The 144,179-nt window shown below is 39.9% G+C and overlaps 3 protein-coding genes, 1 long non-coding RNA gene and 2 pseudogenes across 10 annotated transcripts; 4 read left to right on the forward strand and 2 right to left on the reverse strand.

Moving 5' to 3' along the window:
* The first annotated feature begins 545 nt into the window (after positions 1 to 545).
* Thg1l (tRNA-histidine guanylyltransferase 1 like) lies at positions 546 to 16,533 on the forward strand. 4 transcript variants are annotated; one of them, XM_020179208.2, is made up of 7 exons: positions 9,061 to 9,291; positions 10,113 to 10,289; positions 11,411 to 11,580; positions 12,473 to 12,561; positions 13,697 to 13,804; positions 15,013 to 15,208; positions 16,466 to 16,533. In XM_020179208.2, the coding sequence occupies exons 1-6, from the start codon at positions 9,101 to 9,103 to the stop codon at positions 15,172 to 15,174; spliced, it is 897 nt and encodes a 298-aa protein (XP_020034797.1). In that variant the 5' UTR covers positions 9,061 to 9,100; the 3' UTR covers positions 15,175 to 15,208; positions 16,466 to 16,533. The 4 variants fall into 4 exon arrangements, with proteins under 4 accessions (XP_073913745.1, XP_020034797.1, XP_073913744.1 ...); XM_074057644.1 differs by lacking the exon at positions 9,061 to 9,291 and adding an exon at positions 546 to 597 and having other exon boundaries at positions 15,013 to 16,533; XM_074057643.1 differs by having other exon boundaries at positions 15,013 to 16,533.
* LOC141417993 (uncharacterized) lies at positions 944 to 2,074 on the reverse strand. Its single transcript, XR_012442609.1, has 2 exons — positions 1,539 to 2,074; positions 944 to 1,153 (listed from the first exon to the last, which is right to left on the reverse strand). It is a non-coding gene; the product is annotated as an uncharacterized lncRNA (long non-coding RNA).
* Positions 16,534 to 18,133: 1,600 nt separating the features above from the next.
* On the forward strand, positions 18,134 to 32,981 carry Lsm11 (LSM11, U7 small nuclear RNA associated). The gene is made up of 4 exons (XM_020179210.2): positions 18,134 to 18,631; positions 24,533 to 24,672; positions 26,605 to 26,688; positions 27,093 to 32,981. The coding sequence occupies exons 1-4, from the start codon at positions 18,172 to 18,174 to the stop codon at positions 27,504 to 27,506; spliced, it is 1,098 nt and encodes a 365-aa protein (XP_020034799.1). The 5' UTR covers positions 18,134 to 18,171; the 3' UTR covers positions 27,507 to 32,981.
* A 23,342-nt stretch (positions 32,982 to 56,323) lies between these two features.
* Clint1 (clathrin interactor 1) lies at positions 56,324 to 115,609 on the reverse strand. Of its 4 annotated transcripts, none has more exons than XM_020179215.2 (12): positions 115,383 to 115,608; positions 82,819 to 82,923; positions 82,198 to 82,294; positions 80,565 to 80,673; positions 79,474 to 79,638; positions 76,240 to 76,417; positions 73,059 to 73,305; positions 71,353 to 71,422; positions 64,695 to 64,769; positions 60,651 to 60,943; positions 59,139 to 59,289; positions 56,324 to 58,055 (listed from the first exon to the last, which is right to left on the reverse strand). In XM_020179215.2, the coding sequence occupies exons 1-12, from the start codon at positions 115,421 to 115,423 to the stop codon at positions 57,724 to 57,726; spliced, it is 1,863 nt and encodes a 620-aa protein (XP_020034804.2). In that variant the 5' UTR covers positions 115,424 to 115,608; the 3' UTR covers positions 56,324 to 57,723. The 4 variants fall into 4 exon arrangements, with proteins under 4 accessions (XP_020034804.2, XP_020034803.2, XP_073913747.1 ...); XM_020179214.2 differs by having other exon boundaries at positions 59,139 to 59,343; XM_074057646.1 differs by lacking the exon at positions 64,695 to 64,769 and having other exon boundaries at positions 59,139 to 59,343; positions 115,383 to 115,609.
* On the forward strand, positions 98,153 to 98,884 carry LOC109696239 (SAP domain-containing ribonucleoprotein pseudogene; annotated as a pseudogene).
* A 14,287-nt stretch (positions 115,610 to 129,896) lies between the features above and the next one.
* LOC109696231 (bifunctional phosphoribosylaminoimidazole carboxylase/phosphoribosylaminoimidazole succinocarboxamide synthetase pseudogene) lies at positions 129,897 to 131,003 on the forward strand (annotated as a pseudogene).
* The last annotated feature ends 13,176 nt before the right edge of the window (positions 131,004 to 144,179 follow it).

The raw sequence follows: 144,179 nt of genomic DNA on the forward strand, positions 1-144,179 counted from the left end.
CCCTAGCAACCACCATTCCACTTCCTGTCTCTATGCCTTTGACTACCCCAGGTACCTCATATGAGTGCAATCATACACTATTTGTGTTTTTTGGACTGGCTTGCTTCATGTGGCATAACGTCCTCAAGGTTCATTCGTTGTAGCATTATATCCTATTGTATGGACGTACCACATTTTGTCCATTCACCCATCTGTGGACATGTGGGCCCCTTCATTTTTGCTATGAACACAGGTGCACAAATATTTCTTCAAGATCTGTTTTCAATTCTTTTGAGAATAGCTGAATCATAGGGTAATTCTGTGTTTCATTTTTTAAATTGCACCTTGGAACGGCTATCGTGTTTTCCATAGCACCATTTAACATTCTCTGTATGCAGAATCTTACAAGACAGTTTTATGAGTCTCAAAAGCAACTTAGGACTTACTTTTCCCCTTTGCCAGCATTCTTCCAGAGGTTCTTGTGGAGCTTTCTCTGTGGGACCTCTATCACACTTAGCATTTTTTATTCCAGTAGAGTTGTCTTTTCTTTCCCATTTGTCAGCACCGTGAGGAGAGGTAGGATTTAACTTGAATTCATCTCTGAAGCCAGTGGCCTGGGTAAGTCTCCCAGCTCCCTAGTTGTCTGTGCATAGTATCTCAGCAGGTTATTGCGTCTCTTGTAGGTAACTGATAAACATGGGGAATAAGGCCTTTCAACGGGAGGATGGGGAATGCACCTAGATTATGTATCTTTACTTATTTATTCCTATTTAGGTTTCTTTTTTAAATTGTTGTGTGATAATGTATCTTGAATACTTGACACACCCCAGGGACATGGCAGATGCTAGAAGTACAGACCTTTAATCCCTATAAACCTGTGTTTTCTTATATGAATCTCTCTGAGGGTAAAGAGAGATGACTTATGAAAAGTTTGTGCAAGCAATGTCATCTAGCAATTTGCAAATGCTCAATAAATGGCAGTTATCTTTATTATAGCCAGCTTATTGATTCATTTTAATACAGTAGGTTCAACTATGAAATGATATTTACCTATTGTGTTTTTTAAATGCATCTTGTCAAATCATTTTGGTTCATCCTTTATCAATATTTTGGGCAGATCCCACAGTCTTTCAGTCATTTTAATGATTTGAATCTCAGCTGCTGCAATCCAAATCTGCAATTACAAAACTAGTTAAGCCTTATTTCTCCTCACCTTGCCCCAGCACAGGCCAGGCCATCTGCTGAAGGGCATGGAGTGGGAGCCCCAGGTCTTCTCTTTCACTCTGCTCCCATTTTGCAGCAGAGTACGGAGGTGGGAGAGATGGTCTGGTCCTGAAATCCTCTCACCACTGTGCTCAAGGCTTAATTCCTCACAAAGGCTGGCCTGGGGTGCCTCAGCCTGATGCTAGGAAGTGCTCTCTCTTCCTGCTTTGGCCTGATGCATGGTTGTCCTGAAGCCATCTTAGCACCACCCTGGTCCTCCCTTGTTGCTCAGGTTCCTTGGACAGAAGCAGCCAAAGCTCCTATCAGCTCTCTCCCAGAAAGCTGGCTTTACTTACCTAGTGACCTCACAGAGAATGCTAACAAGGTCCTGCCTCTCCATCTTGTCTCTGAGCTCCTTCTTAGGGGACCTTTCCCAGGCCCCAAAGGCTGAGAGGGACTGCAGTGAGGGAACTCCCTCCTCTCCTCAGGCACACCACATCTTATCTATTGACCCAGCTGCTCCAGAGACCTCCAAGTATGACACAGTTACTAGTCTCTACCTTCACAAATGCCTCACAAACTCAGGGAGGATGGGGGAAATGACGCCTGTCAGAATCTACTCGTTACTGTCCTACAGAGCTGCACCAGGAAAACTCAGGCCCCCAGTTTCCCAGGCTCTATTTGAGAAGTAAAGACCAGTCCTCCCTTTCAGCCTGCCCTAGGAGCCTCCGCACCAATTGCTTTGCACTGGGGGACAATGGGGCAGTCATTGATGGAGGGAAGTATAGACAAGGAGTAAGGTTTTACCAGAAATTCCTAATCCACCTTCTAGGCCCCTCCTTTCCCTCTATAGACTGGCAGTGTAGGGAGACAGCAAGGTTGTTGAGATGACTCCAGGTAACTTTCTTTAGAAAACCGATTTTTTTTTTTTTTTGGCAGCACTGGGGTTTGAGCACAGGGCCTCATTCTTACAGGAAGGTGTTCTTACTGCTTGAGCCACTCTGCCAGCACTAAAAAATCCTCTTGTTGGAGTTGCCCTAGTGCTCACCTAAAAGAACTACACTTACTGCATCCCTTGCAGATAAAACCAAAATTATATAAGCAGAATTTGTGCAGTTTTAGTAAGAATCCCACAAAGGGAGAGGATTCAGCTGGGAGATAGGTCCTTTTACTCTCTTCCCCTTCCTTCTTCCTGCCTGGAATATAGATGTAATGGCTGGAGCTCCAGCTATCAAAGCTAGAACCCACATACCAAATCTGGAGGACCCAACCTCAAAGAGCAGTGTGCAGAATAAATGAGCTAGTCTACAGTATGCGGCTAGTACAGAGCCAAGCACTGAGCAGGTGCTTAACCAATGGCAGCTGATATCAACTGCGTAATCCAGGGGAGACATCGGAGAGCTCTGCTTTGGCTTTGGATCTGCCCCTGCTCACCAACACTTTAGAGGTCATTAGAAGGGGAAGGACTCTAATGCCACACCCAGTTCTGCCTCTGCCTTCTTACCTGATTGAACGAGCCTGCTAAAGTGAAGCTCTTCCTTTGCCTTGGCAGAATGGGGGTGGGAGGAGACTGACCTACCACAAGATGAGCATTTTACTGCAATTTCATTTATTTTAATATTTACCTTCTAGTTTTGGCATGTGACACTGATTTTCCATTTATAGTAATGACATAAGATTTCGTTTTTAAGTAAAGTTACGCAAGCATAAAAAGTAAATTGAGCCAGACATTGGTGGCTCACGCCTGTAATCCTAGCTACTTGGGAGGCTGAGATCAGGAGAATCAAGGTTCAAGGCCAGCCTGGGCAAGTAGTTTGAGAGACCCCCCATCTCCAAAATAATCAGAGTAAAATGTATTGGATGTGCGTCTCAAGCATTAGAGCCCCTACTTTGCAAGTGTGAAGCCCTGAGTTCAAACCTAGTCCCACCAAAACAAAAAAAGTAAGTTGAAAAAGTGGGTAAGAGACTTGAACAAGTTCTTCATAGTAAAAGATATCCAAGTGAAGTGGCCAATAAGAACAAGAAAATATGTTAGACATTATCATCCTCCTAGAAAAGTATACCACAAACCATTTACTGTACACAGGCTTCAGTGAATGATGTAGCACAATTTCTGAAAAGTCTAGTAATATCAATTGTTGGTGAGGATACAGCAAGAGGAACATGCCTACAGGGCTGCTGGGAAGGTAAACTGGGTAAAAAACATTTGAAAAAAAACATGAGACTATCTATTAAATCTGAACAGATGCCTTCCCATGACCCAGAAATTCTAGCCAGCAATGTCAATAGAAATTCAGGCACACGTACAATACACATGACCAGGGTGTTCATAGCAGTCTTATTTGTAATCACCCCACACTGGAAACAACTGGACTTCTATTCGGCAAGGTAATGGGTGTACTGTGGTTCAGCCAGCTGCTGGAGTAGAATATGGAAATGAAGACCAGTGAGCTGCAGTTACACAGTACAGCCTGACTGTCACAAATGTAATGTTAATCTAAAGAAATGCCAAAGAATTCACACCGCAAGATTCTACTTCTATAAAGTTTATAAATGATCATGACTTAATTATAGATGTTAAAAAGTCTATTAATGGCTGAAGGTGTGGCTTAAGTGGTAGAATCCCAGCCTAGCAAGGCCCTGAGTTCAAATCCTGGTACCATGAAAAAAACCAGCCCATTGTCTCTGGAAAGGCGGGCAGGGTAATAACTGAGGTTTCTAGGGAAATGTTCTTGCTCAACTGAACAGTGGTCAGCCACGCCTTGTGCACTTTTCTGTACATATTTTTTCATTAAAAAAAGATTTAAAAGGATGGGCGTTAACAGGTAGTAGTCTGTTTTCTAGTGCTATAACGAAATACCTGTACTTTATAAAGAAAAGAGGTTTAAGGCAGGCACCCGTGGCTCATGCCTATAATCCCAGCTATTTGGAAGATTGAGATTAGGAGGATTGTGGTTCAAGGCCAGGCTGGGCAAATAGTTCATGAGACACCCCCCCATCTCCAAAATAACCAGAGGAAAATGGACTGGAGGTATGGCTCAAGAGGTAGAGCATCTGATTTGCAAGCACGAAGCTCTGAGTTAAAACTCCAGCCCCTCCCCCCCACAACAAAAAGAGAGGAAAAAAAATAAAAGAGGTTTATTTAGCTCCCAGTGCTGGAAGTTCAAGAGCATGATGCCAGTTCCAACCATGTCCAAACCACAGCCGTGAGTCTGACAAGGTTCGTACTGACTGTGTGTAAGTAAACTGGACACGCACACTCACAATTCCAGGACTCAGGCAGGTGCTAGACGATTAGCACACACAGAAATTTCCACAGAGCTGGTGAATGAAACAGTGTAAGCGAGCAAGCTGTGCAGTTAAAATGTCTGGGTGAGAACCCATGATCCACCAGCTCTGGCTCTGTGACCTTGAGCAAGTCACTCAACCTCTGTCCACTCAGTTTCCTCATTTGCAAAATGTAATGACAGTGGCATTGTATCCACGCTTCTCCCCGAGCTTCTGGTGATGGAGAACAGCCCATCTCCAGTCTCAGCCTCCCCTGTCCATGTGCATGCTTTCTTGTAAGGAAACCGGTCATACTGGATTAAGACCCTTTCTGATAACCCTTTCCTAATTAATTATATCTGCAAGGTCCCTACTCCCAATACAGTTACATCCACAGGTGTGTGTTAGGACTTCAACATACTTTAAAGGGAAGGGGACACAATTCAACCTACAATGCAGAAAAGCTGAAAAGATAATTCAATGATATCTCTCTAACCACCACGAGATTCAGTCATTGTTAACATTTTGCCACGGTTGCTTTTTTCTGTCAGTCTCTTTGTTCTGTACTGAAGACTCCAAATATTGATACATAACCACATTCCCAGTATCATGCTTGTGAAATTAACAGTGATTCCTTACTAGAAATTCAAACATTTACAGTAGACAGTACTATTGTTCAGCGTTTATTTCCCCTTGTGTGCAAGGGATAGTATACCCTGCTTTATAGCTTTTGTACTTGTCCATACTGTTTTAGTAAATATGATGTGAGCAGCAAGACACACTACACAGTACAGAAGCTTTGCAGATCATTTCCTGGACTTTAGAATAAGAAGATGTCAAGGTCAAAATAAATAAATATATAAAATAAAACCAGTGATTCAAGCAAGCAATAAACTTTTTCTTATAAATCACTAAAAACTGCTCATATGTAATTGCAGATTTTTCCCAGGGAACTTAAAGCTGTGTTTAATGTTTTTAGGCCAAACTGAGTTAATATATGTGTGCTGATTTTGATTTTTATGTCTTTTAAATCCCTTTTATTCTGGAACAGTCCCCCACTTACTTTCCCCCTCCCCTCCTCACTCCTTGTCCTCTTTTTTCCTTTCATTCTTGATGACACTGACCATTTGAAGAAGCCAAGTCAGTAATCTTACAGAGTGTCTCATAGGTGAATTTGTCTGGTTATGCTCTCTTGGTGTATTTTAAACCGTTCTCTTTCAGTCAGAACTCTCTGGCTGCACATCAATACCACCGTGGGAACTTTGACTGAAATACAGTAATGGAGTGCAGACATTCCCTTCTCTTTGCTTTCTGGCCACCATGAGATAAGCTGCTCCATTCTTCAATGCCCTTCCCACCATGATGAACTGAAACTTTTAAAACTAAGCCAAAATTAATCTTTCTTCCAGCCTTGTACTGGTGGCTCAGTCCTGTAATCCTAGCTACTTAGGAGGCAGAGATTAGAAGGATCATGGCTCAAAGCCAGCCTGGGCAAATAGTACCTGAGATCCTATCTCAAAAAAAACCCATCACAAAAAACAGCTGGCAGAGTGGCTTAAGGCCCTGAGTTCAAACCAAAAAAAAAAAAAAAAATCTTTCTTCCTTTAAGTTTTTATGTCAGGTATTTCACCACAGCAACAAAGTTTGATTAACAGAACTGGGGATCATCATGTTAAGTGAAATAAGCCAGACTCAGAAAGACAAGTATCATATGTTTTCTCTCATATGTGGAATCTAGGGAAAAAAATGCAGGAAAAAAGAGGTGAAAGTAGAAGGGAGACCATTAGGGAAACGGGAAGAGCATCATGGGGAAAGAGGGAGGGGAAGGGGTGAGTAAATATGATCAAAGTATGTTATAAGCATGTATAAAAATGTCACAACAGAACCCATTACTTTGAACAATTCCTACACACTAGTGTTTATAAAAGAAAGAAAGCCCAGCTCTGGGAGTAGTCTGAACTCTAGAAACTCCTACCTGGAACTCTGCGTAGTTTGTGCACAAACTGGGGGAGAAAAGGCAGCTTAAGTGCATCTCACAAAAGAACAGAAAACCAAAACAACAACTAAAACCACTAAAGATTGATTATATAAATGAATGGACAGAGAGTGGGAGTTTCTGAAGCAATAATTATTATAGATTGGAATATAAATTGGCACAAAGATTATATGGGGTGTATCTACCCTGTAAATATGCTATTTTATTTCTGTACATAGTGGCAATTCCATCCATAGGGTATACTCTGCCAAGGTCTCAGAAATCAGTTTACTGGCTGTGAGCAAATGCATTTTTAAGTTTTTCTCTTTAGAAAATAAATAAAATGAATACACTAAAGCCTAAATCATACCTGCAAAGGTTCTGATTTAATTGGCCTGGATGCATGCCAAGAGTTGGGAATTTTAAATGTCCCCTCAGTTGATTTTAATATGTGAGGAGGTTGTGACTCATTGACTTAATGGTTGAATTGATTTTAACTCATGGTGGTGTGTTCATTGTGGTGCACCACATCAAGAGCTCCGTAGAGGTAGGCTATATTACTATTAGTGATATTAACTTTGATAACTAATTTAAGGTAGTGACAGTGAGAGCTCTTGTTTGTAATGGTATGTTTTTTCTTTGTAATTAGCAAATAATCAGCAGAATAATACGACAACATTTGAAGAATATCCTGTTTCCCATAAATCTTATAATGGTTTTAGCATCCATTAGTGATCCTTTTTGAATCAATTATTCCATAGATGTTGGGAGAAAGTTGATTTTCTAACTCCACCATTCTTCATTTTAAATTAGCCAGCATTTTTTTTTTGTAAATAGCTTCCCCTCATCAGCTGGAGTTGAATTATAGTTCCACATAAAAAGCAAGGCAAATGCCCTTTTCCCTTTAATAACCAATTTTCAGAGTAATAATTATTTCCAATTACAGCAAATGAGTTTTCCTTTCCCCAAGTATTATTATGGAGTTGTGGATTTTTACTTATTCAATGTATTATAATCAATTATAGTTACTCTTATTGATGCTCAAATTATCTTCAATTTGGCCTTCAAGCTGGTTCATCTTTTTGGTATGCTCTCATTACTCCTTGAGCATTTCCTTCCTTTCTGGCACAAAATGATCTCCCAGGCTCACCTTGAGTTCTCTGTGACACAACGTCAAGCCAGCCATTTCTCCAAGGAGTTTATTCTCATGAGGACTGGTAGTTAGAAATCAAGAACTGGCTGGGCCAGCACATGTGTAATCCCAGCACTCAGGAGGCTGAGGCAAAGAGGGTCTTGAGTTCAAGGTCAGTATGAGCTATACAGTGAGACAATTTAAAGAAAAGAAAAAACTAACAAAGGGAAGAAAGGAAGGAAGGATCAAGAACTGGATGCTTATTACATTTAGGGTGTCATTTCATCTCTGCTCAATGGGCAAAGCTGGGAAACACATTTTTAAAAATCATGAGGTTATATTGGGAAGTAGTATTTTGAAATGCACCTAATAGCCAGTGACAGTGGAGTGTACCTGTCATCCCACCTACTGGGGAGGATGACACAGGAGAATCACCTGGGCCCAGGAATTACAGATTACCTACTGAACCTACTGGTTCCTAGGGGAGGTAGGATTTGATTGTCTCCTGACCAGCTTGGACACAAGTAAAAGGCAAGGAATGATAATTTACAGAAAACTGATTTCAACAGAAAGGAAAGAGAGTATGTTGTGGGTTTATGTCCTACTTCTAACCCACACTGACATCACAGAAACTTTGTTCTCTTTAAATCTCAGATTTCCCCCTTTGTCAAGTGGAGGTACCAATTCCTTCCGATTCCTAGCTACTTTGTGATACTGTTAGGGTGATGCACACACATACGCACAGCTGGAATAGAGTTTTGAATCCCGGGGTGAATATGCCTGAAACTGGTAACAGTAGTTGCCTGAAGCACTTGAAATTACCAGTAAGAGACTTTCCACCACATACACTTGTACATTGTTTGAGGATCTTTTTTGAGGAAAACAACCAATGTAAGCAGATAATGAATTAAAGGAGGTTCACAAAATCATAAAACATCACATCACTATGCAGGTCGCATTGCTCTTAATATATACCAGCAAAACCTCAAACATTGGGTCGTGCCTATTTACGAACATTAACTCAGAAAAGTTGAGTAAGGTAATTTAGTACACCCATATGTTGGCATATTAAAAGTATTTTTCTTTTAAAAGCCACTCTTTGGAATAATCGATGGCCCTGGAAAATAACCAGGCCCTGTGTAAAAATCATAAAGACTGTGTGGGTGAAGGATTTCTATTTCATGTGTTCTTGGGTTAAACTTACAGAGAAGACTGGAACGACCCACCCACAATGCCTTGAGGGGTGGGGCTATAAAGTTAATTCACATATTCCACGTGTTCTACGATGAACGAATGCTGCTTAGAAAGGGCAAAAAAACCCCAAGTATTCTTTCAAACTTGGCCATCAAAGAGTACTTTTAAGACTTCGTAAAGCGCTCTGTCGCAGGTCTGGAGAAGAAAGGAGAGAGCAGGGCACTGGGAAGGGAAGAGCGGGTTCCGCCCCAGGCCAGCGAGCTGACGACCTCCACGGAGGCTAGAGCGGCCACAAGGAGCAACAGCAACTTCCGGGGCGGGGCTCCGAGGCCTCGCCCTTCGTGTGGGGCATGTGGGCTGCCCGCACCGCAAAGGTTCACCGTTGCTTGGCCGCTGCTTCCGTCAATCTGGGACGGGGCTCGAGATTGGGGGTGACCATGGCAAAAAGCAAGTTTGAGTACGTGCGGGACTTCGAGGCTGACGACACCTGCCTACCTCACTGCTGGGTGGTGGTGCGGCTGGACGGCCGGAATTTTCACCGGTGAGCTAGCTCGGCGCGGGACGGCGTGGGGAGACAGCACTTCCGGGGAGTTTGCGGCGCCGGGGCTTATGGTTACCGGGGTAACGCGGCAGCCAATGTGCGCTCCGCATTGAGCGTCCCCTGGCCTGCTGGCTATATCTGGGCTTGCTTCTCAACTGGTCAGAGTCGTTAAAAGGGGCAAAGTACTCCCGAGTTAGGAACTGGCTTGGGGTGCTCGAGTTAAGTGAGCAGAAATAACCTAGCAGGAACCCGATGGAAAAAAACTTAAGACTTAGGCCCTTCAGCCAACTGCCCGGCTATTCTGTTAGATATTTTTGAGTGCTGCCTATTCACAGGCCTGTGTAGGCCTGGCTGTGGGCACTAGTTTACAGTATGCCATGTATCATGATCAGTAATAGGGCACATGGACTGCATTGGAGGAGGAGACAGGAAAAGAAGAGGGGGGAAATGTAACAACAATGGGAATTTAATGTTTAAAAAAAGCTACCTTGTTAATAATGACCATTGTAATTAATATTTTTAGAGCACTTAATGGGAGGCAGGCATAGTTACACTTTTATCTTCCCCGATCGTCAGGACAACTCAATGAGGTAAATCCATTATTCTCCCATATTGCAGAGAAGGGACTTGAAGCTTACAAATTATGTCCCTGTCCCTCTGTTGGGCACAGCAATGAAATCTAGTCTTAAGAAAACAGGTTACATTGTAGCTAGTTGCACTGATAGAATACCTTTCTCTTTGAACTGCCTTTGTGGCCTGTGGTGTCAGTGACAAACTGTCTTTCATCTGTGCCTTCTCCCTCTTGTCTTTCCTCTGTGAAGGTTTGCTGAGAAGCACAATTTTGCAAAACCTAATGACAGCCGAGCTCTTCACCTGATGACCAAGTGTGCCCAAACAGTAATGGGAGAACTGGAGGATATCGTGATTGCATATGGACAGAGTGACGAATACAGCTTTGTGTTCAAGCGGAAGAGCAACTGGTTTAAAAGAAGAGCCAGGTAGTCCCTTGTCCTGCCACCTTTCTTCAGAGTATTCCCTCCCAGCATCTGCTTTTCTCTTTATCTTGGCTACAGCCAAGATCTTACAGACTACAGTTGATACGTGCAGTATTGTCTTTCTTTTTTTTTTTCAGTACTGGGGCTTGAACTCAGGGCCTACACCTTGAGCCACTCCACCAGCCCTTTTACATGATGGGTTTTTTTCAAGATAGGGTCTCACATCCTGTTTGCCTGGGCTGGCTTTGAACCTCAATCCTCCTGAGCTCTGCCTCCTGAGTAGCTAGGATTATAGGCATGAGGCACTGCCTATATACTTTCAATTGCAGAGTGTATGTGTGTGTCCTGTTTAGACTGCTGTCCTCCTCTCTGAGACCTGAGTATTTATACACTTTCTTTTTCTTTCCCCTCCATGCCCTATCAGCTTAGTTTCTAGACTGCCCTGGCTCTGAGCATTTAAACTAAGGCCAAAGCTTATGCCTATCATCCCAGTGCTCAAGAGGCTGATACAGGAGGATATCACGTTCTAGGTCAGCCTGGACTACATAAGACTCTGTCTCAAAGAAACAAAACAACAAACAAACAAAACCACTCGAAACAGAGACCATAAAAATGTAATATTAATGATTCATAGGTTGCTTTTAGCCAGCGTCAGTCTGCAACACACGTCTTGCAGTATTATCTAACCTTTCAACTGAGGAGGATTTCAGTATAAAATAGACAAATCTAATACTTAATTTGGCAGTATTGTGAAATTTTTACAGGAAATAAATCAAATAGCAAATTGGTATGTTTTTAAAACAAGGGTTCCCTTCCAAAACTCGAAACTACCAAAAAGGAAAACAAAAACATAAATTTGAACCATAAATTTACATCACATCTTACAGAGAATAACTGGGTGTAAATAAATAACTTAGTAGGTCTGGAAAGAGAGGCAGGCTACATTTAAAATATGTAACTGAAATAGTATAATAGTTTTTCTTAGCCAAACATATTTTATCTCTTGTCTGGCTCGGCAGTTTGTGTAATCTCTCTTTTGCACCCACAGGTCCTATCATGGTGTTGAATTAATACCGTACATTCTCTCTTTTCTTGCTCCTTCCAACGTGTCTTACATCCACAAGTAAGTTCATGACTCTCGTGGCTTCCCAGTTCGCCTCCAGCTATGTGTTTTATTGGCGAGATTTCTTTGAGGACCAGCCCCTTCTGTATCCCCCAGGCTTTGATGGAAGAGTTGTGGTGTATCCTAGCAACCAGACCTTAAAGGACTACCTCAGCTGGAGGCAAGCAGATTGTAAGTGGCACAAGATACAGATATAGTTAAACCACCAATTCTGTGCATTCTTTAATGTGTCAATTTGTTACAGGTTTGGCTCACATGTATTTTGTTTGAAATGTAGTATTTTTAAAAAATTATTTTTGAGACAGGGTCTTGCTTTGTATCTCAGGCTGGGCTAGAAGTCAGATTCTTCCTGTCTCAGTCTCCTGAATGCTGGGTTTATGAGTGTGCCACCATGCCGAGTTCACAAAAGAATTTTTAATTCATTAAAAATAATTTGAAAAATTGGAAGATTTCATATAAAAACTTATCTGTGGTTTGTTTTTTGAAATCAGGATATGAGGCAGTACTGGGTCTGCATTGCCACTTAGACTCAGACATAGCCTTTACAGGGCAGCCGCCTACTCTGACGCACATGCATATGAGGCAATGTGCCACACAGTCTCTGCCATTCCCTTCTGTTCCATCAGGATCACCTGCTGTTTTACACATTTATCTTCATTCCAACTTCAATGGGTATTTGAGTTGTGACCCAGGGCTTATGTGACTGTGATAATGTTTGTGAGACTTTTAACTCATTTGGTATATTTTGGTTTCACCAGAAGAACTGGAGAAGAGATTGAACTAACACAAGTAACTTTGAATGTATTCCTAAGATTCACACATAGCTGAACAGATTTATGTAAGGCATTACTGAAATGAACAAACAGAGCCATTTGCAGGAAATAAGCTCTTTCTGCCTTACTCTTCTTCTCTTTTTCCCTGATAGGACTTTGGGCTAATTGGTAATGTCTCTGAGATCTCTTTACTTGAAAGTGGAAGGGGCAGGGCTGAAGTATTTCTAGAAGTATAAATGTTGAAAAGAAATTCTGCATATATAAACACTATTATTTTGTTCTCCTCACAGGTCACATCAATAATCTTTATAATACAGTTTTTTGGGCACTTATACAACAGTCTGGACTAACACCAGTACAAGCCCAAGAGCGATTACAGGTATAAATGTCTTACCACAGAAGTGCTTAGCTGGGGACAGTTTGGGACAGTCTCTCCTGTAACTTTGTTTTTTAGGTTCCCTTAGATTATTCTTTAGCTCCCTTTACAGCGGTTTTGAAAGGACTTAAAAAGCATAATGGCAGGAGCTCTGTGACTTGCTTGCTATGAACACTTGAGTGGGTTGTTACTTCTCCCCAAGCCTCTATGTCCAGAGCTGAAAATGGGCAGTGACACTGGCTCTTCACTCCCACATGTTCCCACTTGGCTGACCTCTTCAGACAAGGCATGTGGTCTTGCCATTCCCACCAGGCCCCTTCCTTCCTTGCTGTGCCCTGCTGGGTACCTGTCATTTCATGGATTTAGGACCCTGTGCATGGTAAGTCCATGCTCTGGCAGTTAGATAGCCTTCCTGGAGTCATGCTTCTGTTAAATTTTATCTTCTCTGCCTCAGTTCTTTATAAGTAAAATGTAGCCCTCCTCATAGGTTTATAGTAAGAATTAAAAGGCATGTTGCATGTAAAACACATAGAAAAGCATTACTTTGTAAATGCTTACTAAATACTGGCTTTCCTTATTAGATAAAAAGTGCAACTTGTAGGATGACTGACTCTGAAATGAGGTAATGTGTTATAACAGCTCCTGAGATAATATCTTATATATGGTTGTCTTTATTAACAATAGTAATGAAGTTTTTATATAGCAACAACAAGAATACTACCAGGTATATCTAGTCTGGTTGATTCTTCTGAGAAGAATAAGACAACCTTCAACCTGGCCAATTTATACAATCTCATTAAGCTTCAGTTTTTTCATCTCTAAAGTGGAGGTGGCATGATGGTCTAGCAAGAAAAAGAAACACAGTTTATTATGTACATGCTATACACATTTACTGTTGTTCCTTCCATCTCCCTCATAATCTTAACTGGTGAAGCCAGTGTTTGCTGCTGAAGACGATTTTCTGAATGTGGACCTCTAAATATGATTTGAATTGCTTTTAATTCATTAGTAACTGTATGATGTTTGATAGAATCCTTCTGCTTCTTGGTTTGTTTCTGGAAGTTTAGACTGTGGACAGCTAGCAATAAGGGAGAAAGAGGACATGACTAACTTGTTATACTTTTTTGTATTTCTTCAGGGAACTCTTGCAGCAGACAAGAATGAGATTTTGTTTTCTCAATTCAACATCAACTATAATAATGAGCCACTGATGTACAGGAAAGGGACTGTGTTGATTTGGCAGAAGGTAATGCTGTGCGTTCAAAGAAAAATGGCGGTCAGGAGTAAAGGCCTGGGTCCCTCCCAGGCTGTCTGCCACCTGCCACCTGTGGGAAGTGTACTTTGTTTGTTTGTTTTGTGGTACTCAGTTTGAACTCAGAGTCTCACGCCTGCTTGCTAGACAGGCACTTTGCCACTTGAGCCATGCCCCTGCCCCCCACCTGCCACCTGTATTCTGATCTGACTTCTGTTGCTAACACAAACTAGATCCTTTGCAGGAGATGCTTTAGAATATTGATTTGGATGCAACTTTTGTTAGTCAGTGATCTGGAAATCTCCCAAAAGTAGATGCAGGTAGAATCACAAAATTTTAAAATTAGTGTACTTATTTTTCTATGTGATAAACTCTCCCTATATCAAATAAGCCCTTTTGAAAAGGATATAGCGAGATAAGAGGGTTTTTGTATTCACAGAACATTTTTAAAAAATATTCTCTTCCATAGTGGATAATATCATTAAATGGTCCATCTGTCCCATGACAACTATAGTATGAAGTGTTAGGAAATGTTGATTAGGGGTTTTGCCATTTTCAAAATTTCATGAGACTCCAAAGACATTCATATTTACCTTGATATTCTGTGATGTGATTTAAGTATATTTTCTTAAGTCCATAATTCTACCAGTGTTTTTTTCTCTCATCAGCTCTTAGACGTAATTAGTTCTCTTAAGTTCATATCCTTCCATGTTAAATTGGTTTTTTTCTCTCTGGGATGAATGTTTTTCCAGTATTAAAGGGTACCTTGAGACCTAGTCATTCCTCTGGCAACTTCAGCTCTTATATTAATATTTTCAAAACACATTCATTCTTTGGCACAGCATTGGATACTTCTTAATGCCAGTGGGAGAAGAGAAATATCCTTAATTTGGTATTTCTTGCTAAAAAGGAACATGAAATCCCTTCTTTGTTCCTAAGTTCACTTTTCAGTGAACTGAAAATCTTTTTAAAAGTTGTTTGTTTTGCTTTTTCCGGTTGTTTTGTGGTGCTGAGGATCAAACCCAGGGCCTCACGCATGCCAGGCAGGCATCCCCACCCTAATTGTTGAGTTCCTACATTATTGATACATAAAAATGTGACAGAAGTATATCAAATAAGAAAAGTGAACTTGCCCATCCTCCTTTTCTCTCCCAAATCTACTCTCAAGTTAATTGTGTCACCATTTTAACTTTTACCTATAGGTGGATGAAGTCTCAACAAAGGAAGTTAAGCTGCCAGCAGAAATAGAAGGGACAAAGATGAGAGTGACCCGGACCAGGGCTAAGCCTTTGCCTTTGCACTGCGACATCATTGGGGATGCTTTCTGGAAGGAACATCCAGGGATCCTAGAGGAAGACAGCTGACCCTTCGCCCTTCGATTCTGGCGTGCTTACATATGTGAGGCCCCCCCACCTTAGGAGGGGGACCCCCCTTACCTTAGGAGGGGGACCCCCCTTGCCTTAGGAAGCCCTAGCATTCCTACTGCTCAAAACACTGCCAGGAGTAATGTGACTCAGATTAGGAGGGAGCAGAGAAGGGAAGGATGGATGGGGGCGGCACATCTTGTTCTGCTTAAGCAGAATACCTTTTTGGCAATGTTAGAATATGGCTTTTTTTTTTTTTTTTTTTCAAAATCGTGGTACTATTTTTGTAAAGGAATAACTACTTCATGCCTTTCAGGATAAATCATTTTTAGATTGTGGGCTAAGGCATATTAAAAAAAAACAAAACCTGCCAGCTCTTTTCACTTATGATAGAAGAGGAGCCCAAACTTTACTCTCACCCACTCATTCTTAACTAGAGAACCCAGTGACTGAAAAACCTCACTTCTGCCACCCATGTACTTGCAGTCATCTTTGGCAGATCTGGAAATCCATGGCTAAATGCCTGCTAGATGCCTCTGCATTAAGAAATTCCATCATACACTTGGGGCCTTGTGCCTGTCTCCAAATTGGCAACGTTGGCACAACAAATGAGTTCTGGTTTGGATATCCTCATGCACACTTTCTGTGGATGGGTTTTCCGGAACTGTCAGCATGATCAGCATCACCTTGTTGGGGACACAGACTCCAAAGCCACTTACCTCTTTCTTGGGAGAGTTACACGTGAGATACATATACGTATCTGCAAGAGAAAGAAAACGTGTGACTGGATGAGTGAGGACAGAGTCTTTCAGGACTTCCTGAAAGATTCTCAAGTAGCCTCTATATAATCAGAACATTAACATCTGAATTCAGGAGCAGAGGGGGCCCAGGCATAGTGCATGCCTATAATCCTAGCACTCAGGAGGCCTGAGGCAAGAGGATTGCAAAAAAAAAAAAAGGGTGGGGGTCAACATGCCACTTGGGGGTTGTAGGTAGCAGGTATCAGATCTGGAGTTGCCAAAGCCGTTGGACTCTGAAGGTCATGGGGACAGGTGGTGTGATAACACATGCTTCCTGTTGTACTCATTTCGTATCTTAAAGGAAAAAGTTTGTCGTTATTGAGACTTAATTAAGAGACAGCCCATGTCCCAGTTCCTGGTCTTGCACTGCAGAATTTACAGCCAAAAAGAAAATGTATTTTTGAAAGAGTGACGGCTGGCCCTCGTCCTTTGCTAATTGACACCCCAACTGTCAGTGCTGTTTTTTTCCTTCCTATTCTCCCACTCCACAGGAAGAAGAGATTCAGCTCATGTTTGGTAATTGCTCAGATCTCCAAGAAAAAATAAAGATTTCAACTCCCTTGGCCTCCTTACTGGTTTCTTACACAAATACATGATCTAACTCGTGTGTGTCTTTGGGTGCCAGGGATGCACATGTCCTCACTACAGCTGAGATTCATAGACTTGTAGATACAAAAAATTTTCACTTAGTGTCAATTTGAAACTCTCTCATGAAGATTTTGGGGATCAGCAGTCTGTTTTTTAACTCCAAAGTCTTCTGACAAATGTAAACATACAGCACTTTGGACAAAAAGTCCCTCAGTATACTGAGGCTAGATGAGGGAGTAAGATAATGTAGCCTTGACTGACAGATTTAACTTGATAGTATTTTATATCAAAATAAGCATGGACAAGGAGACATTAAAGAACAAGTTTTTAAGACAACCACCTAGGGGAAATTTGTGCTTTGCATGGGTCTTGGGAGATACTAAAACCTACTGCTCGATTTTGTCATAAGCTGTGAGAGGAACACTCATTTTCTTGGATTGCTGATAGTTTGGCAGTTTTTGCAGGGGGTTTTAAACTAATACACTGGTTGTTAACACCATGGCCAAAGAAGCCAGTAGCACCATTACCTAGAAAGCATTGCTTGGTGGCTTTTATTTAATCTTTGTTATGGTCTGAATTTGTTACAATATGTGTGTATTCAAAATTGTATTATTTTCATCCTGGTCTCTAAAACACAGTATTCTTGGGCTTTTTTTGTCCAACTTAAGGGAACGAAAATAGACACAAAAGCAAACACTAAGAGTTGATACTGGTTCACATCTTGAGAGTGGCGGCCTCCATTTGACAGAAGCACCTTGGCTCTGCTGGATGAGGAGGTAACATCTGGAGGGGACTATCATTTTCATATATTGCTGAGGCTAGAAACTAACAAATGGTACGGACCCGGTCTTGTGAATCCTGGTTTCCTCCAGTTGGTTAGCCCAAGAAATCAGTCATAAAATGAATTTTGTTTGATACAGAGGTCTTTCCAGTTCTGGTGCAAACTTCATGCGTAGGGAAAGGAGGTGAGGACTGGGATCTCCTTTCTAATTCCACCGTACACTTAACCGACGCCGGCTAACGCACGCAGCCACTGCGTGCTCTGGTACACTTTACATGGCTAGCTTGCATGTACTGCTTGTTCTATATGCAGTACCTCAATACTTAGAGCGGTTCTAAGAGACAGGTACTATTCCTACCATCCTCCAGATGAGACAGAAAAACCCAGAGAGTCTAAGCCAACCCCACCGCAAAAGGAGCTCTTCCTTTTTCGTCCTCTTCCTGCCCCCTTCCCTCCAGCTCCGGCTAGAAGTAGGTTGCAGTTGCAAAGTGCCATGCCAGGCTCCATTCCCAAGGTGTCCGGAGTGTTAAAAGACGCCCTAAGTGACAATGGTACAGATGGTAAAACACTGCATTGGAGCAGATTGAGCCCCAGGGAAGGCGCTAACCGGTCAGCAGCGCGCGGAGGCGGGGGCAGGTCGCAGCCGCTCGCCACGCCCCGTCCTCCCCCCGACCCCCGGGTAGGGGCGCAGCATAGACCGATGCCGCCCTCTGGCGTCCGCGCCGACGCAGTGCACCCTCCGCCTCCCTGTGCCGCGGCTGCGCAGTGCCGCCCTCTGGCGGCCCCGCTCCTTCCTCCCATCGGCCTCGGCTTGCGGGCCTTTCAAACATGGAGGAGCGCGAGTGGGGGGCGAGGTCGGCTCGCGCCGGGAGCCCCGCGAACCCGCCCAGCCCGCGGCTGGATGTCAGCTCTGACAGCTTCGACCCGCTGCTGGCCCTGTACGCGCCCTGCCTGCCTCCCATCCCCTACCCCAACGCGCCCTGCTTCAACAACGTGGCCGAGTACGAGAGCTTCCTGAGGACCGGGAGCCGCGGCGGCGGGCGTGGCCGGGCGCGGGGCGCGAGCTCGGGGGGCTCCGCAGTCCCGGCCACGGCCACGGCCACGACCTCCGGAGCCGGAACCTCGGGCCGGAGCCGCCGCCGTGCCCCCGCCCCGGACCCCGAGCGCATCCAGCGCCTCCGCCGCCTCATGGTGGCCAAGGAGGACGGGGACGACGCGGCCGGGGCGCGTCCGCGGGGCCGGGGTCGCGGCCGGAAGGCGCCGCGCAACGTGCTCACCCGGATGCCCCGTGAGTGCGCGGGCGGGGGAGGAGGCGGGAGGGGGTGAGGTGGGGCGGGGGGAGGGGGCGAGAGGGGGTGAGGTGGGGCGGGGGGCGCCCGGGCCGCGCGCGTGATGGGGAGCCGTGGAAGGGGCGCAGAGGTCAATGGTGCCAGGCAGGTGTCTCCGCAGGACTTGAGCCTGCACTGGGTCTGCAGGAGAGATGGGGAACTTGGAAACAGTTTGGGGGACATCCTAGACGTGATGAGAGGTCTTGGGGACTATGGTGGGGAGAGGGGATACGGAGAACAGCCAGTATTAGTGAACTGGATGAGATGGAGTTGTGGGGCGGTCTCTCTCTTCCGATCGAACCAGAGATTTGGTCTCATGACCCCAGCTTGGGGGGCAGGGGTGACAGGTCGCTCTGGGGTGTGAGGAGCAGAAGAAGGGCCGCAGGGACTTGATGCACTCACATATGTTCACCTTCCTAAATCCCAAGTGCTGGAATGCATCAGATACAGAATCCCTCTAAAACCCAGGCACTGTTTTACAGCCAGTGACTGGAGGGGGCAGGACTGTGTCTGTTAGGCTCCTCTATGTGCAGGTTATTTCAAGTTCTGAGAGTGTAAATGGCACAAGGGAATTTCTTAATAGATCCTTAGAGTAAAGCTGTAAACTGTAGAGGTTCTAATGTGTGAGTTAGGTCTTGTATAAATGGAATCAGAACAGCCGAGGGTTATATCTTTTGTCATCTGGCAAAACGGCTCTAACATCTGTTCTGTGAAGGCAGTGACCTACTTAGCCATTCAAAGCATCTGATCCCATCATTAAGTTATTACATTGTTAAATGACTTCCTTTTGAATGGAGGAGTGTACTAAGCAGGGGATTTTTTTTTTTCATTCCTAGAAATGTGTTTGTTAGGAGAGACTCATCCTGAAAAACTGTGTCTGTCATGGTGCTGATGTGCTGTCTTGCCAGAGCATCCCTCAAGCTAGGGAACTCCCTGGCTAGCTTGCCCAGAACTGACACAAAGACAGTTCATGCTCCTAAAATCAGAGCAGTTTTGGTGGTGGTGGTGGGGGGCTTGTTTTGCCTATATGTTTTGCCACCATTAGGTTATTGATGTGCACTCCAAGTCTTAGATTTAACATTTCTTTCCATTTTTCCAGTATTGCTTGCTACTCAGATTGGCAAGGGAAAGACACACTTCTACATGGTGGGTGGCTTTAGCTTTACCACGGAGCGCTTTACTACATCTGTAGGACTGTGTGACACCAGCTTTGTGGACTTCCCGTACACATCTGGAATTGAGATCTCAGAGTATGCCCCGTCACTGAACATTTTAACCATGGCAGTGGAGACACTTAGGAGTACCGCCATAGATGTGAGTTGATTTTACAGAGTCGATGGCCTTTGGAAATCAAGGAGACATCAGCAGCATGGGTGGGAATTAGACTTACTAAAGAAAGAGTTCCTGCAAGAAGTTAGCTTTAGGTACTGAAGTCAGGAAGGGGATGGGTGAGGATAAAAATGAGGCTGTCAGTGTAATTTACATGTAGCAAAACTCAGCCTTTTTAAGTGAGTTTTGACAAATGTGTAGAATCTGCCTAGGTTTGAACACGGTTTCCTCCAACTTCTGTTTTATTTCCTCCAACCTCTAGCTGTTTTATTACTTTAGGCAAGTTACATTTCTGTAGCATGAAAAACGATAATGGTATTTATCTGTCACTGTAAGGGTTAAATTGTTAAGGATTCAATATTACAGCAGTAACATTCCCTAGGACACAGGAACATTTTCAACAAATGTTGAAATGTCACTGTTGTTGCAGTGGTCATTCTTATTTTTAGATTGACATACTTAACAACCCCTAGTCAGAATTCACATGACCTGCCTGAATTGAGGGCTGGTTCAGCTGTGTACTAGATAACTGACCTTGAGCAAATTACTTACATGCTCTGAGCCTCAGTTTCCTTATCTGTAAGTTGGGGTGAAATAATAGTAAGAACAAGAGGACCCAAGCTCCCTAAAAGTATTCAACTGAGGACTAGACATTGTTTGATAAAGCTTGTCAATGAAGAATGTTAATTTCATATTAAATTTTTGTTGTGAGCACCCTCTAATGTTTTTCCCCTTTAAAATGACTGAACCTGTGAAGCTAGAGCAGTTGAGATGCTTGATTGACAGTTGGCAGACCCTTCTACTGGGAACTCAGGCAGTTGCCCCAGGGAGCAGGTTTGCTGTGCTTATCTCTGTGGTCAAACATTGCTGTCCTTCCAGGAGTTCTTTCTGGGAAGGCGGCAGTCACAGCCTTAGCCTTCACAGAGCTGACAATCAACTACCACTTCCTCTGTCATTGAGGGCTGGCATCATTTTTTAATAATATTTTCATTATTTTTGTAGTATCTTTTTTGTTTTTGTTTTTTTTTTGGTGGTATCGGGAGACTCAGGGTCTCATTCTTGCTAAGTAGTTCTACCACTTGCGCTATACCCACCGCCCTTTTCATTTTAGTTATTTTTCAGATAGGGTCTCATTCTTTTTGCTGGGGCTTACCTCAGACCATGATCTTCCTTCTTATTATGCCCCCTCCCGGTGGTTGGGATTACAGGCACACACCATGCCTGGCTTAGTGATTGAAATGGGGTCTTGCTAACTTTTTGGCCAGGCTGGCCTTGAACCTGGGTCCTCTCGATCTCTCCCTCCTGAGTAGCTGGGAATTCAGGTGTGTGCCACCATGGCTGGGTAGCTATGAATACTTAGAATGCCTCTTGTCCACTCAGCAAGACTCTGATCCCATCACCCTGTTGTAGAGGCTATCACTTCTGTTTTAGAGGCCATCATACTCACTATGGTGACCCTCTCAGTACCCTTCCCACAGCCACTTTGGAGCCCTTGCAGATGTCTGCAAGCAGGTGGCATCCATTCAGGCCAGAGGCTGAAGTGTGTGCCTAGCAGAGAGGAAGCTGTGCTTGTGTGACTGGCATTATGTGCAACCTCCTCCCTATCCTCTGGTTAGCCCAAGGAGACATTCCCCCCTGCCCCTGCACTGAAACACGGGCTCCAAAAGGCCTCCTCTGTATGGTTCTGTTGTCTACTTAGTCTTTATCATGGTTAGAGTCTGATGACCTGGGTAGAGTGAGCTGAACTGGTAACAAGAAGAGCAAACCATTCCAGGGCTGTCATCCCAGGCACACCCAGCAGCAGGAGAAGGTGGCTGAAGAGCTCCAGAGTGGCTGGAGCAGACTGCAGAGAGCTGAGACTAGGAAGGACTGCCCAAGTGCTGAGAAGGCCAGAGATGGCAGAGAGCTCTGAGGAGCCAGGGCTGTGGAGGGGCTACAAGCCCCAGCTTGAGAACGCCCTGGTCACTAAGCTGAGGGTACTGACACCCTAAACCTGGAGCTGGAACATTAGCTGCTAGGTGCTGGGCTAGTGGCACTTAAAGCCCAGAGTTGTAACACCAAGAGCATGGGTCCATGCCCTAGGCTCTAAGCTCCCTTAGTGCAGAGCAAAGGAACCCTCAGCCCATTGGATCCATAGTACCCATCAGTGTTAGGGCTGTTTGAGAATTAAGTAGAATAATGTACATAACAGCAAATTTACTTTTCGTTTGAGGCCTGGCTCAAACAAAAGGCCTGGTGATGGCAGTAATGACGATGATGTCGTTGCAGATGTTAGGAAGGGGATCCAGGAGACCACTCATCAGATAAGGCTCTGGACTGAACTGTGCTGTGGAAAGAGAAGGGCAAGTTCCAGTCTATTACTGGAATCTGGTGATGGAGAAGGAAGAATGAGCTAAAGTTGACCTGGTCTTGGAAGGATGTGGCCCAAGGGCAGAGGCACTTGAGAGGGGATTTGGAAGAATAGCTTTCTTCAGATATGAGGCATATATTCTTAAATTTATTAAGATTTAGCAGCTTGGCTCATACCCATTTGGAGCCTGTTACGGAGATAGCTGGAAAGAGAGTATGCATTCGGATTTAGAATGGGAGTTCATTTTTGCCTAGAGAGTTTGCTCTCATAAGTGGTGCTAGTGTTGTATTTTTCATCACACAAGGCATGAACTATTCCCTGGACTTACACCTTGTTAAATCTTTAGAAATTAAAAAAAAAAAAAGCATGAGAAAATGACAGGTGTAAGAGTTTAAATTTCTGAGTTTGCCATTTATCTAATTAGTATAAGGAGCTGCTATTAAGATCCTTGCTTGCCCCTTCTTTGTCTGGGGTGGAGGGGAAGAGACATAGTAAAGCCCCTATTTTTTTTTTCCAAGTTAGAATGGCAGTGATCTTTCTATTCTTGGTAGAAATGCATATGTCTGGGAGGCAAGGCAGTGCACATGTGTAGACAAGGGAAATAGTTCAGGCATTATGATCAGCTTCTAAAATGGAATTATAGTGACCTCTTCCTGAAATTAACATAGACACCAGTGTAACCTCACTAGTGTAACTAGTTTAATTAGTGTAAGGATACAGTTAGTCACCAAGGTCACACACTAGTGGTAATTAACTAAAAATTGTTTACAATTCCTGACAACATAGCCTATGACACATGGGCAGATATATGTGTACACTCATACAACTTTATCACAGGTTCAGAGGACTTTAACATTGCGTAGAAAGGTCAGTGGTCCGACCAGAGCCCTCCTGTTCTTTCCCAAGTCCTCTCGTGCCACTTTTCCTCCAGGGGCACTTAATTGCCAATTTTTCAATCTGATCTAAACTCCTACTTATCATCTGTTAAATTACTGTCTTCCAAGAGTATTTTCTTTCAGTAGTCATGGCTATCGTTTATACACCAGCTCATGAATGAGGGATAAGGTGGCAAAAAGGAACCGGTTTAAGTTATCCAAACTGAAGAACAGGACTGTTTTCTTTTCTGCCACTAGAAACAAAACAGAGAAATTTGTTTACTGTTAATAACAAATACTCTCCAAACAATTTTGCCTTGCAAACTTGGGAGAGAAAAACTGACACTGGGTATGTGTATGTGGGGAGGTCTTTCTGGAGGATTCTGTACTACAAGGCAACATATTGTGAGAACTGAGTTGACATGAAATAAGAAAAGTCTGTCACTGCCCCCAAGCTCTGAGAGAAGGACCTCTCCTAATAAAAACTGGAGTGTGTGGTTGCATCATTCTGTGAATTGTCACATTGCTTTTTTCATGGTGCTTCTCAGCAGTCTCACAGGACCAGACATAGAGCAGGGGCCCTGTGTACCATCTGGGCTCAGAGCACAATCTGTGCTTTTCCTCCCAGTGTCGAGACGATGTCCACCAAATCACCAGTGACTCCCAAGAGCTCATGCATAGAGGGGCTTAGATTGGTAGGACCAAAAGGCTGTTCCCTTGGAAAGAATGGCACATGTTTAAAGACATGTGTGACTCAGTTCTGTTCCTTCAAACATAGGAACAAGGCTGTTGGATCTTGGGAAAGCTCAAGCTGGATATGCAATTCATGAGAATTGTGCTGAAAAACATTGTCTTAAGACCCAGAATTGAGAAGAATCAAGCTGCTAATGTGTACTTTTTTTTTTTTTTTTTTTTTTTTTTTTTTTTTTTTTTTTGGTGGTTTGAAGTCAGGGCCTTGCACTTGTTAGGCAAGTGCTCTACCACTTGAGCCACGCCTCCAGCCATAATGTGAATGTTTAATGTATTTCTTTTTTGCCTGCAGAATTTTTTAAGTGATGGTGCATCTTAGAATCACTGACATCACTGAATAATAAAGGATATATAGGTAGTGAAACATTTAGACGATGTGGTTTATACACATTCTGTTGAAATCAGATCTCATTTCAGCGTGTGTTGGTTCACTGGGCCTCCCAGTTCCAAAAGTGAGGCTGTCACTGTGATTGTTACTGGTATGGTTAGGTGGTTGACTGTTAATTCTGGGGCTGATGGTAGATGTTCACGCCAAGCTGACTATTCTCTTGTTTCAGTGCACGAAGGCAGCCCTCTGGGCGAACTCCATCGCTGTATCCGGGAGGGGGTGAAGGTGAATGTTCACATCCGCACTTTCAAGGGACTTCGGGGCGTCTGTACAGGCTTCCTCGTGGCATTTGACAAGTTTTGGAATATGGTAATTAACCTTTCTTGCAGGAGATTATCCTATATACCTGAACAGCCTTGTAATCAAAACCTACAGAATAACTTCTCAGAAGAACTGAACTCTGTGTACTCTTAGACAAAAACAATAGACAGTTGCTTTTATTGCTTCCTTTTCTTATGGCGCTGTGCTCTGCCATAGCAATTTGCTCTTCCCCCTCCCAAAGACTTTTGGTGATCTCTGTCTGAGGATATTTTTTAATTGTCAAAACTGGGGCAGGGAGTGAGGTGCTGGCATCTAAGGTGTATGGGATAGGGATGCTGCTGAACGTTCAACAGGCACAAAATAGCCCCCCCCACACAGAATTTTCCAGCTCAAATGTCATTACTGCATGCTCAAGAGACCTGGCGTAGGAAGGATTTGCTCTCATCTATTTAGTAAATTCCTGTTGATTTCCTACAAGGCATTCTTTTGTTCATCTAAAAATATTTCTTGACTTCTCACTGTGGCTGGGCCTGGTGCTAGATTCAGAAGATTCAGAAAGGAATTTCTTTCACTTGGATTTGGAAGAAAGATAAGGATAGGGGTAAAGCAGACATTAATAAGCAAAACACTTCATATAGTGAGTTCTTAGGGAAGGACGCCTGCACCCCTCAACACTACAGAAGCTTACTGTCTCCTTATTAGACATCTGTCGGAGAGCAGGGATGTGTTACAGTACAACTATAACAAGAAAACAAAGAACCACCAGGGCTTTCTAGTGTTTCTTTTTCATCTTCATCTTGCCTTTTCCCTGTGCTTTATCCCCATCTGTGCCATCTCCTGGGTAGTGACACTTGTTGCTAATATTTGTTAAGTACTTGTTATGTGCCAGATGCGGTACAATGGGGCCTTATATCTTATATTTGTGGAGGGCAGGGGGAGTTTGAGACCAAGTATCACTATGTAGCCCAGGCTTGCCTGAAACTCACTATGCATGTAGCCCAAGCTGACCTTGAACTCATGATCTTCCTGCCTCAGCCTCTTTATATCTTACCTTGATAAATGCAGTATAGGTTTTTTTACTGTTGCATCTCACAAATGAGGAAACTGACTCTAGAGAAACTGGAAGGTTTTTCTCAGATAATACTGTTAGTGGAAGTAGAAGTCCAAGACTTCATCTGGGTCTTTCTGATTTCTGTTGGCCATGTTTTCAGTTGATAGGGAATTTAAATCCTAGCTTCAAATGTTAGACCTAGACCTGAATCCTCCATCACTTGGTACCTATGTAGCCAGAGGCACCACATCTGCACCTCAGTTTTCCTATTTCTACCATGTAAGAAAAAATACTTAGCTATTACAATTCTATCTTTGAGGGGAAAGGATTTTAGAGAACATGCTTACTGACGGTGGTAATAACAATACTATTTATCTTGTATTTGTGAGGTGGTTTACATTATTCAGAGTAGTTTCCATTACACAGTCTCATTTGAACCCGACAGTTGTCCTGTGAGTTTGATCTCTGTGAGGCAAGCTCACCTGTAATTCTTCGTGTCATCCTGTTAAACTGTGTTAGTTGTTGTCATATTGATGTTGGGACTGAGGAGGTAAAGAAACAGCAGTGTTTCTCAAGTGTGCTTAAAGCTGCCCTGCCACAGAATCACTTGGAGTTTCTGCTGGAAGCAAAAGTTTCTTGGGCTTCATCCCAGACCTTCTGAATCATAATCTCTAAGAGAGTAGTCCTGGCTTTGTATTTTAATAACTTTCTGGATATTTATGCACAGTGAAATTTACGAATGTCTACCATGCAGTCCTAAAGAGCAGCAGCTTGGAAATGCTAGGCTGAGAGTGCTGGGTGTTAACCATTGTCTTCTGCTTAAGAGCTGAGTCAGCTGTTAAGTTTACTTTTGCCTTTTCCCCCCCAAAAATCTATAAAGTATCATTTTAATTTTTCTTCCTTTTTTCCCCCTTGGGCTGTTTCTCTAGGCACTTACAGATGTGGATGAGACCTACCGTAAGCCTGTTCTAGGCAAAGCGTATGAGCGGGACTCTTCGTTGACCCTCACTAGGGTAGGCAGTTTCCCCTGACCTCCTGGGTACCCATCCTCCTTTCCAGCCTGCTGACCAGGGTGTCCTTGCCCTGTTTGTGATCTAGGTGTGCCCATAAAGGTCTCCATTAGCCTCTCACCTCCTGCTTCCAGCTGATCTCAAATGCATCTGTGCTTCTAACCAGCATTTTTGAGCAGCAGGTTACCTCTTAGAAGGCTTTAAAGTCTTTCAGCACTATACCACTGAAGTAAGCACGTGCCTTCTCTTGACATGCTTACTGATTTATCTGAGTGAGAGCTAGAAACTAAGAAGTCTTACTAACATTTTAAAGAATGCACTCAGAGTCCACAGAGCATAATTCAGGAATCTGGAGGGGTGTTGTAGGCTAATGAGAAGGCTAACATTTGTCATCTCTTTCCTCATAGCTATTTGATCGGCTGAAACTTCAAGATACCTCCAAGAAGGAAGCAGATTCCAAGTCTGCAGTAGAAGACTCCACTCTTTCTAGATACTCCCAGACATCCACTTGGAAAGTGGCTTCAGTGTGGGGAAGAGGAGACACTGACCGGGGCTCACGCAGGCGTTCCCGCTCTGTCCCTTCTTCCCTGCAGGCATCTGCAAGGGAAGAGTCCAGGTCAGAGCTGTCAGGCTCCAGGACTACACGGACGGAAGGATCCAGTGCAGGAGGTACCCTTTCCAGGGCTACCACCCTTTCCAGGAGCCAGTCCCGTAAGAAAAAGCGAAAGCCCAAGGTGGATTACCAGCAGGTATTCACTCGACACATAAATCAGATTTTCATTCGAGGTGAGAATGTCTTGCTGGTTCATCTTGCACAGTGACCAGCTCAGCCTCACTTGAGCTTTGGTTTGAGAAATAAAGTGCATGTGTTGCTACTATGCTATATTCTAGTATCCTGATGAAACTCTGAGTTGGAATGATTCCCTCTGGTCCTGCACATGCAGAGGACAGAGCAGGCTCAGGCCTCTGGAAGACGAGCTCAAGGGAAGGACAGGCATTGGGAGGATGGGTGTTTGAATCAATAACAAGGCAAAAGCTGTTCATAGGTACATGCATTGGATTGGGTGTCACTTCAGACTCAAGCCAGATATGAGCCCTTCCATTTGACTTAGGGTTTGCAGTGTGGGTAGAAATCACTCCTCAGAAACTAGGGACAAAAACTGTCTCTAAAGGAATTGTCACATTTCTACAAGCTAGTGCCCTGAGTACCATGAATTTGGTTCTAACAGTAACAGTTCCAGTACCCCGGAGCCCTGTACCCACATCTTATAACTGACCTTGGAATTTTGTTCCACACTGCTCTCTGTTGATGAAGAAAGGAGGTTTGTTACCTTTCAGTATCAGTAAGGTCTGGGAAAGTTGCCAGCTTGTGCAGTGGTGGAATTGAGACAGGTGGTTGGTCCTTGGCCTTGTTGCAGGAAGGATTGCAGGACCTTATCAGTCTTCCCTTTTCCAGAGGCAGCCTCTGCACATGGCACACCAGATGGGCCCATAATGTGCTTGTGTGGTGGTTTCTTGTCCTCTGACTTCTGTGGCATGGTGCTAGTGCATGTACTCTGTGGTCTTGCCCCTCTGTATGTCATATGTACTGTCCTGTAAGCTTTGTGGAAGGAGATTGTGACCTTCGTTTCTGGCTTCAGAGGTCTGCATGAACTCAGTAATACACATCACATGGCTGAGGCTCCCCTTTCTAGGCAGAGCCAGCCTTGTGCAGGATATCCGTTAGAATGGTTTATCCTGAAATAGAATGGTAGTTTTATTCCTTTGTGTCAGGCCAAAGAGGTTCTTAGAAAGTAGGTGGGTGTGTCTAAGGAACACTTCACTCACAGTCCCACAGAACCCACGAACACGCCAACTTGAAGCTTATTATTATGTGCTTTTCATATGATATTGGCTGCATCTTGACACAGACTGTTAGGCAATATTGATTTTTTAATTTATGTTCTATCTTATATAACTTATGTTCAATGTGAGAATCAGTAGTTAATTAGGAGAAATGAAAACAAAACTTTCCCCTGCTCTACTTGTTGTGTAACATGGGTCGGCCTTCTGAGAAGCAGGGTGAGTCGAGGCTGGGGAGCTGGTACACCTCATTGTTCTGCTGACTGGACCACCAGCTCATGGCGATGAGAGCCAAGCAGCTAACCCCTCTGTGCCTCACTTTCCCTGGCAGACACCTACCTCACGGGCATTGTGGCAGAGAACTTTAGGATGGCATCCTACAGCCTCTAGTCATGTTTAAGTGCCATGAGTAACTTCTAACTATTTCATAGCTCTGTAAGAATTCTGTCTTAGGAGCAAGGCAGGTGCTATATAAGAAAGGAATCTTCCTAGGTGTCACTTTATGATCTTGTAACTATCATCAGAAAGCAGTGAAAACTGTGGGAACTGTTTTCCTTTCTGTAGAGGGACAGTGGAAGTTCTCAGAAGAATGTAGAGGGACTTTTTTTTGCTGCTTCCCCCATATCCCATATCCCACCATTTTCTGATAATTATCCTAAAGAACTCCCTTGAACTTTGCAAGGGGTTTACAATGATAGTACCAAAGGGAGACTGAGCAGCTAAAAATGGCATCATTCCCTAAGGGGAATTTGCAACTGTTTTTCTGTTGTTGTTGTTTTCTGTTTATGTTAAATGCATTTTAAAGTATACTCTGGAGCCATATCAGATGTCTAAAGTTATAGAGGTTGTAGGGTACGAGCTCTAGTTAACAACTACCTTTATTAATACATTTACCTAAATATCTTATTGTATTTATCTAAATTCACTTCCAACTAGATGCCCAAAATCTCAGTTCCCAAATTAATGTTTGTCTGTTTAATCATCAGGCAGCACTGCCTACATCTCTTTACCATTCTCCCCTGTGTGGCTGTCCTTATCTGTCTGTCCTATTGTCTCTCAGCCAGAAGCTGTAGTGGATGCTGTGTTCCCCCAGTAACTGAGAAACGTGCAATCAAAAGGAACAAAACCAATTCCCATTCATTCCAGTGCCTGGTTAAATCTAACGGATTGGTGTACATGCATGCCAGCCTCCGTGTTCACGTACAACTTTGATGTATTCTTACGAGAATTGATTTACAGTTCTCTCCCCAATATGACACCCATCTTAGGCTGTGTGCAACCCATGTTAGGTGGTGTGTGTCCTTCATCTCTGGAGTGAATACTTTCTGGTAATGTGCTTTTTGTTTCACAAAGCATAAAAATTATTTTCAGAGACAGCAGTTTTTAGGAATTAATGTCGTTATTGGAGAACTTTTTTTTCAAAATTAAAGAAAAGATAGGTCCTAATAATGTATTGCTGCTCAAAAAAATGTGATCAACTAGGTCATAAGTTGCCATGGTGGAGAGAGTACTTAGTGTGCGTGAGGCCCTGGCTCAGTCCCCAGCACCAAAAATAATTAAATAAGTAAATACTAAGCTGCTATGGAAATAGCTGAAGTTTTCCTTAGGATAAGAAACAAAAAAGGAAAGTAGTGGTAGATAACTAGAAGACCACCCCCCTTTCCTGAGAGGGACCCTATACAACTGGAATGCAGCAGAACTGGTCTGATGTCCTGCCTGCAGGGATCTGGCTTGGGAAGCTTGCTGAAAGTAGTACTCCCCCTGAATGTACAACTTTGGCTTTTCACACAAATATGTCAATTCACAGGACACTCCTGTGTACCTGGTGAGGTCTTTTCAGGAGAATCTGACCTTGTTAGGTAACAATCCTGCCAGAGCTTAGGGGACCAACTCTCAGCTCTTTGTGTTACCAGCTCAGCCTTGGGTTCTTTTGCTCAGTTTGAAGCAAGTAGTATCATCCAAACGAGGCATGTGCTTGCCAAACTTATACTGCTGTCTAAGGACTCAGGAAATGGGGCCTCTGTAGACAAAACGGGCAGATTTGTGTAGGCTGGCAGCCAGCCCCTCTGCACTCTCCCAGGACCCCTGCACTTCCCGTCAGATCTTTGCTCTCGCACTGTGGTTTGTACTTGACATAGAGATCTTCTCATGTTAATTGGGTTTATCTGCACTCAGAGATGGTGAATGTGCTCAATACCACCACCCAAGGAAGGTAATACATTGGTTAAGTTCAGGTATGTTGTATGTGCAGGAAAACTTGGGGGAGAAGTCCATAGCCACGAACCAGGTCACTGATAGAATCATTTTTTTTTTTTTTAAAGTAGCTTGTAGAAACATTGGTGGGGGGAATGTGAATCAGAACACTCCCTGTTGTATGTACATTAATACCAGGTGACTAAGAAATGAAAGATATGGTACAGCACCTCTCACTCAAGTGTGAGGCCTTGAGTTCAAACCCAGTACCACCAAAAAAAAAAAAAAAAAGAAAGAGAAAGATATGGCCAGGTGCATGCCTACATTCCAAGCTTCTTAGGAGGTGGAGGTAGGAGAATCAGGTCCCAGACCAGCCCCAGGGAAAAGGTCTGAGAGTCTGTCTGAAAATGAACCAAAACAAAAAGGACTGGAGGCATGGCTCACTTGTTAGACCACTTGCCCAGCAGGTATAAGCCCTAGTTCAAACTGTAGTATTGAAAACAACAAAGATATGATTTCATAGCCAGTACAGTTAATGTGCTATTCTTTGTAGATAGAAGTGATTCTCCTGCTTTGTCATTAGTATGACTTGCACTTAGGTTGTTTTAGCATTTGAGAAGCTATTATGTTTCCTTTCAGTAGCCATCTTCTGAGCAGAGGCAGAAGTGGTTAGCCCGAGTTAGCAGTGTCTGTGGCAGGTGGCTTTGGATCAGCAGCACTTGCATGTGAAGGCAGAAAGCTGGGAAAACATTAGCATTGAAGTCTAGGTGAGCATCAGTCCTTGCTGTGCATTGCCAGCTGGTCAGCAGTAGCCCCATCTGTCCTTGTGTGAAGGTCCACCTTAGGGATTTTCAGGTCGTGAGCTGTAAGCTGCCCTTCATCCTTGTATGCCTTTCTAATATCTGTGTAAGCCACTTCTGCCTTTGGAGAAAAAGAAATACAAACCTAACTTGATGCAAATAAGTATTTGTATTTCTACTGCACTATTTCCATAGCAGCCAACATGGGCAAAATCATTAAGTGGAATTGGTTTTGTAAATTGCTTCCTTAAATTTTCTCTAAACTTTGCCTTCAGGAAAGAATTCAAACTATTCCAAGACAGCTTGCTGTCACTGGTGCTGCCCCAAGGCTCTTCATTCCCTTCTGTGCTTTTATGAATGAAGAGGTTTCTGTGGGAAGGTCAGGGTTCACGTAGAGAAAGAGTATCATGATGTAAACATATTGTTTTCATGCTGTTCAGTTTTTTCTTTTCCTGTACAGATACAGAATGCAGCCAGTCCCATTTCAGTCTGTTTTTCTTTTTCCCCAAAGGATTTTCTTAGTGATTATAAACGAGAAACATCTCATGTAGGCCTGTGTGGCAAAGGGGGCCCATCTTGGCAAATGGTGTTGATGGATTAAGATACGCCTTTGGAGTCCCTGTCACAGTTTTCTTGGTTCTGAGGAAGGGTTGGGCCTCCTTCCTCTCAGTTTTGAGTACTTTTCAAAGGTCTGTAAGTTCTCTTGCACTCTTCTAATAAAAACGAAAGCTCTCTGTCAAGAAGTGGCTTTGGATGGTTCGAAGATCTAGGGAAAAAAAAATCAGTACACCTGAGACCTTCAGTTGGTCTGTTATTTATTTAGAATAAAAAGTAGTTTGATAAGCTACTAGAGTTAGTGTTCCTTTAAAAACACTCTGCAAGCACGGGCCCTGTCCCTTAGGAAAGCTGTAAAAGCTATTCCCAATACATAGCAATTGCTTTTGATTTTTAGTCCTTTGGAGCACACATCTGATGTTTATGTCTGATGTTATGTTTTTTAGAACCGTGAAAAAAATGTCTGACAATTTTTCAGGGGTATTATTTAAATGATGATTACCTGCTGCCTTACGTTGAGTTGGGCTCTGGGGCAGCTGTTCACTTTTACTCTGTTGTCCTGATAGTAGATAGTAAGCCATGTCTTAAAAAGTGATTTCCTTATTTCGTAGTGACATCTAAAGATGTCACCCTAGGGATACCCCTCTGCATTGACTTATCAGTGTGTCTCAGACACAACGAAAGCTGGGTGACTGTACATGTGGATAGTTTCAGTGTTCATATACCAGCTGTGAGAGAAGAACCATGACTGTTCGCTCATCTTTGTATTTCTCCTAATTGTTAAGTTAACTGAAACGCTTCCCATTGGGGGGAGGGCTGCTGCTAGTACCATCCATTTGTAATGTTCTGCTTCAGGTTGTATGTCACAGGGAGTCTGGAGACTGTAATAAATACAATTGTATCAGAGTACTGGCTGCTTTGTCTGCTGATTTTGGGGGGTAAGTCAGGGGAGTCTGTTACCAAAAGAAGGCATCTATCTAGAAAGTTGACACATCTCAAGCCAATTGCAGTCTCATTATTGTTAGCTTGTGCCTTTTTGCTATCAAAGCACACACGTCTAGATACCATCCTGGAGGTAGCTCTTCCCACCATGTTTATTTGAGGTTTATGCTTACAAAAGGAGGTTGGCCCATGTTAGGAACTCTTGCCCAAGCCCCGCCAAGGGTAATTGCCCTGTAAATTTATCCTGCCTAATCACTCACTGGCAAGAATCCATCCTTTTCACAGTCTGCCCAAATTGCCATTGATTCTGCTCCCATCCGAGTGTCTTACCACACTTGCCTCATTGAACCTCATGTGCTTCCACAACTATGGGAATTTGCCTGTATGCACACACAGGAAACTAAGCTGCCCAAGGATTTGTCTCACTGATTACTTGATCTCTTCTGTGTGCTTCCAAAACTAAATCATACTCTGGTATGATTCTGGCACCAGTATGGCTGGGCATACTGGTGCACCCCTGTGATCTCAGTAGGAAGAAGGATTGTGAGTTCAAGACCAGCCTGGGCTATGATAGCAAGACTGTCTCAAAACACCCAAGGCTGGGGAAGCAGCTCTTTCCTAGCATGCACAAGGCATTGGTTCAATCCTCAGCACAGCAAAAACAAATGACCACATTGATTGTTTACAGGGGAAGAAAACTCAAGTTACCACAGTTCTCCACTTTAAGGGATATGTTGATTAAGTTGGGCTCAGCCCACGTACATGAAATTTCCAACCACCATACTAGAGGAGGGGGAGGTAAGACGCACAGCCTCTAGGCCCGGTGTCTGCTTCTTTGTTTTGTACCTCAGAGACTTCTGATTAAAGGTGAAGGTCCTTAGTGATCAGATACCTTTACAGTTGAAATGCACAGTGGCAGTGGCAAGGAAGGGGATAGAGGCAATGCAGTGAGACACATCTGTCTTCTGTGCTTTCTGGATGGGAATGGCAAGGAACAAAAATTTCCTCACGGTCTCCCTGGATAGGTGAAGCGTTTTTCAGTTTGTTCCATAGCCACTAGGTGGCAGTATGTTAAAGAAAACGGCTCACCTAGAGGTCCCGGGTGGACCTGAGCCTGTCTCCAGTCACTGCTGCAATTTACCAGCCGAGACTGAGATAATCAAGGGCAAACAAGCTTTAATCGACCCCGGGGCAATGTGAGTGTATCCCTCCAGGGGTGACGTTCCCTGACTGTTGCCATTCAGGTAGTGAAGGTGCTTGAAGAGTGAAGAGAAAGGCTCGCCAGCGCCTCCTGCTTTCAGGAGTCTGTCACCATTGTCGCATCAGGGATCTCAGAAGACTGATCTCCACTCACCTCTTCTCACCTGCTTGCAAGGGACCACCCCCTAGATGGTACTGCCGTCTGGAAGGCAGCGTGCACTTTGAAGAAATTCTCTCCCACCTGCATGGATGTTGAAAGTCCATTTGTGGGAAAGGTTGCAGCTATGTTACGAGTCTATGACCAGAATCAAGCCTTCATTCCAAGACTGTAAGCGAATGTCAAAATTTATACTAAACAGAGGAAAACCTGTTGTTTTAGGTTGGAACACCAGAGGCACAAGAAGGGCAGTGTTAGTCCATCTCATATACCTCAGACTAAGGCCTTCTGAAGACCCCCCCCCCCCGCCCCAAGCATTAATTGTCCAGCAGCTTATGGTGAGAAGGAATACAGTATGAAATAATAAAGCTGGTCTTCAAAGAATAACTAAAACTAAGACTATCATTGCGCTTATCAGCTTTCCAGCACTGTAATGAAATACCTGACACAATCCACTTATAAGGAGAAAAGGTTTGCTTTATTTCCTCCTGTGACTCATTGGCCCCATCGCAGCACACCGTGGCAGGGATACAATGGCAGAGCAAAACCACTCACCTTGTGGCCAGGAAGCAAATGAAGGGAAAGGTCTGCTAGGACCTTTCAACTTGATGATGTGTTAATTTCCAGAATGTGGCAATCCTGAGATGATCCTTTGCTCTTTCACTAATTATTTCTGAGGATTTGTTTCCTGGTCTCCAAAATAGGCATTGCACCATGTGTCTCTTAGGATTATCAGTGTAAGGTACTCAGCCCACACAGCACACCCTTAATGTTGTGTGTGCTTGGTAAACTTCCTGTGTGATGTTCAGCTTTCTTAACTTCTCTGTGCTTTCATTCCTTGTCCTAAGCTCAGATCCAGCCAGGAGATGGACGGAGCAGGTGCTTCCCTCCTTTTTCCAGTACACAGGTACTAGAGAGATTGTTCCTGGGCTTTCAAACTCTTTGTTTTCTCAATTGGCTCTCCCTGGGTTAAAACTGGAGCATACTATCTTCACCATGGGGAGGGCTGTGCGCTCCCCCAGGAACAGTATTAGGCTCCACAGGCCTTTCATTAGCTGGGGTTACGAGAGGGCCACAGGGCACGGAATGGTAATTTCCTACAAGGGACCCCGGTGACCCAGAGCGAGCTAGCTCAGCTGGTCTGAGCATGTGGCTAATGAGGGAAGGGCCAATTAGTGTCACGTGGACAGCCCACTCCTGAGTCTTCAGGCAGCAGCCACGCGCACGTGCCATAGTCACCGGGATGGCTCAGCCACTGTAGCTGTCATCACTATCAGACCCATCCCACGGCTTACATCCTTCCTGTTACCGTGTGGTCCGGGGCTTCTGAACCTGTGTCATTTACAAAGCATCTTTGCAATGTTGCCTTATCATGATAGTTATCCAGTATTTTTCTATAAATTGACACACATTTTCACTTGAAGCTATCCATCACCATCATCCATGGAAATTTGGAAAATTCTCCCTAAATAGAAAATATACATTAAACTGTTTAACCAAAAATAAACAAAATGTGCCTGTTGAAATTAATTAAAATGTCTGTCTTCTTACTATCTACAAACAAGCTCCTATGCCACAGCGATCCGTGGACCTGTGTTAATAAATGTCACAGGTATAGAATCTGCATGGTGTTATTTAATGCCCTCTGCTCAGTAATAAAACAATCACATCAGCAAAGGCAATCTTACGAGACAATTGCTTCAGTGGAAGAGTCAGGATCAGTGACCAGGAGAGTTTCACACTCGAAGTGATAAAATTACTATTCTTGCAGGAATTTCAGCACCTATTGAGAAACGTGTAACTATAAAACCTAAACTCTGAACAAACCCACAGCTTAATTTACATCTGCCTTTTGCTCCAGAGTCATGGCTTTTGTTCACACTCTCCACTGTTGCTAGCACTAACACGATGCTTCTCTCGTTGTCACCTGTTTGATGATAAACAAAACACAAACATCCAATACAGATTGGTTGGCTGTGTAGCGTCTTCGTTCCCTATGGTCAGGCCAGTTCTCTGCTTGGGTATTTCCTTGTGGAGATCAAGATACAACAGTAGTGGTGTTGGTAATAAAAATGTATTTGCTAATTAATTGAGCATGTTACGTCCAGTTCGGTTGTGAAAATGTACACAGGTACGTGTATACAAATACACATGAAAATACACACACACTAGCCTCCTCTATATTTCAAGTTTCTGATAAATTAAAAAATGAAGAAATGTCAAAGCAGAGTTGTATAAGTTCTGGTATATTAAAAAACCCAGGTTGAAGAACAGACAGCTCTCAGTGCTGTCTGTGTACCCGTGACTATGTGTGTCACGGAAGTGAGCTACTCATCTGTATGTGACATACATCTGTGAACATGAAGTCCACCCGTTCCGGGGCCCAGAGATGAGCCCCACCTGGAGCACTGACTTCTGTTTGGGTCTGGGCTCCACCATTCCAGAGGGCACAGGAAAATACCTGGTGGTGTGGAAACAAAGTCGTCTGCTGTGCATATGGGTCCCCAGCTGAACAGCCTCACGTACCTTCTCGTGTCTCCTTTTCCTTGTAGCTTCTCACCACAGCTGCTCCTGTTACTCCAGCACTGCTTGGTTAGCGCTTTCTCATTGTCTTTGCAAAGCCACTAATTGGTAGCAAAGAGAGCCAGACTATTTTATAAGTGGTAAAGGACCTACTTAGACCAGAAAGTCAAAATATTAGAAAATAGGAGAGTAGTTACTGCTTTTCTTCCATTGCCTGTGGACAGGTGCCTGCATGCACACGCACACATGCAGAGTAAAGAACAGGTAAGAGACTCCACAGTGTTAGCCGCTACAGAGTTTTCAATGCACAACACTTGGGGTAACACGAAGATTGTGTGATTAGGGAATATTGTGTAAATATATAAAATGTTTACTAAAAAAAGTCTATTAGGATTCCGTAGGCTTGCCCCTGTTGAAGGTCTGAGGTGTACTGGCCATCTTAGTCTCTGAGGTCAGGAAGTGATTAGTGAGCTCGGTGTCTTGTGTGAGGACTCTGAGGGCTGCTGCTTCAGCCTCTTCTCCATGCTAGGCCCAATTATACCTCAGCTGTCTTCTCATGGCCCCTCCTCCTCTGTCCCCAGAGTCCTGTGAGCATCGAACCGGAGAGCACGATGACATACTCCATGAGAACTATTTTAGCAGAAGCTACCTTCCCCTGTGCTGGGAGCCACCTGTCCTTAATGGCTTAGAACTGTTTTTACTTAGAACTATTTTTATATTTGAACAAAGTAGGTAAGGACATGCATGTACATAATGTATGCCATTAAAGCAAAGTGACAACACAAACCAAGAGTGATAAAGAGACTCCAGTTTTTAAAGATGGCTGGCTTTAAACCAACCTCACATGCTAGAAGAAGAGCCCAGACAGATCCTGAATGTTCCTTGCCTTCCTCATTGGTCCTCAGATAGGGCCCACCGTGATCCACCTTCTTCGTGGAGTGGGCACTCAATATCTTGTATTTTCTACTGATTTTGAATCCTGTTTTAACAAGGAGCTCTCTTAGGTCACAGAGAGTTTGAGGTTTGGTTTTTTGGGGTTTTGTTTGTTTGCTTGCTTTGTGTTTTTTTGAGACAGGATCTCACAGGCTGCTCAAGTGATCTTCCATCCTCAGACTCCTAAGAAGTTGGCCACCACACCTGGTGAGAGATATTACCAGCTGGTAACATTACCTGAGACTCCCCAAATGGTGACTTATGTAATCGACCCCTGTGCCCTTAGGGAAGCTGGAACCCCTGGGGTCAGTCTCACCCTCCAGGGACAGCTTCTTCAGAGTTCCTGAGTGGCCCATGACCCTGTGAACATCAGAGCTGAGGAGCCTCACATCCTGCACGCTTTTAGGCTCCATGTGGGCTGAGGGCAGAAGCCGGAGGTAGTGTATGTCACTGGCCATCATAGGCAAGGTCACAGGGTAGCTAGCTGTGGAAGGAGTTTAGGTTCCAGGTGGCCAAGGTGCTAGGAGCAGCTACGTGAATTTCAGGGTTCAGTGAAAAACGAAAACGTGGGGCCCCTTGTTCAAAATGATTATCTATTTCGAGATGGTATCAGAAGACATTCAGCACAGGGTCCTCCTAGGCATGGGCCTTGTCCATGAAGTGACACTACAGGAAGCCCCAGGCCACTGTGCAACGAGCAGGAAGCTTGAAGCTCAGCCCTGGGATGCAGGGAGGGGCGGTTCCTGAGTCTCTCTTCATGTCTGGTGGATTCTTTGGGCTGCTTGTGAGGGACGTGCCCTGAATCCATAATCCTGAATCCATGACTACGATCCAGCCACAAATTCAAGCATTGTCATCATTTGGAAATGCTTCAAGAAAGTTCTATCGCATTTGAAAACCACTAGTTGGAAGGAATTTCAGCATCACAATTATCAAAAGAAAAGCAAAGAACTTAGTTTCTAAATATGACTCAAATGTAAATGTTTTCATAATTTCAAAAATATTTTAAAAAATCATTTACTAATGTGAACAAAGTTTATTGCTCATCATGATTATCAAAAAATGTTTGAAGAGACCATTATTAAAAAGTCTTGATGGAACTTAGTCCGATCAGGAATTGCCACTTGATGCTGGGTGTGGTGAGGCTCACCTGTAGTCCCAGCATTCAGGAGTCTGAGGCAGGAGGAGCGTTTGAGTCTAGGAGTTGGAGAACAAACCTGGGCAACATAGACCAAGTCTTATGAAAGAAAAAAAGGAAGTGCTGCTTCAAGCATAAAATCAGATACTAAAAAAGTTAAGAGCAAATGTAAATTTCTCATTAAAAATTGACGAGAGTATTTTGAGAGAACTTTACACAAATTCAGCATTTAATGTTTCTCTAAATTTCCAGCTTTCCTTCCTTCCTTTTTTCCTTCCTTCCTTCCCCCCTCCCTTCCTATTCTTCCCCCCACCTCCCACGTTTCCTTCATTTCTATCCTTTATACAGGGCCTTACTATGGAGCCCCAGGCTGGTTTTGAACCCTGTGTAGCTCAGGCTGGGCTTGAACTTAAGATCCTCCTATATCAGCCTCCTGAGGGATGGGATTACAGGCAGGAAACACCTGGCTCTTTTATTTCTTATATAATATGAGGAGTAATGAAGACTTTTGCCAAATCCCATGTAGATACCTCAAATCCCCTCTAATTTATCCCAGTGTGTAATTTAATTATCATTACTTTCTATGTGTGCTATGAAGCAAAATGTTAGAGCGGTACTCTAGCCAGCAGGTGTCTTGTGGAGTCTGAGACCTATGAAGAGACTCATCTGCTTAAAAAAAAAAATTAGGATGGAGTGGCTTAAGTGGTAGAACACCTGCCTAGCAAGCACAAGGCGCTGAATTCAAACCCCAGTACTGCCCTCTCCCCCAATTCTTATTAACATATATTAATTGTACAAAGGGGTTTCACTGTGGTATTTGCATGCATACAATGTACTTTGATCAAATTCACCCCCTCTATTACTTTTCCTTATCCTTCTACCTTGTCTCCAGTCCCTTTATCTTACAGTTTGTAGTAGGTTTGATTATGCAGTTCTCATACCTACATTTAATATATTTTGATGACATTCACGCCCCCATCACCCTCTCTATTCTCTCTCACACTTCCCACTGGTTTTTCCCCCAACAGTTCTCTTATATATTTGTGTCATATTATTGTTTTTTTAGTCTGGATTCTGCATATGGAAGAAAACAATGTTTGTCTTCCTAAGCTTGACATATCTCACTCAACATGATCGGATCTTTATCTCCACCCATTTTCTGCAAATGACACAATTTCATTCTTTTTTATGGCTTAATAGTACTTCACTGTGTATATATACCACAGTTTCTTTGTCCACCCATCAGTTGTTGGTCACCTAGGCTGATTCCACAGCTTGGCTATTGTGACTAGTGCTGCTATAGACATTAAGTGTGCAGGTTCGTCTATTGTATGTTAACTTACATTCCTTTGGATGAATTTTGATTTGCATTTCCTTTATGGCTAAGGTGTTGAACATTTCTTCATGTATTTATTGGTCACTTGTACTTTTTATTTTGAGAAATGTCCGTTCCAATAATTTTCCCATTTATTGATTGGATCATTTGTTCTTTTGGTGTTTAATTTTTTGAGACCTTTCTATATCCTGGATATTCATTCTTTGTCCAGTGAATAACTTGCAAAGACTTTCCCCTATTCTGTAGTTTGTTTCTTCATTCTAGTCATTGTTTCCTTAGATGTGTAGAAGATTTTTAATCTGATGCAACCGCATCTGTCAATCCTTGTTCTTATTTCCTGCACAATCAGAGTCTTATTCAGAAAGTAATTGCCTTGTATTTCCCCTATGTTTTCCTGAAGTAGAAACACTTTGCTTTTGCCCAACGTATGCAGACAGGATAATGAAGTCTGACTTGGGAAAGCAAACCATGACCAAAACAGAATTCTAACATGGTGACAACTGATAGTATTTCATGGAGCTGTTGAAGTGATTACATGAGATACTGCACGAAACACCCTCAAAACAATGCCTAACCATAGGACATACTCAATGACAGTTACCATTACACAGCACCTTGGATGGCTAAAATGTTGACAAATTCCATCAGATGCTGTGCCTGCGAGGCCTCCGCTCTGCTCTTGCCCACCCTTCTCATTCCTCCTGTTCCACACCACCACAAGTTAGCTTTTCATCACTGCTCACCTGGATTCCTAATTTTTCTTTCAGCATCCAGGGTCTTTATTGTTGTTCATCTGGTTCAATTGAGATGCTGTAGGCTTCAAGAAACAGAATACCCAACTCAAACTTGTTTCATACGTTAAGACATCCAAAGTTTTCACAAATGGGTCAGCAACTGAATACTATCACGGCCTGAGTTTAGGGAGTGAGTGTGTGTTTGGTTTTGTTTGTTTTGCCTTCACGCTCAATATTGCTGCTGACATCAGCAATACTGCTGCCAAACGTCACCTCTACTCATGATGATATCCAGGCATGGAGGAGAGCAGGGTTCTCCTTGTGTATGTCTTTTTACCACGGAGGAAAATTCTTCCTAAAGCCTCTTAGGGTTCCTCAGAACACAATTTCTTGAAACCCATCACAAGCAAAGCAGATTGGGATTAAAATAATTGATTTGAGGCTTCATTGTTTATCCCTAAACCTGGACCTCCATTTCCTAAGCATAGTATTAGCCTTATACCCAATCAGAACTAGGATTTCTTTCTTTCTTTTTGGCAGTACTGGAGTCTGAACTCAGGGCCTCACACTTGCTAGGCAGGCACTCTACCACTTGAGCCCCTCCATCAGCCCAGAAGTAGGATTTCTGTCTTCAAGAAGACATAGATATTGGGCAGACAACCAACAATTTGAGCCAGTCCTTCTACACACTCCTGACTCATCATGCCCGAACAGGACTCCCCACAGCCTCCTGGATGGTGTTGCTCTCTTCACCTTGCCGGCAATTAAATATCCAGTCCCTGGTCTGGACGATAAGGTCACAGTTTGCCAGAAAAATACTCTCGGGTTATTTTATCCTTTCTCTTCACAGCCCTTTGCACCTTTTTATGTTACATATGAATCCGGGGACTTCATGACTGGTGACTCTGTCCAGCTCCAGAATGTCACCTCATTAGGACATTGTTTTGCTTATTATTACTCCCAACACCTCACACAGTATCTGGACACAGCAGGTTTTTATAAATATTTGTTGGATGGATGAATATATATATTATATATATGTTACATATATATATATATATATATATATTATATGTTACATAATATTATATATGTTATATGTTATATATATATAATCTGCCAAAGGGAGCAAGCAGTAGTTTCAACCGTTACATATTTAATTTGGCAAAAGCAAGTTTCTATGTAGCTATGAAAAAGGATTGAAAGAATTTGGAACCTCAACATCACCACCATTTTGTTAAGGAACTAATTGCCAAGCCGCGTGTGCATGTGGGACCATTAGTGATTCTGTAGCTATGCAAATTAAAACAGTGATGTATGATTTATAGCTTTAATAACATTCTGAAGGCTCTTAAATTTTAATCACTTGCAACATCCTTGTTAATATTCAATTACTTTATTAACTAATTAGGTCACTTGCTGAAAAAGCACATATGGTTGCTGCTATTTTAATATCAGCTGAGCCTCACAAAACACCTTTGAAATGGTTGCAAATGGTTTATTTATTTTAAACAGATAATTAGGATGCTATAATTAATAAACCAATTATGAAAAAAGGCCCAGTAGTGATGGATGCACAAGTACAACGGCAGTGTCCGATGGATTAGCCATTCTTACATACATACATCAAGGCACAAAACTTCAATGAAAGCCCACTGTAAGAAGTGCTTTCCTAAATAATTAATTCATGCAATGACTGATAACCCTATCACGGGCAAACCTAACTTGAGACTTACTCATCGCACAACCTGTAATGTGTACTTCCCTTCCATCTGAGAAGCAGGCTAAGCTTGGTGTTCCTGGATCACTTACGAGGGCCTTCATTTGCAGACAGAGCTGGGCACTTCACGTCTTCTCTGAGCATGGCAGCGAGGCGAGCCTCCCAGAGGGGTAGCAGAGACACAGTAGAATCCGGGTTGCCCTGCTTACTGAATTCCCTGCGGTGCGAAGGTCTTCAAAGCCAACGATGTGAACAAAGAAAGCGGAATCCTGCGGGGACTTTTCACCCACTACTGTCAGAGGAGCCGGGGGATGGTAGCACTAACCTGTACCTCGAATGCTGGGACTGTGGCAGGGGGTAGGGGACAGCTTGCAGGCTTGTGGGAGAATTATATTTCTGGGATCAGATTCCTTTCTCTGGGCTGGGAAAGAACATTGTCAGATCCTAGAACCAGGTCATCTTTCTGGCTAACAATAATATAAAAATAAAAACATAATGGCCACCTTGACTGACTGCCTGCCATGTGTCTACCAGGCTTGGTCTGTTGCCTGTGTTATCTCCTTGAAAATCCTTACGAATCTCTCTGGGCTACCTTCCAGGGGAATCTGTGATTCATTCCCCCATTTTGCTTCAGGGCATCTGTACTGTCAACATTGGTTTACTGAGCACTGGGACCAGGCTCTGTTCTAGCATTGGGGAACTGGCAGGAGAGGACAGACCAGTGCTCTTGTCACTGACATTCTCCTGGGGAAGGCAGACAATCCAGTAGGACAAAAAGTCATGACAAAGCAGAAAATTGTGACAGGGGATTGAGTGGCAGCTGTCTGTGACTAAGTCACCAGGGAAGCACATGGACTTTGCAAAAGGAGAGCAGGGGCAGAAACAATTCTACATTTGTTCTTTCCTCAGTTTCACCACTTGTTTTCTGCTCTGTGTTTTTTCATGTGAGTAGAAGGGAATACAAATAGCAGCTAAGGGAGATACAGGGATGCTCAGTGTGGCTCACACTTATAATTCTAGCTACTTGGGAGGCTGGGATTGGAAGGATCATGATTTGAGGCCAGACCTGGCAAAAAATTCATGAGACATCCCCCCCACCCCCCAATGGAAAAAAGCTTGGCACAGTGGTGCACGCCTGTCATCCCAGCTACTGTAGGAAGTAGAAACTATGACGGTCATAGTCCAGGCTGGCCTGGGCAAAAAGGAAGTCCCTATCTCGAGAATAACTAGAGCAAAAAGGGCTAGAGGTATGGCTCCAGCAGTAGAGTGCTCGTCTAGCAAGCACAAACCCTAAGCTCAAACCTCATGGAAAAAAGTTATCATCACAGGTGGCAGCCCAATGGCTGCAACCAGAACTTGGACACTATGAACTTGTGTCCAAGGAGGTGAGAAACTGCAGAGCCATTTGTCATCCCTTTCTTCTACCTGCCACAGTCACGCTCTGCAGCGGCCACAGTTATGTTTTATTATTTCCAGTCTTCTTTAACAACTTCATGATGTGTTGATGGAACTTTAAATATTCATAAATTCCACATTGTCCCATGGATGCTAAGTGCTTTGGGAAGAACAACCAAGTGCAAACAGTAATCTGATGTGTGTCCTGCTTAAATACAGAGAAAAATGCCATGCTGCCCTGTCCTCTAGGGGAGGACATCAGAAAGGGCACCTAATGTCTTCACTGTGAATGCAACCAGCATTCCAGCAGTGTGCCCCTCCAATCTGGGTCCCTTCTGTGAGCTATTGGGATTTTTTTTATGCCCAGAGGGACCAGGATATACTTACCCAGTTCCCAACACAAGCTGAATCATATCTCAGAGGTAGAGGAGCACTGCTTGCAAATTGTTGAAGTTGCTGATGATTCTAATCAGAAGATTTTGATCTGTGAGCTCTGACAAGGAACATTTCAAGGAGAACACATGGATGTAGTGAGGGAAATAACATTTTATTATAGGAAAATGGGAAAGCGATTACAGATGGGGTCTCCGCCAGGTGGAATGGAGGTACCGCATGCAGGAAAAAAGGGAAGAATTTTAATTTAATTTTAGGTCTTTTTTTTATATATCATGCTTAACTTGGACGTGGGGAGAAAATCTGAGTCACTCCTTGTCCCCAATGGCCTTTAGGCTAGGGGAGGATTTGGGCAGGAGGAAATTTCCACTCTAATTTAACCTACTGAGGGATTTGTACTTGGAATGGAGCTTCTGGGCTCAGAGGGGATGGGTCAGGGAGGGCACAGTGAGGTTTTCTGAAGCAGGCTGTATGGTTTTTAAAAGTCCCCAATTTTCCCTAATGTCTAGTCTGCCGCAAAATGAGGGATGTTGGTGCATCCCGACTGCAGTGAATGAAGTTCTGTCAGATTCAAATGAATAGCTCTCTCCTCCAGCAGCCTCCGCAGTCCCAGTGGTGAATCTATGTGAACGGTGTATACGAGTGAGATGGCAATGTTAAGGATTTAAGGAGCTGTGAGTTGGACAAAGAAATGTTAGTTCTGCATATTTTTCCTGTCCTCAAAGGAGACGAGAAGGTCCTCCGAGAGGCTCCATGGAAGTGGATCTCTCATGGTCATGGCTTTCTTGAAGGACCACATGGTTTGAAATAAACTGTTCCTGGTTTTGTTTTTATTTGACCACTGGCATTATAACAGCATTATGATCTGTGAGCTGTATTGCACATTGAGTATTAGACAATTCTTATCTAAGAAAATGAAGTACTATAGCCGGGCGCTGGTGGCTCACACCTGTAATCCTGGTTTGAGGCCAGCCTGAGCAAATAGTTTGTGAGATCTTATCTCCAAAATAACCATAACAAAATGGTCTGGAGTTGTGGCTCAAGCAGTAGAGCACCTGCTTTGTGAGTGCCAAGCCCTGAGTTCAAATCCCAGTCCCACCCAAAAAAAGAAAAGAAAAGAAAATGAAGTATTGTAAACTATTTTATGGAAAGATTAATTCTGAGTTATAAATGACTACTAAGAAAACTTGGAAACCCACTCCATTTATGGTCTGAGTCTTCTTTCCTTTTTAAATTTGAAACTGGATCAAAATAGTTGGCTTTTGAGATCTGCGAAGGATTGTAAAAAAACAGTCTGCAACCTCCAGCTGTGCAACCTCTCTGGACGTATGTCATGGGGGTACTTGGTCCTACCTCAGGCATAGATGGGTGAGAGAGAGCAAGTGTGCCAGAGCTGGCAGCCCACAGACACAACGCTAATGCATGTTCTGAGTCTCTGCAACTCCTTTCTCACACCTGGTAGTAACCATGCCTTTGTGACTGCCCGTCCTATCTATAAAAGTCTTAGTCTACCACACCAAATATGTATATTTATATAATTGATTCCTGTGTTATTGTCAGGCTGTATAATCATGAGTCACGTGTTCCCCTATATTTTAGATTCAATAAATACGAATAAACATTCAATTCTAAGTCCCCTGGGTCGTCTGGCATTCTCTCAGGACTTGTGTGACCTTCCCTGGAAGATCACTGCTCTGAACAATTGCTGTAACCTGACAGAAACATGGGTCCTTACAGTGAGTGACAAACCCCAGGGGAAGGAGAACAGAACTTCTGTAGGAGCACCTGAAGAGCATTAGGACATTTTGCTCTTAGTTTTGGTTGCACTGGGGTTTGAACCTGGGGCCCAGGGCTCACCAAGCAGGTGCTCCACCACTCGAGCCACACCCTCAGCCCTCACTTGGGACATTTTCTAATGTAAAAATCTGGACAGGAAATGTAATAAACAATAAGTTTGGGGGCTGGTGGAGTGGCTTAAGGGGTACGAGCACCTGTCTAGCAAGCATGAGGCACTGAGTTCAAATCCCAGTGGTGCCAAAAAATAAATATTCATCTATGTGCTACCAAAAACATGAAACAAACCAAAACCTACAACAGCAACAAAACACAAAACACCACACACTGGGAAATATTGCCTTCAGCTATTGCAAAAGGAGCACCGTATTTGCCAGACCTTCCTTCAACGGAGTTTAGAGGCTGTCAGCACCTGTGATCAAACAACAGGTTACCTCCTCTACTCCATCCTTTTCTAGTTGGAGGGGTAAAATTTCAGCATTCTGCCAGTGTTCCTGGCTCTGGCCTCTCTCTGCTTTGACTGACTGGTGTGCTGCATCAAGCAGGGCCTTGTGTGTCCCCCACACCCATCCATGGATCTGGATCAAGGTGAAGAACATGTTATTCTCAGCCCTTGAGATGCCCCCACTGAGCCCCTTTCCACATCATAGATTTGTTTTGTATTCAGAAAAAATGATCTTAATTGGTATTAGTGGTGCCAAATATTTGAGAATTTACTTTTATATTTTCAGGAACTTTTTAGTCCAAGTTTATTTTCTTAGGCTTATTAATCAAATTATTGGACCTCTTTCTGGAAACTGAGGCTAACATGTTTAATATTCAGCTTAGTGGGAGACAGCTTGAGGCTAGATGTCTTTGAAAACCTGGACTTGACTAAGTTGGAGAAGGGAATCATTGATAATTTTTGAGTTGGGGAGATGAACAAGACACTTGGGGTGAAGCAGAGGTGAGAACACGGAAACCAATATGGAGGCCATTATGTTTGTAAGAAACCGCTGTGAGCACAAAGGTGAATTCTGGTGGAAGGAAGGAAAAGATCTTAGTTCATCACAAATAAAATAATATGACCTAAATTTTGACAAAGAAAAGCACTATGATCTCAAACTGCACTTCCAAGTGAAACCAACCAAACATATCATCTACCTGAAAAAGTTTTAGAACATGGTCACATCAAGAAAAAAAAAAAGAATTAAATAAAAAAAGGAAGGGCTGGTTGTGTAGCTCAGCGATAGAGTGCCTTGGGTTCAACCCCAACACTCTAATAATAGTAATAGGAAGTTGTCTTGCAAACATGTTACAAGGGAAGGATGAATATTATTATTTTCATAATAATTTAATTTAATTCATGCACTTGCTAATTTCTAAGATATGCAGGTGTACATACAAGATGCATCACAATTTTATAAATAATATTTTTTTGTCTTGAAAAAGCACATTTTGGCTGGGCACCAGTGGCTCACGCCTGTAATCCTCGCTCCTTAGAAGGCAGAGATCAGGAGGATCAAGGTTTGAAGCCAGCACGGGCAAACAGTTCATGAGACTCTATCTTGAAAAAACCCGTAACAAAAAAATGGGCTGGTGGACTGGCTCAAGGAGTAGGCCCTGAGTTCAAGGTACAGGCCCACTACCATGAAAAAAAAAAAAGCACATTTAGGTTTTCTTTACACTTGTATTAAAAAATGACATAAGCCCTTGCATCTACCTGAGTGTGGCACTGGAATTCCTTCCTGTAAATGTCTCTCCACCTGCTCAGGGTTAGAGAATATTGCTGCATAGCCAAATACGGGATTTTCTACAGTTTTGGTAGGAATATTGTCATATTTACTGATACTGCCTGTTCTTCCCTGCAGCTCTACTTCCCGCTGTCACTAAGCCAGTCTATCATTTTAAGTTTTTGATGTTTGGCCTTTCATCTTTAAGATGCACATATTAAAAGAGGTGCTAGTCCTGGCAGGGAAATGGATCTTCCATCCCCACTGATCTCTGTGTTGGGAGTCATCTGATGTTTTCTTTCATTTAACAAAGGACACACCCACACAAGTGACGCTCGCACGATTTTACATGTGTATCTGATATCACAGTTTCTTTCAAAGATAACCATACTTCTCAGCTTGGGCTAGACTGCCACATTTGTTATATTGTCCTTTTGCGGGGAGTGAGTGGGTGGTCTTAATTACTTTTTTGTTTTCTCCAGTGCTGGGATTAAATTTAGGGTCTCATGCATGTGCGGCAACTGCTCGGCCACTGAACTACATCCTGAGGCTCCCATTCTTTATACTGACTCCCTTGTGTGAATTTGCAAGCCAAGAAATGAGAAAAAAGAATGAAGACTAAGGTCCTACTGGGCTTTTCCCTTGAAAAGGTCAAGAAGAAAACAGAGTCCAGTCAAAGGCCCAATATCCAGGTAAGGGGAGCAGAAACCCCAAATAGGCCAAATAATAGTTCTTCAAGAAGTAAACGTATGAGCTACTTGGAGACTGAGGCGGGAGGACATCTTGAGTGCATCAGTTTGAGAACTACCTGAGCAACAACACGGCAAGACACAGTCTAAAAATAAAAACAAATTAAAGATAAAATTACCGTATGACCCAGCAACTCCACTCTGGGTGTAGACTTAAAAGAATGGGAATCAGGGAACTGAATAGATCTCTGTACCCTCACACTCATTATTCATGACAGCCCAAATGTGCAAACAACGCAATGTCCATTGACAGATGAGTGGACAAAATGTGGTATTGTGAGAGGAGCTCAAGTTGCTTTTGCTGAAAAGCACTGACTCCTTACCTGAGCCCAAAAATTAACTACAAACGGGAAAAGCTTGGCATTTCTGTCTCCATTTTGTATCTGTCTTTGCTCTAAGCCATTCGCTTTACTGTCTTTGCTCTAAGCCATTCTCTTTACAGTCACTTTATAATCACCTTGGATTCCAAAAAGGACAAAACAGAGAATATCTTTATGATAATGAACTGGAGCCACCTAGAGCTGCCATCTTCCCAGTGAGGACAATTATCCCAAGAATCTTCTCAAATAGGAACCAGATTACTCCCTCCAGGTGATAACTTCCAAAACTGGACCAAACCATCTGCCTGACTGAGACTGCAGGCTCTGCCAGTCAGGAACCCACCAGACCACCTGCCTGACCGAGATTGCTGGCCCCACCAGTCATGAGACTAACCAGACCACACCTATGACTGGACTGTTTAACTATGTATACCTTTGTCCCCTGCCCCCAGTTCTTTTGTCTATTTAAACCTATAGCTCATGTCTGTACCCCAAAGATGGCTGAAGATGAGCTGAGTGCTTACCCTGCTCTTCCCAAGGCGTGTAATAAACCTCCTTTCTCTGACTTCACCATGCCTCTTTATTTGGTGTGAAGGGGTGGGCGGCTACACCTGGCAATATGGAATCTTAGAAGTTTGGCCCTTGAGTCCAAAACTCTAGTTTTAGTTTATATATACAATGGAATATGTATTCGTTTTTAAAGAGGAATGAAATCCCAAACCTTGAGGGTATTATTCTAAGTGACACAAGCCAGCTATAGAAAGACAAATAGGACTCACTTACATGAGGTACTCAGAGTAAACGCACAGTGACCAAAAATAGAGTAGAGGCCACCAGCAGAGAGGAGTGGAGAAGGGGGGATGAGAAGCCAAGGGTTTATGGGAACAGATTTTGGGAAGATAAAAATTCTGGAGATGGATGGCAGTGATGGTGCACAACAATAAGAAGCATTAGTGCCACCGGTACACTTGGAAATGATTCAGAGGTAAATTTTATATTGTTTCACATTTATGCACACATATTTACCGTGCTACCCACTTAAAACAAAATGTGTGATTTACCGTAGTTTTAAAAGTTGAGTCAAATAAAATACAGAAGGTAGTTAGAAGAACTTCCAAGACTTAGGTTTCCAGTCTTTCTCCTGAGACTACCCTGAATGGTCTCCCAAACTATGTCTGATTACGCTGACAGGAACAAACAGTGATGGGTACGTGCTTCCTTCTGAAAGTGCAGGCCCTGCTCTCTTTATCTCCCCTCACATGGGATATCACCTGAAACAGGGCTTCTGTGAATACACCCCACAAGACAGCCCACCCGAGCAAAGCGGAAGTGTGGCCATAGTTACGCCACCGTTAGACAGAGGCTCTTACCTTAGGGTCCTGTTCAGCAAGGTTAGCAACACCTTTGTTTCAAAGAGTCATGGCAGGCATGTAGCTCGGGAGAACAAAATTGAAGACATTTTGGAAACACAGACATTGTAAATCTCAAATGAGAAACTTAGGGAAAGAAGAAATTGTACATGGGAAACATGGCCACCAGTTTGGGAAGTGTTCAAAAGTATGGCAAAGGCATAAGTAACTCACAGTTGACTGTTAACCTCCCAAACTCAATTCAATGGGACAGCGACACTCACAGCACATTGCAATCAATCTCATTTGAAGCTGACAAAGATTGGTTCTGCTTTCCATCTATTGGTTTATTAATGGTCTACAGCCTCTTAAACAGATGCATATTCATTAGGTAGCCAGCTGTTAGGAGGTTCCCAGATGTCGAATGTAACTGTCTTGGAACATTTTTTTTTCCTTATCAAGAAACAAAGTAATTGAGGCCTTATTAAAGAACTAGTTAATTACTAAAGCGGTACCTTATGGCACCCTTTTTATCATTCAAATCTGAGAGCTCTTGGGACATCTAAAAAATTTGGTGAAGAGACAGTATTTAAGAGTAACCTTTATTATATATAAAGACAGATTCTGTATGTGTATAAACATGTATACACACTGCATGTGTACGTATGAGAACATGTTTTTTTTCTTCCTTTCCTTTCGGCAGTATTGGGGCTTGAACTCAGGGTCTCATGTCCTCTATCACTTGAGCCACTGCACCAGCCCCGAAATGTCCTTAATTGACAAATTTTTCAACTATATTATCCTTTCTAAGTTTATTATAGGAATTAGGCTTATAGAGCACCACTGATAAACCTAGTAAATTAAAATAAAGATACTTTAATGTTTCTTTTATCTAATTTTATTACTTTCCTAGAGAAGAGGACTTGAAAATGGTTCTTTGTGTGACCTATGCCTCGAAACCTCATTTTCCATCACCCCCACCAAAAAATAAGGACGTTCAGCTACTGACAGTCAAGGTAGTGTTTTCAAATTGCTAAGTATTTCTAAATGTCTTTTTGAAGCCCTGAAGATGTCAATTCAAACATTCCCTTTAGAACAACCTGACATGTAGAAACTCCATTCTAGTTTCAGTCGCAGCTGGGCATCTCAAGTGCAAGAATCACAGGAGTGATTTAAAAACAGTCAAGAACATACGCTTTAGCAAACACTGCACTCACTTTTTCAAACGGAGTCCTTAACTGGCGAGCAATCCAGCAACTTCCACCTTCAGCTTTCTTTCTTCTGACTCATCTTTCACTCACTTGTGTTATACTATATTCTGAGTCTCCTGGAGTTTTCTGCTTTAGAGACTTGGCCAATGTCTTACACTAAGCTACATCACCATTTCTACAAAACACACACAAGGTTTACCCTCCAGAAGAGATGCGTTTTTTATTTGCTCTGTGGCTCATCTCCTATTTTTGACCTTTAGAAAATGCAAATAGATTACAGAAACATTTCAGTGCTTCAAACCACATTAGTTGACAATCACTTACTGGCTGCCTGGGTGGAATATTACATGGCATTTGGGGATAAAGTGGCCAGAGCTCAGGGCTACGCAAGGACGAGCTGACAATTTATCTTTGTGAGTGTTCAGTCTCCAAGTTCCAAGCTCTGAAATATTAATAGAAGGGAGAGGAGGGCAAGTGCAATGAAATCGAATTTGAATTCAAGGACCTGTCCTAGGAGGTGAGGCTTCCCCTCCTACCTGCATCTTTCATGGGCTGTTTCCTCATCCATACCAAGGTGGTATTAATGGTCTTACCTTCACAACGTACAGCTGTTGTGCACATCAGGGAAGAAATGAGTATGAATTCACTCTGCAAACTGTAATAGACAAATTTAAATGACTATTATTTAAAACACCCAATGCACTTTATAAGTGGCCCCTTATACAAATAATTCATGCCTTTCAAATATAAAGTTTTAGTGCATTTGATGTCTGACAGTATTAAAGGACTGCCATACAATCTTCCACTCAAATTTCCTCAAGTTCAAGTAAAGTGAGCCCTTCTGACAAGCCTGACAAGGAAAGCAGGCAAGGCCTTCAGAATACTCCTTGTTGGGTTGGGACAGTTCCAAGGAACTTCAGAGGAAAGTGAGGTAATTAGCATCCTAAGCAATTATTTCATGTCTTAAGCTGTCTCCCCATCAATCCTCTCAGGTGGGCCTAGGGCTGCATCTGCTCCCACCTGCAGTTCACCCCCCTTGGCGTCTTCACCTGAGTATTCTCCATGACTGACCCTTCTGTCCCTTCCTCTCACTAACATCACTGCCCCCTTCTCTGTCTTCAGAGCTCTGCAAAACCTCCCTGCTCAGAGGTCTTCCCCACTTACCTCAGTTCTGTCACTTCTGACCGTTCATGACAGCATCTTGAGGCTCCTCTTGTATCATGTGACTCTTGTCCACAATTCCCTGTGGCGATCTGATGGTCATTCCTGGCACAATTACTGTGGTGCACAACTTGAAATAGTGCAGACAGTGGGGAGGTCACAAAAATGATTGAACACATCAAAGAAAATTTGGGTAGTGGTCCTGACTTGGGAGCCCATACAGTATTGCAGTCTCATTTCCTAATTGGGAAGATTTGGGCTTTTTACGTCACTAGAATTACCATGCCTGTCTTAGTATTGTTTTAATTTTTGATGGCTAAAAGAAGTGAGAAAAACATGAAAAAACATGAATACTGAAACCTAGACCACTAGGGTGTATTTTAGTCGTATTTAAAAAGTTTGGGGCAGGTACAGTGGCTCATTGCTGTAATCTCAGCTACTCGGGAGCAGATAGTGGGAGGACTGTGGTTTGAAGTTGGCCTGGGCAACAAGTTAGCAAGACCCCCAATCAATTCATTAAAAAGCTGGGCGTGGCCAGGCCCGGTGGCTCACACCTGTCATCACAGGTACTCAGAAGGCAGAGATCAGAGGGATAGAGGTTCGAAGTCAGACCTTGACAAATAGGTGGTAAGACCCTATCTCAAAAAAAAGAAAAACAAAATAAAACAAAACAAAAAACGCATCACAAAAAAGGGCTGGGGGGTGGTTCAAAGTGTAGGCCATGAGTTCAAACCCAGTACTGCAAAAACAACAAAAAGCTGAGTGTGGTGACACGCAACTGTTATCCCAGCTTTGCAGGAAGTCTAAATAGGATAGCAGTCAGGCTGGCCTGGGCATAAACAAAAACAACCACAGCAAAAGAGGACTGGGGGTGTGGCTCAAGTGGTAGAGCACCTGCCTAGCAAGCACAAGGCCCTGAGTTCAAACCCCGGTACAGCCAAAGGAAAAAAAAGTTAAAATTGATTTTAGATTGTCATACCCAAAATATCAGACCTTCAATGCTTCACTCATCAACAAAAATAAACTTTGTGCCTACTCTATGCACTAGTGCTCAGATGAGTAGTTCTGCCTAGAATTCTTTCTTTCTGTGGTAAAAACCTGTCAAACCTTCTAGACCACTGATCCTGCCCTGATCAGTCACTAAAAAACGACAGTCCCTGTTTTGGAGACCCTACCCAACAATTTTTAGTACTTCTTTCAGCTTCTCTGTTCTCTGTGACCAGAAGGCAATTGTCTTACAGGCCACGAGAACGAGGCGAATCGACGTATTTAAGGCACTCAGCACAGAGCAGACCCATTTTGTGGAGTGCATGGAAGCTGGCATCCCATGGCTGGTATTAAATTTATCCATGGTAAGGACAACTGTGACCACGGATGTTCTACTTCTATAGCAGCACCCTTCGGCAAGGTGTGTGCCAGAGAACATCAAGTATTCAAAGTCACCAGGCCCTAGTTTTGACCCATTTTACTCTCTTTTCAAAGAAGATTCAAAATGCTTACATCTCGGGGGAGCGCAGGGGTTGCGGCGAGGCCTCCATCAGGAGAGGACTCAAGATGACCAACGAAGAACCTCTTCCCAAAAAGGTTCGTCTGGGTGAAACAGACTTCAAAGTGACAGCACGAGACAAGTTAATTCTAAGATGGAAACAACAGGAAGCGTGTGTGTTTTTGTTTTGTTTGGTTCATTTTAGAAGAAATGTTAACAGGGCCCAGAGATACCAAGTAATCGACTGAGCACACACAGACAGCAGTGGCTGAAACGTGTTTTCTGCAATGCAATGCTGTTACTTAGGAGAGCTGAAATACAAAACTAGTTTATTATGGAACTGGCAGAGGAGGTGGTAGTTACAGAAACCAACTCAGTGCGGGGTATGAAAGTGTAGACTCCCACGGGCAGTGAATTCTCTCACACACCACTCAAATGACACAGACTCCGATCCTGACCCTCAAGAGGAGAAAGCAGAGTGGGAAAGGTAACCGAACTGTGGGTTCCCGCCACGTTCAGAATGGCTTGGACTCAAGTGTAAATGTAATATTTTTCCAACAAATTTTATAGTGTCTTTAATTTGGGAGAGGATACTGTCCAGAAAATTAATGCATACCTTTGTCACAATTTGCCTTATTTCCTAAGAGCTTAGCTAGAACGTTAGCTTGTGCTGGTTGATTTTCAGAATGAGATGAGATAAAGTTCTCTAAGAAAACTGTTTCATAAACATTTGAGGAAAAAGTACTAACCCTTCTCTCCAAATGTAAGTAACCACATTTATTATTAGCGACTGTACATTTCATGGTTCTTGAAGGTAGCTGAGAATTCTGTAAACACAAATACAGAGGGAAACAAAAACGAATCTGGAGTAGCTGTGTGGACCTGCCATGTCTGAACTGTTTGAGCAGTTCCTTTCCCCTTCAAAATGAGGCAGAACAAAAACTAGAAAAGCTGTTTGAAAAGGGAAAGAGGTGTATAGGATGGGCAAAAGGGAGCCCTAAAGATAAAGGAAGACTATTTTCTTGCCAAATTCGAATAATTTTGGGGTCTTTGTGCTTGTTTTTGAAGTATCACTTAGTAAGTAACCCCTGCAGAGACAAAAGCTGGACAGGCCCCGCCTGTGTGGTGGCACATCCCTGTAATCCCAATGCTCGGAGGCCGAAGCCAGGAGATCAGTTCCAGTCCTGCCTGGGACACACAGCAAGATCCTGTCTCAAGAAATGAAATAACTGAAACCAAACAAACAAAAAACTGGAGAGGCCCTCCATGAGGCAGCTCTTAGCTCTTCTTGTTTGTGGGCTCTAAAACAAAAAATACTGTTAAGACAGCAAACTATACAGCACAGTTCAAATGTGAGAATGGGGGACCCATGTCCTCAGAAATATAATGTAGGAAGGGGGAATGTGTAGAAAATGTTTTAAGAGAGAAATTTTATTAGAAAAAAATTAAGCATAAATGTTCAGGTATAAAATATTTACTTAAGAACCGTATGTATTTGAGAAGGCAAAGATACACTTCTCAATTTTTTAAAAACATATGTGAGCTTGCAGGGTAGAAACCTAAGTGAAGACACTCTGTGGTGATGCCACCAGAGGCTGGCTTGACCACTCTGAAGGAACAGCACTCGAAAGCGCCCATTCTCTGAAACGAGTTTAAACACACTGCATTGTTGAAAGATTAAAAACCGCAGTCAGCTAATTACACTCTCTCATCTCTTATTCAGCAAATGAATCACTTTTCATTACCACTCAGCTGAAGTACATGAATTTCTGCCTAATTAGAAATGTTGTAGATAGAACATTAGTGAGAACGGAGCAGGTCAGGGTATCTTTGCTGCTTCATTTTTAATTCCTAACAGTAGAGTCTGATAGGAAAGAATGGAAGTCATTAAATAATTTTAAATTATTTATAAAAATTACTTTGCCCAAATTATAATTATTTTTTCCCCAAATGGTCTCAAATGTCTAAGGGAATGAAAGAAAAAGCAGTTCAACACTGATTTCAACCAACATTTTAATGTCATATATAACAGAACATCATGAATACAATTGAAACAAAGTTTTTATCAATTTAATAAAAAAATTTTTCAACATAAAGTGGGGAGGTAATAATTTGATACCTATATTATAGTACTTATTTTAAAAAATTATTCCCAGCTTGAGGTTGAAACAATTAATTTTGCATTCCAAACTCTAGAGTCATGATTTTCATGTGAGCTTAATGCAGAATTACAGCAGGAAAACAAAAACATTTTAATTAATTTCCTTTATTTGTCATTAAATCAATAAAATCTTTGACTGCTACAGGTCTCCTTGAATAATATATATTTAACTCCTCTCTATTGGAACCGTATTGCTAATGTCATATTATTATACACACTCAAAACCAAACAAAACAAATACTGTATAAAGTCTAAAAGTGAATGCTGCTGAATTTTAACATTTATATTTAACTTAAGGTTTTAATGGATTTTTACCTTTCCAATTTTTTGAAGGCAACAAAAAAGGCAAAAATAAATATTTTTCTCTTTTGACTATTCCTGACTTAAATGATGGCTACAGGGATAAACACGGAAGGAAGCCTTGCCAAGTTAATCACTGTGAATTGTAAATAATGACTGCTAAAAACAAACAAAAAATACTGGGGTTTTTTTTTTTTCCTTCTTCTTCTTTTAAAGGAAACCACAGAGCAGTCCTAAAAAAAAATATTTTTCCTAGTTCTGCACAGGATAATTACAAGCAGAACACATGGAAAAAGTCCCTCAGCTATCACCAATTGCTAAAGAGGTTTTGTTACAATAAAAATTTGGATAGTGTAACAGCTGGAACATTAGCAAAAGTATATACATTCCAGTTACCTTTGATTTAGCCATAATCACATATGTATGCCTTTTTTTGGACAAAAATATATATATTTTTATAAAAAACTGATCATCCAACTTTAATGATTTTCCATATATATGGACTCAGGAGTGGTAGTAAAAGGAACAGACCCAATTATGACAAGGCGATTCAAGGACAGAAAAATCAAGTTCCTCAGGAAAAGAAAAGTACAAAATTAGAGATTCAAGCACATTTACTCAGCCCTATTCCAGTCTTGCCACAAATTATGGTATTAAATGGCCTCTTCAATTTATAAAGGCTTTCAGTGGTCTCAAAACCCATCTGTGGTCTGTCTTCACTGGTAAAACGATTGTGACGGCCTTACTGAAGTGCTCGTGTGTGGCCTTTTGAAATACCAGGTATTTCATTTTTATAAAACAGCCTTTTTGGTTCTTTATGTAGGTTTATTTCATTAACTGATAAAAGAAAAGGGAATTGATTAGCATTTTCCATCCCAACATCACCTATCTGCACAGCTAAAAATTCTTCATTCAATCTGCTTCTTGACAGTTTTTATTTACTGAAGTTGGCGAAATTTGCAAAGGCGTCTTGCTTAGGTTGCACAGCTCCAGAAGTCATGGCTATGCCGGGCATCCCCATTCCCACCGTGCCTGCCAAGCCCATCCCGGCCGCTGGCACCCCCACACTCATGTTCATCCCCATCATGCTCTGCTTCACCATTGGAGCATTTCCCAGAGGGCCAGTCATCATGTGGGGCACACTCATGGGCACGGGTCCTCCCACCAAAGGGTTAGTTTGTGGCCGGACAGGAAGCATGTTGGAAGGAGAACTGAGGTTCACAGCTCCAAAACTTTGAGTCATCACATTCAGAGGCTGTTGCATATCTACAAGAAAAAAAGACGAAAAAACCCTTTACAACTAAACTCTTAAAATTCACAGAGCAGCAAAATAATATACATTTTCTTGAGCATCAATACTTCTAGCCCCAATAAATTTCATTCACAGTGAGTTTATAAAACTCAATTAATCTGCATTTGTTACTCTTAACAAATCAGTGGCTGTTGGCCCTGGTTTCCCAGAGATACAGGAATAATAAGTGGGAAAAATAAGAGTGACCCGAAAACACTGCTGCAAAACCTATTGTTGAATTCTACCTAACAAATAGTCAAAAGCCAGCAGCTATCAGAAGTCTTAAAAGTAGTTCACATCCTTTGAGTTACTCTATTTTCAGAATAGGTTAAGGAAAAATCAGAAGCATAAAATCATAGTTATTTACAGCAACAGAAAACTGAAAATAACTTAAATAATCAACAAGAGGAACTGCACATTGATATGATGGTAACTATAAAAATCTAACTATTAGTTTTTCCTCCTAAGAATGTTGAACACAGGAAAAACCATCAGAATTAATTGTTGAATGAGAGCAGCAAGAAATAAGTTACTGTAGACAGGATGACTCCAAGCATCAGAAACACGTTTAGAAAAATGAAAAGAAATATGGAGACTATGTCTACACTGGGTAATTTAGATAACTGTTGTTTCTTCATCACTGTTTACAAAACAACTGTAAGGCAAATTTTGAGTAGGGTGATGGGGAGAGAGCTGCTGGGGATGGAACTTAGGGTCTCTCTCTATAGGTCTGGCTGGCCTTGAACTTTTGGTCCTTCTGCCTCTGCCTCCAGAGTGCTGAGACTGTGGAAGTGCACTACCATGCCCAGCTACAAATATTTTTAGTTTAGAGATTACAACCCCCCAAACTCACCACAATACAATAAATGTTGTATCAAATGCAAAATACAAAGTCAGTCAATGCTCTAAGAGTGATCTCAAGTGAAAAAGTATCTTAAGCTGTCTTCACTTCCCTATAGTTTATGTTACGAATTTTTATTTTAATGCTTGAAGTAGTCCTGGTACCAGGGCAAAAGACTAGAAATACATAAAGAAGTGGAGTATGTTGAGTAACTTACTCTGCTGTTGAATCATTGTGTTAAGTGATGGCTGCTGGGGTTTGGATGGCTGCATACCAGGCAGTAAGTTGTCTAGGCTGATGTTTACACTGGGGTCAGACCAAGTAGTGGGCAGGGTTTTGCTGACGGATTTCTGGACCATATCTGTATTCTGATTATAGAGAGGATTAGGCTTCTGCAGCACTGTGCTAACATTTTGCAAAGGCTGGAAAATAAAAAAATGCTCTAAAAATTAAGCATCTGTTCTACAAAGATTATCAGCCAAAAAGAATCACAAATGTTCTATGCTGTCTTCAATACTCTGCATCATTAGTTACCTAAACAGGTCCCTCTGAAGTACCAACTGGGTTTGGGGTTGAAAACCCCAACATATCTACACTAACAATTATTCTCCTGCAACCCAAAGTCTAGAAGCCATCATCCCTGACAAATACCCAGGAATCACCAACTTCAGGTTAGCATGGCATTAAGGAAATACACAACTCAATATGTGACTTCTCATGCTATAAAAGGCAAAACCATCAAATACTAAATTATGTTTCACATATCCTGACATTTCCCTACTCTGAGCACACTTACACTGTCTAAAGTGAGCAATACTGGTGGAATGTGGATTAATTCAGGAGAAATTCAAGAGAAAAAAGCAGATGTGCCTGCTGGTTACTAAGGACAACTATGAAAATGATAGAAAAAAAGAGAAAGGAGTAGGAACAAAAGAATCATTTAAAATGCGCCAATGCAAAGAACTTTAACACAGTTTCAATTATGACTGCAAATAGAGCAGACTGATTTCATGCTTAGATCATGTTAGTCTAATTTCTGCTATACACAGCAGTCACCTTTCTGCTTCTTTCTTCTCTTTCTTCATTCTAATACCCAAGACACAAGAATCTAACAAAATGAGTAATCAGCACCATAAATAAATATTCTCAAAAGTGTGAGTCAAAACTAGCTCAGATATTTTACAAGCCGTGTTTGTTCAAATTGTAAGCTAGAAGCATATAATTGGATTTAACTATTAAAAAGTAAATGCAAAAACTCTCACTGAAGTTGTTTTCTTTTAGGAAAATAAAAGTTGGGGAAAGCCTGTGTTTCTGTAATATAGAGCAGAGGTCCAGCACAGGGTAAACATTCACCACCTGAGAGAACAATTTTCTACATTAGTGGTGATTGTTTATAACCAAGGAGTGATACTCTTATAAAAACATGACCAGAAATTTTACTGAGTGAATGCATGCCATGTATGAAATACATCTATTCCTTTTCCTTAAAACAAATTTAAACACTATTAAATACCAATTTATTATAATTCAATAAATGAAAATGACTAATGGTGCTTTTCTCAGACCATATCTGCCGTTAAGCAACATGTTGCTATACACGTATAGGTATGTACACACAGATATGTGCACATAGGAAAGGCTTGCTTATTTTTATGTCTTACACTAACCTATCAACTAGATTAGATTACAAGATTACAAGTCACAATTTCCAAGGAAAATTACAACTTACCTGTGATCTTGACATGGGCAAACCAAGTCCTACAGTATTAGTGCTCATCAAAGAGAAATTCATACTCTGGGAAGATGTCATGGTTGCTTGGGATGAGCCCATAAGATCAAACAGGTCAGAAGAATTTGAGGCAGATGGAGGTGCGCCTAACGCTTGTTGTGAGCCACCAACAAGATCTACTGCTGGCTGTGGGGCACTACCAAAGAACTCGCTTCCAGAAGCAACAGGGCCACATGGGGCTTGGTTGAAGGCACTCCAGTCACCAAAGTCTCCATTCCCACTCGTTGCTGTTACTAAGACAGAAAGAACTGTAAGGGTAAGAAACTTTCTGAAATGCACAGAAAAATAGTCTATGAACGGAAACTAATTAGAGTTCAATGGAGTCCATCCAGATTAACACCTGCAGGTACCAGTTCCATCTGCACATTATCACTCTCATGAATATTACACAAGTGTTAACAAGGTGGTAAAGGAAAAAACCAGAGTTCCACATAGAAAATAAAATTCATCTCTTGGCAGGTCTAAAGGTAACATAGAAATTACCATCAAAACTTCCCTTCAACCAAGTTTGCATAATATATTTGCTTCCAGCTAAACAAACATGACCTAGTCTAGGACTCAAAATAAGAAGGAAATTCTAAACTGGTTAAGCTTTTTGCTGGGAACTCCAGAATCCTCATGTGAGGAGAAGGTTCAAGGAAAAAGCAAACTACAATTTATACTTATGTAATTTTTAAACCCCAAATTCATAAGATTAAATTGATTAAAAACAAAACAGAAAAGCATGGAGGGGAAAAAAGCCTAATAAACTAAGGGCAGTAATTAATACATTTCTGTAAGAGGGTCTCATTCATTCAGCTGTGTGTCCACTGAGAAGCTCTGATGCAACCTTTAGTACACTGCTTGTTTCAACAGATTGTTCAATTTATTTAAATAAAAAAGGAGGGAAGGAAGATCGTGTGCAACGGTCTGAACCTGAAATATTTTCGGGAGGCTCATGTGCTGAAGGCTTGGTCCCTAACTGGTGGCACTATTCAGAGATGACTATATCATAAGGTTGCTAACTTTTTTTTTAGAAATTTATTTTTTGTTGTTTTGCTGGGTGGGGGGAACACTGTGGTGTTAACAAGTTCTTACAATATATCAAAAATACTTGAATTCACCCCCTCCCCTGCTCTCCTTTATCCCCCCCCCTCCTCCCATTCCTGGAATAGTTTCAACAGGTATTATTTCTGCATTTACATACATGCATACTCACTATTTGTATCATTTTTACCCTCCTATCCTCTTTCCCCTCCTCCCCCTCCCCCTTGGTTACAATCCCCCACCCCCCCACCTTGCAGGACCTGTTCACCTTCCTGTTCTCCAATTTTATAGAAGAAAAAAATACATTTTTTGCTTGCCTGTGATGAAGGTAGCTACACAGGGAGTTTCCTTGTGATATTTCCACGTATGTATGTACTATAACCCCAATTGGTTTATCTCCTCTATTTTTCTTCATTCTACCTTAGTCTAAGTGTGCTAATTTTATCAAGGAGTTAATCCAATAATGAGTTTATACAGAACGCTTATTAGGAGGTGAGGCCTGGTTGTTGGATGTAGGTCACCCAGTGCATGCCTTTGAAGGATGCATCTTGTCCCTCACTCCTTTCTGTCTCTTCTCTGCTTCCTGGCACCGTGGAGTAAGCAGCTTTATTCTCCCATAGGCACCTAGCCATGATGTTCTACCTCACCTTGGGCCCAAAACAATGGAACTGGTCAATCATGGGCTAGAAACCATGAGCCCAAATAAAACTATTCTAATTTTAAGTTTATTTTCTCAGGTATATTGTCATACCAATGGAAAACCTGATTAACACATCATGCTAATGTTAAAAAACAAAACAGAGACATGCAAAACCCTATCACTACACTTCAAAGCATAATTATAAGTTTGAGATTGGATATCTGCAATATAAAAATGGCTAACAAGTAAACGGATAGCCTGTAGTGGTTAAGAGCACGGATTTTATACTTTACTAGCTATGCGACCCTGAGCAAATGACTTCTCTGTGCCTCACTTTAAAAACCTACATTGTGAGGATGAAATAATTTAATATATAGTCATCTGGAGTTTGTTATTACTTTGGATTAACTGTAAAGTCCAGGTGACCGTTGAGGACCTGTACTTTCTTTTCTTTAGGTGTACCAATAAACATTAAAGTCAAGCTTCTGTAAAGTCTGCATCCATAATATTAACCATTTGGAGCACAATGATTATAAAGGTAAGTGATTTAAGAAAAAAATTAAACTAGGCTCTATGTGAATTTGCAAATAAAAAGTAAATTACTTCCTTTAGAAAGGGACAAATGGACAAATATGAATGGAAGTTGAAAAAGCAAAAAGTGAAGAAAAAGCTACATAAAAACTCATCTGAAAGCGACAGTATGTATTTTCAGGTTAATTAACGCCATTTCTTTGCACTCCACGTTCATTTGCAACTTGGAAATACATTCTGTCTAGTCTAAAAGGTAACCAACCACTAGAAAACTGCATCTCACTATGCTAAATATCAAAAGAGAACAGTAACATGAGTTTTTAAAAACTGTATTCTTCTATTACTATATTAAAATATAAGCACCCTCAAAAAAGAAAATAACTCACTTAAAAACCCCAAACTCCACGAACAGTTTAATAAGAGAACTTGGTTAATATTCACTACCTCAGGGTTCTACTAAAACGTATCTTTGATCTTCTTTACAAAAGAGACTCCACTAACAGTTTTACAATTATACTGGACAATTTGCACTCAGTTAAGCAAGGGTGCTGGATAAATGTAAAGTTCATGCTGGTTTTCCATTTGCTCTATCTATAAAGCAGAATATGAATGGAAACTGGGGCAAACTTGCCCCATCGAAAACTCAGTATTTATGATGATTAATCATGGGAGGAGGAGATTTCTAGTGGGGCATACATTGTTCAGAAATGATTAATCATTGTTGCAACAGTTTCAGCCCTCTGTGCAATGTGATCAGGTTATACAGATCACATGCATAACTGATAAAGAGATGTGTCACTAAGGCAACATTAACATTTCAAATTATTTGCATAGAAGGCAACTTTATATACATAGAAACTTTGAGAATTACTCTGGGAGTCTGTAAAATTATGGTAATGTTTATCTTTCACTTTGTTTTGAATAAAGTAGGGTATCAACCCTTAGATGGTATAATTAAACTTCTAAAATGGCATAATTAAACTTCTAAAATGAAACTCAATTTTGGTTTCCAGGAAATATTTGGAATTTACAAAAGTAAGCTATCACAATAACCCCAAACCACATTCAAAAAGCTGTTTCTTCTGTTTATTAATAGTTGTATAGGGGGATGCACTGTGATATTTACATGTGTGTTTATAATATATCCTAATTAGATTCACCCCCTTCTTCATACTCCCTCATCTCCCCTCCCTTCTTAGAATAATTTCAACAAGTTACACTGTTCTATATTTTATACATAAGATATCCACCATATATACCCTCTTTGTTTAAGATTTTTATGGCTAAATTTTTACTTATTCTCTCACAAACTTGGAGCTGTCCAGATTTTATAAAATAAATATCACAACCCCTTCACAATCTATAGGAAAACAGACACTTAACAATAAACTTAGTCAATATAGTTCTACAGACATTATTTTATTCTTATAAAGAAACATGACAAATAGAATTATTCCTGTTTTTAGAAAGTAAAGTTTCATTGCTGAAAAATCATGTAAACCAAACATAAATCTCTGCCAAAATGAGATTAACTTTATGCTTATTCACATCCTTCCTCCAAAGCTAAACAAGAGTTAGTTATGAAGATGGACAATTTTCTTTAACTGAACCTGAGCAGTGTGCAACTGTTTGGCACATTTAAGACACTGACCCATAAGATATCTTGTGAATAAACTGTTCAGGAATTATGCATAATAAATACTACAAAGGAAAAAAGCTGATTGGAGGGCTCTTTTGATAACCCTTTTACCATCCTTAGATTTCTGGCCAATGAGATCACCCCATACCTTGGGAAGGGAAACTGCCTGATGCAGCAGCGGAACCAAAGTCAGCAAATCCCCCAAATAAATCTGCTGATCCTCCTAGAAGTTAAGAATGAGGAAAAAGTTACACTGTTAGAACTAGAGAACAAGTGCAGGCAATTGCAGGAAGTCTTTTTAGCATCTCACACCACACAAATATGCAATAATAGAGGCTCAGGCCCCTCCAAGAACTGGTCGGCTAACCTAGGTTTCCTGGAAGCTACCAAAGACATTCACGCTCCTCAGTCCTGTATTTTGTGAGACAGATGACACTACATGTGTGACTGACGCTATTCCTCACCAAACCATCACAAGTGCAATGTGGGTATGCAGCTTACCTAGACAATTATGCTCTTCATAAGAATCTTCCACTGCTGCTTAATTTGAGTAAAACATTGCTAGGGAGGTAAGACACTCACAATTTGAAGCTGATTTATATAAAAATCAATGTAATGATTCTGGTGGACTGTTTTCTCCCTACTGTTTACTCCATGAAAGAATAAATACTTGGATTTTTAATGCATGGAAAAATAACTGTTTTTTGCTACTATTTCTAAACTGGTATTTTTAAAGGAATGAGATCCAAATCATGGCTGAAAATCAATCTCCATGCATGTATCATCACATCTCTTATCAATTTTTACTTGCAAACACTGCATCTGTAAGACATTTACTTTCATCAACAATTTGAACAAAATTTCAAGTTTTAGTATTCTGCTTTCTCCTAGTCAATTATGAGTGAAGTAGCCAAAGATCTAAAACTTAAAATAGTTGCCATTATTTTTGTCTGTCCTTAATAATCTCACCTCTTAAAGTTGAAACCTTAGAAGTATAGAACAGCAGTTCAGTTATGGTGCTTTTAGTGTTATGTGAACATTATATAGGTTACATCACAGCTGCTTAGCCTGTAGTGCTCAGAAACTAGCCAGGTGGGACTGGAACATCTGGACTGCACTCAAACACCACCAGAGACAGCTTCCAACATCTGGTGCTATTTCTGAATTGTCTTATTGCTGCAAGACATTCTGCCCCATCTGCTACACTCAACTGGGTTAATTAAACAAGAACCATCTCCTCTTCTTAATAAATGGCCAGCTGTAATAAAAGGAACAAATCAGTTTCTGATACATGTGTACTTAGTGTTTCTTTTTAATGCACATTCTTTGTAGTGACCTATCAGCAGGTATAACTAATTCTTCACTCCTTCACATGGCAGATGCACACGCTCACATATATATCCTCACTCACCAGAGAACTACTGCCAAGCACAGGTTCTCCACTCCTGCCATACGACAGCATACATGTCTATTTTGAAGTTAATTCTAAGAGTGGTAACACAGTGACTTGGTTTTCTTTTCCTTAAAGGGAGACATCACATAAATTGTGATAAGGAGCACAGAACGTCAGTGAGCTAGATGTGTAAACTATATAAATGACACATATATTAATAAAAATTAACAGGGAAATGAATGCTTCATGCTTAATATTCCTAAGTTTGTTTTCTATAATGTTCCTTCATGTTAAAAATATGGATCAAAATATACTGTTGGGTAAGAGAATGACAGTTAATCAATGGCTATAACATTAAGAGATTTGAAATTTGGGGATAACTTTAATTTGCTTCATCCAGACAGTGAATAATCATTAACAGGTAATTTACTGTATAAAACAAGCAATGATTTTTAAATCTTAACTTGTCTAAGCTATAAAGAAAATTCTGTCACAGATAAAAGCCGAGTACCACAGATCACAAGTTAAAACTGGGTAAAAATTGTTTCTTTTTACTTTTCCTGAATTGAGTATTTCAGATAAATACCTACATTGGTTACTGTGCTGTTTCATCACCTACCTCCTAAACTAAGATTCCATGGCATTTTTAACTTATCCACAGCGAGTATCATTCCTCTCTACCCACACTTCAAGGAGTTTGATTTCAACATGACTAATTTAGGAATATCAGCAAACAGAAGCCACCTCTATTTGACATGGATTTGACTTGTTTCTCTAACTCTTAAAGTGCCACATATTCTGCTTATCCTAGTACTTTTTCATAAGGTGATCTTTGAAAGCTGTCTCAAAAATTTATAAACCTCCATTTAACTGAAGAAAAGTTTCTCTTAGGAGGGATAATCCATACTTGTTTGTAAGACATTCATCCCAATGCTTTAAATTCAACAGAAATTTTCTATGCAAAGCGTTTTCCCAGATAACATCTATCTAAGGAAATTAAAAGTCTATCAAAAATTGCTGCATGTGGAAGACTGCTAATTTTCACAAGAGCTATATTCTTCAAGACTCCCACATGAGAGCTGTCATTACAAATGAACCATTTCCATCTGCCTTTTCAGGGCAGCAAGGAGGTTATTTACAATCACCAGCTGGGAATATGCATTTTCCAAAGCAATACTGTGAACAAGAAAAATAGGGCTAGACAGTGCTTAAACTACAAATGCAAATTTTCTTTAAGAATTTAATCTATATTGTATTAAGAAAAACTTATACATGAAGAATTCTAATATATGCTAAATTAAAATGACATTGTGAAAAATTATGAATTATCCATAATCTGTAAGAACTTTTAAGTAATCAATGAGATTGAATACCTCCAACAGAAAAAATGGACAAAGAACATGAATAGACAAGTCATACCCAGCTTATTAAAATATGAAGTATCCTAGCTCATTTACCAAACAAATGCAAAATAAAATGAAATACTATTTTCTTCTTACAAACCTGAAAGATCTGAAATGTGATGATGTGCTACTTTGCTCAGAATAGGGAAAAATTAGGAAAAAATTCCTAATATCCAGAAAATTAAGAGTCTGATTTAAATAATTTACACTATAGCCACACATTTTAAGGTTATAATGTAATGAAAATGTCTGCAACAGAGTACGTTATCACAAAGAAATGGCTGAGTGTTCTTGGGTAAAAAGCAGTTTACAAAAAGAGAAAAAAATCTTTATTTACCACAGAATACATGCTTAAATAAAAATATTGACTAAATATTCAGAAAATGGATCTTTGAAGGCTGGGCCTGGTGGTTCACACCTGTGAGCCTAGCACTTGGGAGGCTAAAGCAGGAAGATCAAGAGTTTGAGGCCAAAAACAAAAAAGAAAGTAAATGTATTTTAAAAAGAACATTCGAAGTTATTAAATTATGTACCTAAATGTCCTTCACACTTCTAAAATGAGCATGTATTATTTTTAATAATCAGTGAAAATATACTAGGAAAATTAATTTTTAGGACTGGAGGTGTGACTCAAGTTGTAGAGCACCAGTCTAACAAGCATGAGGCCCCAAGTTCAAGCTTTAGTACCACCAGAACAAGAAAACCAGAAAAAATTAATGTTTAGTAAACTTGGCTTAGAACAAGAGAAAACCTTCACCCAAATTCTAATATAGGTTGGTGGATATAACAAAGTCATAGCCTTGTAAAAGCAATGACTAAGAACAAAACAGGTTCAAATATGATAAAAATTGTGGATCCAATATAACTTAGTCCTTAAATTTTTTTTTTTCGGTACTGGGTCTTGAACTCAGGACCTACACCTTGAGCCACTCCACCAGCCTTTTTTGTAATGGTTTTTTTTTTTTTTTGAGATAGTCTCGAGAACTATTTGCCTAGGCTGGCTTTGAACCATGATCCTCCTGATTTCTGCCTTCTGAGTAGCTAGGATGTCAGCTACTGGCAGTCCTTTAAAAATTTTAATTTAAGAATTCAAAACAGACTCTAAGTCATGTGATAAAATCTTTTTAGTTGCATTGATTATGGTATACTTTCTCTTCAACCTCATTTACTATACTAGTAATATTTTATATAACAGTATGTTAATCATGACCTAAATTTCTAAACAACAAAGGGGCAAAGATGACAACTAAGAAATTTGAATTTATATGAAAAAAAAAAAAAGGAATGGTTTTAGGCATTCCATTTCTGACTTACTTTCTGAATGATTTAATTACTATACATTTCTTAAAATGCTTACTTAAGACGTGTCTTATATATATATATATAAGCCACCAAAATATCACTTAAGTACAGGTTTCAAAAGAACATCACTACAATAGGACATTTATCAAAATAGTCTCAAGAAAATCTTGATGAACAGAGATTAGGTCACACATCCTGTTTTTAAATTTAAGATGATTTTACCAGATATACTTTTGAAGATGCTAACAATAAGGATGTAGCAATACACAGAAAAAAAAACCTGAGCATTTTCTCAGAGAAGATATTTACGTGACAAGTGTGGTACAGTGCATACCTCCTGAGCTTTATGGTTTGTGTGGTGCTGCCATTATAAATATGGGCACATCTGGTAAATGACACCCAAATGACACACCGAACAGCAATCTCAATATGACAGACTCTTACATTTTTCTCCTGTGTAGGTATACTAAAGACTTAATATGGAATTTCCTTTCACAGCAGAATTCAACTTAAAATATATTAAAATATTAAAAAAGAGATGGGGTAACTAAATTTATGTACAGACTGGACGGTGACCTGCAAAACTGGTTTATACTATTTCAAATAGAAGGTGACATTAAAAATAATTATCAATCCATGTTTAGTTGCTTTTTGGAGAACATTAAGATAAATTTTGTCAAGAAATATCCCAGATTTCATTCAAACTGTTTTTAATTGCTACTTATATTTCATGAGTCAATCTACTGTTTGCACTAAAGAAGAAAAACCACTCTATGTTTTTTTTGCCAAGTTAAGGAAGCATGTTAGTATTTATTAATTCTCTTTGTTCAAAGCAATCTTGGTATCATGGAGGAAGAAAGTTACATCTTCTCATCTGACCTTCCTACTTAATTCTTCTCTGACTGTTCCACTAAAACTTTTTCAGACCATGAAAGGGGTCTTTTAATATTTCATGGCAGGAAGTCCACAATAATTGATACTGTGTGATACTATGTCTGTATTATATCGCCATGTGCTAACTACTAGTTAACACTATCTTACACACAAAAAAGACAGCACCTAAATTGTTAAACAACTCATCCAGTTACCTGTAACATTAGACATTACAATCCAATAAAGTTTAAAAACTAATCTTAAGAATAGTTACAAAAAAAGGAAAAAGGGAACTGAAGGATCTCAGAAGCTAGGTCAAACCAGATGTTCACTTTTATGATGGCAGGCAAGGAAGAGGAGAAAATAACAGGAGTTGTGTATTAATTACACGTACTAATCTATTAATGAAAAGCAAGTTCCATCATGGATTTATACTTTAAAGTGTAAAAGCTTAAAAACAATTCAGCTTTGAAAAAATCATTGCACAGAACTTGAAATATTTATCTTGCATATTAGTTATACTCCAATCCTGCTGTTCCACATTTTAATGTAAAATGAACTTTACATTGGGTTGGAAAGCCTGTCTTTAAACAGAAATTTTATTTCTTGAGCTGGTTTCATGTGCAGCACAATAGTTTATTAAAACACTGTAACCATCAACGCAATCCTAAGGTATTGGTTTTCTTGGAAGAAACTTATCAGGAATTACTTAAAATCCAGAACATAACGGAAATCAAACTGAATTAATTTTCAATCTCATCTATGAGAAAGTCTTGTAAACTTTTCTTTTGAAGAAACACTTTTTTAATTATTATTTTTTTGAGATATAAATTCTTGGTGTGTTGCTTAGGCTGGTCTGGAACTCCTGAGCTCAAGTGATCTTCCCACCTCAGCCTCCAAGGATAACAGGCATGTGCCACTATGCCCAGCTCATAGCACTCTTAAAATATGTTTTGGTAGGTAGTTACACACAAGTTCATAGAAGGTCCCTTTCTTCTGAAGCTCTAGAAATGTTGGTAACCAGGTGACCACCTGTGGTTTCTTGATTACTACTTCCACTTGACCTTTCCAAGAGGATAAGACCTCCATTACAAGCACCCAGACAGGTATATGGCACAAGAAATATTTGGTGATAAATGAATGAAAAGGCAACAAACTCTACGCATACCTGTGCTGACAACAAGAATTAAGATTTAGGGAAAGTCAGTAAAATGGGTAGAGTAACACATTTTTTCTCCCACATTAACAAATATTAGCTTTAATGTAATTTTTCATATCTCCCAAATTAATCTCAAGGGATTAAAAAGGGAACTTTAAACTCTCCAAAATCTTTTGATCATGGAAAATTTCAGAAAATACACCAAACCTTGAAATACCATTTGTTACTAATTAGAGAGGGAGCACTACATCAGGCATAAGAAGTGACTAAAATTTAAGTATTACAGCGATTTGAAGATACTATTATTATTCACTAACTACCACAAAGAGGTTTTGCTAGGTATGAAGGACAAAAAAGGTATAAAACTGGGTGCACTTCTTTTAAGGGAAACTTTGAGAACCTGAGGCATACATCAGAAGATAAAATTACCAACATAGCTGTTCCAAAGAATTATAAAGGCCTAGGTGCTAAAGAAAATGAGGGGATGTTACTGGATTATAGTATATTTAAGCACCTTCTCCCTTTCAGGCCAAGAAACAATTCTTCCCAAATAATTCTTCTCACTAATTTCATGTTACCAATAAATCCAATACAAATAATTATACTTTTCATTTTTTTATGGCATTTAAAAAAATGACTGAAACCCTAAAAAGAAAATGCCAATGTGGAAACTTACCTACTGATTGGTTGGTTCCATCAAACAGATCAACAAGATCACCAGATGACTTGCTGCTAGGCACTGAAGTCTGAAAACACACACATAATTAAGAAGCTTAGAAAGCAACTTTGTTTCTCAATAGTGCTAACAGTTATCTTCCTAACTATGTTCTCCATGTTCAATATATATAGATATGCTTACTTAGAACTGAACTGTTAGATGATAGGGAAACACTTTAAGTTTCTAGGCATGGTAACTTGAGATTTGAGGACTGAAATACTGTACTGTTGTTTAAAAGAGCCTTTAAGCTGAAAAAGAGATCTGGAGCAGTTGGGTAACTTCTCGATTTCAGCCTTCTAAGCTTTTTTATTAATAAGAAAAAAATAAAAATATTATAATACAAAGCTGGCTGTGGAGGTGCAAGTCTGTACTCAGGAGGCTGAGGTAGGAGAATCACAAGTTGAGGCCACCCTGGGCTACACGAGACCTGTCTCAAGAACAAAACCAAACAACACAAAACAAAAACAGAAACAAAATATACTACCAATAAAAAATATTTATGGCAGAGTGACATATTTAGGCTAGACTAGTACTAAAAATAAAGTCTGAGACAAAACTCTATTTATCATAAAAAAATATAGCTTGATTTTTCCTTATGCAACATCAGATGGGTTATCCACGACAGACACTGCCTGTGGGTTTTCGTTATTGTAACTATTCACCAGATCCTAATCAGCCATCAGTAAGCCATCAATAATCTTCTACAGGAGGGGAAATCTCCTTCTGTAGAGAACCATGAAGAAATATCAGAGCCATTTTCTAACTATAACTAAAGTTGAGTTTGAGGTTTTTATCAAAACTAAAAATCAAAACCAAAACAACAAAAAAACTCCAACACAACATGGGTGAATATTATATGCCAGTCCATAACATACTTGGTAAAAATGGGGACAGTACATGTTCTTAACACTAAATACATCCGGTTTTGCTTTTTTAGAGCTACCTACAGTTTTCAGGATACATGAGTAAAATGTTTTTCCCAGCTTTTAGCTGCTTCTGTTAAGAAGATGCAAGTTGGATAAACTGTAGAGGGGGAAAAGTGACAAAAAACACAGTTTAATAGTCCGGGGGGATCTCTCTCTCTCTCTCTCTTGGCAGACTTCTGTTAGAAACATTAGCTTACAGCCAACTATCTAGTAAGTGGATTTCATTTCTATGAGGAAGGTGTAAGAGACAGTGCTCCTAACACTGACTGGTAATGAACCACAAGGCAAATAAACTTCCTTTATAGGTACCATGTCAGTGTTAAATGAGGTCATTTCTCCTCTATGTATCTCATTCGCCCCTCTTTTCACTTTTTTTTAGGACTGGTAATCTATCATGGAGCTACATTATCAGCATTCTCTTCTGCCACTTCTTACTGGGGATCTTTTTGGGGTGTGGGGCCCTTGGTCATACTAGGCAAGTGCTATACACCTCTGAGCTATATCCCCAGTCCTCATTCCTACTTTCATAGAAAGTACTAGACAATCACTCAGCAGTTGGACAGGTTTCTTACCCCAAAGAGGTTTCTTATTATTAATGACTCTAAGTGATACATGCCAGGTGATCTATAATTAATATTACTGACTAAAAATGCACAAGCTAGCTAATGCAGAAATTCTGAAAGCAGTTTGTAACAATAAACCATGTAGATGTGTAAACTTCAGCTGAAATGTTCCCACCTTAACTGAAGACTGAGGTGTATGAGTTGAAGCATTCTGCTCTGGACTTGCTTTGTCCCCTGTGTAATGTGCTGCTGCTCCAAGATCAATGGTTTTGGAAGGATTTGCTGTGCGCTTGTGTCTAGTTGTGGTGGTCTCTGTGGCCTGTGTGATATGGATATGCTTTGTTGTCACAGTTTCTTCTTCATCTTTGAATTCACCTTTGGGAGATCTGCCTCTTCTTGCTTTCTTTTCCTCATCGCTGTCACTAAAAAGATATTAAAAATGAAGCTAAATAATAAGACGGGATTATTTTAAGATGAAGTCCTCAATGATTTGAGTGAAAGAATTTCAAATGCAACAATGCCAAAATTCCACACTTTGACTATGTGACAGGAATAAACAGAATGCTATTTGAGCTGCGTGAATAATGAGATGTATGTACTGGGGAGAGGAAGGATGAACTTGCAGAATTCTCTAGATGAGTCTGAACACTGATCCCAAGAGTATTTACATACATGTACACAGACAAAAACAAGGTCTCAAATAACTTTACAGATTTAAAGCTTAATTAAAAGATAAAATAGAAGAATTTTATCAGAATCAACCATTCAGACTTTGGTATTCCAAACATCTGCATTTGATGACCATTTTTTTTGAAATGCACTGTGTACAAATAGCTATATAGTGCCATTTTTTATAACACAATCTTGTCAATTCTCATGTACTAGTTCAAGTAACATAATAAAATATTACAATTTCAAAGGATAATTTTAATGTATTATCCTGCTGAATTCAAATGATTAAACTCTCATGTGTAAATGCAGAGAAAATGAGGCAATACATTTTACAACTGTGCTGTATTTGATATTATCAGATCAAACCTTCACCTATGTAAATTGCTTCATTGAAACTTAACTATATTCAAGATAATTTCCTTTCTATCACATTCAAAAAAATTTAATAGTGTAAAAAAAAGGGCAATTATTTTTCCGGGTGGGGGATGGGGAGAAAACAAGAACCTGAAATATGTTCCATTACTTGTAGTACTTAATTTTAGAGTAGGTGGTTTAATTTATCAATATCCTGGAATAAAATACTTAAAAATCTCCTTTAAACTATGACTATTACTAAAGCAATTTAACTCAGACTAATCTAAAGCAATCTCTACTTAAATATAAACCAATGTGGAACTTGTATAACTCAAAGATCAAAAAGAAGGGCTTCCCACACAGTGCAAAGGGGTTACATCTGTTTGTACACACAGGCATTTCAAGGAACATACAAGTTCTGACAAGTGACCAGCGCCTTTACAATGGCCTGAACAACCACAGATGACTTAAAGAGACTGACCATCAGTCTTGGAAGTAAAACTGCTCTTCTACCTTCTTGATGGCCAGTGCCATTTCTGCACAAGACAACGTCTTTATAAGCTGAAAGTCTACACAGGACTAGCACGCAATGAAATGGAAGCTTATATATAGTCAATGTTTAAGGTGATTCCTGGAGTCACGTAGGTCAACACACAACTCTGTCTAAAAATCTTACAAATACTTTACAAATGAAAAGTCCCTGATGTGTTCTTTCTTTACTGATATTTGCTGTATCATTCCTCTCTTAAACCTGATTAATCTATACAGAAGATTTAGGAATTCTGCAGATCCTGTCTTAAAGGCAACATAAGACAACTACCATCACCAGGGTTGGGGGGTAGGGAAGGAGGGAGACAAACTAGGAAAACCGAAAAGTGGAAGGGCAAATGGAAGAAATTAACAAACACTGTAAGAACATACATAGTTATATTCCTGACCAGTCTACCCTACCTGATTCTCACTCTTCTTCAGAAATTATCAATATATGGACACTATGCTTTCTAAACCAAGCCAAAAACTTCTATACAAATGCCATAAACACATTAATGAGGGAAAAAACAGCACAGAATACTTGAAGTAGGTACTGTTTCCCAAAATGTAGCATTTATAATTATCACATGCAAACTGGAAATGTAGTTGTAAAACAGATATATCCAATAGACTAAAATAAACCCTGGTTCTTCAAAGGTCACATTCTAGAAAGTCTTATAAAAGGCAATCTAAAGAGTTAATAAATATGGTAACGTACTGCAAACATACTAACCAAGTATCTCAGAACCTGTTTCAAAATGAGACAGTATCTTTGTTTGTGCTTTGTTTTGGTGACCCCTAAATATGAACTACTAATATTCTTGGGGGTAGGAAAAAAAAACCAGATGGTATTTAATGACCAGAACTCACTTGGAAGTTCACTTCTATCGCTAACTATTACTTTAGGCAGTTCCACATGGTCTGAATGGGCCTCAGGTTCTACTTCTATTGTTTTAGGTAAAACTAAATACAAATGTGTCACCACCAGAAAATGATGAGAATTCAGGTAAATCCATCTAGATGCAAGAAGAGTTAGGTCAGTCTTCTGTCTTGTGTTACAATTTAATAAACAGAATCTTAGACCCCTGGACCATTTGATGTCCAAATAAAAAGTAACTGGCAAAAGTTTTTACTGGGGAAAAAACAGCAAAGGAAGACTAAGATATCTGGAAAACTGTAGAGGACACAAGATCAACTTCAGAAATAAATGGACATAGACGACATGGAAGGAGCGACAACACTAATGGCTATAATATTTGACAGCACCTTAGAAAACAGCTGCCTGGTGTTTGTTTTGGTAGCACATGTACTAAAACTCAAATGATGCATGGCTTTTATGCAAGATGACTTGTAAATTCATGAGCTTCCATATTTTTGCACAGGGTATTTTTAGGGCAGTGAAATTATCCTCCATGATACTTTACTGGTGAATATTATGCAGCTGTCAAATCCCACAGAAGTGTACAACACTGTAAACCTGAAGTACACTATAGATTTTAGTTAATAACAGCATATCAATATTGGTTTTTCAGTTGTTAACAAGTGCACTACACTAATGCAAGAGGTTAATACTGTAGGGAGGGAAAGAGGGGGCATAATGGCAACCCTTCTATACTTTATGCACAATGATTCCTGTAAAAAAGAGTCTATTAAAAAAAAAAAAAAGAGGTGAGGCCCTGAGTTCAATCCCTAGTTCCACAAAAAAGCTAAACTTCAGATAAGAATAAAAATAAAACAAAACCCCAACCAAATAAATTTAGTATCCTTTCCAAGAGACTCAAGAGGCAACATGTTAATACCTGCATCGTTCTGGAGAGTCTTCTCTGTCTTTCCTCCTGAACTTGCTGATGGTGTCATCAATTGTGCTTCCAATTTTATCACTCAGTTCACCTAATTTATCACTAAATGGAAAAGCACTCTTGTTTTTATCCCACTCTTCATCCCACTTTGATTTGGGCTCAGGATCATATCTTTCACCTATATAACACATTAAAAAAAAAAAAAAAGAATCAACTGTAAGGACATTAAATTCAAAAGGTGTCCACAGTCCTGGTTTCTGAAGCTTTTCCTCCTAATAAAATTGTTTTCAAAGGGAAACACAAAGCTCCCACAGTGCTGAATCGACACAATCAGAGAAAGGCACAGCCCATAATGACAGTCACTAAGTGGCAGGAATGCAGATCTGAGAGCTTTTGCTTACGAACTTTCACAACCTTAATGCTCAGCGTTCAGAAAGTTCCTACTGGCTGTGGAAATGAGTAGTAAAACAAAAATCTAATAGCACAAGAGAAGTGGAAATCTTTTTGTTTTTCAAGTCATTTAATGAATTAAATTTCATTCCTGTCTTTTAATGGCTTTCAGTTTTCAGAAAAGTACTAAGCAGCAGTGTTTTAAAAATAGAAAGTAAACTAGGCACAGTGGCAGGAGCCTACAGTCAGTCCCAACTACGTGGGAGGGAGGGTGAAGCATGGGGCTTATTTGACTGAGACCAAGAGTTCAAGGCCAGCCTGACAATACATCAAGACAACATCTTAAAAAAAAAAAAAAACAAAACAAAACCTGAAAGGGGCTCCACTCTGAACACTGCATATCCCAATATGCTGAAAGAATTCAGCGAATGTCACTCTTTAGCATCAAGCAGAAAAATAATTCAAAGGATTTTAAGGCCCTGGAGAGCCTTAAATTTGTCACAATTTTAGAATTGTGATAAATAGAAAAAAATGTTCTAACTACCAAAGACTGCACATGTTAGAATTCTAAAGTATGCTCAAGTAGTTCAGAATAGGGAAACTTATAGTCCTTGCTCTCAGAGGCCCAAGGAGATAGGAATCATGAACACAAAACAGAACCCCCCATTTCCACACTAAATTCAACGTAAGAAGCAAAAGTGGGAGGTCTAAGAAAAACAAAATGCTGAAAATGAATCAATTTCAAATAATAAAATAATCAAAAGGCTAACAAAGCTTTAGTTTTGAATCTTTATAAGTTCTGATTGGATACATGACCTTTTGGAGACTATAAAAATCTATTTTGCTAAACTGCCAGCAAGATTAAAATTTTCTGCAAACGTTTGAGGGTTTGAGGATTTTAAAATATATCTACTAGGGACTGGTGAATGTAGGTCAGTGGTAGGACAGTTACCTACAATGCAAGAGGCCTAACTTAAAACCTGGAGGTGGGTATGGTGGTTCACATCTGTAATCCCAGTTACTACAGAGGTTGAGCCAAGAGTATCTCAAGTTTGGGGTCAGCCTGGGCAACTAAGCAAGTCCTGGACTAAAAAAGACTTGGGACTGTAGCTCAGTGGGGTAGAGAGCTTTGCCTACCATGGGCGAAGCTCTGGTTTTCACTCCCAATACCACAAAAAAAGAAAAGAAAAACAATTTAAAAAAATGGTAAAACCACGATAGCTTTCAAAAAAAAACCAAGAATTTCCAATAATGTATTTGACATTTCAGTGTCAATGTGATGAACTGTACGTTGAAAAGAAGCAAATTTACAGGAAAAATTAAGACAGATGAAAACCAAACTAATTAGTGTTGTAGGCATCATACTAAGTTAGTGCTAAAGACAACGGATTTTAAGGTATTTCATAATGTCAAAATGAAAAACCACACAAAACACCTGAACCTGAGTAGCAAAGTCTGAACACATGGGTTAACTCTACATCCAATATGGATGCTTGATTAGTTGGCTGTGAATGAGTCTGAAAACTTACTCAATTTTCTAAATTTACCTGATAAAATTACATATTGTGCTGGTTAAAAAAAAGGGACACAAGGAAGAAGAATAAGGAAATGAGTTGCAAATAGCAATTTTTATGGAAAAACACATTAGATTGCCATAGCTATGTTGAAGGAGCTAAATAAAACCATAACTTGGGGAAAAAAACCCACATTTCGTATTCTCCTATACAAATAACTCCATAAAGTATCAAAATCATATTTTTGAAAGGAAATAGTCTTAATTTAGGAGTTGACCTTTGACATAAAAAAGGGACTTTTCTGATGTTAGAAACAATCTTAAATAACTAAATGTAGTATTTTTTCTTTGTGGACAGGAAAGCAGAGGAGCAAAGGCATAAAGCTATTTTACAGGCAATTATAAAATAATAGAAGATTTTTACACAGTTCAGTAAAGGAGTTCAAGATCTCAATATAATGTAAGTATGAACAAACTTAGACATGGTGGAGGAGCTGGAGAGCCCCAATAAGCAGCTGCTAAGATACACACCACTGGCCGTCTGTGCACACAGAAGGACAGGGCACTATACGGAAGCTCAAGGAAAACAGAACAAGTCAGTCCAAAGGAATATGCTATGAAAGAGAATTCTTACTTTGTGTTTATGTTTCAAGAGCCTAACATTAAAAATAAACATTAGAGGGGAATGTTCTAGTTCCTTTTTTTATTTTTTGAGACTTGGTCTCCCTATGCAGCTCACACTGGCCTCCAACTGATACTCTTCCACATCTGGCTTCTAGCTGCTCTTTAATGTGTTAGGAACAACAAACAAAGCAACAGGCTCAGATGAAAAACTGGCAGAATTGTCAGTCATTTTTTCCTATGTCAAATTATACAGAGCTTAATTAAGGAAAGAGAGACTGACGCTGGACTGATTTACAGGAGGCTTATCTGTTTTAGGCCAAAATTAGAATTAAACTGGTTGTGAATTAGAAAGATGAACCTCTTGATCAAACTGTGTTTCCATGCTCTTGACTGTGACTTAAAAAAACGAACTTCCTTTTTTAAGAATGGTAACCCTAACAGAGAAAGAAGGGTGTTTTTTCTAATCTCCAAGTTTACACTAATCTAAATTAGCCATTAAAGCCACTACCAGTTAAAATCATATTCTTGAATCCGCAATAAAATTAGAAAAGAAGGCTCCTGAGATCCATGTGATAGGAGTCAAAATAGTTAAGTATGCCATGTATTTCTGAAAATAAAATAAAATTTTGGTCTTTGTATTTCGGTGATTCTTAAAATCCACCTAAGAAGCTAAGCTGATGCTGAGATGCTAGCCTATTGGTACTTACTGTAGCGGAATCCACCAACACTGTCTGAGGAAACCCCGACATACTTGTCTTTGTTCTTCTTTGCTTTCTTTCTCTCTTCACGAAGCCTGTCATCATCCTGGGCAAATTCAACTAATTCCTTCACCTTCTGGCGAATGTTTATACCTTGATCCTTGCCATGTTCATCTTGAGGATAGAAAGGGAGAAACAAAACCTTAAGAATTCACTTAATATGCCAAACTTTAAGATTAAAAAAAAAAACTACAGCTACAAAATAAGAAATCAACTCCAATTTTCTAAAAATGTTTAAAAAAAAAAAAAGGCAGATGTGGCACTTAACTTTGTCATTTCCTCTTCAGCGAACTCCAAGTTCTGAAATGTGAGTTTTAACTTACAGACCACAGATATTAGTACTAGGCAGGTCAATTAAAGATCCACTGAAAGGATTACAGATGATGACCATATGAAATTAATATATGTTTAAATGTTTTTTATCATATTTTAGCAGAATGGGTCAAAATAAGAACCACTTTAACATTTTAATGACTGAGAAACACTCCAAATGTCTTGATTTCCCCTATACAAGTTTGAGGACATTAATTACCAGGATTTAATATGGCTAAAAAACTGAATTTTTAAGTATTTTCAACCAGGGCATGCTACAAAATGAAATGTGGTTCATTCTCTAGCTTCTTTCACATTCAAAACACACTCTGGCCTTGCTGCCTTTGCACAGTAAATATTATTTGGTGGGAGGGAGGAAAGAACCCAGCTTCAAACAGATGTGTGTGTTTTGGAGCTCTAACCTTTTCTTCCCATATGATTAAAGCCATTCCTTTATGGACACCACAGGGGACCGGTCTCCAGTGCATATTTTAATATAAACCCGAACCCTCGTGTTGTGTTGGTTCTGTTGTTATTAGCTGGTCTTCTCTGCAAGTTCTTGTCTTCACTAATTAATACTCTAGGGCCCCACGTCTTGGATTCTGTACTCCTCACACAGCCAGCAACAGTCACATTCTAATTAGAGCAGAGAAGCTTCTAAGCTGGCTCAGGTGACTGACAACTCCGAATACTGTTCTAATTTGCTTATAAGGTTTTCTATTGCTCACCTACAAAGTGGTAATTTTCCAGGGATCGCAAATCATAAATGTGTTCTCTGGCACTTGTAACAACACGCTCTGATCCATTTCTTATGAGGTAAGCTAGGAGCAGCAATGACTGTAAAAGACAAAGCACCAAATAATTTAATGAAATAAGTTCTTGCAGAGCTTTGGTAAATGTTAAAAAAAAAAAATAGTTCCAAAATCAGCAACTAAAATATCTTAATGGTGGTGGCAGGGAGCTTTTACCTTACATTAGGCTTTAAATATAGACTCAAACTTGTATTATCAATTTGAAGTTCCTTTGATAGTGAGTAAATAATTATCAACTATTCAATGCTACTATAAATTAACAGTAAGATTTTAGAAAGCTAGCTTTTTATTTTTTTTATCTGAGCATTATGGAACTGTGAATTATTATAATTATTTGGTAATTATTGTATTCTCCCCAGATAAAATTTAATTCTGAGGTTATTTGATTTTTGTTTCAAAAAGTTGCTGCTAACAGTAAAAGAAAAACTAGTGCTTCAGAAAATTTTGCTAAAATGTGAACTTAGAATGATTGAGAATGAAAATGTGCTTTCTTTACGTGGGGATAAAATTGTTCTGAAATTACTTGTGACTCTGAATATACTGAAAACCACTGACTTGTACATCTTGAAACTTAACCTTGATTGGAATAAAACTCAAAGATAATTAGACACATGAAAATCTAGAGGTTGGTGAAACTGAGGGCATGAACTATCACCTTACCGATTTACTTCTTTAGAACATGGTTACCCATAACTTTAAAAAACTCTAATTTCAAAAGGCAACTTTACAGAAATTTTAGTGAACATTTTTAGAAATAAGCAATAAAAAAAAACCCCCACAGAAACAGGGCTGAAAGTGTGGCTGAAGCAGTAGAGCACCTGCCTTGCAAGCCTGAAGCCCTGAGTTCAAGCCCCCTAGTATCATCAAAACAAAAAACAAAATAAAAACACTAAAGCGCAGATCTACAATCCTGAAAGCCAGAACTTTGAAGATGTCAAATAGTAATGTTATATGCCATTTTGGAAAATGTATTTTGAGTAGCAAGAAAATATAGTGAGAACAGAAGAACAATGGCTATTTTGTTTTAAATTCTACATTACATGATATCAAAACTGAAAGGAATTTGACAAAAAGTACACATTCACAAACTTAAAATGTTAGAGTTTAAGTCTATGTTTCAGAATATTCAATTGTATTCTGAACTAATATATTTATGGGTGCTGACTACTGTTACAATACTATTACAACCTAGGCCAATTTTACGTAGAGATGACAAACCATATTAGACTGGCTTTCACCTCACCTTTACATATGCTATAAACATGGACAGGGTTAGAAATTCATTACTCTTGATGTGTAGATTTTTAGTTGGAGACATTACAACAAATAAAATATTCAACATTTAGAAGTCCTACAAATTTTAAACATTTTATAGTAAGAATGGTTATGATAAGCAAAAATTATACAGATAATAAATCTACTTCTTTTATGTGTTTTAGAATATTGTACTCTAAGACTTAATGTACTTGAAAATCATATTAGATATATGCCTAAAATTAAGGCAGTTGCTTTCAATATTTAAGTTATTAAAACAGGCAAATGTTCTTACCTTATAAACTCTTCTCCAATTCTTTTTGTTGTCTTTTAACATTCGTGACCAAAGCATGTTCATAAGTTCTGGAAATTGTTCATACATAAATGTAGCCCTAAAAAAAAAAAAAAGGTAATTTTCCTTCAGTGTTTGCAGTATGTTAATTTTGACAGTAGATGGCAGGCTTGTTCTATTTCCATAAAGAGTTTAAAAAAAAATAAGCTCAATTCAAAAATTTAGATGACATACTTCCTCAAAAATGTTTTTCCTGTATTTTATGTAACACATAGCACATCTGCAATCCTTGCTAATTAATATCATATTTTGAAAGCTCTTTTTTCCCTGGCACAGAGGCCCAAATATTCTCCAGGAAAATTTTTAAAATTTCACTTCAAATATTTTATATTCATTTTTCAAAACCTACATGGCAAGCTATAGTAAGTCTCTAAACTTCAGTGAAAAAAATGTGGTTGAGCTAATTTTAGGGGAATGGAGCCTACATAAGACTATCTATATTATCATCTGATTATGAGAAATTTATATCTGGAAGCTGAATAGTTTAAAACTGAGAACAAATTTCACATTTCTCCTAAAGATACTTTGATTCTTCCTGCACTGCTGAGTCAAATTATCACTTACTTGGCAATCTCTCCCATGAGTTGCCCAGAAGGTCCCCAAGGATCATCATTCGTTGCCTCTCGAACCTTAGACTCAATCTCTGAATAATTCATTACCACATTGGTGCTGCAGAGAAAAAAAAATGCATGCACATACGCACAAAGATTAGCATCAAAACTGAGAAACACATGAAAACTCAATAATGACACTACTGGGTATCCTAATGAGCGACATCTACAGGGTACAGCCTGTGTACAAGCTATCCAAGGACAGTATAGAACACACATCAGTTATCTTTAAAAAAGACTTTATTATTCCATTAGCCCTTAAGAATACAGAGGAGACACCATTAGCTTTGGCATAAGTCCAGTAACAAACAAATAAAAAAGGCTTTAAGTCAAATTAAAAAGGAAACTGAACATGCTAGAGTCTATTATGAAACTAAGTTGCCACTTTTCTGACCAGACTAGGTTTACATGTAGATTGATGCTTTCTGTTCCCAGAAACTGTGTCGATTAGGCATACTGAACATATCTACAGCATGTTTTTAAAAATATGATAAATCAAAGATAATACTCTACAAATGTTTAGAACCACCACAAACATTTATTCATAATCCTTTAGTCTTTCTTCACCGATTACACCATATACACGTGTCCATGCATTGGATAGATACTGTACACCCTGATTTTTGGTCCTATGTTGTTCCACTATGAGACTTTATATTCAACTTTTCCTTAAGCCTTCAACAATGGTCAAGAATGTAGACTCCGGGAGTCAGAAAGAAGTGACTCCAATTACTAACACTTTAATTATCTTTATCGCAATTTCCTCAAATGTGAAGTGGGAAAAAAAATAAAACTAAGGCCTCAGAGGACGTATGAAATGCCATTTAACACACTGGCTGACAGATGGGAAGTAAGCAGTCTTACCTGTTATTGAGTATAATAATCATCTGAGAATTTTTTAATTAAGTAATATTTTAATAAGAATTAGGTTTGAATATCTAAAATTAAGACATGAGGGCAAAATGTTTAGTTGTTAAAATGTAATTTGTCATGTTTATATAAATTTAAGAATTCAAATACATTGAGATGGAGTAAAATACTGTGAAAATGTGACATACTATATTAGTATTTGTTTGATGTCTAAAGCTCCAATTATTACTGAACAATTGTTATAACAGACACCTATGAATATGGTAATTCAAATCTTCCACTAAAAATTAAATCTTGAGGCTAGTGGTGCACACCTGTAATCTCAACACTTAGAAGGATGAGGCAGGAAGCTCATTAGTTCTAGGCCAGCCTGAGTTATAGCGTGAGACCCTGTTAATAAATAAGTAAATAAATGTCTTATAAATAGTGGGGGGGAACCCCCCAGAATTTGGTAGCAAAAAGGATTATGTGTAAGTGATAGCTATCTGATTTTTCAGTCATCAAATGGCAGTTTTTAAGAAGATTTCATTGAAATTGACACTAAAATCTTAGAAATATAAATTTCAAAATTATTTCAATCCCTCCAATGTCTGTAACAGCAGGGAAGAGATTATTAAACATTTAAAGCAACAATTAGGTACATAAATATGACTTGCTAAATCACTGAATAAATCTGGCTTCTGGATTTATATTCAGAATACTGCTCTACCTAAGAAAGAAAAGTGAAATCCTAGTACTTTCTTTCAAATCCCTCCTTAAATAACTAGTCTCATAAAATAAACAAAAATTATTTTCCTGGGACTAAAATAAATCCATAATCTCTACTGTTCCTTCAAAATCTAGGACTATTAATGAATTTTCATGAAAATCCAGCAATGATTCTATTGACAATTTTATGTACAAATGTAGAAGAGTAATTTCTCCCTAATTTTACCAAGAATGGAATCAAAATAAAACCAAAGCAGCCAATAACAGATATGCAATTTAAGATGCCACAGAGTGATGGCTTTCAAAATGCTGTTGTTTATCCTGGTGGTGAAGAATGCATGGCTTAGGCAGTTATAAGTGTCAAAATGCAGCTGTGAAAATGAACAATAGCAATTAAGACTAAAATTCAACCAAGCATTTCATTTCCAAGCAAGTACTTGAAATCTCTGGATTGTTTAATTTGTTGGAGAACAAGATGAAAGGAGTTAATCTCCAGTCCATGTACATGAAACACTTTTACTAGAGCCTTCGTAAATGCTGTAGTTTTCAGAACACTACTTTCCTTGTTCAAGCTACAAAGGCCCATGGGACAAATGAGAAAGGTCTGTTTCCATAACCCAAGATTCTTAGGTGAAGGCCTGTCTGTTTGAGAGGAGTGTGTGTAGAAGAGGTGGCAGAAAGCTAGTAATTTAAGAATCTCCTTATTTTCTTGTTTGAAAAATAATGGAAGCCATTAGAACAAACAATACAGTTATAAAGTACATCCACAGAAGGATATGGCAACTGTAGTAACAAAAAAAGAACATCTCCACTAAGAGAATCAGGCTCTATTTTAAAGCTGTTTTCTAGGGAAATTATTTTCAGAAACTAGAAAGAACTCTTTCAAGATGAGATCTGCAGCATAAAGAATTCCAAAAGAAAGTATTTTAAAGCTTCATTTAATTCAGAAACAAATCAAACAACACTACATAGTTTGGCTTTGTTCCAGGCCATTTAAAAATAACAATTTCTAAGAAGGTAGAAATAACATTTTGCTTCTTTCTTCCCTATGTTTTCTGCTGCTCTCATTCCACACTCTATCCATAATTCCAACAACCCTTTTAAAAAAGGAAACAATTCCCTTCCCACAAAAATGAAATGAAAAACTTATTTCCAGATATGAAAGAAAAAACAGCTAGCTTCATTCTTAAAACTTCCTATTACTGACATAAATGTCTTAAAGAATGCCTATCTCAGACACTAGAGGGGGCTCTCCAGTCAGTTTTTTAAACAGACACACAAAATCCAGACAAAGATCTACAATCTGTTCTATGGACAAAATTAAAGAAAAACACCAGTAAGTGCCTTATCACTTGGACCAACACTATAGTTAAACAAGTGACTTTTGGATTTATACCAATCCTGAACTGAAAATCCTGACTTGAAAATTTTAAGAAGTATCTCTAAACTGTTTCAAAAATACAGGCAACCAATATTATCATCTTTGGTTAAAGGCTGGAAGTTCTTGGATATAGGATTTTTCTACTCACATTTCCTTTCACAGTAGCACTTAAGAAAGTAATTAAAAATATTCTGATTACACCAGAAATATTTTACTATATACTGATTTAAAGTAGGTTTGGAAAGATATCAAAGAAAAACTCAACCCATAAAAATTTTTAATGATTTTTAATGTTTATGCTGATTCCTACCAACTGACTACTTTCTGTCTCCAGGCTTTCATCTACATTTAATTTCCTTAAACATAAACTGACATGAAAATATAACATTTTGGGGGGAGGGCAGTAAAAGAAAAATAAATATAAAGAAACACTGCTGTATTTCTGACATTTCTCATAGCATTAACTTACTAATGCTTACTTACTTAACTTATTAATTACTTGTAATTTTGAAAACAACCTACTCACCAGAAAGCACAGAAATGAGCCCTTCTCACATGTGCTGTAGGTTTATTCATTATATTAACTTTCCCTCTGTTTAAAAACAGTAGTCTTAAACATCAGTGACCAAAAGGGTAGTTAGGTTTCTCTGACCTGCTAAAGACTGACAGTGAGTAAGATCACACTGTGAAATGTAACAAACACAATCCTCGCTGTGTAAACTGTCCACTTTTTTACAATGCTTCTACCCGCTGCTACAGTTGCTCCGAGACATGACAGCAATAGGTAGGACAGAACTAAGAGATCCCCCAGTAAGAGGACTTAGTGCTGTGGCTCAAGAAGGTGGAACAACTGTTAGTTTAAGGCCCTGAGTTCAAATTCCAGTATGTCATAAAACTAGAAATAAAAAATAAAAATAAAGCTAACTGCTAAGTTACCATCCTTACGCCACACTACACTACACTACACTACACCCCTCCCCCATGGTGTGTGGACAGAGCCAACACTCAACGAGCCAAGGGACAAATATTGTTTGTACATTTATCAGTGTTCACTGTGGCCCTGCTCTTTATCCCCCGTTTTCCTCTGACCACATGATACTGCTCAATTATGTTATTCTATTTGGTGCGTTTGGGTCCAGACTGTAAAGGCAAAGCTGGTTCAAAGGAAAAATTGCAATGGGGCTTCTACTTACAGCCAATGCTTCTTCTACTCTGCATTAAAAGAAATCAGTAACATGATTAATAAGAAAAAGTCCTTATTAATGATATTTTTCCCTTTTACAAGTCCAAGAATATGCTTTACTTAAACAAAACTATTATACCAAGAAAAAAGGTAAAGAATGGGAATAATCTGGTCCTAACTGATAACAAAGGAATAAGGGAACTGAAGCAGAATGATGAAGAGGCATTTCCCCAGTTTGTGTATTTGTTTTAATGGAGTCAAATGGGTCTTTATTTTTTGTATGGCTTCTTCCTCTTTTTTTTTTTAAGATTATGAAGACTTCACTCACTTTGAGATCAGGAAATACTTTCTTTTAAGACCCGTAAATGTGTTTTTTCATATGTATGCATACACATTTAGACATGGATACAGTGACAAAGACAGCAAGAAACATACACAAACATAACTTACTTTCCATGAGTATTATATTTTAAACAAGGGGAAAACATTAAATGCTGTTCAAAATGCATATCAAATACTGCATCATAGATAGGTAAAGTTTAACTATTTATAGATAAGTAAGCACCATGGTAGACAACATAAATACTATTTGTACTTCTAACATATTATTTTATCAGGGTAATAAGTACAGTGCGTAGTAACTAAAAATATGTATACCAAGTGCTATGTGCATAAAGCCACAGGGTACAACTTAAATACCTAATTTTGGAATTAACATGATTTTTTAAAAATTGTATTAGGAAGGAATAATGACTGTTTTTTCTCTTTACTAGAGTATATTAATTGTACAGAGGTTTCACTGTGACATTTCCATACATACATATAATGTATTTTGATCAAATTCACACACTCAACTCTTTCTTAAACAGTTTTTTTAACCCTTATGATGTATTTATTTATTTTCATTTTTCTTTTATTATTCATATGTGCATACAAGGCTTGGTTCATTTCTCCCCCCTGCCCCCACCCCCTCCCTTACCACCCACTCCGCCCCCTCCCTCTCCCCCCCCTCAATACCCAGCAGAAACTATTTTGCCCTTATTTCTAATTTTGTTGTAGAGAGAGTATAAGCAATAATAGGAAGGAACAAGGGTTTTTGCTGGTTGAGATAACATCATTCTGAGTGAGGTTAGCCTGGCCCAAAAGACCAAAAATCGTATTTTCTCCCTCATATGTGGACATTAGATCAAGGGCAAACACAACAAGGGGATTGGACTATGAGCACATGATAAAAACGAAAGCACACAAGGAAGGGGTGAGGATAGGTAAGACACCTAAAAAACTAGCTAGCATTTGTTGCCCTTAACGCAGAGAAACTAAAGCAGATACCTTAAGGCAACTGAGGCCAATAGGAAAAGGGGAACAGGTACTACAGAAAAGGTTACATCAAAAAGAATTAACCTAGAAGGTAACACCCATGCACAGGAAATCAATGTGAGTCAATGCCCTGTATAGCTATCCTTATCTTAAACAGTTTTTAACAGGTCACTACTCTATTTCCATACATGTAATATGAACCAGAACATCAACTGTATCAACCTCCCCTTCACCGCCCCCATCCCCCCATCCTACAAGTTCCCACCCCAAACAGCAGTGCCCCCCAGTTCACATCCATGTCATTCATTTCTTCAGGTCTAGATTCCATATACGACAGAGAACATAAGTCAAGTTTGCATTACTAACACTAATTTTCAGTTCTATCTATTTTCCTACAAATGACAATTTCATTCTTATGAGAGAATGATTCCTGACATTAAAATCTTTATAAGTTACCTGTTAACCTTACACAAAGGACTATGTTGGCTTATATACCTTCTGTTTTCCTCTTAATTTTCAACAGGGATCACTAAAATTCTAAATGCTGAACAATGAAACTTTCTGCTTCTAAAATCAGCCATCAAGAATGCACACTGAAATATTATGTCTCATTCTCTTTTGTTGCGGATTTGTTTTTGGGACTTGCTATGTAGTTCTAGGCTAGCTTCCAACTCTGGATCTGCAGTCTCAGCCATTATGCCCACCTTTATTCTTGAGCTATTTCAGTCAAAAAAAAAGAGTTAAGATCAAATAAACAAAACAGCAACTTCCTGCGAGAATGAGTGAGGATGAAACATGTATTTCTTTAATGCATAAGGTGAAATCCTAAGAGATTTTGAAGGCTAATTTTTAAGCTTGAAATTTTTGTAGGGCTGAGGGCATGCCTCAAGTGATAGAGGTCTGCCTAGCAACTATCAGACCCTAAAGTTCAACTCCCAGTACAACCAAAAAAGAAAAAAAATACTATTTGGAATATGTACCATCTGTAACAGGCATTAGAATATAAAGTAATCCCAGGTATTTTGGAGGCTGAGATAGGGAGGACTGTAGTTCAAGGTCAGCTCAGGCAAACAGTTTGAGAGAACTCCACCTCCAAAATAACCAGAGCAGAACAGATTGGAGGTGTGGTTCAAGTGGTAGAGTGCCTGCTTTGCAAGCGGAAAGCCCTAAGTTCAAATTCCAGTACCACAAAAAAAAAAAAAGGCAGGAATTTATAAAAAAAAAATTTTAATGATGATAAATATTTAAACAAGGGGATTTCTTCCCCTTTAAGTCTGTCATTTAATTCCTCTTTCCAAAAAGTACCAACCCCTTGATCACTATTAAGCATATGACTTACACTGGCAAATTTTCAAGGAAAAAATTTAGTAATTTATGTAACAGATTGTGCAAAAACTACATGAGTGAAACAAGCCAAGAGAAACATCCTGATGTCTGCAACTAAATTATGACCTGTGAGAGGAAGAACCTATAAAACCATTTCCCTTTCCTACCAACTTCAGTGGTTTGCAATGCCAAATAAAAGAACCCATTTGATAACTGCCCATATTTAGTCATTAAAACAGACCTTGACTCCAGGAGCTATTCTAAACATAAGGCCATGCTAAAGGAAGATACTGAGCGTTCATGTATTTTCATCAATTGCTTCATCTTTTATGGCTGTTTTGTATAAAGGCCAAGTAACATGCACACTAATTGAGCAGTAATTTATTAAGACTGTAGAGCCTGTATCTGTCTCTGGTATACAACTATTCTTGTTTGATCCCTGGACAAATCAACCATCGTGTTCCTCAAATCCTCATCTAAAAGGTTCCTCTATCTACTGTTATTATGGAGATTAAATAATACATATAAAGCATTTAGCAATGCAGTCTTCTGATATTATTTATTATTTTTTGTTTGAATACCTTCAACCTAATGTGCCTTTATGAGTAAACTGGCATAATATGTATGACTTACCACATCTCTCTCACTCTGCCACCAATGCGACCAGTGTAGACATGGAAATGAAGATTTCAGGGAGAAAACTAAGCTGCAAGGCAGAAACAACTCTACTACTTAAGAGATGGCCAAAGAGCTGAAAATGAGTAGCACAAGACAAGAAACTAAAATAGAGGTTTCAGCACAAAGAACTGCGAAGGAGATGTGGTACTCTGAACCTCATGCTTCTCAATTATCTTGGTAAAACACCAATTGTAGGCTAGGGCTTTATTTTATGTCAAGTAGCAATTTCTCCTTTAGTGGCAATCTGACATATGATAAAATAAGCAAAAAAGAATTCTAACTTTTTTGGATTCTCTAACAAACTCATTCCTATCAGCTACCAGTGTCTCACATTCCATAACAAATTTTATCATAAATTACAACTTTTAAATAAAATGAGAAGGGAATTATCTAATGTGACATTTATATTTACAACTTAAAACAATAGTAGTACAGGGGCTGGATGTAGTGGCTCACGTCTGTAATCCCAGATACTGGGGAAGCAAGATTGGGAGGATAGTGGTTCAAGGTCAGTACCTACAAAAAGTCAGCTAGACCTCATCTCAACAAATGAGCCAGGAATGGTAGTGAATGCCTGTAACTCCAGCAATTGGGAGGTTGAGGCAGGAGGATCTTGAGCTTGAGGCCATCCAGGGTTACATGGCAAGACCCTATCTCAATGACAAAAAGAAAGAGGGGAAGGAAAGGAGGAAGGGGAAAAAAGCAGCATGGGAATGTGACTTAGTGGTAGAACGTGTGCTTAGTATACACAATCCCCTCCAAAAAGCAGAATTCTGAGCTTTCAAAATACCAAAAATAATAATGCCGTGTAATTTACTCCATGAAGTGTGTGGATGAACACAGGGCTTTGGAGGGCCGTGATATTCTGTACCATGTTTCCTTTCCAGGAACATCTATCACTCCACTAGGAAGTATGTGGCCATTCCTGGGGTCTTGATGGTTTATATGGAAGCCCTGTACTCCTTCCCTAGCACTGGTGCTGCTGCTGTTATGACAGATTCACAGAAAAGCTGTCTCAACATAGGCTAGTCTCATGACACCGAGGGTTTACTCTTTTCCAGGGATGCACCCTGGCAGCAGTAAGCTTGGGAGGTAGGAGATTTTATGGCTCACAAAAGGGAAAGTAAGTCAAGTGGTTAAGGAAAGCAGGATGAAAAGGAGCTTCCCACATGTAGCAATAGTCCTTGGAATAATGCAGCAACTAGAACAGGCAGAGGAAGACAGTATTAGAAAGTTCTTTTCTTTTCACACCACAAAAAAGAGCTTTCACAAAGCAAAATTATATGAACATGCAACAACTATGTAAAACATTCATGCCTATGGACAAAGACAAGAACAACAAAATCGTGAAAACAGCTGGGTTAGGATGGTTAATAAAGAGTTTGGAGGGGAGAGACAGTTTAAAATATTTTTGCTTTATACAGTAAAAAAAAAAATTGACCTTTTTAAAAAAGAAAACAAAAAGCAGGGCTGGGGATATAGCTCAGTTGTTAAGTGATTGCCTAGCACATAAAAGGCCTGGGGTTTGATCCCCAGTACCACAAAAAACAACAAAAAAGGATTAAAGTAAAACAGTGCTTGCATTATAATTTCTCTCCACTTGCTAGAGAAGTGTCTCATGGCTGAGCTGGCTGAATTCCATTAGGGATCAGCCCCATCTCCCCTGGCCCAGCAGTCTGGGGTCTACTGGCACCCTTGTCTTTAGAAGGTTAAGTGTGTCAAGCTGCTCTCTGCAGCTTGGCTCAAGTCAGAACACTGTGGCTTCAACAGAATATTATTCACAAGGGATGCCAGTCACAACTCCAAACTATTTTTCTATTTCCAGCTGATTTTTTTTCTTTGATCATGTTTCTTAAGTGACTTTCAAGATTTTGATTTTTCTCTACAATAGTAGTCTAAATGGTGGTATGTTAGGAGTGATAATAGGTAGTATGAAAGAAAAAGGTTCCATGAGGAGGTGTGGGCAATGTTGATTAAACAAGGGCAACTTCTCCCCTGCAACACTGCTCAGAGACTTTACTATTCTAACAGCCCATCCTATGTCTTCAAGAGGACACAGTACATGTTTCTAAAACTTTTGAGACAATTTATTATTTTCCTGGAACATCTTGTGACACAGAAACTCATTTATTATATATACTATTCTAAAAAAGTTGCTCTTTTCTTCGAAATACCAAATACATTGTTTAAACTTTTCATCTCACCATTCTTGTTTTTAGTATCTGTTCTTTCTTATTTGCTGTTTTCCTTTAGCCTTTTGACTTTTAAACTCTTTTGTATAGATTTCAGCCTTTTAACTTGCTTTAAATTTCATTTACTACTGATCTTAATTTCCTGTTGCTTGTTTTATGTATTTATTACATTGTTTTTAATTAACACATAATTGTACATATATGGGATGTCTATATTTAGCATTATCAGAGTATGCAGCAATCCATCACTGCATAGATTTATCATTTCTTTGTGCTAAGAACATTCAAAAGCCTCTTCTTCTAGCTACTTTGGAATACTGAATACGTTATTAACCAGTTATCCTACTGTGCAACACAGGGAAACCTACTCCTCCTGTCACTTTGTAACCATGAACCCATCTCTTCCTGTCCCACTCTTCCTCCTGCCCCTCTCCAGCTTCTAGTGACACTGTTCATTTACTATCTTCTTCTGTGAGTGCAGCTTCTCTGACTGCACATCAAAGTGAGATCACATGGTATTTGTCTTTCTGTGTCTGGCTTAGTTCACTTAACATGACCTCTCGCTTCATCTATCTTGCCTCAAATGACAAGATTTCATTCTTTTTTTTGTGGCTAGATAGTATTCCATGGTGAATATGTATCACATTTTCTTTCTTCACTTATTCATAAACTGATGCCATGTTTAGGCTACTGTCAACAGTGCTTTAGTAAGCACGACAGTACAGTATCTTGTCAACATATTGATTTCTTTGGATGCATATCCAGAAGTGAGGTTGTTGGATCATGTGGCAATTTTATTTGTAATTTTTTGAGTAATCTCCATGCTATTTCCCAAAATAATTTACTTTACCATCAACAGTGCATGAGAGTTCCCCCTTTCTAGTCATGATTAGCCATTATAACTGGGGTAAGGTTACATCACATTTACCTTGCTTATTTTAAATCTCATCTATTTTACTCTTTTTGTATCCTTTTTTTTACATTCAATTTTAAAATAGCACTTAAATTTTAATTCCTTCACAATTTTCATGTGTTAGCTTTAAATTTTAATTTCTTAGTACTCATTGAATAATCTTATGTTTAACATCTTTCTTCTTTCCTTCATACTTTATCTTATAGCACATAGTTGCAGAGACATGGGGGAGAAAAGCTCAGGCAAAGAGATGGCTAGATAGCCCCTCCCTGTGGCCTCTACTGTCCGCTGCTTCTCCAGGCCCCTCCTGAGGAGCTAACATTTCTTTCAAAGGCCATTTAAATATGTATGCAAGATACCCAAAAGAATTAGTTTTCTCAAGTCCCAAGAATGAAAACAATCTAAAATCTAATAATTGGATTAATTATTAATCTAATGATAAATTAGAGCTGCTTTTAAACAATAAATGCTATTTTTATGTATTATTTAAGAAACAGTAACAAGATGGAAGCTTTGCTAGTTTTCCTCCAGAAAAAATGATCTCAGGGCCTATAATAGATCTGGTCAGACTGCCCAGATGGGGTGTCCATAGGCATCACAGGGTCTTTTCCATCAGTGTCTACCTCCTACTATTTCCCCAAACCTGTTAATTCTGTGTTAAGAATACAGGAGCTTACCCTGCCTTAGACTCCTAAAAAAGTTACTTTCTGATGTATCTTTTTTTCATCCAACCTCCAACGCTTACCAGATTTATCTTTGTAATATTCAGTGTTTGGCCATGTTAGTTCACGGCAAACCGTCAACACTTTCCCTCCTGTATCAGTGAAGAGAACTATTCAGGGCAACGGCCTCAGCATCACTGTGGATTACTTCTCTCCCTTCCTCAGATCCAGCATCCAATCTACTTTCAGGTCTTTTCAGTCTATTTCCTAAATACCTCTCAAATATGTCTCTCCATTTCCCCTACCCACACTGACACTACCTTAGTACCGGGGCTACCACTGTTTTTCACCTGGTTTATTTACACAAGTCTTTTAACCAGTCATCCTACTTCTATTTATAATTTCCTACCAAGCTAAAGGAAAAAGGAACTCTTGCTCAAATACAAATCCTACCTGACATGCCATTTTATTTTTTATTTATTTACTTTTTTAAGTTTTATTGTTTTTTACACTTACATGTGTATACATTGTTTGGGCCACCTCCTCCCCCTCCCCCACACCCCTCACCTCCAGGCAGAACCTGTTCCACCTTTTTGTTTTACGATTTTGTTAAAGACAAAACATAAGAGATAATAAAAAAACATAACATTTTGCTAGTTTGAGATAAAGATAGCTATACAGAGATTCCTAGCATTGCTTCCATGCACAAGTGTACTGCAACTCACATTGGTTCACCTCTACCACACCTCTTCACTACTTCCTGGTCCCATAGTGGCCTCTGCTTCTACAGTGGGCACATCAACCACATTCAAGTTTCAGGTTTCCTTTCCCTATTCCTCCCGTGTGTGTTCTCCCCTCAGTGTGTGACCCATGTCCACTATTAGCGCATTTTCTTTAGGTCTATAATCCACATATGAGGGAGAACATGCAATTTTTTGGCCTGGCTAACTTCGCTTAAGATTATGTTCTCCAGTTCCGTCCCATTTACTTGCACATGACAAAATTTCATTCTTCTTTGTGGCTGAATAAAATTCCATTGTGTATAAATACCACATTTTCTTAATCCATTGTTCAGTAGTGGGGCATCTTGGCTGTTTCCACAGCTTGGCTACTGTGAATAGTGCTGGAATAAACATGGGTGTGCAGGTGCTTTTAGAATAACCTGAGTCACATTCCTTTGGGAATCTTCCTAGGAGTGGGATATAGCAGATCTATGTTTAATTTTTTAAGAAGCCTCCATTTTGTTTTACAAAGTGGTTGTACTAGCTTACATTCCCACCAGCAGTGTATGAGGGTTCCTTTCTCCCCACATCCTCACCAACATTTATTTTTGGTGGTGTTCTTGATGATAGCTATTCTAACAGGAATGGGGTGGAATCTTAGTGTGGTTTTGATTTGCAGTTCCTTTATGGCCAGGGATGGTGAGCATTTTTTCATGTGTTTTTTGGCCATTCATACTTCTTCCTTTGAAAAAGTTGTTTAGCTCAGTTGCCCACTTCTTTATTGGTTCATTGATCTATGGGGAGTTCAATTTTTTGAGCTCCCTGTATATTCTGGTTATTAGTCCTCTGTCTGATGTATAGCTAGCAAATATTTTCTCCCACTCTGTGGGTGGTCTCTTCAATTTAGACACCATTTCTTTTGTTGTGCAGAAGCTTTTTAATTGCATGTAGTCCCATTTGTCCACCCTATCTCTTAGTTGCTGGGCTGATGGAGTTCTACTGAGGAAGTGCTTGCCTATTCCTATTGTTTCCAGGGTAATCCCTGCTCTTTCCTGTACTAACTGCAAGCTTTCAGGTCTGATATTAAGGTCCTTAATCTACTTTGAGTTGATACTAGTACAGGGTGATAGACATGGATCTAGTTTCAGTTTTCTGCAGGCAGATAACCACTTTTCCCAGCAACATTTGCTGAAGAGGCTGTCTTTTCTCCATCACATATTTTTGGCACCTTTGTCAAAAATAAGGTGGGTGTAGCTGTGAGGATTCATATCCAGATCCTCTATTCTGTGCCACTGGTCTTCAAATCTGTTTTTGTGACAGTACCATGCTATTTTTATTGCTATGGCTCTGTAGTATAACTTGAAGTCAGGTACTGTCATACCTCCAGCATTACTGCTTTTGTTCAGTATTGCCTTGGCTATTTGTGTTCTTTTGTGTTTCTAAATGTTTACAGTACATTTTTCAATCTCTGTGATGAACGTCATTGGGATTTTGATGGGAATTGCATTGAATATGTAGATTGCTTTTGGTAGTATAGCCATTTTTACTATGCTGATTCTACCAATCCATGAGCATGGGAGATCTTTCCACCTTCTGTAGCCTTCCTCGATCTCTTTCTTCGGTGGTTTGTAGTTCTCTTTGTAGAGGTCATTTACATCCTTTGTTAAGCTTAATCCTAGGTATCTGAATTTTTTTTTGAGGCTATTATAAATGGAATTGTTTTCCTATGTTCTTGCAAGTTGATTTTGTATCCTTCTACATTGTTGAAGCTGTTTATGGTGTCCAGGAGTTTTTTGGGTCTTTGAGATAGATGATCATGTTTTCTGCAAATAGGGATACTTTGACTATTTCTTTACCTATCTGTATTCCTTTTATTTCTTCACGTGTATGTATTTATTGCCTTGTCTTATTGCTCTGGCTAGGAATTCCAGGACTATGTTGAATAAGAGTGGGTAGAGTGGACATCCTTGTCTTGTTCCTGACTTTATGGGAAATGGTTTCAGTTTTTCCCCAGTACATATAATGTTGGCTGTAGGTTTGTCATTTATAGCCTTTATAATGTTGAGGTACATTCCTTCTATTCCTAGTTTTCTTAGAGCTTTTATCATGAAATGGTGTTGGATTTTATCAAAGGCTTTTTCTGCATCTATTGAGATCAAGTGGTTTTGTCTTTGCTTCTGTTAATGTGTTGTATTACATTTATAAATTTGTGTATGTTGAACCACCCCTGCATCCCTGGGATGAAGCCGACTTGGTCATGGTGAATGATCTTTCTGATATGTTACTGAATTTGGTTTGCCATTATTTTATTGAGGATTTTTGCATCAATGTTCATTAAGGAGACTGGCCTGTAGTTCTCCTTTTTGGATGTGACATGACATTTTAAATCCAGCAAAGGCTCCCTTATTACCTTCAAGATGAAGTCCCAGATCCTTACTATGACACAGAAGGCTCTTCATGTGAAGTAAGTTTACTTTTTCAGTTCTGTCACTGTGTCACTCTCACTGTTAGGCCTTTTGCATAGGTGGTTCTCTCTGTACCTCAGTCTTCAGACTACTCATCCCTGGTCCCAGCTTATTCCACCTGACCATCAGGTTTTAGCCTGAATGCCACTTCCTCCAGAAAACCTGCCTTTAACTTCCCAAACTGTGAGGACTCTTTCTACATGTTCTTCATAGTATCCTGTGCCCTCCACCATCCTGAATTAAAACAAAATTTTTTACTTGTCTGTTCTTTTCTGCCAGGGAATGAAAATATTTATGAGGACACAAAAACTGGGTGTCTTAAAGCCCAGTTTTTTAAAGATCACTTAAAGATTCCCAGTTCCCGAAATAGGCTTTGTGACACCGGATAGTAAATAAATCTTTTATCAAGTAACTGAACAAAGGAATTAAGATTTCTTCAATAGTTCCTTAAAGACTACAAAAAGGTCCTAATTAAACTGGTGATCAAATTTGCATGACCTGGCCTCCAATTATCTAGACTTTTCTTCACTACTAACATTTCATTTCCTTTACAAGTCAGTTACACTTCACTACCAGATGTTCAGCTTCCCTTTAATGACATGTCCTCTACTTTCCTACCTTAGCAATTCTGTATTCTCCTGAAACCCCTATTCATCCTTTCAGTTAAAATCAAACCCAGTTCTTAAGGAAGATGAAAAAAATCAAGCCTTCATGTATATTCCCAACTCAATCTTCCCTTCTTGTAGTCAAATCCTCATTAAATTTATAACTTATTATTACAGTGTGCTTTATAAATGGCCATTAATGAATTTACCTTAATTCTCTTAATATACTATAAGTTTTTATAAAGCAGGTAAAGAACCAGGAATAATGGTACACATATGTAATCCCAGTTCTCCAGAGGCTGAAGCAGATTTGCAACATCCAGGCCAGCATGGGCTACATAACAAGAACATCTTTAAAAAAAGGCAGGTCGATGGAGGGAAAACAAAACAGCACCGGAGACAGCTGAGTTACCTAACACTGAAACTTGCTGAACTAAAGCAAAAATGTCTTGTTCATGATTTGGAGACCAATGGAATAAAACAAGACCTCGTCAATGTTCTTCAGACATGTCTTAAGAGCATGCTGAAGAGGCAAATGAGGGAGATGTTCTGGGAGATGAAACAGAGGAAGTAATACCAAAGCCCATGTCAAAGAAACTGTTCATGCTACAGCAGAGAAGGTAGTAAAAATTACACTGGAAATGCCACAGACTGCCAGTGTGCAGAAAAAAGTTGAATGGTTTGATGTACCTGTGAGCCTGTGGAGTAAGAAAGCTGCCTGGGCAGCTAGGTTTCAGATTTCTTTGGTTCCAACCAAAGGTTTGTCACCTGACACCAAGGGTATGGTTAACCTGGATAAGCTAAAAGAAAGGACATAAAGATTTGGTTTGAAATATCTCTTCAACCTCTAAAATGTCTGAATGAGATGAGAAAAGTTGATTCGTCACAAGTTCAGCTGGCAAATGGAAACACAGAAGATACAGAAGCAAAGAAGAAAAGGGGACTGGAGGTTTGGCTCAACCAAGAGTGCCTGTTAGCCCAGTACTACCAAAAGTAAAAGAAGAGGAGGAGGAACAGCAGCTCCAGCAGCAACAGAGCACTCTGGGACCTCCTGATGAAAAAGTCTTTGGCGCTTTCGGGTCTTCAGTGCTCTCCACTGGGTTCTTCTTGGTCACATACAGACCTAAATGTACTTAATGTGTACTCAGTCTCACAATGAGAGAGCATGTACCCTGGGTACATCCATGAGTGCCAGCAGCAAGATCACTTATTGCTGGTCCAACTTTAAGGCTGTTGTGTTTTGGGGGGAGGGCTGGCTTTTTATTTTTATTTTTTGGTGGCACTGAGGTTTCAACTGAGGGTCTTGTGCTTGCTAGGCACTCTACTGCTTGACTCTCAACTCCAGCCATTTTGTTTATTTCACCTGCTGATAACAATAACAACAATAAAAGCCAAGTAGAGCCAATCCTAATTTTTGGACTCCATGCTTGCAAATCTGCCTACACACTAATACACTTGTAACTCCAAATCAATATTCTCATTTTTCATTTACAGACACATGTATAGCAGCAAAAAATCTGACTTGCCCATCAGAGGTGTTCCTAGCTGAGGTCAAACAAGGTGACACTCCTTCCTGTTTTAGTTCATTCTGTAAATAAGTGTCCTCTCTGTAGTTTTGTAATGCCATGTTTTCCGTATTTTGTGCTTTTCACTGATGACTTTACTGTTTAAAATGGCCCACATATGTGAAGTTTGTCTAGTGTTTCTAAGCTCAAGAAAACTGCAGTGCCTTGCAAAGAAGACATGTATGCTAGACTAGCTTTTTCCAGGCATGAGTTTATAATGCTGTTGATGAGTTCAAAGATAATGAAATCAACTATGCATAGGTACTATGTATAACTTATATAGCAAATTATTCTTAATCAAAAACACATTTTAAAAAGGTTATGGATTCACTGGCTGAAGAAAATGCTATTACCACAGGTTTATAAAAGCCCAATTTTCCCCTAGTACCAACAGTTTAGTAACTCAGTGTGGACGGTGACTTTCCTAAACATAACTACCTGAAATAACACAAACTGACTGTATTCTATCTTATGCAGTTTTTTTTCCCTCAGTGCCTAACAATAAATGCCTCAGATAAAATGGATACTTAAGATTCAATCTCCAACACCAAAATATAAAATAAAGTGGTACTTAAAAAAATGCCTTATATAAGTCACTTCTTTTTTTTTTTTTTTTGACAGTATTGAGGGTTAAACTCAAGGCTTTCTGCTTGAATTGAGCCATGCCTCTGGTCTATAAAGTGAATATATAAATGAAATCTATTTTATCTTGGAAACACAAAGAGGGATGGAAGGGAAGGAAGGAAAGTGAGACCAAGAGAGGACTAAAATGAACACACACCCCTCCCCAACAAACTCATAAAGGGTGGCATAATAAACATGCTCACGAAAGAAAAAAAATTTTGTAGTACCGGCTGTTGAACTCAGGGCCTCCCACTTGCTGCTGTGCCATTTGTGCTGATTATTTTTGAGACAGGGTCTTGCTTTATTCCCTGGGCCTGCCTGGACTGCATTCCTCTTATTTTCGCTTCCATAGCTGGGAAAACAAGCATGTGCCACCCTACCACTAATTGAGGTGGAGCCTCACAAACTTTTTTGCCAGGACTGGCCTAAAACTGCAATCTTCCCGTTCTCTGCCTCCCAAGTACCTGGGATTATGGGGTTTAATCACCTGGCCTGATCAAAAACAACAAAAGAAAAAAACATTTCCTAAAGGCTATTATGCTTCAATTCCAGGTTTGGAGGAATCATTGCAAAGATATTAATTTGCTCTATTCTCTGAAATTACCTCACTGGCCCTAGTAAACACTTAAAAAGTTAAGGTAACTTGGCACAAGACTTCTATGTCCTTTCAGAAACACTTGAAAAACTAAACATGAAATCTACAGTTAAAAAATAATACTTTAAGAATGTAAAATCTCCTCCTTGGATTTGGGAGCCACTGAGGATTCTACTTTTCCATGTGTAATAATTCTTCGATGTAATCAGTTCTTGCTTTGCATGGAACCTTGTTAACTGAAACTCATACCTATTGGAACTGTGTTCTTGCTTTGTATAATCTGTTACCATACAAGAACTATAAGAAGCCAAGATTGCCTACGTAGCAATAATTGTTGTGTTCCCTCCAAAGTGAGACAATAAACTAACAAAGGCAAGGAAACACATCGTTCTAGGCTTCGCATTCTATTCTGTCACAAAGCTGTATCCATTGCTTACTGGTTTTTAACACATAGGCATTTAACACATAGGTAGGCATTATTCTAAGTCATTTATATAAACAATTCATTTAATCCTCTAAACACCTCTAAGAGGTAAGCAAACTGAGGCACAGACTACTACAATGAAGTGGAATGCTCAGGACTGAATCTCAGGCAGTCTGACTCCAGAGGATCACGCTCCTAATTGTTGTCATCATGATTTCAACGACTACTTTCTACTTGTATCCCCCTCTGATCCATGACACAACTCAGCACCAAGAGAAAGCTGCAGAAGTGGGATCATCTCACTCCTTTATCGAAATTCCTTACCAGGTTCTTATGACACCTTCCACACAAGGCTTCCCAACCCCCCAAAACTACCGCTTTTCATCCAAGCTCTGCCATATTGCAGTGCCAGTTTCTACCACCTATTTCCCTACTCAGGACCCTTGCTCGTTCGTAACAGGAAGAGTTTTCTCTTCCTTCCTAAAGGAGGCTGCATACAACAGGACAACTCTCCTTTCTGCACTCTACTTTTCAGTTTTAATGTGGCTGCCACATTCTCAGAGGGCCATCTCTGGCCCCTCTATTTAAATAGCCTTATTCATCATTCTTACTTCAGCCTTTGCACAACACTTACAAAACTGAAAATTATTTTTAACTCTCTCCATCTAAATTCATTTATGACTGTATTTCACGTACCTACAAGAGTTCCAGAGTGATCAAGATATATTCATTAAATTAATAAGCTAGGCTATCTTGGGCCTAAATGTATTCCTTGTTAGAAACACTTTACTCTTTGATAAGGGCATTTGACGTGAGATGCATACCTTTATAGTCTTACCACAGATTATACAAATTGAAAACACATACTTTTAAGGGCTGGAGATGTGGATTAGTGGTAGAGTGCTTGTCTAGCATGTGGGAGGCCCTGGGTACCATATACACACAAAAAGAATACACTTTATACTCATTCACTAAATAATGACTTCTCATGATGTCTTCTAAAATCTCTGTTTGAGAAATGTCCGGCCTAGAAAATGTCAATTATGTTTTCCTATTTTCAAATTACTGTAAGTCTCAAGATGGCTAAAAGTATATTATCTATATTAAATTCAAAATCAGTATTATATCTCCAGCAAATTTCTTAAACTATTCTACATTTTTGTGGGGGGGGGAAGGGGGGAGGGGGTAAGGGGTTTGAACTCAGGGCTGTCTTGGCAGGTGCTCCATTATTTGAGCCACTCTGCCAGCCCAAGCTCTTCTGCTTTTAATGCTGAAAATAAGAAAGTATATTTAAGCTGGGTATGATAGTGCATGCTTATAGTTCTAGCATTTTGGAGGCGGAGGCAGGAGGAGTGCTAGTTTGAGGCCAGCTTGGGCTGCACAGTGAGACCCTACCTCATAAAAATGAAAAGAAAGTGTGATTGTTTTAATTATTTAAAACTGGATTTTTCAGTTTATTTGTATGTCTGTCTCTTCTCTTTCAGCCTCTCGTGCTGGAATATACATTATGCTTTTAATTGCGAGAAAATGCTACTCTCAACATATGGGCAGTTTTTTTTTTTCTTCTTCCCAATTTAAGTCAAAAGGATTGCATACTCCAAATGAGTTGCATAGTTTGGAGGTAAAGTTGCATAGTTGTGCATGTTACATCCACACTTAAGACATATATCCTAAGATTATTTACAGATACATCAGTCAACTTTTTTCTACAAATTTCACAAACGTAGGTATTTTACACTTGTTTGCTAATGTGTCAATATCCAGCATTGTAATTAGAATAGTGTTGCCATAATTGAGACTCTTAAATTACTCAGTAATCAGCTCCTAGTATAAACAATTCAAGAACTAAAGGAGGCTGCATACAACAGAAACACATGAATTACAGGCATTAACACTAACGGTAACTACTACTAGAAGAATACATCCCATGAAAGCATTTTATTGACATAATCAGAATACACTTAAATTTTTGTCGGTTCATAGTTAACAACTGATTTAATGAAAGCAAGTTACATTGCTGGGGGTGGAAAAAACGGAGAGAACAGATAAGTAACATTCTTCATAAATCTTGTTCTGGAAAGATACTACCATCATACTTTCAAAGAGCTCTTTGTCCCATGTGTCAACTCTGAGCTATTAGGTGATTCTGAATACTAAGAAGTTCTAGCAATGACTGAATTATGACAAGTAGCTCTACATGTCTCTGTATATAACCAACTACAGAATCTCTCTTTTAAAAAATCTGCTGTGACATTAAAAAAGACCAAATCCAGGGGTCTGTGGAGAAATGGCTGATTTAGGGCTGAAACAGTGTAAGTATAGTATAACAATGAAACATTTCCTGTCAGTGAGAATAAACACTTGGGGAAGGGCAGGGAAGACACAGGCCAGTTTTATGGAACTCTAACCAAATCTGTGGCAACTGGAAATCCACGGAGGGAGGAAGGGAATAAGGATGTAGACAGAGAGGCAGCGATGCAGTGAGGCCTGTGCTTACAGCATGTGGTAAAGCATGGAGAGGATGGTGGAGCTGCAGGGAGGATGGCAAATGCATGTGTAAAATTCCGCAGACCTGTAACTGTTCTGAGAAACATGTCTGTCTGAACTTAGGGCTTGAGCCTCCTAGGGAAGGGCTCCACCACACCGTGGTGCATGACACTGTGCGTGCACCAGCTGCCATGGAGCACTGTAAAATGGTTAATTTTGTGTAATGTGACTCTTAGCTTAGTAAGACCATTTGCACAGCTTATTTGCTTTTTAGTAAATTGATTTTTTTTTTGTAAGAAAAAGGACAGCAAGGTGTTTTTCTTGTTGGAGGGATATCATATGTTAAACTGGTTTCATAAGCAAGATCAAATATCCAAGGTCTTCAAAAGTGAGTACAGCGCGAGCATTTATTGCACTATAGACCTCAAGTCTAGTTTTCAGAAGTATAAGAGTCCCTAAAATGATAGCAAAGATTTTACTATCTTGAAGGGGCTTAAAATTTCACAAAAATATACACCAGCTATTAAATTTCTATTAATTAGAACCAACCTGAAAAGTAGTCTTTAACTCATCTATACTGTTAAACTTTTTTGTTAACTTTTGAAGCTATCTCCCAAAGACAAAAGAAACAAAAACCCAAAACTTTACTAAGAATACAATGATGTTTTCACAATGTATTAGCTCATTTAATTCTCTGTCTTGGAAGGTGGACTTTGTCCCCATTTATATAGAAGTAGATGGCTCCCCTTCCAATTATCTCTAAAGCTCCTCATTTAAAAATAAAATTGAAACCCAAAGAAATGTGATCAACTTTGATGCACTCATGACCAGTATCTTTTTAAGTAGGTGGTACCCTATTTAAAACACTGTTTTCTGAGGTACTGAAATCAGTAGACCTTGATACATCTTGCAGTGTTACAATATGCAATTACATCTATAAATGCAAACACTTGATACTGCAGTTTGATTCAATTCTTTACAGATTTTTTTCACTTCTATCTGATTAAATTCAGATGTATCGCCAAATATTAAATACTAATCGAATGTATGTAATTCTAAAAACAAGAAAATCCTAACATAATAGAAGCATTCACTTATGCCATTCTAGCACTCATTGAAGGACCCTTACAAAGTATGGCTAAGATTAGTAAGGACATCAATTATGCACTGTGAGTTACTGTATAACATTTACATACTTACAACCTATGCTAAATATAGAATCTAGACAGGTAGATATGGGTCTATGGAAAACTATTTCTAAATGATCCATTTTGAATGTAAGCAAAATTGGGAAAAGTTATGGATAAATCAAATATAACAGCACTATGAGATTGATCACAACATAATGATCACAGGATTAAGAAGCTTTTAAAAGTTGTAGAAGTTGGTCACAGAGGACCACTGATTTTAATATAGCTCATGAATGTGACATTCTGAAGACACCATTGTCTTCAAAACAATGGTGAAGATTTTCTATTTTCTGTTTACTTCTCTTTCATTAAGGGTCATCTAATTTAGATATATTATTTTGAGTACTGCAAGAGGTCAGAAAAATTCTCTCCCATGGAAAGTGCAGACAGGAAAAAAGATTTATACTCTTACCAAATTTAGTTCTGAATCTTAAGAACTGTAACATTTTTCTAAGTAATTTTTAATTTGCATAAATCTTTATGATAGTGAAATACAACAATTTGTTTAAATAATGCCTTATACAAGATCAGTAAAGACTATTAAATTTATGTCCTGAAATCCAGCTTGATTTAAATCTAGACTATTTTCCACATTTGTTACCTCTAGGAAAGTGCCTAGATTTTCTATACCCAGTTTCTTCATTAGAAAAGCAAGGGTAAGTAACACTTTATTTTATGCATGGTAAATGCTCAAAATGCTGGTTTTTATACTTAGAAATATCTGTATATAAAGGATATATTATCAGCTGGACATGGTAGCCCACACCTGTAATCCTAGCTACTTAGGAGGCACAGATCAGGAGGACTATGGATTAAGGCCAGCCTAGGCAAAAAGTTATTGAGACCAATAGCTGGGCATGGTGGTGTGTGTCTGTCATCCCAGCCTTGCAGGAAGCATAAATAGGAGGATGGTGGTCCAGACTGGCCAAGCATAAATGCAAAATCGTATCCCCCAAAATATCTAAAGCAAAAAGAGCAAAAGAGCTGGGAGCATGGCTCAAGTGGGAGAGTGCCTGTCTAACAACACAGCCCTCTGAGTTCAAGCCCAGAACCACACACACACACAAGGTATCTTCTCTAATATCAATTTACCACATTCAAAAATATTTACTGAGTGCCCACTGTGTTCCATACATTGTTCTAGAAGTTAGTAATAGATACAGCAGTAAATAAAACCACCTCTGCCCTTGAGAAGTGTACCCACAGGAAGCAGGTAACTACACGTAAACAGAGGAAGGCAGGCACAAGAATGAAGAGAAATGAGTCCATGCTATGAAATACAGGAGGCCCAATGAATAGAATGCTGAGAGGGTTGGGGGAGCAGTGAGAGATGAGGTCAGAGGGGCACCAAAGAACCAGCTCACACAGAAGTGAGATGAAAAGTCACTGGAGGACTTCTGAGCAGACCTAACTTAGTATTTTGGGGTTGTTTTTGTTTTGTTTTGGTGATACTTGGGTTTGAACTCAGGGTCTCACACTGGCTAAGCAGGGGTCTACCATTTAAGCCACTCTGCCAGCCCTTTTTGGTGTTGGGCATTTTTGAGATAGGGTCTCGCAAACTATTTACCCGCGATCAACTCACATGATCCTCCTGATCTCTGCCTCAAGAGTAGCCACTGGTGTCTGGCTTGTTTCTAGACAGGGTCTTACTACAGCCTAAAACTCATGATCCTCCTTCCTTGGTCTCTGAGTGCTGGGATTATAGGCTCTGACAGTATTTTTTTTTTTTTTTTTTTTTGTGAACTAGAGTTTGAGCTCAGGGCTTTGTGACTGCAAAGCAAGCACTCTATTGCTTGGACTACACTTCCAATCCATTTTGGTTTGGTTATTTTGGATATGGCTAATTATTTGTCTGGGCTGGCCTCAAACCTCAATCCCCCTGATCTCAGCCTCTCAAGTAGCTAGGATTATAGCATGAGCCACTGGCATCCAGCTTGACTTAAAATTTTTAAAGAATCTTCTTGCTATATGGAGAGTAGATTAGACAGTTAATTTTTTTACTTCGATTCATGAGAAATAAGCCACACTTCAAAAGCCTATTCAGAATCACACTTATATCAAACTAAAGATATTATCCAAGTGGCTCAACTGCAGCTAACACATAGGTTTTTCATACCACCTTAAATCACTCAAACAAATGACAATCATGGTGCCACAGACCTGTAGGCCCAGCTCTAAGGTGGCTGAGGCAGAAGGACTGTGAGTTTCAGGCCAGCCTGGGCTACACAGTGAGATACTGTCTTAAAAATGAACAAACACACAAAAACACAAATAATAAGAGAAAAATTAAAAGACCTAGTATGCCTTTTTTCATTTTTTTCTTAAAGATTTCCTTAAAAATGCAGAAAACAAATGTCAAGAACAGCAAAAAAATTGAACTTTCAATGGCTATCATTTTTCTACTATGAAAATGTAAGTCTATCTCAGGATGGAGGACGTTGGCACAAGAAGTAGAGCACCTGTCTGGCAAGCACAAGGCCCTGAGTTCAAAGCCTACTACCACCAAATATATATAGATATGTACATATGTATGTATGTATATAAGCCTATCTGATGAAAACACTTGAGTGAAACAATTATAAAAGCACATATACACGTTTTCCAAATAATGGTGAGCTTGGGGGAAAGCTAACAAAAATTATTTCTGTTAGAACTATACAGACCAGGTAGGATTGTGGCTCAAAGTGGTAAAGTGTGAGGCCCTGAGTTCAAACCCCAGTACTGAGAGAAAAAAAAATTACACAGAACATTTAAATAAAGACTCTCCTAAATTTAAGAAACTAAGCAAAATATGTCAAAAGATGACATTCTAAAATAATTGGCTAGCTGGACTTAAGTGAGGTATGAGGCATGCATGTCTACTATTGTACATTAACAAAATCACTTATACTTAGTAATTCATTAGCTTAATCTATCCAAAAGTCATAAGCAGCCACATGTTTCTTTACCTGTATTTAATTTTCAGGCTATAGGGCCCCGCAGAGCCAGACTTTCTTTCCAATCTGGACTATCAGGCTGAATAACTATAAAGCCCTTTCTGCAATGTGCTCTCTCCTTGTATAGACTGCTCATTTATTGTCAGAGATCAGGAATTTGAAATCACATCTCATAAGGTTTTTCTTAATATTGCTGTCTTTTAAGGATAAATTGTCAGCTCCAATTTGCATTTATAAAATATAGTCTTTTTATGTTTTAGAAGAAATGTTTCACATTAGCAGTATTTTTTAAATCTTGAGAAAATACAAAACAAGCTGAACAAAATAGTGTAAGAAATGGCAGATGGAAATTGCAATATGTCTTTCCAAAGACTTTATTCCTCAACATGACTTTTGAAAGACTATTTCTGCAATATGCTTTGCAAGATTAAAGTAAAAGCATTTATGATTTGGGAAAACTAACACAAGGCACACACAACAGAGGCATACAAATGAGTTTTCTTATCTGTAAATTAAGAGATCTACTTAGTTTAAGAGAAACACTGGGTGTTGTGATATACACTTATAACCCCAGCAATTGGGGTCTGAGGGAGGCTGAAACAGGGGATATAGAGTTTGAACACAGCCTAGCTCACATAGCAAATTTCAGGTCAGTTTAGGCCACATAGGAAGAACCTGTCTCAAAAAAGCATAAATGGGGTGGTGGAGTGGTTCAAGTGGTAGAATGCCTGCCTAGCAAATGTGAGTGCTTGAGTTCAACCCTCAGTATTGCCAAAAAAAGAGTTGTGAGAAAGAATTCCCATTGAAAATCATGAGTTCATGGATATACTGCAATCTAGTCTGACAATGTCTTTATTCTCTCAAAACCTGTATTCCTTTGATTTTTCTAATATTACCGATTATTTGTATAACACTCTAACAATAGGTGTCCCGAGAGTTTATCACAAGACTAAGGGTTTCAAAATCCTGACAAACCTGTAAAATAAGTATCATCTGTATTTTATAGAGAAATTCAGAGATAGCACTCTAATATCCAAGATGAGTGCTTTTCAGTGGTGAACCTATAACATTTCAATCCATTTCTCATCTCTGAACCACTACTGACTTCCCAGATCCATTAACCACCACCTGAGGTAGCTAAGTATGGTGGGGAAACTTTGGTTATAAATTACTATAAACATACACAGATGAGCAAATGCATACAATTAGGTTAAACAAGGAAAGCTCATATAAAGTGACACCTTGGAAAACAAAGAAGAATGAAAATTAAACATGGCGTTTCCAAAAATTAAGTGTAGCTGAGACTAAAAGGAGTTAAGTGTTTATATACAAGTTACACTAGAAGTACTAAAAAATGTACTTTGAATCTGTGAAATAGTCTTATTTCTCAAAACTGGAACCTGAATTTGATTGACTAGATGTTATTACCAATGTACAGGCAATACAATGGACAAAGGAACATTTAAATAATGCTATGGGGATATAGTCAGCAAAATCTTGACTGAGAAATGGAAATAACCCGTTTCTTCAACAAATAAGTAGCACAGGGGGAATAGAAAAAACAACAGAGTTTGGACTTATAGATTAAGAAAGGACTGGAGGTGTAGCTCAGTTGTAGAGTGTTTGTCAATCACATATGAGGGCTCCAGGTTTCATTTCCAGCAACAGGCAAGGGAGAGAATATGAATCAAGATGTATATGCACCAGTCATAAACATTAAAAAAAATTATTAAGTAATTAAGAAATGAATAGTACCAGGAGTGGTGGTCTGCACCTACAATCCCAGCTACTCAGGAGGTGAAGGGAAGGACTGCTTTTTAAGACCGGCATGGGCAAAAAGTTAGTAAGATCCCATCTCAACAAATGAGCCAGGTCTAGTGGTATGCACCTGGAATCCCACCTATACAGGTGTAAGTAGGAGGATTGAAGCCTGAGGCAAGTTCTGAGCAAAAACAAAAAACCCCTATATGGAAAAATAAAGCAAAAAAGTGCTGGGGTCACAGTTAACATGATAGAGTGCCTGCCTAGCCAAGTATGAGGCTCTAACGTCAAAACCCACTACTGTCAATAAAGAAAAAGAAATGAACACTAATCAAACATTTGATATTAAGAAATCATCTTTTATTTAATGGTATTGTGGCTATGATTTTTAAAAGATGAGTCCTTACTTTTTTGGAATTAATATATTTACCTGGGATATGCATCAAAATATTGTAACAAGGGGGTGGTAGCTGGGAATATAGCTCAAGTAAGAGTAAATTGTTGAAGTTAGGTTATGTACTCACAGAAGTTCATTACTATAGTTTCTCTATTTTGTGATATATTTGAAATTTTGCATAATAAAACCTAAAAATAAAATAAATCCCAGCCAGATAACAGACCTAAATATAAAAGGTGAAATAAAGCTTCTAGAAAATTTAAAAAGTTATTTAAGCTGTCTATATACTTTACTTTTTCTTTTTTTATTTTATTACTATTTTTATTATTACTATTATTTTTTATTCACATGTGCATACATTATTCGGGTCATTTCTTCCCCCTTCCCCCTCAGTTCTAGGCAGGTCATGTTCTGCCTTTATCACTAGTTTTGTTGAAGAAAAGAGACAAGCCTAATAAGGAAGACAAAGTGTTTTTGCTAGTTCAGTTGAGGATAGCTATACACAAATATTCCTAGCATTGCTTTCGTGTACACATGTTATGACCCATGTTGATTCATCTCTAATTGATCTTTACCCTGGTTACTGATCCCCTTCTCATGATAACTTCTGTTGCTTTAAGGTTTCTGTATTAATTCCTCTGGAGTGGGGACATCAAACACTTTCATGTTTTGGGTTTTCTACCTATTCCTATAACACCAAAATGTGCTCTCCTCTTGTCATGTGATCCAAGTCCAACCACATTGCTGCATTTGCCCTAGATCTAAAGTCTGCATATGAGGGAGAACATACGATTTTTGGTCTTCTGAGCTTGGATGACCTCACTCAGAATGATGTTCTCTAGTTCCATCCATTTACCTGCAAATGATAAGATTTCATTCTTCTTCACGGCTGAGAAAAATTCCATTGTGTACAAGTACCACATTTTCTTGATCCATTCATCAGTATACTTTACTTTTTCTTAAAGGAATTATTCAACATTGTAATAAAGAGGAAAATAATACAAGAGTACAAAAACAGTTCAACTGTGGAACCATACTGTAAAAAGGAGTAAGAATAAGTGGTACTTAAAAAAAAAAAGTTAAGTGTTTTTAGCAGACGCATTAGTAAACAGATAAAAAAACTACTTGTCAACTAAAACTAAAGGGCACAGGAAAACATAAGAGGTAGCTAAGTGCTGTTAAAAAGCACCCTGAGGGCTGGGGAAGTGGCTCAAGTGGTAGAACATCTGCCTAGCAAGTAGGCTCTGAGTTCAAAATCCCAGTACCACCAATAAATGAATACTTTTTTTTTAAATAAAAAGCATTAAATATACTAAGTACAGAAAATCATCCCCAAGAAATGCTGGCAGAAGAAAAGTTAAACTCATCTTTCTGAGGAATTAAAATTCTTAATACCTGCTTGTGTACAGTTAACAGTAAAAAAGAAGGACACCTAATTTATAACTTCAACAATAGCAATTACCTACAACTGGTTCAGAGCAAAGTTGTTCTGGGAAGACTAGAATGCTGACAATCGTCTTCTCATCTTTGCTTTCAAGTTCCAAGAAGCAAACCGAACAGAGATTTACTGGTAAGATAGGGAAAACAGGGTAAGGGGGAGTGAAAGAAAAACAAAACCAATAGTATGTTCGTGTTGCAGCACATTTGCGGTGGCAAGTTCTCCTGAAGGTGGATATTGCACTTTTCAAGTTCAGCAAATACAGTATGAATCCAAGAAATAATTAATGGATTATCCACTGAAATAAATCAAGAAACTATTGCCTGTAAAAGCAACAGTTTCTCCCAGAGAGGTCAGTTAGACTAGAACAGCAGTTTCTGTAACTCTATTACAGTAGCTAAATATCTAAGAAGTGAAGCAAATATATACCAACAAAAATAGCTAACAGGAAAAAATGAAAGCTATGATGAATTTAAAATTGATTATTTATAGCAGATGCCAGAGGATCTTAGCCAGAGCTGTTTGAATCACTATCACAAAAAGGACTAGTGATGAATATACTACTCCCTCAAAGAAAGAGAAAGGTTAGTTTAGCATGGTAGTGATTTACCACAACCAGGGCATCTCCACTACAATCCCCAAATTTGGGGAGAAAATGTAACAGAACTGCAATAACTTTCAATCTGTACAATGTGGGATTACCAATTATAAATGTATCCAATTTTATTACAGCTTCAAATTCAGAGGACTGACAATAGTCAAACTAGCCCAGTTGGTGGGAGTGGTGCCACTTATCCTTTCCTGCCACAGTGCTTTTTATGCAACTTGACTATGAGTGGGAGGAAACTGGCACCAGAGCTCGTGCTGGCCTATGGCTTTATCTGCTTTCCCTCAGTTACAAAGCATCCTGCAAAACAGAACCATTTAAAACCACCAGGAGGTGCTAAGGAAAATACTCCCCTACCTTCCAGAGAAAGTCTTCAAGCTACCCAAAGCCAATGTCTGAAATATATCATTATACTTAAGAACTGCTACCACACTTAATGTAAGAGTGGCTCCAGGGAAAACACTTTGAAAGAGTACATTTTTCTTTTTAAAGTACTGCTGGGTAGGAATATACACTGAAAGTCCTAGTTTCCCTGAGTTAACTGGCTAGACTTATTTATTGTCTAAAACATTTAAATATAACATTTATAAATTACCTTTTTATTTTTGCAGTACTAGGGGACTGAACCTGACCCTAGCACATACTAGGTAAGCACTCTCCTTACCACTGAACTCTGATTACCTTCTTCTTTTTTTTTTTTTTAATTCTCCTTTCAGTCTCAATTGTCTCTGGGAGAATAATGACTTTCCAAAATTTATTTGCTATCGTGAAATTCTAGTTCCAATTATTTTTCCTGATGGAAACTCTTTTCTTCAAATACCCAGTGAAGCTCAAACAAGTGATTCTAGCTCAGTCCCCTCATTTTACAGATAAGGAATCCAAAGTCTGAAGGCCTATGTCACTGCCTTTCTGACGAGTTAAAAACTCAGTGTCAGAATGTGAACTCATGTCTCCTTCAAACTCCCTGGCCAGTGTCTTTTCTATCATATTCTACTAACCCAGCTATTAGAACAGCTCTTTATCATGTCACAGTTTCCTCATTTGCCAGTTCCCTGATTATTTTATCCCTTTGATATCATGATTTCACCTGAAGGATGGCATTTTAAGATGTACAGTCTAACTGGACATAGTGCCACAGTACCTGGTTTTGTAAGGTGCTCACATTTAGGGGAAAGTACTTCTTCTCTTCTTGCCCATGACAGAGGAAAATTAAAACCTTAGTGTTCATCAATAAAATAACCCCATGTTCTAACCTTAATATATTATGAAAGCTTTAAAAAGTCCTTGGTGGTGGCATTCTTACTTATATGCATTTGGTTCACATCTATAATGCAAATTGGGTATAAAAAGAAAGAAGTTGCCTGGTGCTGATGGCTCATTCCTGTAATCCAAGCTACTCAGGAGGCAGAGATTAGGAGGATCCCGGTTAGAGGCACGTTCAGCCAAACAGTTCTTGAGATCCTATCTACAAAATACCCAACATAAAAAAGGGCTGACAGAGTGATCCAAGTGGTAGAGCGCCAGCCTAGCAAGTGTAAAGCCCTGAGTTCAAACCCCAGTACCATCAAGAAGGGTAATTAAAAAAAAAAAAGAAAAGAAAAGAAAAAAAGAGGGAAGTTATTTCTCACCATCAGCTCTTCCACTAGATGAGGTGACAACTACTTACAAGGTAAATCTAACCCGAAGTACTTGAAAATTAGTGACATGGTGATGAAGAAAAATAAATATGGAAAAAACAGCCGGAATACTGCCACTCTGCCTTCTGAAAAATGTACAGCTTTCTCAAATTTTTAAGGAGCACAAATTTAGTCCTCTAAACCAAGTGCTCCTTAGGCGCTCCTTTCTGCTTTCCTTTGATTTAGAAATAAAGAAGTAGCTGTGTAGAGACTTCTTTTGAAGTTCATGGTGCCTATTCTTTACACAATATATTAACCAATGAACCTGGATCTGATGAGAGCCATTATTTTATCTTTGGTAGTCAAAAGCGAAGATATAAACAGCCCAAAATAAATACTTGAGGGCTTAATGATCAAATGAAGAGTTGTAAAGGGAAATTATTAAAGCAAATCACTTTTTAAACTTGGAATTTCTCTTAATGAGACGATTTCATTTTAAATGTACAACACTGCTATAGTATACAAGTATACTAATGTAAACATCGTATTAAGGGTTTCATATGCAATCCAAGCCCTTGGCCCTTAATCTTCACAACCTTCGACGGGAGGTATAATTATTTTTCATTTTGCACCAGAGAAAACTGGGGTAACTGGGAGGTTAAGCAACTTGCCCAAGCTTAAAAAGGTTGAACCCAGTGCTCCCTGGGCACTCCACTGCCTTCTTGGTAGCAAAGAAAAATTTGAAAATAAGGTCAAAGTCAAGTTCTATTTGATGCATTATCCAATCCACTGCGAATTATTTTCTTCTCTGGGGTCAAGAAAAGTTTGCCATCTACACTTCCTAATTTTACCTTAAGTGGGTGACACAAATGAAGTGTTTTTCTTACCATAATTATTGCATAGTTGCATAGTCACCAAAACTCAAAAGGAAGAGGACTGGTTAAGTTCTCAAACTCTTATTTCCTGCTGGCCTAGATCTTACTGTTGAATCTAATACGCTCAATTTTAAGTGTTAACATTTTCCTGGTGTACTAAGACATTAAGTTATGTTCAATCTCAAGGGAGTCAACTATGTATTGGTCATTTTATCTGTCAGGGAAGTTAAAAGCAGGTCAACAAGACATACGCCTGGGATTTTAAAAAAACATTTTTCCTGACGTCTAAATTAAAACGAATGGAACAAGAGGCCCACTAAGAAGGAAGAGCGGTGGAAAAGTTAGCGAAGAACCGCAAGAAGCTAATGGCGTTCTACTTTCACTAGCGTTAGAAACGCAAAGGGTGAGTGTCTCCAGTAACTTCGGCCTGACCACAATGGCCACTTGTTACACCTCCAACCCACTCCAACACTGCAGGTTCCTTAGGAACTAAAAGCAGTCCAGCAAGGTCAGAGACACCCGGGCCAGGCCTGAGGTCCGGGTCTACCCCCCGATGGGCAGAGGGGCCAGGGTACTGCGTCCCCCAACCCTAAGCCTTCCCTACTGCCTTGGAGGCAACGCTCACAGCCTGGAACCGAGGCAGCCCTGCAGGGCAGCGGTCAGCTCCCGACCGCACGCCCCTGACCAAAGCCTCGCACCCAGGGCTGGGGACATGGGCACGGGCAGGAAAGGGAGGAGCTGAGCAGCAGAGAAAGGGGCCGAGGGGACGCTGTGCAATGAGGAAGGGTCCTTGCCCAGCCTCGCCAGTGGGACGAGGGCCCAGGCCAGGAGGGAGCCGGCCGCCGCCATGATGGGGCTGGCAGAGTCAAAGGGGGGGCGTGACGCGGGCGACCCCGCGCACAGGGCCGGCTCCCTTTGCCCCCTCCCCGTCCTTCCCTCCCCCGCGCGGGCCTCGGCCACAACTGCCCCCCGATACTCACGCTTTGTCCACCAGCTCCCGCACCTTCCACATGTTCAACATCGTGCCCCACGTCGGCCGGGTCGCCGCCTTCCTTCCTGCTCCCCACGGGCCACGGAACACTTCCGCGCCGGGGCAGGTCCAGGCCGGGGTCGCCGCCGCCCGCCGCCTCGAACTCCCCAAGTCAGCTCCTTCCCTGGCCACAGCCGCGGCGCCTCCAGTGACACGTCGAGACGCGGCGGCAGAGGGTCTGCGTGGAGCGGAAGTGCCCGCCTTTTCCGCTCGTGGCGCGCGCTGCACGCCGGGACTTGTAGTTCTCCTTGAGCGCGGAGCGCGGGCGTGCGCGAAAGGCGAAGTTCTCGCTGCGCTGCAGCAGTGAGGCGCGGGGCGGGGGGCCATAGGAAATCCTCCAGGTGATTCTGATCCGAGCGTCTGGTGTAAAGATGCAGCACATTCACTCACGTGTAAAGCCTTGCGGTTATTAGTGTTCATACCGAAGTGTGATGTGCATTCTTCATTGATTCCACGTCGGTGTATTTGCTTCCTAACGTGCAAACATACTTAATATGTCTGAACCTTAGTTTCCACGCTTGTAAATTGAAGTTGTATTGTAAATCCATTTCCATCTCTAATTTTGTGATACAATGATTTTTATATTTAGAAAGCTACCTGATATGCAGGTTAGATACTTTAAGGCTCAGAAACTGTTCACACTCCGTGGGGAACTAGAAAGTCAACACTGTACACACACATATGCGTGCATATTCATTTTGTGTAGGAAACTTTTTGGCGTGAAGAATAGTTTGCCATCTGCACTTCCTGATTTTACCTTAGGTGGGTGGTACAAATGAACTGTTTTTCTTACCACGCTTACTGCGTACTCACTAAAACCCAAAAGGAAGAGGACTGGTTAAATTCATAACACCTATTTCCTGCTGGCCTAGAAGATTTTACTAGGCAAGCAGTCTACCACAAAAGCCACATCCCCAGCCCTTTTTTGCTTTAGCTATTTTCCAGGTAGGGTCTAGGTGGTTTTTGTTTTGTTTTGTTTTTTGGCCAGGGCTGGCCTCAAACTGTGATCCTCCTGATCTCCAGTAGCTGGGATTGCAGACGTGAGTCACTGAGCCCAGCTAGGTTTGCCTTTTTAAAGAGTAAGTATACACACTGCTTTCAGGGTTTCCTTGCAGTTTTTGTCATCACTTCATTTTCACTTGTTCATTTCTGTCAATAAAGCTTCAAGTAACCTTAAATTTCATTTTGTCCAACTCCTTACATTTTATAGTTTTTTCATTCTGCAGGTATTAAGCATCTTCAGTGTGCCAAAAGTGGTGATACAGCTGGAGCCCCAGTTCTTTTGGATCTTAAAGGTTACTGAAGGAAACGAATGGTAATCAAGAAAATGTTTACTTGCAGATAGTAAGTCCTTGAGCAAAACAAGAAGGTAATGTTAGGGACAGACAGCAACATTAGAGGCAAATAACATTAAGGAGTATGTAGAGCCTCTTTGAGGAGATTATATTTAAGCTAATACTGGAATGATACAAAGGAGCCGGGCATAACTAAAGATCTGTGTGAAAAGAATTATGGGTGAAAGGAACAGAGGAAGACTGATTCACAGAGAAGTGAACTTGATGGTTGTTATAGTTGAAGCTAAGTAACAGTGGTCCCATGATCCTTCAAATGAAGACACTTCTATTTGCACTTGTTTAGTTATTGGAAGCAAGCTTTGAAAAGCTTTGGGAAGCCCTGAGAGAAACAAGTTGAAGGAATTGCCAGACCCAGAAGTACAAAGTGCAGAAATCCAGGCCAAACTAGCTCAGATTTTTGTTAGGAACACTTGAGATCACACAAAGTGAGTTGGAGCAGTGGGTGGGGAGAGTGGGGAAAGAGGAGCCAAGATAGGTAGGGGAATGGTGTTCTCAAATGAAAAATGTGTTTCCTGTTGAAAGGATTGTCCAGCCCAGAGTTCAAAGGATGGAATGTGGCCAGAGAAGATAAAAGGAACTACTTTGCATAAATAAGAGCTCAGTAAGTTAACTTTCAAACAAACAAGTCCAGAGTACACCTGCAGTGTGGGCTCAACACAAAAATAACAAACTTCCTCCACCCTGGGCCTGTATGGGTGTTCATAGCCAGCCTCACCAGTTATCCCAAAAATACAATGTTGGTGTCTCATATTCTCATTCCAGGTTTGGGTGTATGTACACTTAATCTTGTCACCTGTGGCATTTTCACAATCTGCCAGGGCCATCTAGACTGTACCAAAACCCTTCCTGTCCACCTTTAATTCCAGACAGCCCCCAAAGAAATACCTACCCTGGAGAGTTTGTTCAAAAGTGATCTCCAGAGACGAACCATTTGCATGTCCACAGAGGGTTCCATTTTTACCTTTTATCTCGCAAGGTTGAGAGTAGTTTCCATAGTAACTTCTTTGTGGCAATTTAAGTATGTCATGGTAGAAAAAATGTCCTATCCACCAATCTTTAGGAAAACATACTTTCCATTAAATGACCCTTTTGGTAAGGCTAATCCAACACATGCTTTCAAAGAAAACATATTCAGCTGTGCTAATTACTTGGGAGGCACAGTTGTAACCCATGGACACTGACTGCCTAGCTTGTGTGGTTGGCTCCTGGGTGTTTCCTTGGGAGAAGTTTAATTCATGGTACACAGGTATGGCAGCCATGGGATGACCCCATTCAGATCTCCATTTAGGAGAACCACTTGTGAGAAGTGACATTGGTGACACTTAACAGCCTCTCCTGGGGGGTCATTGATGTCAAAGGCATGCTGGAGCTGGGCCAATTCCACCCAATGCTGCATCCCTGTCCTGGCTAATTATTGCCCTGGGCTGCTCAATTTCCTCAGAGATGTGTTGTAATCACACAACCCAATCTTCCTTTCTCCTAACCTAATCTTCCTTTCTTCTCTCCCTTCATGATGCCAGAACTGCTTTGAAACTTCTCCCTGGTCTTACTACCCTCTCCCCACCCCATAGACTTTTCCCACCAATAAATCTCTGTACTTCTAATTCCATCTTGGCTTCTGTTCCGCAGTATCCAACATGACCCAGCAGACAAACCTATAAACCTTGGTTTCCGTATTTGAGCCATGGGTCTTGTGTTTGATCGCCCTGACTCTTCCTCTTTAGAAGTAAGGGTACTTGGTACCTAAAAATGTTATAAGGGCCACTACAAAATATCACTTGGGTTACATATTGTGTAACCCCAGGAACACTATTCATTGGTCTCTCATGAACTGCTAGACAGCCACAGATAGGAAGAACAGTGTTAAAAAGAATGCAGTCAGACAGACCTAGGCCCAATTCTGCATCTAGTACTCAGAAACTTGGCTCTGAATAAGTTAATTAAATTAGCGTAGTATAATGGGTGTGACTTTGGAGCCAGCTTGCTTTTGTTTGAATCCTTATTTTGCTGTTTACTAGCTCAGGAAAATTATTTCACATCTCTGGGCCTGGGTTTTTTCATCTTAAGAGGAGATAATAGCAACCTGTCTTGAAGGCTTTGGGGCAATATTTTTAAAAGAACTACTAGTATTTACTATAAAATTAACACTCAGTAAATGTTGGTAACACTGCTACTACTACTCTACTACCAGTAAAAATAGTAATTGTTGCCAGGCACTGGTGGCTCACACTTATAATCCTAGTTACTTGGGAGGCAGAGACCAGGAATATCATGGTTCAAGGCCAAGTCAGACCAAAAACTTCACAAGACATCATCTCAGTTAATAGCTGGGTTCAGTGGGACACACCTGTCATCTCAGCTATGTGGGGAAGCACAAATAGGAGGACTGCAGTCCATGCCTAGGTATGAAGTGAGACCCTGTTTCCAAATTAACCATAGCAAAAAGGACTGGGGCGTGGCTCAAGTGGTAGAGTGCCTGCCTAGCCAGTGTAAAGCCTTGAGTTCAAATCCTAAGACCACCAAAAAAATTTATTATTGATCTGTGAATTTCACCCAATATTCAAGCATTTAGCGTTAGGTGGTGGTTACACAATTGTAGATGTAACTGACACAGTAAACAAATAGATGTTTAATAGGTAAACGGTAAATTCAAATTGACATGATGAGTATTAAATGGAATAATATATGTAACTTCACATTGAGTTGTACATGTAGTAAATGCTCAGTGAAATTTACCTCATTAACTTTATCAAATTCCTTCTGTGGATCTCAGCTTTTTCCTTTTAAGCTGAGGGTTTAGTCTATAGGAGTATCCTAAACCTAGGCATACATCAGAAATTCAGGGACACCTTTAAAAACATCAGATTCCTTTATCTCACCTCTTGAATTTCTGATTTTGTTTATTTCCTACACTTTCGGTTGCAAGTGACCAAAACTTGCAAGGGCTGGGATATAGCTCAGTGGTAGAGCACTTGTGAACATGCATGAGGTGAAGTCCTGGGTTTGATTCCCAGAACCACAAAAAAATGTAAATTAAATAAAAAGTGGAGCAAGGGAATTTATTAACACAGGAAACTGAGGAGTATGGAACTCAACAAATTTGATGAGATCTTTCTCTCTCATTCTCATTTTATTTTATTGTAGGTAGGCTTTTCTAGTTGGGAGGAAATACAACTACCACCCTGTGGGAATAGGTGCCATTTGTTTTCAATTAAGCATCCAGGAGGGAACAAAGGTTTTTTTTCCTTATCCATGGAGTCTTACATCACAGGTGAGAACTCTGATTGGCCCAGCTTGGATCACATGCATCTCTCTGGGCCAATCACGTTAAGGCAAGGCAACACTGTAGAATTGGTAGCCCCAGTAGAATAGAACCACACTGAGTAGGGAAAGATGAGTTCTCTGAGGAAACTCTGAAAAAGTCATGCCTTGACAGACAAAAGCAAATGGTGTTTACAACTGCAAGTCTAAATTGAAACCTAGGAATGTACCTATGAAACAAAACAAAACCCAAGATGCTATTTGCCAGAGCTTGGGATGCACTGGACTAGATGACACACTCCTTCCTAGCTCTCTGAATTCCATAAACATAGCTGGGTTAGGAAGCCCAAAAGAGAAAAGAGTCATGGGGAATAACAGAAATGAAAAAGAACAATAAAGAAGAAAGGAACTAAGGCCTGTGACTCCCAGCATTGGGCAACAGGTAAGCTGATAGCAGGGCATATCCTGGCTCACTCTCTGACCTGCTGACAGGTGGGCTTGGTCGAAATTCAATCCCTTTCAGGACCCACAGCAGAGCTCAAGTGGGCCTACTCAGAAAGTCTGCTAGATACTCTAAAGGGCTATGACATTTGTAGGCCTTCTGTGGGAATGGTCAGGCGCTGGCCAGAGGAAAGATGGAAATAGGTGCTGTTAAAATCATTTGCCTACCTCCTAGCCCCTCCCTCTTCTGTCCCCTGAAATAGGAGAACTCAGGGTAGACACCTTGATCCAACTGTCTAGGCATCTGGAAAGTCCATTCACAGCAAGCCAAGGTAAAACAACTAGGCAGTGTGAGACTGTGGAACCCATTCTGCATAGATGACTCAGATTCAGTGGAGGATGGCGGAAAGGAAGGACTGGCTCATATCTAAGGGAGGGTCTTTCTGGAGAAGGCCAGGTATTTTGTGAAATTCCATGTGTCCAGAGCTCACACTGAGGCTCTACTACTAACTCTATTAGTTCCTGAAAAGAATTGTGCTCTAGGGAAAGAGCTCAAGAGAGTCTGGTGCATCTTTAGAAAACAGAACATACATGGCTAAAGACTGAAGGTAGGATAATCAACATCAGATGTGCCTTCCTACTGGGAAGGAGTCAACATTTAACGTTTATTGGCCACCTATAAGTACAGAGCTAAAACTTATAGTCACCCAAGGAACTTAGAGTAAAAAGTTCCTCTACCCTCTTAAGTCTACACATGGGGGCCTGTGAATTAAACTTACAAAAGACAAATTGGCAAGGAAGAGTTAATATGTGTGATGTGCATGCAGGTGGAAGGACTTAATGATGAGTAACTCCAAGGGGCAATTAGTTTGGGGCTTTTATACTTAGTAGAGGAAGGGGAACATGGAGAAAAAGCTTCTACAGCCAGCAAATAGGTTTCTTTAGGAGAAGGACACTGGGAGATAAGAAAGTCAGTGAAAATGTTTGTCTGCACAGCTATGCATGGTCTTTCCGTTGTCCTCATGGTCATGAAACTTCCCCCAGAGGGGGCTTTATGATAGACTTACTCTTGGTCTCTGTTTTGGGATTAGAGGCCACCGAAGAGGGAATTTATGACAGTCTTCGTTTTTCAGAAGTTTCTGCCCTGAGTCAGACAAGGGTGGTGGTGGGGTGGGGGGGGAGTCCCCCTACAAGGCTTCTTTCTCCCTCTGTTGACTCTTAATTGTGTTTAGCTTAAAATCTTTATACCCGACTCCGGAGTTCTGGTGTGTCTGCACATAGTCTGATATGGAAGACAAGTATGTATACAAGCAAACACCACAAGGAGATATGTAGGAGGGCAGTACCCAGTGTAGGAGGGGTTCAGAGCACCAATTGTGGGGTCTGCAAGACCTTGGTTCACATCTGGGCTGTGTGTCCTTGACTAAATGATGTGGCCTCTTGGGTCTCAACACCCTCATTGGAAAAATGGGGTTGTGAGGAGTGAATGAGATGATAAACATTAAATTTGTAGCATAGCAGCATGTAACAAGGTCTCATTAAATATAAGGTCTGATGCTAAACCATTTGCATCAAGACATCTTGGTTGGTGTCGGAGAAGGTGTTGAAGCAGGTTCACTAATCTTTTCAATAAATATTGACTTACCTCCTTGCCAAGACTTGTACTGTGAAAAACAGCCCATTCTTGTTCTCATGGAGTCCAAAATCTGAAACAAATACTGCATGACATTACAAACTGGGGTGAATGCCATGGAAGAAAAAGAACAGGGCATTCTAAGGGAATGTAATGGTGATATTTTGTCTAGATTAGGTAGGCAGGGACCAAAAATGGCCTCTCTGGCAAAGTGACATTTAAGGTGAGGGTTGAATTATTTTGAATTCATGACATGAGAGGGAGAGAGTGTTTCAGATGGAGAGACCAGTCTGTGCCAAGGCCTGAAGTAGGATGCAACCTGGTGTGCTCTAGTACCTGAGAGAAAGCCTGGAGAGGCTGAAAGGAAGGGAAGAGAAAGGGTGGAGATAAACTGGAAGGTGAGCAAGGATGTGCTTGGTTCTTTGCTTGCTCTGTTCTGCTTCTGTCCTTCTGACACTTAGGGATTCTAGAGGATTCTCATGGCCAGTTTGGGAAGATGGCATCAGAAGATGAAGGTATATGTCTTTCTCCTCCCTGCTTTGGCAGGCTTCTGGCAGGAGTGATCTGTTGACCCCTGCTGGTGTCAGGTGGCCTCTATGGCTCCTTTTCTCTCTGTGTCCTTCCCTTATCTCTCCAGGCTTTGGCCAGGGTGGGTAGAGGAGACAATGTCTCCACCCTGATTCTAGCCCCTGGATGCTTCCTCACCCTTTCTGCCTTGCAATAAATTGTTACAATGTCCTTGGCCATATGGTCTGAGTGTGCCAGTGTTTGCTACTGGGACCCTGACTGATAAAAGGGGTGACAACATGAAGGAAATTGGATGCCAAGTTAAGGATGTAGCCTAGTTACTTGTAATTATTTTGGAGTTTTGGGATCAAACCCAGGGTCTCATGCATGCTAGGCAAGTGCTCTACCATGTGTTATACCTCTACCTCTGAGACCACCTGTTCAGATGGTCACCTAAAGTGCAACACCAATGTCCTTGCCACTTCATGAAAGGTCTGGTCTACAGCCTTTTTTTTTGAGATGGGGTGTCACTATTTATCTCAGACTGCCTCAAACTGTGTAATAGGGGAGGAACTCATGATCTTCCTCCCTCCTCTCCCCAAGTACTGGGACTATATGCATGAGGCACCTTACCCAGCCTCCCTCAGCTGCTTTTAACGGAAGACTGTCTTACTAACAGTCCCATCGTCAGTACGTCTTAAGCCATCTCTCAAAACTCTTCTCAGCTTTCACGACCCCACAGCCTTCTGGTTCTTCTTGTATTTCAGGTTCCTTGGAAAACTCCTTCCTCTCCTGCTTCTAGATGTTGGAGGGTTGGGGTCTCTATGACTTTTCTCTTCTGCCACTGATGTCAACCATAATCATCTCTCTGGATTTCCTAACTATTGTAGGTGCCTCTTGGTTTGTCCCCCTCTTAAAGACTTTTTGAATGATAAATTGGATCGTGCTATTCTCTGCACAAAATTTAATGATTTCCCATGGCACTTAGACTCCAAATTTGTTCTCCCAGAAGTCCTTCCATGGTCTAGATCAGGAGGAAAGAGTAATATGGTGACTTTTGCTGTGGGTTACAAATCAAGGGGTGGTGGTAGGCCCAGTAGCTCATCGGATCCCATAAAAACCTGTCATCAACCAATGGTAGTCTATTTTTCTTTTACAACCATTTTCTTTAATGGATTTATTACACCTGGTTTGACCAAGTGTGTCAACAATCAAACTTAAACAAAAAGTTAAAATTCCTTCACTCACATTCAGCAGCTCAGTGGATGTGAGAAGCTCTCAGTCAGTCCCACCTTGTCAGTTGTGTTTAAATTCTTGGGTGATCTGCTGAGTTTTTCCCTGCCCTTAATTTTGTGAAAATACAGTATGCCTCCCCAGAAAACTAATGCCCCCAAAGCAAGGTAAACGTGAATGTGCACAATTGAAGTGATGAAGTGAAAATTCTGGATTTGTTGAAAGGCAGCATGTCTTTAGTGGAAGTTGGGCAGCATATGAGAAAAATGAACCAAGTAATCACAGGACGGCCCTGAATGCTGCATTCTGAGTATGCATGTTTTTTCCTCCATGGTGGGCTCCTTGAAACCACATACCTGTGGATATCAAGGCTCTACTGTACCTTAATTTACATCATATCATATTCCAGCCAGTCCTACCAGAGAATAGGTATGTGGTGTTGACTGGATTTTTGAGCACCTTGAAGTTTGAATTTAGACTTGGAAATTACCAAGGTTAAGGTCATGATGTGTTTATAGACCCTCCCGAAGAGGAAGTTGCTTCTGCTGCTCTCATTCTCCACCTGTTGATTTGATGACTTTCAGAATCCATTCTTCTGTTCTTTATAATGTCAAATATCTATTCTGGTGATGTCCTATCATTATAGAATACAAGCGTCATGAATTTTGTTGTTTCCAGGTGACATTGCTGCTTTTCACATGTGCTATACCACTTTTTGAATGATCTCTCAGATTTGGTGGTGATGTGAGACCTAATTTCTCTTGGGAAGGCTAAACATTAGAATTTCCCATCTTTGATTCACCATGGCAAGTGGTATATCACTGATATGGCCTAGAAGTTAAAGGTTTTTGTTTTTGACACAAGATCTCACTACATAGCCCAGACTGACCTGGAACTCACGATGCTACAGCCTCAGTCTCCCAAATGCTGGAATTTTAGGCATGTACCATCATGGCCATATAGAAGTTAAGATCCGAAAGACCCAAGTGGCCAGGATAAGAGGAAAGAATGTGGAAAAAAGGTAGCAATAATAATAATCATCATATAATAATGATAATATGTTATTCTGTTTTTCTTTAAATTTTTTTAAAGTGAAATACGTTCATATGTCCTCATATATCTTTGACCCAGAAATTCAACTCCTAGGTATTTAGTCAAGAGAAATAAAAGTTCTATCAAGATTACCACTCAAGAATGTTGTTAGCAGCTTTATTCACATAGCCAAAAGCTAAAATCAGCCCAAATGTCCATCAATAGGGTATGGATGAACAAATTGGGGTATAGAATTTGAATAGAATGTAACATGGCAATAGAAAGGAATGAATTACTAATACATGCAACAACCTTGATTGATCTCACAGACAGAATGTGAGCAAAAAAATTCTAGAACAGGAAAAACTTAGGTTAAAAAAATTAGAACTGCTGCCTGAGGTAGAAGGAATTGTGGGACTAGGTAAAAAGAAAAGAACTAATACATTTTAACAAGTGAAACAATCCAAAAATTCATAGAGCGAGAGTACTTTTAGTCCTGTATAACAATTTTGTTAAAAGCTTGATAGGTGTTTTTCTACACTCTATCCTTGCTCACACAGGCATAAACAAATAGACATGTGCATTAGTGGGCTTGGGCAATGTGCATGATGCTTGCTTTTCAAAATAAGACTGTGTATGGTGGTACATGTCTATAATCCCAGCTATTCAGGAGGCTAAGGCATCAGGATTGCAAGTTCAAGACAAGCCTGGGCAACTTAGCAACACCCTGTCTCAAAATAAAAAAGGCTAGTGATGTAGCTCAGTGGTACTGTGCTTCCCTACGTGTGTAAGACCCTGGGTTCAATCCCCAGTCCCACGAAAATGAGTAAGTAAATAAATAATATATTGGACTTGGCTCCCAGTTCTATAAATACAGATCTTGCTCATTCTTCTTTTTTAATAATGGCACATTGGTTATTTGTACTTTTGGTATCATATTTATAATCTAAGGTCTTGAGGATTTAGTTGAATTTTGGCTCTCATATGTAGCTCAGGCTGGCCTCAATCTCGAAATCCTCCTGCCTCTGCTTCCCATCGTAGGCTGTGCCACTAGGCTTTAAATTGATTTTTTTCATGTGGGGTGAAATGGATCCCCAACTTCATTTTTCTGCAGGTGGATATCTCGTTGTCCCAGCAGCACTTGTTGAACAGACTCTTTTTTTCTCCAATGAATTGTTTTGGTACCTTGCTAAAAATAAATTGTTCACTCTCAGAAGTTATTGATGTCAATATTAAAGACTAGAAAAACTATTGCCTTTCCACTTGGAGGCTGTTTGTTTCACAGATTACTTCAAGGTCTCGATTTCTTTTTCTTGAGTAGCACAGCACTGAAACACACTGAGTTGCTAGGAGGGTAGTCCAGGTATTGCTATATAAGGGTGTATGGGTAAATTTGCAAACCTTCCTCATGTTTCACGTGGGGCTGATCAAAGTAGTCACACATAGGGTAGATATGGGGATTAACCAAGGTTTAAAAGATGCCTATAGAACAAGTCACTAGAAGCCTTTTATAATTATAAAAGTCTTCACAGACATAAAAGAACACTTCTTTGGCTTGAGTTGGACAAGGATGTCAGAAAAGAAGTTTTGCTCTGATTAATTAGCTGAATTACCTTGTTCAATCACTTAAACCCTGAGTCTCAGTTTCCTGGTATATTGAATATAAGTAATGACACCAAGTCTAATGGCCTTTCTGGGTTATTAAAAGATTGAAACACTATGGTATGTGTAAAACGTACTTTGGAGAACTTGTTCTTGGTATAGAGATTTACTTTCATTAAAAAATTGTCTTCAAATGGTTTATAGTGCCTGATTTATCCCTGTTTGAGGCTAACCACAAGCAATGTTTACCACAATAAAGCATTAATTGGAGATTTCTCACCGCTTACCTGGGTAAGAGCTAGGGTCTAGTACTTGGGTCAAAGCTGTTTAATATCAACCAGGCCCTTGGGCAACTCTCTATAACAGTTTTGAATGCTAAGTTAGAATGTAACCAAAGAACATCAAACCACAGTCTTCTATTGATTACTTGGAATGTAGAGGAAATTTACTTAAAATAAATAAGAGATGACCTTATTTATATTGTGATGGAGCTTAAAATCTAAGCTTTCACCTACTCACGTGCCATCCCACCCACTTATGGGGAGAAAGATGGTTTGTCAAAAGGACCCCAGTTTGTGGGGAAGGAAACAGTGGAGCCAAGAGAACCAAAGATGGTAATCTAAATACTAGCTGTGTTGTTGAGGATGATACATTCACAGGTTGGTTTAGACTCACCTATCTGAGGATAAATGGTAATCTTTGGGAGATACAAATATGACCGAATGGTTATTGATAGGCCTTGATAGACTACAGATCTTCAACTGTTACTTACCATGTCAGATTAGATAGGCTAGACAGCTGGGGTACTAACACTCCCACCAATTTTCTGAGTATCATTTTAGACAAAATAACTTAGACTGAGATTTTTCACCTATGGGGAATATCTCACCTGGTATAGGTAGAGGAATGGTCATGGACAAGAACAGTCCTTGCAAATAGGATGGAATTTTCCAGGGTGGTAGAGAGGAATGAGGATCAAGAACTAGGATGAGGCTGGATTGAAGTGGTTCACACCGTCAACCTCAGCTATTAAGGAGATGAAGATAGGATCGCAGTTTGAGGTCAGTCCAGACAACCAGCAAGACACATCTCAAACTGGGTGTGGTGGTTCATACCTGTAATCCTAGCTACTTAGTAAGCCTAGGTAACAGGATGGAGGTCCAAGGCCAGTCCAGGCAAAAGCTTTAGACTCTATATTAAAAAGTAACTAAAGCAAAAAAGAGCTGGAGCTGTGGCTTAAGTGGTAAAGCACTTGCCTAGGTAGCACAAGGTCCTGAGTGCAAACCCTGATACAAATCATCACCAAAACCAAACCAAAACTAAGCCAAAAAACCTTTAGGAACTTGGGGCTTCCAAAAAGGGAATTTCCTTATGAAAATTTAGACCTCTTGGTGCCATTTCCTTTTAACCATAAAAAGTTATGCTTTGTATGTAGTTTTAAATGATTTCATACTCCAGAATTCCCTTTGGCTTCCTCCATCAGCCCTCAAAGTGTGAAACATGGCTACTTACCAGCTGTGCCACTGTTTCCTTACCTGTAAAATGGAGATAATACCTACATTGTAGCATTGTCGTGAAAGTTAAATGAATTACTGTGTGTTAAATGTGCTTGCAAAAGTGAGTTAAGTTAGAACACCTTCTGCCTGCCAGCACATGGAATATGAAAGTACTCCACATATGTCAACTGCTGTGACTGTTAGAACCACATTTGTCCTTTCTGTCCTCTATAGGAAGGCAATTCAGATCATGAGGCATCTTCAGCTATCTTTCTGTAAGGCCTTTCAGCTATTGAGAAAGGAGAAAGCCACTTCCAGTTTTTGAAACAACCAGTATATTAAAAATAAGGAAATTACAAAATAAGACTGCAAAGCATTGTGGTATGCTTTAAGTACTTACATGTAACAAACTAATGCTTGGGAACACAAAGAAATACAAGCAATAAAACTCTGCTGTTCAGACTAATTACACAGTGAGCCAGTTGTACAGTCTACCGAGCCTGTAACTCAGGGACTGGATACAAGTTCAAAGCTGAAATGTGAATATTAACATCTTCCAGGTCACTCAGCCTTTCTACCTTTGTATATAACTGCATTTGGAAATAACTTTTAAGGCAAATTTTAATCTTTTCATGGATGAGAGGCCATACCATAAGGTCCTTAGTATGCCCAATGCTTGGATCCAATGCAGATTCATAAAGCAAGGGCCCCCTCCCTAGAGAACAAGTGGCTTAAAGGGGCAATGTCAGGATGATTCTAGGGTTGGAGGTGTGGCTCAAGTGATAGAGCACTTCAAGCATAGGCCCTGAGTTCAAACCCAGTACTGTCTAAAAAAATAAAAGATGGTTCTAGAAGCATCAAAGTCCCTAATGTTTACAAGGGAGATAAGCTGTTGAGAGAAAAAAGCTGCCATTCCAGTAGCTTGAGAAATGCCTGGTTGAAGGCATCATGAGGGAGCCCAGCTTCAACTTCATGAGCTGAAACTTTGATTTGTATCAGTTTTGGCTGAAATGGAGACTATTTCCCCATGATATTAAAAAGAGTGTAGTGAAAATAAAAAACAGAACAAAGACGTACTCTGCAAATGAGAAAGGTCAATGTGATTTGAGATACCGTGTTCCTGTGAGTCCTATCTGAGGAGTTTCATTTTGTCCTGGAGGAGCCCAGGAATATGCACACATTTTTTGCATTCATTTCCTTCACACTTTTACATCACTGTTATAACTTAACAGGGATAAAGGGCGGGTTTGGTAGTTATTGCCATGAAAGCGAACTTGGACAAGAAATGTGACTGCAAGTACTTCTGTTGGAGATCTTTTTAAGTGCTTATTTTTTTTTATCCTTTTGAAATTAAAGAGCAGTAATGGAAGACAAAGCAAGTTAGCCTCTTAAAATAAGTGTCCTGAAAAACTAACATAGAAAACCAAGCTGGATGCCAGTGGCTCACGCCTGTAATCCTAGCTACTCAGGAGGCAGAGATCAGGACGATTGTGGTTCAAAGCCAGCCTGGGCTTTACAAAAAGGGCTGGTGGAGTGGCTTAAGGTGGAGACTCTGAGTTCACACCCCTACTGGGAAACAAAAAAAAAAACTTGCTCTTTCCAGCATGGTCACTGTCATCAGCCTCCTCAGAATAATGGTGACAGCTGAGGTATCGGACATTGGTTAAAAAGTTTGAAGGTAAAACAAAAGTCTCTGAATTGTTAGACAGTCCAGGAAAAGTCCTGCCACAATCCCAGGAGGGATTCTCCCATAGGAGAAGATGCAGCTAGGAAGACTCACCTGGGAAAAAAAGTTGTAATCTCTAATTAAGTTACTGTATTTATTTTTCAGTTGTTGTAGGAAGCAAGTATGAAACTGCTTTTGGCAGGAATTGGTACAATATATTCCACAATTCCAGTATGGAATGACTCCAGGTGAATGGGTTTGCAGCAGCAGAGCAACTGTTCTGAAGAGAAATCCTGGTGTCAAGGGAGGATGTAAGTTTTCCTCACCTAAAGTAAGGGTGTTTTTCAAGGGTTTACTTTGCTGCACTTTTTTTTTTTTGGTAAGACTGGGATTTGAACTCAAGGCTTTGCTTGCAAAGCAGGCACTCCACTGCTTGAGTCACACCTCCAGTCTAATTCGATCTGGTTGTTTTGGAGACAGAGGTCTGCCAAACTATTTGCCTAGGATGGCCTCCATCTGTGATCCTCCCAAGTAGCTAGGATTACAGGTGTGAGCCACCTGTACCGGGCTTTGCTGCAACTCCCATAGGCCCAACTGAAGTATCTATCATGAGTCATGCTACACAAGCTATTTTTGAAATCCTGGTTGCTCCAGAACTGTATGGTTGATATGGAGAATAAATTTAATATTGATGTAACCAACAAAGAAATCATTCCTGGCAATGTTATTGATTCTTGGAGGCTCTGGCCATTGGAAGCCAGAAGCCAGAAGAAACACAGACATTCTTACTGTGACTTCGAAGAACTAACTCCTGATGGGCTAGGATGTTAAAGAAAAACTTTGAGTGGATGGAAGAGAGAATAACTTTGCTCCTGAAATCAGGAAGTCAGTGCAGCTTGTGGTACTGGTGGGCTCAACTTCTGATCTGGGACACTGAAAAAAATCAATAAGGCTTGTGGAAATTTTGGAATTCCATGTGAACTTTGGGTAACATCTGCTATGATGAAACTGAGGCGTATGAAGGGGTTGGTGTTCCTGCTGTGTTTGTGGCAGTGGTAGGTAGGAGCAATGGTTTGGGAATAGTGATGTCTGGTGACACTGCAGATCCACTTATCAGTGGCCCTCTGTCCATGCCAGACTGGGGAGCTCAGGATGTGCTGTCATCTCTTAAACTACGCAGTGGTCTCAGCTGTTGAACCACTCTTTGTCCAAAAGGAGCAGCTCAGTTTGCTGCTCTGATACTTGGATTAAACACCTATTTGATATGGACCAAACTGTGAGCGAGCATATTGAGTCGTGGATTTTCTTGAAGCAGGCTGAAAAACTCAGAGAATGTGGTTTATAAGAATGTCAGTTCATTTTTTTTTTTTAGGAGAAGAACTACGAATTTCTAGTTTAGCTGTAGAGAAAAAAATCAAACAAGATGAAGGGATGGTTTTTCAGAAAAAAACAAGTAAAATTTATTAATGAATAAAATGTTTTAAAAACCCAAAACATTTATTTCTAGATTGAGGCTACTCTCCCTTGACTCACATTTGCCTTCTTTCATTCTCTCTTGGGCCCCAGAGGCAGAGTGGAGGGAGGGATAGGGCAGTTGCAGGTGAAAGTCCTAGGTGTGGTCTGTCTTGGGACCTTCCCTGCTTGTGGTTTTAGGCATCTGAATCTTGGAATCCCAATTTGTAAATTGTGGATAACCCATTTTCTCCCTAATCCACGAATGTGATAAAGATGAAATGCAGTTTAGGGATTTGTCCTAAATCCCTAAAATAGATGGACAATATTGCTGGTGCCTCTCCTAGCATCTGGCAGGTCCTCTACAAACATGGCAGCCATGTTTGTTAACCACATTCTATTTCTGGCTGTGCCTCTTTGGTACATTATTAGTCTTTCCTGTTTGCATCTCAGTGAATCTATTCTTGCTCAGTGGGATGCATTGTATAAGCACTCAATTGTTCATTTACTCACTTATACATTTGTTTATAAACTTTTTATTATAGAAAACTTCAAGCATACCTAAAGTAGGGAGAATGATACAATAAACCTCAATGGCCCCACCACTCAGATAGGATCATAATTCATTGCCTCTCTTATTTCATCTGTACTCATTCTATCTCCTCCTCCCTGGATTACTTTGAAATAAATCTCTCATGTCATATCACCCATCTGTAAGTATTTTAATGTGTATCTCAAAAATGTGGAATGCTTTTAAAAACATAATGCCATTATCACATCTAAAAGTAATAATTTATGTAAAATATTTAGTGTTAGGCCACACTGAGATTTCCCTATGGTCTCATTAAGTGATATCTTTTGAAAATGTTGTTTTATTAGTTAGGATCCATACAAGGCCCATACATAGAACCTAGCATTTCAGTTCTTAAAATGTTCAGGTACCTCACTCTTTTTTTTTTTTTTTTGTCCTTGCAATTTATTTATTACAGAGACAGGTCAGTTATCTGGAAGAGTTTTCCAAATTCTGAGTTTTTTGGACTGCTTTTCCATTATGATATTTAACATGCTTTTCTCCTCTCTTCCACATTCCTGATAAACTGGTATTTAGTTCTGAAAGCTTCATCTGGCTTACATTTTAGTTTGGCAAAATTTCACAGGTGGGGTTACAGACTGAACTGTGTCTCTCCAAAACTCACACCATGACTGTATTTGAAGGTAGGATTTTTTTAAAGAGGTAATTTAGTTAAAATGAGGTCCTTAGGCCTTAATTCAATATGATTGGTGTACTTTTAAGAAAAGGAAATTGGAACACAGACAGTTATAGAGGGAAGACCATCTGCAGGCCAGGGGAGAGGCCTTGTAAGAAACTAACAGTACCAAAATCTTGGCTTTGGACTTCTGTCTTCCAAAATTATGCAGAAATACATTTCTGTGGCTTACTCCATCCAGACTGTGCCTATGGTGTTGTGTTAGGGCACCTGGCAAACTCATACAGGTGGTAATAGGAATTTTTATGAGGAGTACATAGTGTGGGATTCTCTCTTTCTGCCATAATATTAGCTGTCATTAATGATGACTGCCTGGATCCATTTTACATTTGGAGTTAGCAAAAAAAAAAAAAAAGTTTTAATTTTATCATTCCTTCATTTCTTTAACTGGAATTCTTAAGAAAATTCTGCTGCCAACTATTTGAAAACTCTGAGAAACAAAATAAATGATCTTCTGTCTTGATTACCAGCATTCAGAAGAAGTTGGTCTGCTAGCATCTTTCAAAATGATCTTTTTATTTCTTTTTAATGATGTCACAGAGTTTCTGCATTTGGCTGGTTCAATCAATTACAGTCATGGTATTACTGTTTTAACTCAAATTATCACAGTTCTGGTCCCAGGGGACTTTTTCACCATGACTCCTGAGTTGTCCTGATGCAACGCCCCCCACCACCAGTCTTCTTTATTGTGTGTGTGTGGTACTGGGGTTTGAACTCAGGGCCTCGCGTTCACTAGGCAAGTGCTCTACCACTTGAGCCACTCTGCCAGCCACCTGAGTCTTTTTTAATAGTGCGTCCTTACTTACGATGGCAAGATATTCACACACCTTTTCTGTATTTCCTGCCCTATGTAGAATCCTCCATTTCGCTAAAGGAAGGATATTTTATGGCTGTGATCTAGAAATTAGCTGTGTTCATTACCATTGTGTTTGTTACTGGCTCTAGAACTTTTTCATGGAGAGATCTGGAAATACTTTTCATTTTAATTGTTTTTAAGTAGGAAAAACATGAGTTTTAATAACTAAATTTGCTACAGATTTTTATATTTGTATTTCTTTTCCCCTGTTCTGAAAGTCCTTATTCTTAACATTGACTTACATTCTTGATCCCACAGTAAGTCTAACAGTTGCAGAATAATAGCAGTTTTATTACTCACAATATGATTACTAGAAATAGTTTGATCATTTATTTTTTGAGGGTACTGGGGCTTGAACTCAGCGCTTCACACTTGCCAGGCAGGTGCTATACCACTTGAGCCAGGCTTCCAGCCCTAGTTTGATTTTTTTTTTTTTTTTACTTATTTTTCTCCTTAGACTACATTCCGCTAGTGATACATAGTCAAATTACTAAAACTATGTGAAATAACTCCTTTTAAAATGTTGCCTCATTTTGTTTTTATTTCCTAGAGAATGGATTTATTTTTGTTCAAACTCTTAATATGGTTGAAAGTCAAAGCTACAAAACAAGTTACATTTAGAAGTGTAGATTGTAACCTTATCCCCTCTACCCTGTTCCCTCCATTCCAACAAGAAATAGTCTTTTTTTAAGTATATATAAAACTATACTACATATGTGTGTATGCACATATCCATACGTGCAATGAGTATGTATTGGTTTAAACACCTTACTACAGTTACTTTTGTCAGCCTTTCTTTCTCATTCATTGCTATACCTTGGTTAATACTTCCTAGCATCTTAATAGAAACTTAGTACATTCCTGCAATGGAGTTCTTTGTCATTTATTCAGTCAGGTCTCTACTGGTGAACATTTACGTTGTTTCTAGTCTTTTGTTACTCTAAGTAATGCCAATTCATGCTTGGCACAGCATACACACAACTGTTCCTATTTCTGTAAGTGTATTTTTGGGATAGATATTTGTAAGTGGAGTTTCCAGGTCAAGGACAAATTGCAAATGACAGTTCTGTGGACACTGCCAGTTCTACTCTATAGTAGAACTGCCTTCTCACCATCAATGGATGCAAAGATCTACTTTCCCACAGTGTTCTCACAAAATGTGTTCAATTTCTTGCCAACCTGATAGGTAAGAAATGGTATCTTGGCATGATTTTACTTCACATTTCTTTCATTATGAGCAAGTTTGAATTTTTTGTTTGTTTATAGTTATTTGCAGGGGCCAGGCACAGTGGTTCATGCCTGTAATCTTACAGAGATCAAGAGGATTGAGGCTTGAGGCCAGGCTGGGCAAACAGTTAGTGAGACCCCATCTCAATCAATAAAAGCTGGGCACGGTGGCAAGTGCCTGTCATCCCAGCTACCTAGGAATCCTAAATAGGATAATCAGTTCAAGCTGGCTTGGGCATGAGTGTAAGATTGTACTCACAAAATACCTAAAGCAAAAGAGTTGGGATGTGACTCGTGGTAGAACAAATGAGGCCCTGAGTTCAATTCCCAGTGGTACCACCAAAAAAAAGTCAACTACACTGGCTGTGGTACAGCACATCTATAATCCCAGAATTCAGGAAACTGAAGCAAGAAGGCCTGTCTGAGCTATATGGGAATACTCTAGCTTAAACCATTGCTACCCCCAGAAAGTCCTTTGCATTTCTTTCTTTCTTAAAAAATCCTTAAATCCCCACCAAAAAATGTCCTTTGCATCTCTTAAAAAAAACAAAACAAAAAACCCTTGTTTTCCTAGCTCTCATCTACTTTTTTATAGGGTTGGCCTCTGCATTTGGCTCTTATATGTAATGATAACGGGCCCATCATAAACACGTGAATGGGGTGCCTTTCCCAGCTCCCCCCTTTTTGTACTCTCCAGTGGTTCAGGGCCTGTGTGCACAACAGCACACAGTTGTTCACATCCTGCAACTGTGCCTTCTTCACAGGCCAAGTGGTGGGAAGTCAGCAGTAGAAACAAAGGCAGCAGGTGTTCTTCACCATTTTGGGACCAGAGCCTCTCAGAGCAGAAAGGAAATTTTTCCTTTCCTGAATGTGAGGCATCTGTGAACCCCACTGCTGCTACTGTTGCTGTCATCTCCCCTGTCCTCTGCTGTGATCGTGACCATTAAATTGCATGGGGTTGGCATATGAAAAAACAGAAACACCCAGAGCACTGGCTCATCCTACATGGTATTAGGAGTTCTCTTACCCTGTCCTGAAGTAGGACTGCAGAGCTGTTCCTGGATCTCTCGTGTATCTTTGTGCCCAGATTTGGGGATTGAATGTCTGGAAACTATACTGGGAATACCAGAAAAATGGGTTGGGCAGCATTCAGAGCCCATTCACAGGTACATCAGATTTTGGTCTTCAATTTACTTTGTGTTTAAATTACAAACGTTCCATGCTGTCCCAGGGAGAGGCAGGATAGATTAAGCTTACTCCATCTTACCTGGAGCTGGAACCACTGCCTGAAGGTGTTATTTGTTTTCTTCCCTACTTGAAATCTTTTTCATCTAATAATCGGCTTCCCACCCATGGTGCTGGTTCTCAAACCCAGGGCCTTGCACATGCTAGGCAACTACCCTACCACTGAGCTGCACCCACAGTCTTGCCTAGGTCTTTGTCTACCTTCTACTTATATATCAGTTTTTCCCCTCAAATGTCTCCTGCTCAGAAAACTCTTTCCTGACCACACTCCCCTAGGTGGCCTCTCTCAAACCTGGACACCTTTGTCATTTCAAGCTTGACAGCATTTACCACTACTTGAAGTCATCTTGTTTCTATGTTACTTGCCTCTTATCTACATTTCCTCCCCTCTCTCTCTGTAAACACAAGCACCTCTTGCTAATTCTCTTCTTAACCTGCACTTAGACATTGACAAAGAGAAAGTGCTCAGTAAACGACTGCTCAGTAAAATGGAGGAATGGTTTTGTGGTGTAAATGTGGGAATGAAGTCTGTTGCCCTAGTCCTGGCTCTGTCACTCTGGAAAAGTCACTTCATTTTCTGGGACTTTAATTTCCTTGTCTGAGCAATACTAGGATGAGATGTGTTGACTGCTCAGTCTCTCCAGCTTCAGCGTTTTAGGATTCTTAAGTGTTTGAGTCAACAGTTGGCACTCATGTAAGTTTAATTGCGTGAACCAAAGGATCAGTTTTGTCAGCAGAACCTGTCTGTCTGCAATGGAAATCTTCCATGGGCAAGAAGATGAATGTGATAATTACAGGAAAAGAGGATCCCTTAGATTCTGACACTGAGTGGCCTGCTTGCTTCCGACAGCCTGCGTCTATTTTAACAATTATTATTTTCTTCTTCAATTTCCTGCTTCATATCAACTAAGGATACAAGGCCCCACTTAAATATTACACTGTCTTTTTGACTTGGAAACTGTTGGGTGTTGTTTTTTCCAAATTCCCCACACACAGCACACAGAGAAAAAGGGAGTTGCCTGAGTCATTTGGCACCATCAACCGTCTCCTCCCTGAAACATTTTCACCAGTGCTAACCTGGTGGGTAGATCTAGATTAGTAGAGTTTATACACCTCCCCTTCCTGCTGTAAAATGTGTGGACACTATTATTTTTAGCTTACAGCACACATTATAAGTTTCTCCAATGTAGCTTAGTTTGGTTTCTCTGGTTCCTTGGAAGATGCATTTGGGAGACAGCCAGGCCAAATCCATACATGCTAAGGCCCTAGAAGGCTCTGTCAGGAATGTGGCACTTTGCTGTTTCTGTTTCTCTCTGTGTCTTGTATGATTTGTGCTATTTAGCACAATGGAATGCACAGACCTTTCCAGCAAGGTCAGGAAAGGATGCCTACGACACCACCACAACCCATCCCTTGTTTTTTTCAGACTCTCTCACATTTCAGCTGTTTACCGTTGTAATTTTTATTTGCAGAGGCACAAGGAGAGTAGTTTTGAAATCAGTTCTAGAGTTATTTTTAAGTATTCTACATACACACTATCCTTTATACTCACACACATTGTAATTACTTTATCCATTAGTGTCTTACAAATGCAAGCTTCATGTATGTTGATGCTCAACTTAATTTTTTTTTTTTTTTTTTTTGGTGATACTGGGGTTTGAACTCAGGGCCTCATGCTTGCTAAGCAGGCATTCTACCACTTGAGGCATTCCGCCAGCCCAATGCTCAACTCAGTCTCTTTCTTTTAATTAATTTTTGATTATATTGTATTGGGGGTACATTGTGACATTTATAAAAGTTCTTACAATGTATCATAGTTGAATTCACCCCTCCATCATTCTCCTTTTATTGGTCTTTCATACTTACTCACTTGCCAAATATTTGCCTTGGGATGAATATTCATTCAAGGAAAGCTTTTGTTTTTCTTCATAAATATTTTAACCTATTATTGCCTCTTAGTTCTCCCATTACTCCATCTGAGTCATTCATGATATAGTGCCAAAGGTTTTCTTAATAGAAAGCTAATAAAATGTATTTTTAAATGACTTGTATAATTATTACATGGCATTTCTACTGGGCAGCAGGTTGTAATTTGGTTTCGCTGTCATAAAGTATTAAAATGAGAAAGTTAATAGACTATGTACTTTTTTTTCATTATTTATGTGGGCTTATGTTAAAGGATAATAGAAATGAAAAAACGAAGAGTGTAGCTATCACAATTTGAGTTCAGAGATGTTCATTGCAGTGTTAACCAGCTGGTTATGATTGTGCATGGCTGTAAGCCCAACACTCAGGAAGCTTAGGCAGGTGGCTAGTCTGGTTTACTAAGTCTATTTCAAAAATAATTTTAAAATATTGCTGGATACCAGTGGCTCACGCCTGTAATCCTAGCTACTCAGAAGGCAGAGATCAAGAGGATCATGGTTTAAGGCCAGACAGGGCAAATAGCTTATGAGACCCTATCTCAAAAAAATCCCATCACAACAAAAAGGGCTAGTGGAGTGACTCAAGGTGTGGGCCCTGACTTCAAACCCCAGTACTGCAAAAACAAAAAACAAAAACAAAAAAATGAAAAACAACTATACATACTAACCCGAAGGATAATACTAAGTTCTCTATAAGTTGTAATGACCAGTTGTTATCTCTAAATTGTGGGTGATTTACAATCTGTAGCAGAGTGATTATTCTCACAGACTCTGTGACTAGACTGCATGCATACAAACCCTGGTTCTACCATTTTCTGGCCCTGTGACCTTTTTCAAATTACACAACTTTTCTAGTTCAAATTTACATCCTTCTCTGTAAAATAGGGATGATAAAAATTGCACCTGCTTCATGGAGTCTTGAGTAATAAGTTAAGACAGAAAAAGTGCCTGGCGTATAATATATGCCAGTGTCATTATCATTTTCTATGTTATTAGCAATGAACATCTATAGTTGTCTATCCTTAGAAAACTATTCAAAATGCTATTTTTAACCAAAAATGTATGGCACTTTTTGCTTTACTTTTAATCAACAAATGATAATTATATATATTTATAGGATTCAGAGTGGTATCTCAATACATGCAGATATTATGGAATAATCAGACCATAGTCATTGGCATATCTGTTACCTCACATGTTATTTTTGTGGTGGGAACATTTAAAATCCTTTTAGCTATATTGAAGTAGACAATATGTATTATTACATTGTTGATGTACTCTGTACTGAAGTATATCCTCTTTGTATCACAAATGTTTTGAGTTCATAGAAAATGACAAAATGATGTACTTTAAGTTTCTAGAACAAATTATAAAAAGCTATTAATAAATTCACTCCTCCCCATCCATTAATTATCAAATAGAAGCAGGGAATGAAGTGTTCTTTTCTAGCAATGTTGTCAAAACTTGCCAGGCATCAGAATCACCTGCAGGTCTTGTGTTAGAATACATATTGCTGGGCCCCACCCTAGAGGTTCTGATCCAATAGAATCTGATCCAGATTCTCAGCATCTCTCCAAAGTTTCTGGGTGCTACTGGTACAGGACCCTAAGTGAGAACCACTGACCTACACGCTTACACTGTGATCCAGGAAAGACCAGGGAGTGGTTATCCCCAGCTTTTACTCATTGCTGGCTGTATGATCTGCCTTCTTTCCTCCCTTCCTTGCTCCCTCCCTTTCTTCTTTCCACAGACACTGAAAGAACACCTACCATGGGCCATGATGCTATGGATAAAAACCATTTTCTCTCAAGGAGCTTACAGTTCAGGAGGGATAAGGCAAGTTAATTATCCACTAATAGCTCAACTTGAAAATGAAGAATTTAATCATCATTATTATTATTTTTTGAGACAGGATCTCACTATGTAGCCCAGACTGGCCCGAAGCTGAGGAACCTCCTGCCTTAGCCTCCCAAGTGCTGGGATTACAGATATGTGTCACCACTCCCAGCCCATTAATTTACCTTAATAGCAATTACTGTATATTTATAGGAAAGGCCCTGGGTTCTGTGGAAACGCAAAAAAAAATTAATGTTTTCAGTATGCAAAGCATTTCCAGAAACATTCTCAGCTGAGCCTCACTACAATCATTTGTGGTGGGTAAGATATGATTAATCCTGTTTGATGAGCCAAGCAAAGCACAGAGAGGTCAGGAGATTTGCCTAAGCTGAAATGCAGCTGAGAGAAACTTGATCTCTATACCATCCTACACTAAATTTTTAGAGAACCAAATTTTTGTAAAATTCCCCCTCTTTTTTTAGTGGCTTTGTGATAAACACTGGTTGAATTAAATGTTCACTTTTAACCTATTGTTCCAAAGCTTTGGATAATAATTTTAGATAAGCATTGGAAACTCACTTACCAGCAAATTCAAGTCAGCAACTATTTATTGAGTATCTAATAAGTAAGAGTGATGTATTAAAGGCTGAAGGTTTAATATCTATACCAATATTTTTGAAGGAGTTCAAAATACAGGACAGATGAATAGAAAGTACTACATTAAAATATGGTAATGACTATCACTGCAGAATGCCTGGGACTCTGGGGGCAATACAGCAAGGACACAAGCCAGCCTGGGCAAAGGATTAGGCACTGTTTCCCAAGGGAGCTCATGTTTCTGCTGATTTATATGAGATGCATGGTTCACACAGCAAAAGGGGTGGGGAGCAGGTGTTCCCAGCAGAGGTACTCAGGTGTAAAGCAGCACGGTGTGTCCAGACAGTTGTTAAGTCCTCTGGAAGAAGGAGAGTGATGTGTAGCTTATAGGACCTGGGAAGGGTAGGTGGGGCTGGACCAAGGAGGAGCCAGTGAGACCCATTTGGATATAAACTGCATGTGCTTGCAGGACTGTGTCAGAGAGGGTCAAACCTCAGGCATTGGAGTCCATGTGTTCTTGAATTCAGTTCTTTTATATATTAGGAAGTGATCTTGGAAAATTTAATTTGGGAAAATAATGCCTCCTTTGATAGATTGTTTAGGTAAATAAAATATAGTAATGCATATGCAGCTTTTTACACAATGCTTGTGTTGGAGCTTAGAACACAGTACCCCAAAGTGAAAGCCTGTGAAACAGAGGTTCTCTCTGACCTTTTCCTGTTTCCTCCCTCTTACCTTCCATCATTCTCCAAGGGACACCATCGAAACTAGAATTCCTCTTCCCCAGGGTGGCTCATAGGAACCAGAAGAACCCTTTTATCCCCAAAGCAATCCTTCAAACTTTTTTCCCAGCCTTCCTGTGTAGGAGTAGGCCATAAAGAAATTGTTTGATCTGGCTTGTTTGTGGGGTTTTTTTGGGGGGGTGTGTGCACAGGGCTTTGAACTTGGGACCTCATGCTTACTGGGTGAGATCTCTATCACTTGATCCACTCTACCAGCCTGACCTATATTGTTTGATAGGACTCCTGTTCCAAGAAATGCTGTGACTGACTGGCCAAGAATTTCCCCACTCAGTCTAGTTCTTTTAGCTCTTACACTGTTGTCCAGTCACCTTTCTAACATGGCTGCTTTTATTGCATCTAACCTAATATAAGATCAGATAACTTTGTCTGGGTCTTTGAGTCTTCAATCTGAGGACGTCTGTGTTATATAAGTCTATAAGCAACTGCATTTATTATCCTGTCTTTTGTTACAGGGATGCCAGCTGTGACCCTTTATGGAGGGGCAGGAGGAAGGAATCACCTTCCTTTTCTGTCCCCACGCTTACCACAAAATAAGCTCCCAATAAATTACCATATGATAATGCTGCTGATGGTGATTATCAGAAGGGATCATCATAAATAACCTAATAGGGCATCATGTGGTAATGACCCCTGGGAATTTAATGGTCTTGGACAAAGAAAGGAAGAATAACTCGTGGGAGCAACTTTACATCTCTGTGCCCATCAATAAAGGTTTACTGTGATTTACCACAAATGGGAAGAGGGAGAAACAGTTATGGTTCTGTAACTGGCAGGCTGTCACAAGAATTATTTAGCCTATGCTTTGCTTTATTAATTGTGGTAGAACATGGACCAAAGAATAAGCAAGTCAATTTTCCATTCGTAGCTAAGGAAAGGCAGGCAATCTTGACTTCAGGGTTCCCCTGTAGTGCATTGACAGGTAGCTTCATTTTCCAGGTGAAAGGAGGAGGGCAATGTCAAAGTTTCATCCTGGAGACTGGGACAGAATTGGGATTATAAGGTTCTGTGTAGAATGCCCCAATCTAATCCACTTCTTGTACAAAGCACTTCAAACCTGGCTGGCCCTTGGCTGGAGAGTGGTTGGGTGGATGCTGTGCTCTTGGGAAGAGTGTCTCAGCTAGTGGCCTCAGAATGTATGGAGCAGAGGGCTGAAAGAGACACAGGGCGGAGAGCCAACAAATAAAGGGAGCAGCTCTCAACCACAGCCTGTTCTTGAAGGAGCCTTGGTGATACTAGTGATGGTGATGGACGGCTAGCCAGAGCTTCCATTTCCATTTTTCCAGGACTGCATCAGCACTCAGTTTCTGAAAGCAGAAGCCACGCCAATGACAGCTACTAGGCTTCTCAGTGACCTCTGGAAGGTGGATTTAGAAAGCTAAAAACATGTGACATTGATTACACCTAGAGTATTGAGTTACAATTTCTCCTCATTAAAGTAACTTCCATACAAGCTTCAATCCATTGGGACTAAAAACATTGCCAAGCTTCTACCCAAAGGTTGCAGAAAATAGTCATGGAGAACCTTCTTCACTCTACCACTTTAGCAAACAGCATGTGATTGTTGGTGTGGCTGATTTTCTCACGTCCTTTGTTCTCTTTTGTCAGTCCCCAAAGACCCCTGTTCACTGGCACAGTCTCGGGGAGTGGAAGGATGTACCTCAGAGTCTTGAATGTGTACCTCTGAAAGGCTGCCAGTCCCACAGATTGTATTTCTTGATGGTGGTCAGGAGATTTTAGCAGGTACTCTTTTTCTATTAATGGCTACCCAGATTTTAAACTGTTATTAGCTTTGGTGCTGCAACTGTCACACACACAAACAGAATGTTACAGCACTCTCTCTACAACCCTCCATCCCACCACACCCTTTTCCTTGTAAACCTCCAAGGTCTCTGAGGAAAGAGCAACCTGCTACCTTCCACTAGTTTGACTGGTTTTTCCTGTTAAGGCAGCCCAGTCCCTAGCTGCTTAGGACTTGGTGACCCATGGAGACCTATGTGGTTATCTGCCATAGGACAAAAAAAAAACTCAAGTGTGGCAGGAAAACAGTAAAATAGGTCTTTTCAAGTGATTCTGAGAACCTGAAAAGTGACTTTGTTGTAAAACCTGTGATTTTCTTTTTTCCTTTCTAGTGAGTCGGGTTTTTGAACTATACTTAGTATTCAGTGCTCAAAGTACTCTGTGTTCTCACTGCTTGAGATGTATTACAAAGTGAACCCTTTCTCCCAGTGAGGGGCAGGGTTTTTGAAGAACCCCGCTTCTGTCCTTCAGATGGTAATCAGATTCGACACACTTGAACTGGCTGTCATCACACCAGGTTCTAAATACATTTCTGAGCAGGGAAAAAGGGAAAAGCTATTCTCTTACTATTTTAAAAAATGCACAAGAATTTTTTAATTCCAGTCTTCCCCAGATAGAAACAGATTGCAATAGAAAATGAGGCAAGAAACTAACATGTAGGGGAGCACCTATTATGTGGTCAGTAAGCACACTCATTGAATCCTCTAGTAGGCTGGTGTGAAAGGCTGTCATTGGTGTCTGGCAGGTTGTCATTAATGACAGATAGACCTCCAGGACAGACACACCAGAAATTGCAAAGCCTACTGAGTTGCCCCGTGTCACATCCTTACTATTCTGTTGCTTTAAAATATTGGTGACACCAAACCACATTCAAGAGCTGGGGAAACAGAGTCCATCTGCGTGCATACAAGGGCTGAGTTTGGAAATTACTAAGGCCATGTTTTTATCAACTACCACACTAGACCTAGATGAAAAGGAGTAATGAAAGCTGGCTCCAGAGGAGCAGTTTATTTATTTTTTGACACAGTCTCACTATGTAGCCCAAGTTGACCTCCAACTCCTAATCCTTCTACCTCTGCCTCCCAAGTGCTACGATTATAGGTGTGTGCCATCATGCTCAGCCAAAAAAAAAAAAAGCAATAATATTAAGTGAATAACATTCACAGTGTTTTGAACCATTTTATAGAAAAGTGCAGTGTAGGGACAAGGAAGAGGTACAAATTTCCACTATGAAAAAATAGAAGTAGTTTTTGCAGGTCATCGTGATGTGTAAAATCAAGTAGGTAGATTTGATGAGATTTGGAGGGTGTGGCTACAATGATCAGAGAGAATGGAGGCAATGTTTATTTTGCATTGATGTGATTCAGCACGAGCAGCTCAGTAGGTCACTCACTAGAGCAGTTGAAATTGAACGAAGGCCCACAGAAGGCTGGTTTTGGAGAATATGCCAAGGAATTTAGATGCTGAGGGCAGAAGAGTACAAATTGGTTTCAAGTGTGACCCCAAATTGAAAGT

Source organism: Castor canadensis, chromosome 16, assembly GCF_047511655.1.
Source record: "Castor canadensis chromosome 16, mCasCan1.hap1v2, whole genome shotgun sequence".
In the NCBI taxonomy this organism is placed as follows: Eukaryota; Metazoa; Chordata; class Mammalia; order Rodentia; family Castoridae; genus Castor; species Castor canadensis.

What these genes read in the sequence shown, in the direction of transcription:
- Thg1l (XM_074057643.1), top strand. Translation starts at nt 9,101, where the DNA reads ATGTGGGCTGCCCGCACCGCAAAGGTTCACCGTTGCTTGGCCGCTGCT. An exon ending in CAGCTGGAGGCAAGCAGATT is followed by an intron (nt 11,581 to 12,472) that starts GTAAGTGGCACA and finishes TTCTCCTCACAG; the next exon opens with GTCACATCAATAATCTTTAT. An exon ending in CTGTGTTGATTTGGCAGAAG is followed by an intron (nt 13,805 to 15,012) that starts GTAATGCTGTGC and finishes TTTTACCTATAG; the next exon opens with GTGGATGAAGTCTCAACAAA.
- Lsm11 (XM_020179210.2), top strand. Translation starts at nt 18,172, where the DNA reads ATGGAGGAGCGCGAGTGGGGGGCGAGGTCGGCTCGCGCCGGGAGCCCC. An exon ending in CGTGCTCACCCGGATGCCCC is followed by an intron (nt 18,632 to 24,532) that starts GTGAGTGCGCGG and finishes CTCTTGTTTCAG; the next exon opens with TGCACGAAGGCAGCCCTCTG. An exon ending in TTGACAAGTTTTGGAATATG is followed by an intron (nt 24,673 to 26,604) that starts GTAATTAACCTT and finishes CTGTTTCTCTAG; the next exon opens with GCACTTACAGATGTGGATGA.
- Clint1 (XM_020179214.2), bottom strand. Translation starts at nt 115,423, where the DNA reads ATGTTGAACATGTGGAAGGTGCGGGAGCTGGTGGACAAAGC. An exon ending in GGAAAATTACCACTTTGTAG is followed by an intron (nt 79,639 to 80,564) that starts GTGAGCAATAGA and finishes TCTATCCTCAAG; the next exon opens with ATGAACATGGCAAGGATCAA. An exon ending in GACTCTCCAGAACGATGCAG is followed by an intron (nt 73,306 to 76,239) that starts GTATTAACATGT and finishes ATATCTTTTTAG; the next exon opens with TGACAGCGATGAGGAAAAGA.